This window comes from Lygodium microphyllum, chromosome 12 (genome assembly GCF_053477565.2).
Source record: "Lygodium microphyllum isolate KBCC chromosome 12, Lygodium_microphyllum_v1.1.10, whole genome shotgun sequence".
Classification (NCBI taxonomy): Eukaryota; Viridiplantae; Streptophyta; class Polypodiopsida; order Schizaeales; family Lygodiaceae; genus Lygodium; species Lygodium microphyllum.
Genome location: NC_141146.1, coordinates 63,575,863 through 63,720,041, shown reverse-complemented (window position 1 = coordinate 63,720,041; position 144,179 = coordinate 63,575,863). Strand labels below are relative to the sequence as shown.

Here is a 144,179-nt window from a genome sequence, read left to right as displayed (position 1 = left end):
ATTAGTGCAAGGACTTGCATGTGCCCATGTGCAATAGATCTAGTTTGATGTATTTATTAGAGAAGGCACAATGTTATTTTTGTAAAGCTATTAGAGTAGAGTGCCTTTTGATTTACTTGTAGAAAAGCAAGTCATGCAAGATAAGAAAAAGTAAAAAAACGTCATATTGGGAAATATGAAAATTTACCATAAGTTTGGGACACGTGGTCAAATCTTTGGATTTGTCATAACTTGAACACTATAACTCCAAATTGAGCACTCTATAGCTCGAACGATTCAATTTTTCAAGTGCTTTCGAATGATAGGTTCTTATGGACATGTTATTTGGGTGCTATCTTTTTAGTATTCAAAAAATAGGAATTGGGAGATTCTCAAACTCACTAATATTGTGTTAAAACATAAAAAGGATGCTTTCGATGTATTTTGGGCATGCAATATTTATTCATTATTATAAATACATGTGTGGGAGAGGTTCTCACCCATGCATGGGGAAAGATTGTACGGAATCTTATGTCATGCATGTTTTCTCTATTTCTCTTCTTTGATTAAATTTGTGATTAATAATTGATTATTGTATGGTGAGGGGGTTTAACATTCAAGGCGTCCCAATATTGTCTACTAAGTATTGCCATATACCTAGCCACAACTCCCATTACAAATGCTATGTCAAGTTGAGTGGCTATCATGGCATTCCTCAAACTATCCACCACGGATGCATATGAGATCTTGGCCATCTTGGCCCTCTCACCAATAAACTAGGGATAATCTACCTAATTGACCTTCACATAAGAAGGCAATGGGTACCTAATTGGCTTACTAGCTTGCATATAGAACCACTCAAGGACTTTCTGAATGCATTCCTTTTATGACAAGTAGAGAAATCCTTTAAAGTGTGCATCATGTGTATACGAAGTAGGTGAGAGGCATACCCCATGTCCTTTATCTCAAAGCTCTTCTTGAGTCCAATCTTCAAAGAATCTAGCTTATAATGAGCCCTCCCAATAATTAGCATGTTATGAACATATAGCACCAAAATGATAAGTCTACTTTCATGGGCCTTCTTTATGTAAAGTCACAAATCCATATCACTATGGGAGCAACCCTGTGAATGCATAAATATATCAAACTTATGATACTATCCCCTAGGCACTTGCTTAAGTCCATAATGACTCTTTTTCAACTTGTACATTAGGTATTTCTTGCCTTTTTCTTCAAAGCCCTTAGGGCACTACATATAAATGTTCCCACGTAGGTTTCCATGAAGGAAAGTTATTTTAGCATACATCTAGTATAGGTCAAGATCCATATGTGCAACCAAGGCTAATATCAAGATAGTGTAGTCAGCTTGACTACATGAGAGAACATCTTATCAAAATTAATTCCCTTTTCTTCCTTAAAACCCTTAGCAATCAATCTCACCTTATATGTTAGCTAAGGGCAATGAGAGAGATACTCTTCAACATGTGTATCTACTTATATAGCAATGCATGCTTCCCATTGGATAAAGTAACCAAAACCCATGTACAATTTTTCTATAGTGAATCATACTCGGACGGCATGGCCCTCTTCTAAGAGTGACTAGTATCCCAGTACATAGCCTCCTCATAAGTAAGAGGCTCACTAGCATTAATCACCATAACGTAATGCATAGAGGGTTCAAAACAATCAATAGAATGGGAGGCTCTAGTAGCTCAAGAGGAGGTGCGGGGTCTATACAGCATGTACTCTCTAAGCTAACATCATGATCTTGCATAATAGATGGATCCTGGGCCATTGCATCATCAAAAATTATAGTAAGCTATTTAATTGGATTGGCTATACTCTAATAAGAGGCTCCTCCTAAAAGATCACCATGCATATCTCAATGATCTACTCTTGTCTTATATGCATATTTTCCTCATGGAATATGACATAATAGTTGCAAATAGTCTTTCGAGTCTACGAATCTCAAAGGTGATATCCTATCTCACTTACATCACCATATCCAAGAAAGATACATTTGACAAATATCAGATCCATCTTATTGTATTTTTCTTTAAAAATATGGTATAAAGCCTCATATCCAAAGACACACAAGTATGCATATGAGGGAGATTTACCAGACCATATTTCCTCTATAACTCTACTACAAAGAGTAGTATATGGGAATCTATTAATCAAGTAAATTGCAGTAGTTACTACCTCAACTGAAAAGTATTTTGGGAGCCTATTTAACTAAGCATAATGCTAACTCTTCTTAAATAGTCCTATTCATGCATTTTGCAACACCATTTTAGGGTGGGTATAAAGGGTGGTCAATTGATGATTAATATCCCTCTCATTATCATAAAACTACTTAAATTCCTTATAGACATTCATCCCCATTATCAAATTGTAGGTATTTTAGCCTATGTTTAGATTGGTTCTCAACTAAGTAAGAAAGTGCTAAAATATAACAAAGATATCTAACTTTTGCTTTATGATATAGACCCAAACCTTATGCAAATAATCACTAATGAATATCATAAAGTACAAAGGTATTTAGTTTCATTTGGTCACCCCCCCTTACACCCCACACTAGAATGGTATTACAAAGTGCATGAACAAGACTATTCAAGAGAGGATCCACAATATGCTTATTCATGCAAGCTTACCTAATACATTTTGGACTAATGCAATTACTACTACATTTCACTTGATTAATAGATCTCCCTACACTACTCTTAGTGGTCAGGTTGTTGAGGAGGTATGGTCCGGTAAACCTCCCTCATATGCATACTTGTGACTCTTTAGATATGTGAGGCATTCTACCATATTCCCAAAGATAGGTGCAATAAGTTGGATCCAAAGTCTATCAAATGCATCTTTCTTGGATATTATGATGTAGGTGAGTTAGGATATTGTCTTCAAGATCCACATGCTAGGAAAGCTATCCATAGCCATGATGTTATGTTTCATGAGGAAAATATGAAAAAGCAACCTAAGCAAGTGATTAAGGTAAGTAGGCTAATGTTTTAGGATGAGCCTCATGTTATTGTACAACTAGCCCCAATTAGATAGCCCAATTGTTGTTAATTCTCCAATAGCCCAAGACCATCCTATAGTGCTTACAAGATCATGATTATAATGGACAGAGAAGACAAGATATACCGGCTCCACAGCTAGTCTTATGAGGCTCTACTAGAGCCTTGTGTACTAATTGCTATGAGCCTACTATGCATTGTGTCATGGTGATAGATTCTAATGAGCCACTTACTTATGAGAAGGCTATCCAAAGATGTGATAGTTTCTTTGGGAAAAGGAATGTGCAGTCTGAGTTTGATTCACTACAAAAAAATCATACTTTAGATTTGGTTTTCTTACCTAATGGTAAATATGTATTGCCATGCAAGTAGATGTTATGCTACTGAAGAGTACTCTTGGTTGCCTTAGGCTAGCATATAAGGCCTAATTGGATGCAAAGGGCTCTAAATAGGAGAAGTAGTTGGCTTTGATGATTTCTTCCTTATGGTCAAGATGACTACCATTTGCTTAGTTTTGGCATTCATTGCACAGTTGGATCTAGACTTGTAGTAGATGGATATTAAGATAACTTTCTTACATGAAAATCTATATGAGATTATCCATATGTAGTAGTCTAATGGCTTTGTGAAAAAGGGAAAGGAATACTTAGTGTGAAAGTTGAGGAAAAGTGTTTATGGACTTCAACAAACACCTAGGGAATGGTACCATAAGTTTGATACCTTCATGCATTCAAAGTTCTATACTCGTAGTGCTATGGATCTATGTTTTTACACAAAGAAGCTCCATGATGGAAGCCTTATCATTTTGGTATTATATGTTGATCATATATGCTAATTTCTAGGATCTCTCATGATGAGATAGATGCTTTCAAGACTCAAATCAAGAGTAAATTTGAGATGAAGGACATGGGGCATGCTTTGCATATACTTGGTATGCACATCATGCACAATCACTCTAAGGGACTCAACTTTTAGTAGGAGTACATTCATAGGATGATTGAGAAATTTCATATGCATGATGGTAACCCTATTGGCACCCCTTTACCTTCCCATATGAAGGTTAGTGAGACAAACTATCCCTAGTTAAATTAAGAGAGGGCCAAGATAGCCAAGATTCCCTATGCATCCCCAATAGGAAACTTGATGTATACCATGATATCCATTAGACACAACATAGCATTTTTAGTGGAAGTTGTGGCTCATTATATGGTGAAACTTGGTGGCAAGTGATATTGGGATGCTATGAAGGGTCTCATGAGATACCTTGAGGCTATTGTAGACTTGTGCCTTTCCTATGGGAGCCAAGATGATAGAGTCATGGGCTACACTGACTTAGATTATGTAAGACATGCAAATAGTAGAAAGTCCACCTCTGGCTATGTCTTTAACTTTGTTCTAGGTGTTTTTTATTGGATGTTTAGGATAGAAAAACTCATTATTTTGTTTAGTATTGAGGTTGAGTACATTGCAACCACTAAGGCTTGCAAAGAGGCCCTCTAGTTAGATCATTTGGTTGCAAAGCTTTGTATTACTTCTATGACTCCTACACTATATTTAGACTCTATAATTGCCATCAAGTTGGCATGCAATTTGGTCTTTCATATGAAGATTATCCACATTGAGATCCATTATCACTTCATTAGAGAGGTGATTGAGAACAAACACATGAAGCTTATCAAGGTCTCAACAAATGAGAATCATGTTGTTCTACTTACTAAAATTCTTCTCATGGAACTTCATGCCTTCATTAGGAAGATGATGGGCACAGGATAAGATGATGTCTTTCCTAATTCAATTATATTCATATGCACATTTTGTATTATTCTAATCACTCCAATAATATTCACCTTTAAGTGGGAGGTTGGTTAGGATTAAAGGCCACTTGTGCCTAGCCATCTATATTTATATTGTACTTGGTATCCACACACTTGTACATTGCAAGTGGTGGCCGCCCCCATTACTATCATGTTTATTCTTTATTCTTTACTATGTAATAATAAAGGGAAGGTAGGTTACACATTGTGATTGATGGAGTTCTCACCCACTAGTCTTTCTTTCTTGAGTTCAAACCTCCATACCAGTTCTCTTTTTCTTTCGCTTGTGCTTCTCTCTCACTCTCACTTCTACTCACCCTTTCAAAGGGTTTAGTAGATATAATAAATGGTCTCTTTATTTTTATTATCTTCACTTTTATATGATTAAAAATACTTTACACTTATACAAGGGATGTCCTCCCAACTATTGGCCATTGGTCTTTACTCCAAAAAAACCAACTTGTTAAATGAAAAGGCATTGTGATTGTCTTTCATAAAGGAATGAAGAGTAGATGCAAACCTTTGATTACAATTATTTGTTTGAAATATTGGGATCTTGTTCTCTCTCTCTCTCTCTCTCTCTCTATATATATATATATATATATCTATATATATATATAATGCTTTTGGTTTGCCACTGTAGAAGATTTTGTTTTTCTACCAATTCTCTTGGTAGCTACCTAGCTCTCTCTCACATTTATTATGATTTATTTAATCACCCTTGTTGATATCGTGTAATTGTAGATATTAGAAATCATATAAGTCTTTAAGTGGGGACAATTTTAGGGTTTGTAAGTGGTTCTCAATAAATAGACGATGAGTTTAGTATTGCCTTGATAAACATTCGCATGAGGAGTTGTGTTTGCAAGTCATTTAATATGAAGCGCCGCAAAGAATTTGGGCATATTGGGCATCCAAGAAGCATGAAAAATGGGTAAGGAATTGAATAATTAACCTCCCAAATGATGTAATCTACTCTACTAAATGCATGACAAATGTGTGTCCACAATATTAGTGAGTTTGGGAATCTCCCAATTCCCATTTTGTCAATACTAAAAAGGTGGCACCCGGATAACATGCCCATAAGTTTCTCAAAACCATATGATATGACCTATCATTGGAAAGCACTTGAAAAATGGAATCCATTGAGCTATAGAGCTTCCTAGAAGTTTGGGACACGTGGTCAAATCTATGGATTTGTCATAACTAGGTTCTATGCTAGTTGATTTGATGTGTGTTTGAACAAAGTCAAGAGTTCTGTTGAAGGCTAATTTCCAACAATATTTCATATGAGTTTTGAGTTACTTGTTCATAGGATCTAACAAGGATTACAATCTAATGGATCTTTATCTTTCCTTCTTGAATTATAGAGGTATCGGATCCTACCTTAGCATACCTTCTTCTCGATACCCCACATCTTTCTAGCCATCACATGCTCTTCCTTCCAACATTTTTGGTGAACCCAACATGAAGCAGCTAGGGTGAAGGTTTAGACATGGCAAGTACTATGGATGCAAATATGCTTTCTTTACAAGATATATAGCACACATTGGATTACAATTTGTAGATACTTGAGTGTGGGTATGGAGATATAGAATTTTCCAATAACCTTTTGGCCACATGTGTGAGGCTCGTTGAATTGTACAAGCAACAACAAGTATAGCAAGAAGAGGATGTTGAAAGGATAGAGGAGGCACATGATTTTTCTTAGACTACACTACTTACTACTACTAAGGCTTTGACTAGCCATAAAGAGGATACGTTGAAAGAGCCTAAAGTTTAAGATATGGAAATTGCAAAGGGAGGTTTTATGAGTGCTTATGAGGAAGCCTATGTGGCTCATGTCCGACTTGATATAGTAGATCTCAGAGAGAGATTGAAGAATTGATACATGCACATGACATGTAGGATGACACACTTGCAATCTATTAGAAGGTTCAAGAGCTAGAGGATATGCATATAGAGGATGATGGATGTGATGCTACACAATTGGGGAATGCTTTGTATGCTTTGACAAATAAAATTATGCTCCCCTCTTATGCCTTGATAGGAAATCCACATATGCTTTAGGATATTGAATGCATCGATGTTTTTAGTGCTACTTTGATTGAGTCAGATGTGGAAAGTAAGAGTCAATAGTTAGCTTTCAATGTGATGGATTAAAAGAGAGTAGGGATGTTTCTATGTGTTTGTTCATGTCCACATTGCAAAAATTTATATGGAGGTTCCAAAGCCTCACATATATGAAACCCATCTAAGGCCTATGGTACAAGAGGAGAGGGTGCTTGGTGTGGTACCATAGTTGTGAGGACTATGATCCACGCAGATGGCTACTTATGTGTATGCTTGCAAACGAGCTAATTATTTGGGTGTTTGATAGAGATGGTTGCATAGATGGCACATTTGGAGGATGTGTAGATTCGAAGGGGTTGGATGTTGTGTAGATTATCCTCTTCCATGTGAAACCTCCAAATGTTTCATGTGTTGGGGAAATTTCCAATTATCGAGATAACGTAACAATTTCATTAGGACTACAATAAAACATTTAGGTCTATTGAGTAGTATATGCACCTAAAACTTTGCTTTGGTAAGCTTGCTATTGCTTACCTTCATATATAATTGGAATTTTGTTAGAATAAAAGTAGTGGTGCTCAAAGGGTGCGAATTCTCTTGTTAAATCTTAGGGCTGAGTATGGGTTGAGAGGAATAGAAATAGATAGGGAAAGATAACAAACGGCTTAGATTTAAGGTAAGATAGCTTTAGAGCATGCTTTTAATGTATATAGCCAAAGGGCGACTACTATGGAAAGAGGAGAGAACTTTATGGACCTTGTGCTCATGCTTTTGTGAGAGGGAAGAGAAGGGTTCATTAAGATGTGAATTGTAAGGTGTAAGGATAACAACACCATATGTTTTGAGAGGACAAACAAGGGTGGATGTATAAAGAGCCATATTGAACAAGCTTCAACTTTGTTCCACCCGACATCTTGCAACAATGGTGTGCTGAGAAAGTAAGAAACACGATGGTGGAAGGCATGATTGTAGACTTGAAAGATATGATTGAGTAGCTTCATTGAAATTTGTACACCTTACATAGTGATGTCTACAACTAGGACGTGGATTGTGAGCACCATTGATGTCATCCAATCAAAATAGCATTCTTTCACCTAAGTAAAATACCAAGGTAATAGCTTATGGCAAGAGAATGAATAGCCACATTCCCAAAATTGCATTGTATCTTGGAAGTAGAGTCTTGCATCAATGCACAACATATGAAGGGGCCACCATGAAGCTAACTAGGTAAGCTCTACCAAGTTTAAGTACTTTGAAGTTGCCAAAAAGCTGAAGATGGCAACAACTGTGAGATGGCTTCCTTTCTCTTGGGTTTTGCTACTTTTTGTTGATTGCATAGGCCAATTCACAATTTCCCTTGCTCCTAGCCAGCAATCAGTGTATTTGGAGAATATGAAAGGATGGAAATCCTTCTATTAGTGTAGCTACTCAAAAGCCTGAATAAAGAAATGCATTTGATATGCTAGCTGATTTGATATGCATTTTGAAAGAATTCAAAGTTGTCTTGAAGGTTATATGCTAGCTGAATTTGATAAGTCAAGTTAATGGCTAATTGCCAAAAGTAATTCATATGAGTTTTCAATTACTTGTTCATAGGATTTGATATGCATTATAATCCAATGGACCTTTATTTTTCCTTCTTGAATTACATAGGTACCAACCTGGTGCCTCACCATACCTTCTTCTTAGGACCCCACATCTTTCTAGCCATCATGCAATCTTCCTTATAACCATGAACTTTTGTGAAAACCATGGTATCAAAAGAGAATTTGTAGCTCTTAAAAATCCTCCTCAAAATAGCGTGGTTGAAAAGAGAATAACATCATTCAAGAAAGGGTCTATAGTGTGCTTTCTAATGTTGGATTCACTAATGGATTTTGGGCTAAAGCTTTCAAGTTCCAAAGAAGGTATGGTTTACAAAGAGACCTAGTTATGATCACTTCATGTCATTGGTTTTGAAGCATTCATGCATGTACCTAAGGATAAGAAAAGTAAGATTGATCCTAAATCCAAAAAGTGTATCTTTCTTGGATATGGGGGGTTAGGGAGAAATGGGCTATCACTTATAGGATTATGAGTCTAAGAAGGTATGAATGAAACCATGATGCCATTTTTAATAAGGATAAGGTATGTAGGGTACTTGTTAAAATACTTGAGATCCAGTGTGGTGTTCAGGGAAAATGGGCAATCATTACATAAACAATGTGTAAAACCTATTCTACATGATGTAGGGCTTCAAAATTCAACCAATGTTGAGGTGCCACAAGTGCACATGTAGATGGATAGTCTTGTATTTTATAGAATAGACAAGTGGGACAAGTAAAGGCTCCTATTGAGATACTTTTACAGTGATTTACGAGGTTTCCTAGATCATCAAATAGATATACCATCTCTAAACTATTATAGATTGTGGTGAGTCTTCTCATTATGTTGATACTATGACTAGAGATGACAATGTCATGTTGTTGCACCTCTATGATGTGAAACATTCATGAAAGTAAAAATTTTTCCTTATTTCTTACAAACATAGAGTTCTAAAAAGCAATGCATCTATAGCATGATCAATGGAAATGCATTCTTATGCTTACACTAAACATAAGTAGAGAGGAGTTATTTTACATTTGTGCCAATTTTACACCTTTTGAAGTCCAAGACGGAATGGAAAAACCCTAAAAAAGATGGAAATGGAAGATAGCCCAAGGCGAGAAAAAAATATGGGAGAGAAAGGCAAGCTCAAAAAAATGCAAGAAAAGTCTCAATGTAATAAGAAGCACATAGTAACAAGTGCACTAAATATTCTAGAAAGGAAAGCATTGGGTGCATTGTATATCACTTTGTAAAAGAGAACCAGGCTCCCTCATGTGCAATTTATGCATGGGTGAAGGAACCGTGAAAATAGGAATGAATAATGAAAGAGGGCTTAGGCCAAAATGGTCGGTCATGTAAAGAGGGATGGGCGCCCAAAGAGAAGGAGGGCATATATAAAAGGAAAAAAAGTGAATGAAGAATATCATTCTTGTGTGTGGCCAAAACTAGCTATCTTCTTCTCTTCTTCTTCTTGTTCTTGCTTGCTTGAGCTTGTGCTTGAGAGAGGAAGTGTGAGGGAGTGAGTATGTGAGGGTGAGGGACTGTGCTGGAGAACCTCTCCATCTTCTCCTCTATTCTTCTCTCTTCTCTTCTCTTCTCTTGTCTCACACATGCGGCAATGGAGCATGGAGCTTGAAGCTTGAGAATCAAGCTTCCTTGAGCTTGCGCCTTAGATCGTGGAGCTACCAGAGAGCTTGCAACTCAATTGAGCATGAAGGTAAGCTCACGATACTCATAGGTATGAGAGCACATAGGCTATGTGAGAGGTAGCCATCACACTTGGCTTGAAACACTTGAAGCAATAAGCAGTCCATGGGTCTTGGCAGTTAAGCAAGAGCTCCAACATTTTGGTTCCATTGTCAGGACAAACAAATTCAAGCCTCTAGTGCTTGTGTGCTTTAAATCGAGCGAAGAAGTAGGAGCTTTAACTCCGAACCGGCACTTGATTTTAGGTAGGAAGAAAGGGAGTGAGAGGCTATTTGATCTCTTTTACAGATCAGTTTAGGCGTAGGAAGCTTTCTATGCATTGGTTAGAGTAGGAGTTGTGTGTTTTGTTTTAGATTTGAGGCAATAAGGTTTGAGAAATAAGGAAAAATAAGGAAAAGATAACTCTTTGGATAACCAAGAAATAGGGAAACAAGGGAAGAAAGAAATTAGATTTTTCATGTCCAGGTTGAAAAAATAGAAGGTAAAGGGAGAAAAAGAGGACACAAAAATTGAAACAAGGGGAAGAAAGAGCTCATTTGCATTCAGTGAGACTAAGAGAGAGGTAGTGAGTGAGAGATAGGGAGTGACAAGTCCACAGAGACTACTACACCAATGATCCTTCTCTTGATGCTTCTAGCTCTTCCAAGTATGTTTTAAATCTTGGTTGTTGATTGTTGTATTGATCTAAACATCTGAATGAATTGAATAATAGCATTAAATCATTGAATAGAATGTTTTTTCCATTTGGCAAGTTTTCGGGCACCGCTCAAATGGGGACCATGGTCCTCGGATGGCTGGTCGTAATAGTGGCTTGGATGTCCCAGCCACTTGAGTGACCCTCTCGAACGTCCAACTTAGATGGAAACCACTTGACCTCGAACAACCAAGTACTCTGGGCCTCAGATTGCCAACCTCGGACACTTAGATAGGCACCCCTTGTCAAAATTTGAGCCTAACCGCTCAGATGTTTGATTTTGGGACTCGGACCAGTTATCCAAAACCTTGTTTGACTGGGTTTTTAACCCTTCAGAGGCTTGCTAGGACCTACTCCCAACTGACTAGTGAGACTAGAGGCTAGAGTTCAAACTCGTAAATGAAACCGTAGGACTATTTGCACCTAGAGGAAGAAGGAACCTCAACCTAGCAATCCATGGGAGACTAAAAGATCTTACCTTTGGCCACTAACTAATTAGAGACCCAAGTTGGCTCACTAGGCTTAGACACTCGACAAACCACCTATCATGACCCGTAGACAACCTAGTTACAACTAGTCGAGAGTCATCAAAACCCCTTCCAAAAGCATCAAGATCAAGAAACTGATTGAATGAATCAACTCCATCAAAGGTCACACTTGACATTGTAGACATTTAAGCACATGTGGAAATTGGAAAGCCCGATTTTGCATAGCACACATCAAGATGCACTACTAGTATATAAGCATTGTGCATTCATAAACTATTGGATTAATAAGAAACACACTAAGAGGAGTTAACCTAAAAACAAACCCACCAATAGGAGTACAACCCTAAAGAATTAGAGAAGGGACCTAAAAAACCAAGAATAAAGACATATAGGGGACGAACCATCACATTGCCAAGCAAAGAAAAGGCTCGCCAATATTAGGGATACGTTAGTGGCCAACTTAGTTGACCACATAGATGCACTAGTGGGTTAGGAGTCAACTACTATAGCAAGAACCAGCTTGAATGAGAATAGTCTAGGCCTCAACCTTGACCTTAGCATAGCTAAGTACCTCGACGACATTCAATGTCTTGTCACACAACACGACCAATAGACGATGATAGCGTACCATGGAAGATCACTGGCATATGTCATAGTCAACCTTGAGAAAGAGAGAAGACATGCAAGAATGGCATTGCAATGCATGGCAAGTTATAATCAGGAGCAAAGGGCTTATAAGGCTGCATCATGAGAGAGAGCTAAATGAGATTTACAAAATCCTATCCATATCAGGTAGGAATAGAATGGGAGGCAATGCCAATAGGGAGAGAATTCTGATAACCAATCTCATGCTAAGTGAGCTACTCACCAAAAGATTACTAGATAATGCTAGCACTAAGTAGAGTGGGCAACCTTGGCTGCATCATTGCTAGCTAGTAGGTTGGGAGTTATCCCAAATGCTAGGGGCCAAATGAAAATACCCATAGTTGCAAAGCAACTAGATAAATACTAGGTAGGCAATGACCCCTATAGCTTTATCGAGTAGTTTGAGCAGGTATGTAAGGCTAATAACCTCATGGACCCCGCTCAACAAGCACAAATATTCAATCTGTTCTTGGAAGACAAGGGATGGACATGGTTCCCTAGTCTAGAATGCAATGACTTCACCCAGCTGAAGGACCTCTTTTAAGAGATTCTCAGAGGCGGGATACTCCAATAACCTCATTGTTAAGTTGATGAATCATCAAGAAAGACAAACAGAACATATGAGACTATGTTACACATGTGAGGAGTCTCTATAAGAGGATACATACAATCAAGCGGCCCAATAAGAGAGCAGGATCTAACGTATTTATTAATGGGATCCATGAGGAACTGTATAAGGCCCTTGCAACCAAATCGAATATACAAAGGGATGTTCTTGCAAGAGTCTTTAAGGAAGCCATACTATGAGTAGATGACTTGCTTAAGGAGAGGCACACTTGGATGACATAGGAGAATAGCAATGAAATAAGGAACAGCGAGAGAGCTATAGCCATTGGTGAACAAGAAGTCTCCAATGAATAGTAAAATGGGAAGAGCATTGACCTAACCCAAGCTATAGCCATCCTAAAATCAGAGCTAGCTAGATTCAATATGAAGGTAGTGCAACCGCATGTGCAATGTGTGCAATGTGGAGGGAATCACCTGCCCTCTGAATACCCTAATCCCAGATGAAGGCCTTACACTAATTGTGGAAGGTTCAGGCATAAAACCATGCACTTCCAATTGCCAAGACGACTGCCTTACAAGCAACCATACACTCAACCATACTATCCAAGAGTTAGACAACCATACTCTCCCTGCACCCAATGATTAAAAGCTAGCCTCCTCAAGGATAGATATCAACCCTATAGGAATTCCTAGACCTCCAACACTATTGTGACCCATATGTTGAGCGAGGCTCTAGTACACTTTGTGGAGGAACCACTAGAGGAGGATTTTTACATGAACACTTATGTCTCTTATGATGAAGAAGGCAACCCCATATTGATGGACTATAGACATACCCATAGCATATTGAATATGTGGCCACCCTTGGCATATCCCTTCTTGTTGCCTTGAAAAGGAGCAAGCAAATAGAGAGAAGATCAACTTGAGGTGCTTTAAGTGTGGAGTAACACATCTGCTCACCGATTGCCCAAGGCAGCGGAAGTTCTCCACAAGCTCAGCAATCGTATCATCTATGCCGCATGGACTCTTTTGTGTTGAGTCACATGACAACAATGCTACACCAATTCCCCTAAATGTCATGACATGAGCTCAAACAAAGCAAGTTGGTATCTCATTACTTGGGCTTAGCATCCTAGATGCATCATCCATAGGAAAGAAGAGTCGCCAATGGAGAAAAAAGAGAACCAAGGCAAAAATAACACTTAAGACCGAGAGTGAGACCACATTAATAAAGTAAAAGAAAGTCATGGATACCAAAGCAAAAACATCTGCTCCTACGACGAGAGAGAGGGGGGAGCACTAAGGTTGGAGAGTACCCTAACCCCGATTAGCAAAGTTGAAGGTTGCAAATAAGGTCAAGGATGGATAAAAGAAGTGCAAGCTTACCTTGAAGATGCTGAGGAGGAAAATAGGGATGGCAACTTTGCTAAACACACTCACATCAACTCCTATGACATTTTCATTGGGAGAACTTCTTAGACAAAAATCCACACTTTGACAAGAATGAAAGCAATGGATAGAACATAGTAATGACCATAAGCTGCAAAAATTTCCAGACCATAATGTCATGACACATATACCAAGCCTAACATTGCATCCAATGTCTAAGTCCCCACACATAAATGCCTTTTTGGAGGGCGCCGAGATGCACACAGCCTTACCTATCATTGCCTTAGGAGACACTACACGATAGAGGATAGTGGACACAGGAGCAAGGGTTAGTGTACTTCATCACTCAGTCTTGCAAGCTTGGGGAAACACACCAATGGAAACCACAAGGTTCAATGCCACCTTAGCAAATGGGATGAAGGTTAGACCCTTTGAAGTCCTGAAGAATTGGCCTCTAAAGATAGTGAAAATCCAATTCTCCATGAACTTCATAGTTATAAAGGGAGTGGATTATGATATCCTGCTAGGTAGGCCTTAGATGAGAAACGCTAGAGTAATAGAGGATTGGGGTAATGGCCTGATATTCTTGGGCAATAGATTAGAAGCAATCTAAATAGAGATGGACACTTGGAGAACCTCACCAATGGACTTAGATACCATCTCTACCCTACTGAAGGGTGACTCAAAATCTAGAAGTGATTATGGGCCTCTAACAAGGTGCATTCCTTGCCCTGAGGATGAGAGGGATTGGATGCACATATTGGCAACCACTGATCTCCCATTGTCAGAGGATGAGGATGAACTCGGGAAATTTGTAGACTCCACTAGAAAACCTAAGAGGGACATCACTTGTAAACTATCCATAGTACCCTTGTGCATGATGGCCAAAAGATCCATGGGCCAACCAACACCAATCATCTATCATGTCCCAACAAACAAACTTAAAATTCACAAAATCCTTGAGTACTTGTCAAGTCAACTTGTGAGTAACCTAGTTGCCAACTTAAAGCCTCTCAAGGATCTTATGGAAAGTAGAGAGTAGCAATGGACCAAGGTGCATGACTTGAATTTTTCATATAACTAGGCTCTCATGACAAGTGAGGCAACACTCAAAAGTGGGAATCCTACAAGTGACCTACAGTCCCAATTTGAGACTTCTGACAACGAGTATGAAGATTGCTATTCAACCAAGGAGGAGAGCAAAGAGGAAGTAGAGATTACGAAATATGATATTGAGGAAAGACTAATTGAGAAAATTAGAGCAAACACTAAACCCTGAGAGGTAAACATGTTCCGATTAAGCAAAGGAGTTGACAAGGTAGATTGTGATTGAGCTTGGCTAGAATGCCTCAAGGTGGTAGATTATGAGCAAGCATGACTATTTTATCCTTGCACCCCACCACTTATTTGGAGTTGAGTTATCTTCAAAGTTGCGAGCACTAGGGGAGACAGATTCTTCCAGTGAGGATGGTGAGTACAATTCCGAGTCAGAGACCAAGCTCTAATAGTGACCTTGAGATACCTCGACCACTTGGGACCTGACACACCATGGGGGACCTTCTAGTCCACCTTCTTAGGCATAGGAGGTTAAGAGAGGAGAAAAGGAAATGGTCAAAGTCTTCAGAAGCTGGATGGTAGAAGAAACCCTAGGACCTATCCAAGCATTTCATAAAAGGGCGATAGAATTGTGGTGTTAGTGGGGGGACAAACGAAAAGGCAAGCAAGTGGACCCACTGAATGACCAACCAAAGTTAAGGAGGTCAAATTGGTAGGGGAGAAGGACAAGCCTCGACCGTGTACGTAGTAGATGACCTAACTGAGGAGGAGGAGCATGATCTCATAAATCTCTTAAGGGAGTTTGATGATGTATATGCATGGTCCTTAGATGAGCTGAAGGAAATAGATCCAAGTATTGTGACTCACAATATCCCCATGATACCCAATGTATAACCAGTCAAGCAATGACCATATGCAATGAATCCTAAGCATGCACATGCTATAAAGGAGGAGATTGATAAGCTATTGAAGGCCTATGAGATAGATCATACGGAATGGGTGTCACCCATAGTCATAGTCATGAAAAATAATGGGAAGATACGAGTATGTGTAAACTATAAGAAAGTTAACATGGCCACCAAGAGAGACAACTATCCATTACCATACATGGAGCATATGCTAAAGAGAGTGGTAGGAAAGGAAGCCTATAACTTTCTAAATGGCTTCTCAAGCTATAACCAAGTGCAAGTCCATCTAGAGGACATTCCCAAAATGGCATTCACTATCAAATGGGGGGTGTTTGCCTACATAGTCATGCCATTTGGACTAACTAATGCCCCTACTACCTTCCAACACCTCATGTGTACCATTTTCAATGACATGCTTAGGCACTAGTTTAAAGTCTTTGTCGATGACCTATGTGTCCACTCCAATTGGGAAAAGCACTTGGAAAAGCTATGAATAGTCTTTGATCAATGTCAATAATAGTCTCTTGTTGAACCCCTCAAAGTGCAATTTTGGGTAAAGTATGGGTGCATCTTAGGGTATATTGTGTCAAGTAATGGGATAGCCACAAGCTTTTCCAAAGTCAAGGTGACTATAGACCTACCCCCTCCGATCAACTTTCGAGGAGTTCAATGTTTCTTAGGTCACATAGGATACTACTAGTGGTCTGTACTAAACTATGCATTAATTCCTAGATCCTTGTACAAGCTACTAATAGTGTTCGAGTGGATTGAAGAATGTCAATAGGCCTATGAAAGACTTAAGCACACTCTAACTTCAGCTCCTATCTCTTGAGAGGCCAAGATTAGTCCATTACCTTCCACATGCACATTGATGCATCAAAATTTATTATAGGGGCAATGTTGTGCTACCTGGCAAACATACTCTAGACTATCCAATGAGTTTTGCTAGCATATAGCTCACTAAAACAAAAATTAAGTGCTCTATGATGGAGAGAGAAGGGCTAGCCATGGTGTTTGCCATAAAGAAGTTCGCACACTATCTTCTAGCAAGACCCTTCACCTTCTTCGTGGACCATCAAGCATTGCTTTGTCTTGTGAATAAACCTTGTGCAATGGGACACGTTGCTTGATGGTTACTTTTGCTTTTGGAATTTGACTATTGTATGGTCGTACACAATGATAAACAACATTATATGGCAGATCATATATTTCACATATCCACAAGAGAGGCCGCCGCACCACTGTATAAGGAATTAGTGAGATGATCTACCATTTTTAAAATATCCAGTGAATAAGAATTATTTAGAGCTGACCTTACACCATATTGGGTGGATGACATAGTCCACATACTCAAGAATGGACTACTAGAATGACTGATAGAGAAAGCCATATTAAGAAGACTAATCTTGAAGATCCAACCTTATCAGTTGATTGTAGGTCAACTATATTGGTAGAACAAGATGGCCTTTTAAGGAGGTGTGCTTGTGAACACGAAATGTATGATGTGCGCAAAGAAGCACGCGTGGCGGGATAGCTAGATGGCACTTCAATGGGGACACTACTACACGCAAGGTTCTCCAGTCCCAATTGTGGTGGCTAATGCTATTCCGTGATGTAGCCAAGTTTGTAAAACAATGTGATGAGTATCAATAGACTAAAGTCCATACTTATAAGGAAAAAATGGAGTTAAGCCTAGTGATCACACACCAACCATTCGAGAAGTAGGGAATTGATTTCATTGGCCCAATTAGCCCTGTAGGTCACTAGTCCCAAGTCAAATACATCATTGTTGCCACTAACCATCTTACCAAGTAGGCAGAAGCCTGAGAAACTCACAAAAAAGACACAAGGACTATGCCCAAGTTTCTCTAGGAGCAAGTAATCTCATGGTTCTTTTGCCCCATAGAGTTGGTTAGTGACCACGCTAGACACTTCATCAATGAAGTGATCAATCATTTGTTATATACCTTCTTAATAATCCATAGAAAGTCCTCTTCATATTATCCATAAGATAATGATCATGCTGAATCCACAAATAAGACCTTAATGGATATTCTAACAAAAGTTTTCTCTATCTCACACACTAACTATGACAACAAGCTTATGGCAACCTTATGGATATATATAACAGCCTACAAAACATCCACAGGATAAACCCCATTCATATTGACCTATGGAATTGAAGATATTTTGCTAGTGGAATTCTTTGTTCCAAGCTTGAGAACAATAGCCCAAGAGAGGTGGGAGGGCCAAGAAGCATGGATAAATTGTTTAGTGGAGCTAGAACACCTATCTGAGACCCATCTCATTATAATCCATACTCTAATCTTTGACAAGGCACACCGTAAGATTCGGTTTGACAAATATGTCAAGAATAAGACTTTGGGCAAGGAGATTTAGTCTTGCTTTACTCTATCAAAGGACACAAGTAGAAAATGAAGTTTAGGAGATTGGGACCCTTCAAGGTTTGCAATATCAATAGAACAAGGAATGTGGAACTTGAAACCCTAGAAGGACAGGGTATAGGTTTCTTCAATGAAAGTCACATAAAAAAGTACTACCCTTCCATCATATCCACTTCATGAACCTCCGATGATAGAGCCACCATCGAGCATGAGGGTTGAAACCACACAGAACTTAAGGAGGCAGATGAGGAAGCAATGGCACCAGCCTACATGGATCACCATAATTTTGTAACAAAGAAGGAACTCCACATTGCAAGTCAGCTCAACTTAGGTGACCTCTTGATGACTGATGCATTGACTTACATCATGCAAGTAGCCATTCATCCACGGGATTTAGATTGTTATGTGACTCTTGAATATAACCACAAGTTTTACGACTGGTTCTTGAGAAAGTAAGGCATACCATGGATGTAGTGAATGCCCATACACCTTGATTTCCACAATCCTAGGAAGGTTTTTCATCAAGGGGAGTAATGGATGAAAACTCAAAATAGAAATCGAATTCCAAAGGAAAATAATGAATCTGTGGATTGATTTTTATGAGAGTTCTTATTTTGTGGGTTATATTCCTCATTGTAAGAGAATTCTTATTTTCAAACACTAATATTTCTAGTCATCTCACTTCCCTGCAAGAGACAGCCTTCAAAGAAAACTAACTATGGAATATTGTGTGGTGATAGGAACCTAAATGATAATAGAATAAAGCCAATAAGCTCCCCTTCTTAGAGGAGGAACATAGAAGATATGGATTAACCATGGAGATCCAGCATTCAACCAATTAAAATATTTCAACATCCACAATCTAGAAGGAGTGGTGACATTCGAAGAGGAAGTGGTACAGATGATAGAGTGATGTAATCTTAGCAAGTGCCTTGAAAAGGTGGGTCAAGACATAGATCACTATTAACCTCAACCTCAGCACAAGATGAAAGCAAAAAAGTGGAAAAGCGCAAGCTAAGTCAAAGGCAAAAGTGCATTCTTAAATGCAAGGTGCCCCTAAAATTTTTTGTAAAAGAGTGCTAGGCTCCCTCCTTTGCAAATTGTAAAGGAAGATGGGCGGTAGAAAGGAAGCTAGGAAGATAGGAGGACAATGGGAAAGAAGGCCTAGGCCACCACCAGCCATGTAAAAAGGGAATAAGGGAATGACCATCCAAAAGGGATTTAGGGTTTTGTATATAAAGTTGAAAAGTGAATGAAGAGCTCATTGTTTGGTGTGTGGCAAAAGTGGACTCATCTTCTTCTCTCCATCTCCTCTCCTTGCTTGCTTACGAGTGCTTGAGAGAGGGAGTGTGAGTGGGTGAGGGTGTGAGTATGTGAGGGTGAGGGATTTTAGAGGTGAAGCTCTCCATCATCTCCTCTTTTCTTCTTCTCTTCTTCTCTTCTCTCAACACGGTCATGGCTATGAAGGATGGAGCTTGGAGGAGGAGACTTGAGGATGCTTGAGCTTACATCACGAATCATGGAGCTATAATACTACTTGAGGGAGGAGGCAACTTGTTTGGACATCAAGGTGCACTACACCCCGATAGGATTGAAAGCACATCGACTAGGTGAGAGATAGCCATGGGTACTCACTTGAAATGCTTGAATAATAAGTGATCCGTGGGTCTTAGCGGTTGAGCATGAGCTCCCTACATTTTGGTTCCATTGTCAAAACCAACCAATTCAAGCTTGAGCACTTGCGCGCCTCAAATCAAGCATTGAAGTAAGAGTTTTGTCCCCAAACCGGAGCTTGAGTTAGATAGGAGATTTTGGGTTTTAAATCCATGCTACAAGTATGTATTTTTTATTTTTGATGATTGATTGCCTGTGAGAAATCATTTCAATACTTTGCTTTTGATTTTTTTTGCATTTAGAGTAGGATAGAATCTAGAAATCAGAGTGGAAAGCTTAGGGTTTGCTGTTGTAAAACAAGCCCAAACAAGGCATAAACATGAAAAAATGGGAAAAATGAGTGGTTAGATGTGTTGGAATCGCAAGGGGAGTGATCAAAAAGATTAAGGTTATGCTCCAATAAGGGTTTAAGACCCACCAAGAGGCAAGGGAAAGCCTCATTTTCATTCTTAGCTTTGTGAGAGAAAGAAAGAGAGAGAGAGAGAGAGAGAGAGCTTGTAGGCCGCAAGCTTATAGTAGATCGATTGGAGTGTGTCGGAGTTTCTTATGACCCGTAGTTGAATTATCGAAGGTCTTGCAAGCGATTGTAGCTTTGAGCCTGGAGATTCTTAGTGAATCTTAGTCGAACACATGTTTCAACATGGCGAAATCGGACATGCTTACCGGTGTCTGATTCCTAGAATGAGATGTTCGATTCTGCGAAATCGAATACTCGGCCCAAAGGCCTTATCCGATTTCAAAAATCAGACTACTAAAATTGGACCAATCCATGTCATCAATACTCGAACCACCCTATCATGTCTGATTCGGAGAATCGGACAGTGGAGAATCGGACCCACTGCCCGGCTTGCCCGATTTTAACAATCGAACATACTTGAATTGAACCAGTCCAAATCAAACCAGTGGTAAATCAAACATCTGATTTACTAGAATTGGACCCTGCACAATCGGACACACATAGATTGAAAAACTTGGGGAATTTGACACATCCCAGATGACGTGGACTGTGACCCACACCAGGATAATTCACTGAATGCCTTGCAGGTAGTTCTAGACCAAGAAATCGTAGCTGATCGACCATGAACAGTGCTAACACACTGAGCGACGATTTAATACACTTAAATTGATCATGAACAAATTGAACGACATGCAAACCTAGCAAGCCACAAGAGAGGCCAAGAACCACACTTAGAGCCCCATCAGGCCACGAACATAAGCGCGAGTATGGAAGCTAAGTGGTCCTCTTGTCTTCACACTTGTGATGTTTTCCAACACTTGAAGTACGATTAGTAAAAGATGAAAGATTGATTGCGCACAATGCACAGAAAAGAGTACCCACACACATACACACTGAGTGACTGTTAAAAATTACTTGTAATTAATAAGGAACTCACTCAAACGTAATAACCTGAAGGAAATCCACTAGTAATAGGAGAAGACCCAGAGACATAGTTGGGTGATTGAAACCCCAAGATTAGGACCCAGGTAAAAACATGACAAAGAAACTAGACATAGCAAGGGAAGACTCCATTAGAGAAGTGGATCTACCCAACCTAATCAATCTCATTGACAACCTAGTGCAATGAGAGACTACAAACGTAGAGACCATCTTAGATAGCGGAACAAGGAGCTTAATCTGGCAGGTTTTCTAGAGAAGATCTTGCAGATGGTGAATGAATATGATGCTGACCATCATGACAAAACCCGTGGAGGCTGTCATAGCAGATTTCGAAGGGGAACAAAAGCTAGTACTCAAGGCTTTGCAAGGCATAGTGGCTTATAACTAGGATTAGCAGATTAGGAGCTTACGCTAGAACATGGAAATGTGAGAGATCCAGCAAGTGCTAGCCCTAGTAAGCAGAAATCAAACAGTACCATACGCAGAGAGAGAAAGAGTGCTAGAAGGAGACCTCACGCTAAGTGAGGTTCTAATGAAGCGATTGCTAGATAATACGGCAGCAAAGAGCAGAGTGCCACAACACTAGCAACGTCGCTACTCGCAGGACTAGGAGTTAACCACGGCTCCAAAAGCCAATAAAAAATCCATGTCATCGCAAAAAATTTGGATAAATACCAGTCAAATGATGACCCATATAGCTTTGTGAAGCAGTTCGAGCAAGTTTGCGAGACCAATGACCTCATTGATCCTACTCAACACTCGCAAATGTTTGGTCTATGCTTAGGCAATAAGGAAAGAACTTAGTACACAATTCTAGATGCTACTGAGTGACCCAACTTCAATAGCCTTAAAAATCTCTTTATTAAGAGATTCTCCAAGCTAGATTATTCTGATAACTTGCTAGTGAGGCTCATGAATGTCAAGCAGAGAGATAAGGAAGTTATATTGGATTACATGATCCACGTGAGGAGTCTCTTCAAGAGAATCCCAACGAAAAAGTGACCAACTGAGAGAGTGGTGTCCATAGTATTCATTAACGAAATACGAAGTGAAGAGCGCTACAAGGCCTTGGCAAGCAATTTGAGCTTACAGTGGGATGCGCTGGTGGCTAGGGTCTTTGAAGAGGCCATTAGAGTGGATGATCAACTCAAGGAGAGAAGTTCCAGGAGCTCAAATCGAGAGGAGACTACCTCTAGGAATTTTGAGAGAGCTTCAATGACAAGAGAAAGATCAAGCCCAAGTACTCAGGATAAAGGAAAGGGTAGTGACTCAAGGTAGGAGCTAGTGGAGATGAAGATGGAGCTAGCTAGATTACAAGAGATGATGAGGCGACCAGCATGCCCTCACATCCAATGCATGTATTGTGGTGGAAAGCACTTGCCAACTAAGTGTCAGGACCCTTGGTCCCAACCTTGTGCCAATTGTGGTAGGTTCGGCCATGATGCCATGCATTTTAGACTGCCAAGGAGACTCCCGTACTCGCAACCATATAACCAACCATACCTAGCGAATAGACCACTAAAATTCTTTGGAAGGGTAGTCCCATTGGCTCTCTCAGCACCCAATGATGCCAAGCCAGCTATTCCTAGGATGGAGATAAACCCTACGGGCATCGCTAGACCACCTGGACCCTATGTGATCCATCCTCCAAGTGACGCTCTAGTCCACTACGTGGAGGAGCCAAACGATGAAGAGCCTTATATGCACCCGTATGTCCAATATGATGAAGAAGGCAATGTAGTCCTTATGGACTATGAAACAGTACCAGTGATGGCATTAGGTAGAGGAAGAGGTAGAGACTTAGGAGGAGGGCAGCCCCAAGAGCCAATCACATGTTGGACTTGCGATCACCCAGGACCTATCTCTTCACACTGCTCAAAAAGAGAGTAAGCAAATCAAGACATGGCTGATCAGAGATGCGCTGAACACGGAATCACACACCTCTTTGTTGATTGCCCTAGATGAAAGCCACCCTCTAACTTGGCAAGCAAGCCATCAGCCCCATTTGGATTTTTCAATATCGAAGCACTTGATGGGGAGGCCATGCCCATCCCATTGCATGTCATGACCCGTGCACAGACAAAGCAAGTTGGCATATCATTGCCAGGGCCTAGCAACTTAGACGCAACCTCTATCAGAAAGAAGAGCCGTAGGAGAAGAATGAAGAAACCAAATGCAAAGGTCATGCTGAATGCGAAGAGTGCCATAATGCTGCCTACGAGAAAGAAAGTGACAATCCCAAGGATGACTGAGAAGGGAAGTGCGAAGGTCAAGGAGTACTCCAACCCAAAGGTCAACTTGAAGCCATCAAAAAGGTGAAGGAGTGGGTGAAAGAAGCCCAAGAATACCTCAAAGATGTTGGGTCCATATTGGAGGATCGATGATATTTCAAACATGAGCACACTAGTGTCACCTCCACAACCAAAATTGAGAGATGCGACTGCACCACAAGCAGTGCCAAACAGACAAAGCCTAAATGCTATGGGCTAGCGAATCAATTAAGGCCATTGGCCAAGAAATATAGGGATAGAAGAGCAGCAAGCAGCTAGCAATCTCCTCACCTCACTAGCGTGATGCTAAACCTAGGAGATCTGCTTAGGCAACATCTACCACCACTATTGAGAGCTGATTTTTAACTCCGAGAAATGCTTAAAAATAGCCAAAAATTTTGAATCTTAAGGGAAAAATAGACTTCGTCGAAGGTGGCATAGGCACTCGAGTCGATTTTAAGTAGCAAGTAGCTGACAGGCTCCAAAAGTGCTTTAAAGACCCACCGAGTGACGATTGGGGAATTTTCATAATTTTCCATGATGTCCAATTGGATCCTCAGAGATATCAGGTAGTGGGGGACTTTGAGACGGACGCGCAAGATTTTTCGGAGTGGGAATTGAGGCAAATGGCCAAATTTGGTGTGAAGGGAATCCAAAATGATAAGCAAGAGGGTGTGACCCTTGGAGCCCAAAATTTGACGTTTGAGTGGGGGGTGCTATTTTTTTTCACATGAAGGGAAAAAACGCCATGAAGACCTACAGGCGATGCATTTTCGGAGAGAGGGGGGCAATGTTGGCTTAAAACAACCCCCCAAAGAGATTACATCCCTGATCTACATTCTTTCTACACTCTCCATCACCGTTCTCCGCCCGTCCAATGGCTGCCTAGATGAAGAGATCCTTTTCTAGTCTTTCTCTCTCCTCCCTCTCTCTCCCCTCTATGGGTTGTTCTTGCGCACTACTTTAAAGGAGGAATCGGGAAGGAGATTGAAGCAAATGATGATGGAGATTAATGGAGATACTGAAGATTGATGTGCAGCATGGAATTGAGAGAAATGGAGGCTCCATCCGCTGGTCACGCAGTCATTTAACGTGTCTCGCATTTCCTAGAAACACGATATGACTATTTATTATGAAAGAAATGAAGCTTTTTTCACATTTTATGATGGAAATGATATTCTTACGTGATGAAAATTTGTTTGAGTATTGGTTCGTCATGTTTAATTGTTGTTTATCATAAAATTATGATTTCATAATGATTTACATGCCCTATTTAAATCTCGCAAAGCCCGAAATGTGATTTTTAAGGGTAAAATGATGATTTTGCCATTTCGGGTAGGTAAAATGTGTTTCTATGGGAAAAAATAAAAAATAAAATTGAACTGTAGTATGCTAAAATGATTGGTATAACTAAAATAAAAAAATAATGGTAATTATTGTCAAATAAATACATAAAAATAAGAAAAAATAGGAAAAATAAAAATACGCTTCATAAAAATAAGAAAAAATATAGCGAGTATTTATGAATGTATGGTAGTGGTAGAGCATGATGTTTAGCCTCAATTTTTTCTATATTTTTGTCAAAGTTTATGATTTAGTGCTTTTTAAACATCAAAACATGACAAAATGAACCCCTACACCTACGCAACGGAAGCACTATCTAAACGTAGGGGGTGGGGTATTTGAATGATGCGATTTGAGTGTTGTTTATTGCTGATTTTTCTGATGCACAGCATGATATAGGGTTCATTGTATTTTAATTAAGAGGATAGTAGCATGAGCGTTGTCTCGGTGCTATCCTTACATCACCACAACGAGTTAGTGATTGAGCATTGGAAAGCCTGATTGTGTATGGCACTTTTTTGATTGAAATTTATGTTTGAGCACATTAGGATCATCCACTTTTGCATGTGCATATCGACCATAGTATCGAAATATGAAGAACTGGATACATAGCACATGTTTTCCATGACGATAACCTATGCTTGAGAGTGTGAGACAACCTAATCTATAGGCTAGTCAATCGGAGTTTGGGAATTTTTTGGTAAGGACACATGGTATCTCCTCAAATATATTTAAGATGAAAGAGTGGAGCTTGTATCATGTGTATTTTATGTTGGAGCGACGCATCTTGGAGCCAATCCCCGAGGTGTAGGAGAGTTGCTGTAGTGGAGTCGTGGCAATTAGTCTCGAGAGGTGGCTCCCTATGTTTGTGCTACGAGGCACTATGCCTATATGTTATGGGATCTCTCTCTGAGGCGAAGGGATAGTAAACATTGGACTATGACTTAATACAAACGCAGAATCAACATTAATATTTAGTGTAGAGTAAACCTCAAGCGCTCTTGACCGTGAGGCCGTGTGGTGGGGTTGTATGTTGTGTGCATGAGGTACGGCTAGTGCCGTATAGCCAGTGCCAGTCCATTTTAGGTCCCATCAGTGGTGCATCTACTGGGAGCCGCCAATAAGTGGTGGTTCCAAATCTAGGGTTTTCTAAGGACCAAATAGTTGGTTTATGTCCTCTGATAAGAACCATCAAGCCAAAATACAAAAAGAGAAACATGCTGAGAGGGATAGATGGCGGTTGGAGATTCTAAGGCATTATTTTCCTCAAAGGAGCAGCCCACTACGCATAAGAGGCAGTGGTTCTAATAACCTAAGTATCACAAGCGGCCCTTTGAGTGCAAGCGAAAGTCCTAATACTTCCCTTCTTCCAGTCAATCAACTCACTTCAAGTGGAGGTGTAGTTTTACCTACACAAACTCCTGTTTTCAATCCAGTTGTAGCCATGGCACAACTCATCGCAATTCTGATAGGGACACCAGATTTACCGGCATTAGGAGCACCTTTGCCCATCTTCCATGGGTTAGCAGAAGAAGATGGAGAACTCCATTTCAAGGAGTTTCAAACACTCATGTTCAACTATCGAATCCAAGACGAAGGACACCTAATGAAGTTCTTCAATATGACATTAAAAGGAAGGGCAGCAGTATGGTATCACGGTCTAGAGGCCGGAACCATAACTAGCATTGACTAATTCTTCACGATCTTCCGTAGAGAGTTTGCTCTTGAGAGGGGTGGACAGTATTGGTTGTGTGTCTTGAATGTAACACGCCAAGAGCCAAATGAGAATGTCGAGGCCTATGACAATAAAATAAAGCAAGTACTTCGCAAACTTAATACTTATATCCCCATTCCACCGGCTCCACAATTGCAATATTTTCTACATGGATTAGATTTCAATATCCAAGTATAGCTGAGTAGTGTTGCTTTGGCCGACATTGACACTACTATTACCCAAGCAGAAGGATTAGAGTCGTGCTTGCAAGTGGCTTATGCAGCAAGGATAAATTCGAATGGTAATAATTTGGCATTGATCAATGGGAGTCAAGGGGACCCCATGATGAATGCGAATGGAAGAGGGAGTATCATGCTGAATTTGCCTATATTACCAGCTCCTCCAAGTATGCCTATGGCTAGTCAAAGACGGCCTCACTAAATAGTGGAGGCCAAAAAAAAAGCCTGAATGTTGTCCCATTAGGTCAACAACTAATTCCTAATCAAGTGGTTACGTGGATGGGATGGGACGACAGACTGACGGATCATGGCTATGAGTCGAGTGCCGCTAATGTCCTTGGTGAAGTTAAGGACATGATGAAGCACTACATTGATATGATTTCTAAGCAATATAGACAAATAGCTGTGGATGTCAATTTCCTTAAGAAGCAGTTTAATTTGATAGGGAGCCAACACCCTAAAGAGGGTGTCCTCTCAAGATTCAGGTGTAAGTGGTGTGGTGGCCAACATTTCCCTAGGAATTGTCCAAATGTCAAATGCGATATTTGCGGAAAGTTTGGCCACTTAGATGCTATATGTTGGAGTAAGATTAGTTCTCTTCAACAAGGGAGTAAATTACCAGGTCTAGTTAACCATCGCGCACAAGGGAATAATCTCCAGCAAGATGAGGGACCAAGACAAATACTGCAGCGAGAAAAGGTTAATTTAGGGCACAGTTACCTCATGGTAGTGGAGTCTGTCCTATTGAGGCTGTACATGTCGATGACACTAAAACTTCTAATCTACGAGCCATAACAAGAGGTCAAAAGACTAAAGAGGGTGACAAAGAAACTGTAAAACCTGTCGAGGAAAACCCTAAGCAAGATGCTAGGGGAAAGCAAGTTCTGTATCCTGATGTGAAAGGTGGACCTATAAGGCCTATTGATAGTAAAGTGGATCCCGAAAAGGATAAAGGATTGCCAAGAAAGAATGCAAAAGTTAAAAAAGAGGCACCAAAGCTGATCCAAAGACCAAAGGAGAGAGTGTTTTGGTGAGAGAAGAGAACTTTGTCTAACTATCATGACTTTGATCTAGCAAGTTCAAAGTTAAACCAGACATGAATCTCTTGCAATTGATTAAACTATCTCCAAGAGTACACAAGGAATTCAAGAAAATCATGTGTATTGGGTATATTGTAAAACCTTTGGGCATAGCACGAGTGGGAGCAGATTGGTTTGATCATGCTGAAAAGCATTGTCCTAGGGTTCCAACATATGTGGATGGAATATTAGTGGATCATGCTATCATAGACACTGGATCCTTCATCAATATCATGAGTTCAGACTTGATGGAGAGGCTAGGTCTAGAAATCCAAAAAGACGGCTCCACCCTTCTTAGGATGGCTGATGACAGTTTAAGACAACCAGAAGGTTGCATCACTAAAGTCCACATTACCGTTGCAAGCGTGGAATGCTATTTGGACTTTAGGGTGATAAGGTTTGGAAGACGTCCTAGCTATCAAGTTTCTCTAGGCAGGCCATGGATTTTACGAACAAACTGTCAAGTCGATATACCCACCAGTCAAGTGCTTCTAGGTAGAGGTGCCAATCGTATAATAGTGGATATGTACCCTGAGTCTTCTCAAAGTGAGAGAGCTCCTTTATCCTCTACTGAACTAGAAACAGTAGATGATCCATCTGGTAGTGAAACGTCATCGAGAGTGATGGATCTAAAGAAGGATCCACTACAGAGGACATTTATCAAATAACATTGAATGAGTCGACAGAGCCTCAAGTTCGAATAAGAGATGCAGACGTTATTGAGTTGGACCTTGGTATGCCTAATGATTTTCAGCCAATCAAATTAGGTTCCATTCTCAGTTCGAAAGAGAGAGGACTATGTGTTCTTAATTCAAGAGTTCAGGGACATCTTTGCTTGGACAAACTTAGGGGCATTCCCCCTAGTCTAGCTGTGCATACTGTTCCTCTAAATGAAGGTACCCGTCCTGTACGTCAAAAAGTGCGGCTAATGCCTTTTGAACTAAGGGACAAGCTGTTTGAGGAGCTACAAAAGTTGCGAAAAGATGGTTTAACCTTTCCCATTCAGCATACTCAATGGTGTTCACTAGTTGTGATAAGAAAGAAGAAAAATAATAAAATCTGGCTTTGTGTGGACTTTAGAGATTTGAATAAGCAGACTATTAAAGACTACTACCCATTTCCCTTTATTGACCAAATTTTGGATCAATTAGCAGGTAGGGACATATATTCATTCATGGATTGCTTTGTGGGGTATAACCGAATGGCGATTGCTGAGCAAGACAAGCTAAAAATGACATTTATTATTGTCTTTGGCGCCTTTGTGTACCATGTGATGGCATTTGGTTTATGTAATGCACCTGGTTTGTGGCAAAGAATAGTCGACAAGACATTTGGTGACATCTCCCTAGAGGAGTTAAAAGTATTCATTGATGACCTGGGGGCAGCCACCACAAGAGAAAGGCAGTTGATTATTTTGCAGAAGTGTTTTGAGCGTTGCAAACAATTTTGCATAGCTCTTAACCCACGGAAGTGAGTCTTTTGGAGTGCATTATGGGCTATTGTAAGGTCATGTGGTCAATTTAGTAGGGATTGACTGACCTTGAAAAGATCAAGATCATAGTCGCCATGAGTCCACTGCGTACTCCAAAGAAGGTGCATAGCTTTCTATCATTGGTAGGATATTATTGGAGGTTTATCAATGCCTTGGCAGAAAGAACGTTGCCACTAACAAACCTATTGTTCTTTAATTGTCAGTTTGCATGGAGTGATGCTTGCAAAGTATCTTTTGATGATGTGAAGTAAGAGCTCACCAAAGCACATGTTTTAAAAGCACCTAAAAGAGGCAAAATGTTTTATATATTTTCAGCAACAACCATGTATACCATCAGCTACTGTTGGGCCCAAATTTGGGAGAAAAAGTGGTACCATCCGATAGCTTTTACTAGTCAGAAGTTGGGCATATCGAAAATTAACTATACCTATATGGAGAAGTTGTGCCTTGCAATGGTATTTGCGACCAAAAAGTTCAAGCATTACATTCTCTATGAGAAGGTGGTTTTTAATACGAAGATAGAAGGGCTTCGATTGTTGTTGAATAAGTTAAAGCTGCCTAATCGTTTAGCAAAGTGGTTAATCACTTTGAAGGAGTTTGATTACAAGATTAAGAGCAAGCCACCTAAGTTACAAGGCATTGTAGAGTGTCTCGTGGATTTCGGAGAGCCAAAAGAGGTCTTGGCTGAAGGAAGTAATATGGAAATATTGTTTAAGATTGATGCGATGTCTATTCCCTCTTGGTATGATGCTGCTATAATGCACTATCTATCCACGGGAGGAGACTGGAGCTACTCTATCAAAATCTAAGAAGAGAAAATTTAAAAAATAGGCATTGAAATTTTCCTTGATCACAGGAACACTATATTGGTAGGGTGTTGATGATATCTATCGCCGATGTGTGATGCTTGATGAGGTTCCATTTATCCTCGAGGAGTGCCATGACTCTGCTTGTGGGGGGCACTTTGTTGAGTGGTTGAGGGTACAGAAGGCTTTAAGAGCTAGATATTGGTGGCCTTCCATCTTCCAGGATTCATTTGAATATGTTAAGAGATGCAATACATGTCAAAGGCATGATAGTAGAGAGAATAGGAAGTGGCCACTTACGCCGATTATGGCTACCCTTCCATTTGAGAAGTGGGGCATCAACTTTTTGGGTCCTATGCATGAGATAATTATATCTTTGGCTGGAGAAGAGGGTGTGGATTACCTTTTCTTGCAATTTGACTGCTACGTCGGGGATGTCCTAGATGCTTATGCCATCATTTGTTAAGACACTTTCCTTCTTTATCCCCAGCATGGCATAGACATCTCTTTTGTGCCTCTTCTCCACCTTTGGTTCCAATCCCAGTGCCTTTTCCACTAAGGTCTTGCTGAGCAGGACCTGCACCTACTTGGTTCCTTCCCTGCTTTGCCAAGGACACTGTCTCACTTTCCTTGTCAGGGTCATATGTCCTCACGAATTCCACACATCTAGTGTGGTCCAAACTTTTTGATATACATGGTGAGGTTGCACTAACCCACAATCCTCCTAATAGATTATTCTCTAGTCACCACCCCTTCAATGTTGTGGATGCTCCTAAACCTGAGTTGGGTTTACGCCCGATTTTCAAGGGATAGGCCGTACTTTGCTCTTTCCTCTTCCGTGAAAGGTAGGCAGTGGGCTCGGTCTTGCTGCAACATCCTCAACTCCAATCATAAGCCATGGTTTGCCATTTATGCTTTTCCAGCTAGCTTTACTGAAAGAAAAGACTTCATGCTTGGCAGTTAAAACCTATTTTTAGTACATGATTAGACTTTTTCCTTCAACAGTCTAAGTCCATTGCTTTCAAGTTTTATTGTCAATTCTTCAATCACAAGTTGCTTCTCCTACCATTGAGGTCCCACATGTGTTATTTTCCTTTATGGTTCTTGTTATGTGTTTTGGTTTGTTTCACCATGCCTCCCCCTCTTGGAATTGAGAAGAATCCTTCCTAGGATTAAGGGGTTAGAGGATGAGGGCCGTTTAACACACAATGTGAGTGCTTTACCTTCGCATGAGCCAAGAATAGAAATTTAGATTATACTTGAGGTTAGCATAGCTATCCATGTCGAAAGACCAGATGCCTATGTGTGTAATATAAGTGAGAACGTCAAGCAAGAAGTCAACGGAGTCCATTCGACTAGCGACATGCAACTCCTCCTCAGTGATGATGTGATCTAAATACAGATGTCCCTCAATGTGTTCTTCTAGGGGTTGGCTACGAATAGAAGTCACAAGTTGGAGCGACATAAATTGGGTCATATTTAGATGCCTTGATTGCGTGTCGCTATTCAACATTGGTCATTATTTGGTATACCACTTGCTTCTATTGCAATCCTAGAGCGTATCATTTTTGTAAGAAGGATGAGTCATGGTCGATAAGCTATTCCAACTCCGTGATTTCTTGATTTGTGGCCAAGGTTGTAGTCTTGTTATATGACATAATGAGACACTTCTTGATGGCTCATTTGTGGGATATCTCAATTGCAATTAATTCCTGAGATGCTTTGGAAGCCTTAACAAATACAAATTCTGACTCTTTTTAAGAGCAAGGGAGTGTTCATACTTCTGTTGCTATAGGTTTGTCCAAGAGGCCTAAGTCTAGTCGTTCGTAGCTTTTAGCCAAGGTCATGAAAGTAGCGTCCAAGCGCCGGAGGCAAGCAACCACGTCGTCCCTCGTATTTTTAGCTGAGTCAGCGGTCAAGATTAAGATTGATCGATACTCATAAGAGGGTCGAAGGCTAGTGGGAGGTAGAGGCTTAACAGAACTAGAGAGTTCAGTAGTCAGTAGTCACAGTTTGGGTCATTCTTTAGGTTGAGGCTTGGCCTTACATTTAATGGGTTTAGTGGGAGTTGCGGTTGTCATGCCACTAGATGCATTTGAGATGTGAGAGGTATCATTAGTGCTAGAGCTGGGTATTTTGCTAATAGCGGGCTACGATTTTGGGTGATAGATTGGTTCAGGCCCTATTGAGCTAGACTTGGGAGGTTCTACAGACTTAGCGGCTTGATTCTCTTGTGCTATGAGTGTCTCAGGCATGATGTTTCATGTGGACAAGTTTGAGGGTGGCATTCGAGTAGGGCCTTTGGTTGTTTTGGCTTTAGGTAGAAAAATCCAGGTGTTACCCGCATAGTAGCCTTGCGCTTGCAAATAAGGTCTTGGGGACCCATTACAGTGTGACCATGCATTGATGTTTATGGCAAAGCCTTGGCTTCCCAGGTTTTGGGTGAGGATGATTAGCCTTGCGAGGCCTTGAGTTTCTATTCCTAGGTGGCCCTCCCTGTTTAGGTACCTTTTTGAACTAGGGTTCATGGGCTTCATTGTGGGTTCCAGTGGGTCGCTGGCCTCAAGGCTGGGTGGGTTGTGACAAGTCACGACCCCTCTCCTTAGTCTTGACGGTGGGTTTCTCTATCGGTGGCTTTGTGGACTTGGAAAAAGCCACACTGCCCTTGCTGAAAGTTGTAACTATGCGGACGTTACCCATGGTGAGGTGAATGTGCTGCGACTCGTAGTCGACATTGCAACAAGATTGCTTCTTGAAATTTCGTCCTACTAGCGATTCTGTGCCTGCATTCTTAGTTTTGGAAAACACATTGAAAATTATCGGCATGCTCTCAGAATTGATAGAAACTGCAATCTTGCACTTTCCCAGAAGTTTGTAGGGTTGGCCTCCATAAGGGTTGAGACTAGCATTAATGGGCTACAACTGCGGTTTGCCAATTTGGATCCAATGGTCATGAGTCAAGATATTAAAATCAGTACTGATGATGCATGTGTGTTTGGCAGTGACCGTCATGCATAGGTAAGTTGGTGGTACTGCTTCCTCCTCATTGTTCATCTCACTAATAGTGGCTACTGGTACGTTGACACGTAGGATTGGCATTGGGGGCTCATGCAATGGGTGCATGGGGGGAAAGTACTTCTTTATGCAGCTGCCATTGAAGAAGGCTATGCCCTCGCCCTTTAGGGTTTCAAGTTCTACGTTGCCAATTTAGTTGATGGTTTGAATCTTGAAAGGTCCTAGGCCTTGGAATTTCAATTTTTGCTTATGTTGTTTGACTGAGTAGTACAACAGTACTAAGTCACCCTGTTCGAAGTTGCGTTGCCTGACATGCTTGTCGAACTAGCTATTACATCTTTCCTTCTCGCATATGAGCGCATGGGTGGCTAGAAACTGGGTTTAAGTATTTGAGTTCAATCAAGTGTTCTTTCCATGCCCCCTTCCCATCCCGTCTTTCTTGAAGGGCGATCTTGAGGCTTGGTACAAAGAATTCCAAGGGAAGGATTGCCTCTGTACCATAAGTCAATCTAAAGGGGGTATGTCTCCTACCGCCGTCTTGTAAGCCGTACGGTAGGCCCACAAGGCCACCATCAATTTGTTATCCCAATCACTGCATGACGCGGAGATGACCTTGGTCACGACATTCACCAAGATTTTATTTGTTGATTTGGCTTGACCATTTTCCTGTGGATAATATGGTGAAGATTTTTTATGGATGATTAGGAAGGAGGAGAGGAGGTAAGCTATCACTTCGTTGATGAAGTGGGTGCCTTGGTCGCTAACTAGTTTGATGGGGCAGCCGAATTGTGAGATCACTTACTCCCGTAGAAACTTAGCAGTGGTCCGAGTGTCATTCTTTCTTATAGCTTGCACTTCTGCCCATTTGGTTAGTCAATGGCCACAATGATGTATTTATCCTGTGAATATTGTGCCGTGGGACTAATGGGACCAATAAAGTCAATCCCCTATTTATCAAAAGGTTGTTGTGTGATAATTGGGGTTAGCTCCATGCAATCTTTATGGATAGGTACTTTAGTTTGTTGGCACTCATCACAATGCTTCACCGGTCATGTCGCATCTCAGAAGAGGGTAGGCCACCAGAGCTAGGACTACAACACTTTGCGAGCTGTCATGTCTCCATTGAAATGTCCTCCTACGACTCCGTCGTGTGCCTCTATGAGTACATCATGCATCTCATGCTCACACACGCATTTGTGCAATAACCCATCATGTCCTAACCTGCAAAGTTAGCAAGCTATCAATTGATAGGGTTGGATGTTAAAACTTGGATCTAGGACATGGCTATGACAGAAGCTATGGAGGTTGAAAGAGGAAGATTGAACTCTCATGGAGACATTGACACTGACAATACAAATTGTCACATAAGTGAATTAGGTTCCAAGATTGAGACTTGGACTCATAAACACAATCTTGGGTGTTGATAGTGACAATGAAACTTTACTGGAAAGAAAAGAGTACTAGCATTGCTTAGAAAAAGAGTACAAGTACAATGCTTTATAGGAAACTGAATGGTTGCACTTCTCTATTGTGCATATGGGATTCTAGTCCTAAGCCATCATTGCTCCTTACAAAGAGACTGAAGTAGGTGTGATTGCAAACATCTCAACATTCCTTCTCAATCACAACCAGAAGTACAAAGTGTGTAGAGGCTTTAGTGAGAGTAACTCCTACAAAGTGCGGGCACACCATAAACATGGCAAAACACCAGAGGCTGACATAGAAAAGGCTAAGTGTGGGTACCACAAACATGATGGACATCCAGAGGCTGTAGTAGGGGCCTCACAAAGTGTACAGAGGCTGTAGTACAAGGCTATATGAGGAGTTTACAAGTTTATGTCTGAAGCATTAGGGCTAGGCAATACAAAGCTAAAAGAGTCTATCTGAATAGAAGGGCTGATGAGGTTTTTCATTCTCCTACTGGTCTTCTTCTTCTTCTTCTTCTTTTGCTCCATGTTCTTCTTCCTCTTTAACAGCAACTAGATAGGCCTTTTGGGACCTCTTTTTGGAGTGGCAGAACTTCTCAGTGTGTCTGATCCTTGTGCAAAAGTCACAAAAAAGCTAATCCTTCTTGCCTTTGTACCTGTTGCCAACATATAATGCTTGTTCATCTCTAGATGTGCTTGGTTCTTCCTTAGTTTTTAGCTTCTATTCCTCCTCTAATAGTGATGCTTGGATATCAACAAGCTCAGGGTTTGGTATATTAATTAGAGTTGTTGATACATTATTATATTCAGGAGGAAAACTTTTAAGTAGAACACCAATGTAAACATATTCTTCCATTTCAATGTTGATTCCTGCAAACTGGGTTAGAAGTCCTTCCATGTAATTTAGATGTGTGGCAAGTGATGTTCTGGCCTTCATTTCAAGCCTGAAAAATTCAATCAAAAGGCCATACTTTGATGACTTAGACTGTGCACCAAACAAAGTGTCAAGTCTCTTCCATATATCTTGTGAAGTATCACAGTTATCCACATGGTGGATATAGTTGTCATCTAGCTCTAGCTTGATAATGGCCTGAGCCTTATCATCATTCTTTTGCCAAGTGACTGCAAGGTTTGCATCACGAGGCTTCTTTTCTTTTCCAGTGGTAATGGCCCAGAGACCCTTCTTCATTAGGATGAGTTTGATGCGAGTCCACCATGTGTGAACCCGACTCCTTTGAAGCGAGTAGTTGGAGAGTCTCTGCCCATGTTAGACGGCTAGAGCAGAGCAAATTAGCACCAAAATTCTCAGATTTTGAGTAGCACAAGAGATAATATTGAGTGTGCTAACCAGCACAAGTGCCAAAAACATTAAGTGATTAGTATTAAGAGATACTTGTGGAGCCAAATGCTTGGTAAATGCTCAATAGGTCTTCTATTTAAATGCTCAATAGGTCTTCTATTCCCCTCCCTTATTTGCTTGTTGAACTGCTTGCTAGGAACTCAAAGTGACAGAACCTTGAGTAGGGTAAGAAGAATGAGAAGGATGAGATGTAAGGGGTTTGATTTCTTTAAGACTTCAAAGGATCTTCAAGCACTTCCCCTCCTCAATGATTCAATGGCCCAAAGTTTTACTTAGACCTTTGTTTTGAAGCAAATTAGAGTGACAAAATGTTAGTTTTGCCCAATGGGAGTGAAAGAATAAGTGGAAAATGAGCTTATGATAGATCCATGGGCTACAATTGCCCCATGGTCAGTCGAGAGATTGCGCCCTATAGCTCTACCGCCAACTATACAACCAAATAGGGCACTAATCTGGACTGTGATGGAGAATGTTGCCAATACCGGGACCAAAACGGCACCAATGTCGTGATGTGACGTAACAAGATGATGTGCCCTAAGTAGAAGAACACATTCAAAGAAGAAATTGTGATGTATTACAGCCTCTAGAGTGAGAACAAGAGGCTCCAAGAAAGGTAGGTTCTACAAGCTATGGCTGCCATGGAAGGTCACATAGAGATAGGGATAGATATGAAGTTAGATACTCACCCTGAGCTTGGACTGAGTTGGAGAGGGACTGAGAGAATAGAGAAGAAGCTATGCCATACCCAACTAGGATCTGATACCATGCTAAAACTTGGATCTAGGACATGGCTATGACAGAAGCTATGGAGGTTGAAAGAGGAAGACTGAACTCATGGAGACATTGACACTGACAATACAAATTGTCACACAAGTGAATTACGTTCCAAGAATGAAACTTGGACTCATAAACACAATCTTGTGTGCTGATAGTGACAAAGACACTTTACTGGAAAGAAAAGAGTACTATCATTGCTTAGAAAAAGAGTGCAAGTACAATGCTTTATAGGAAATTGAATGGTAGCACTTCTCCTACTATGCATATGGGATTCTAGTCCTAAGCCATCACTACTCCTTACAAAGAGACTAAAGTAGGTGTGATTGCAAACATCGCAACATTGGATTTTTAGGATAAGACTCCTAAGTTGGGCCTTTTCTATCGATCGTTCCGGTAGTCCATGTTCAAGCACTTGAACTATGTCATTTGCCCAATAAGGCCTCATGTCAACTCTAAACAAATCTTTTTCACTGTATAAGCAGAATAGATGCACGACTGGCAATTCGTCCACAATGTCTTGTCCAGCCGATTCGCCCGTGGGGATGCGAGGTAGATGGTCAGCCATGTAATGTTGTTTTCCCTTACGCATTGTCATGAAGAAGTCAAACTCCAAAAGCAAGAGAAGCCATCAAGTAATGCATCCTATAGCGGACAGTTTGTTAACCAAGTACAACAAGGCTTAATGGTCAACAAAGAAAGTAAAAGGTGTAGCTAGAAGGTAAATTGGCCAAAATTTCTTTACGGAAAACACCATGGCCAAGCGCTCTCTCTTTGTTGTCAAGTAATTCATTTCGGTCTCAGTGAGTTTCTTGCTAGCAAAGCTCATCAGGTAATTCGGGTTGTGTTCACTAGGTTGGCACAACATTGCTCCTATGGCAAATTTCAAAGCATCGATGTGCACATGAAATGTGAGTGTCCAATCTGTGGCTCGTTTTTTTTTTAAACTGAAAGCCCCTAGTCAAACTATAGTTAGGTTTGGGATTTGTTTATATCATTTTGTTTGATTTGTAGAGTGTGAAACTTGATAGCCTTGGTCGAGTTTGGTATGTTTTTGGACAGGTTTGAGCTGGAGATTGCTAGTCGCAATCGAACATTGCGGAACAAGGTTTGTTTTCTTGCTGAGATTCTTGCATATCACAAGGATTATAGGTTCATGAGCACTTCACGTTGCACTTTTTTGATACACTACACTCAAGGGTCGTCTCCTAAATTGTTCAAATTCTTCCATACCATGGGTTGGGATTATGCACATTTCGCACCATTGTTGAGCACTAGCACGGTATGAGGCTCGCTGCAGCTATATGCAGCAAATCCTAGTTGCACGTGCATATGAGAGAGCTCCTTCATTGAGCATGCATGATATTTGGGATATTCATCACCAAATTAGGAACTTCTGGTTGAGTGTGTAAGGTGGTTGGGTGAGTTAGAGGGTCGTGAAGAACGCCGTCAATTGTGAGATGGATTGTTCATATCTGGTCAACATCTTGAGGACCATTATGTTCTTCAGTGATCGTGAGAATTTGGGTGGAGCGGAATATGATATATTTTCTTGCTAAGAATTGAGAGGTGAGGATAAGAAAACTTAAAGTTAACAAAGAACTCTGTTTGTATTATGCATGGCACACGAGCACATCTAGATAGGCTAGACAAATCTTCAAGTGCATACATAATTTTCATGTGAACATTGATTGATTGGTTGCATAGCACGGATCCTACATTGCACATTTATCAAAATCATGAATGATGAGCATGAAGTTCTATTCCAAGGCATATACTTCTTAGGGCACATTGCATGAACAAAAGCTAGTAACATATAAAGGAAATTATCAGTTTTATTGAAGACTTGAGGAGCACATCAAACAACTTATTGCTGCAAGAAGAGTGGGCAGAGGAGAAAGGGAAGCTTGAGATTGAGCATAGCAGCTTACAAACCAAATCAAAGGATGTAGAAAAATCATTTATAATGCAGCAATCGAAACATGCCAAAGTGCAAGTGACGTTCGATGTTCTTCCAAGGTTGCTCGAATCAAGGTGAAAGAACTGAAATCTAAATTTTTGTCTTTGCTTTCGACAAAAGGACCATTTCACCATTATGTGTAAAAGTTGAGCAGGAGCATCCAAGATTGTTACAAAGTGCATTTTACTTACAAACCATGCTTTTGATGAGGCTCATGAAGTGGAGTGTTTACTTTGGCAACTTCACTACAGACAAATTGATGGCTTTAGGCATTAGATGAATTGGGTGAGTGGTGGTGGACAAGGATGTCATGCAAATAGCGCTTTCCATAGAGACAAGCAAAAACTCTACTACACGATGGTTCTAAAAGCTTCCTAGAAGAGGCATGTCGTTTCTACCATGATTTGATGTCAAAGCTCGCAGAAGACGATTTCTGGGTGGGTTTTCGATCTCTCATCGCTCTGCGTTCGAAGCTCCGAGACCACTCAATTCATTCGGCCTTGCGTCGATCTGTTCTTGAAGAGACCAGCCCTTCTTTACGAATTCAGATCCTCGGATCTCGACACACGTGATTCGCAAGAGTTTTCGGTGCGGATGACATGACGTTCTAAAATGCAAGGTTGGCGACCATATTCATGAGGACAGGGAGCCTCTAGGAAAGCAATTTAACATGGCAATTTTGCTGATTAAGGAATAGTAATGGCGGAGTAATTAGCAGAGAATCAGCAATAACGATGGCAAGCGATGACGCATGCAATAATAATGGCGCCGAAATGTTCAATAACGACATGTCGATGAAGGAGGAGACGGCATTTTTGATAGGGCGGGTATTGGGTGGACAGCGTGAAGTGTTGATTGCAGTTTGATTGATTGATGACGGAGGTGATTTGAACAAAGCCAGAGCTGCCATGCCGATGGCACGAGTCTGCGTAAGCAGATCAAGATGGAGGTCAGTTAATAGCATGCCAAATATTTCTGCGAGTTCTATTCAGCACGCTTGGCACAAGCAATGACGAAGCGAACCAGAGAAAGGCTAACAGCGACTAGTATTTTCCACTAAAGATGCAAGAAATTCGAAGGCCACGCAAAACGGCGCTCTGACATGCGAACAATGAGGGCGAATATTCTCAGTAGTGATGGCGGCTGCAGGGTGGCCATGAAAGGATACAGAAAGCAAAAAGCTTTCACGTCATAAAGTTGGAAGAGCGTAAAAGCTTGAAAGCTTCGCAATTAAGAAAAACGTTAAAAAGTCACTTATGCTTTTAGAACAGCACACCCAACATATGTATTGGAAAGATCTATATAAGGAGAGGAGAAGGATTTCCAATATCTATATAAGGAGAGGAGGAGGAAGCGCCAAGGGCCTTCCCCGTGGACTCTTCTTGTATCTTGTGAGAGATGTGAGAGGAGAGTAACATGCACCATAGCAAACTCTTGTTGTGCTAACTTGTGAAGGCAAAGAATTTAGATGTTTTGGTGCCATGTGTTGGATCAAGGCTTTCAAGGTATGAAAATCCAGTTCACTTGGTTTCGAATTGTTGGTGTTTCTGAAATTTGAGTTAAAGTGATATTATGCCTACATTCAAGTTTTAAGTTGTTTTGAGCTACAAAAGGAATTGTTTGTTTGGCGTGTGGTACTGTGTGTGATTCGTGTAGTATTTGTCGAAACATTAAAATTTATTGTGTTGTGTTGTGCATCGGATAATGTCAATTTCCCTAAACAGCACTCCTTAACGTCTCATTATCGGGTTGTGAACGAGACTTGCTCTGTTGTCTATATGCTTATAATCTATTTTAAAACTATTGGCCAATCTGAAATCACTTTGAGGACTTAAAGCATTGAATGGTGGATAAACTAGCACACTGACATGAGTATAAAAGAATATAAAAAGCTATTATATTACTGCAATTACTCTCTCTTCATCTTTCCTTCTTGCTCACTGCTTTCATGGTTTCTCTCTCCCCTCTTCTATCTTTCTAGTCTTTCTCTTTTCTTTTCACTCATTCTCTCTCCTCTTTTCTCTCTTCTGTACTCTACTCTCTCACCTCTCATTCGTCTTCTTGACAATTTGAGAAATTGAGCACCGTTAAGTACCCAAGTCACCTTACTAAGGATGATCTAGCTCTCTTGCAATGTTGTAATCTCTTCAATTATCTTGTTTGGCATCTTATAGTTGTGAGACTCTTATACTTCACATATGTCAAAATCAATGCATTTATCCATTTGTGAGAGAGAGAGAGAGAGTTGATTGCCACCGCTAATCTCCCAAAATGAAAATATACAACACATTAATAACCAACGCGAGTGCCAAATATCACGACTTATAGTCATGGCACCACCATACCTTCCTCTTTTAAGGCTACATGGATGAAAAATAAGAAGTAAAACATAAGCAAAATATATATTTTTAAGATTTGTCAAAGCCAATATATTATGACACATTTCATATCGTGAACTCATGCACTCTACAAGAAAATGATAGCTCATATAGTGCCAAAAATTACTTTCTTTCAATAAATCAAACGTAATTTTATAAACTCAAGCCACCTTTCAAAAATAACGAGAAATAACTTGATTACTAAACATTTCTAAGGCAGGCCAAAAATCTTGATTTAACTTAAAGTACTGATATTTGTAAGAAAATGATGTGGTTTCACAAATAACTTGATTATTAAGCTCTTCTTAAGACACATTAAAAATCTTGATTTAGCTTTAGTATTGAGATTTATAAGATAACTTTATTGTGCTTTCACATAGCAAGTTCAAATTTTGTACATGGTCTCTCACGTTTAATACATCTAGCTTGTAAGGATGTGTAAGAAAGAGCACCCAAAATGGCACCTATAATTGGTGCAATAAGATATATCCAAATACAATGATAGTTACTTTGAGTTATTGCTGGGGCTAGTGATCTAATTGGGTTCATTGATGCTCCCGAAATACTCCTGCCACACGATAAAAGCTCAATGATATAAATTATAAAAAGGACTCTATATTATGTAAGTGCAATTTGGAGATGAGAGATAAAGCATGTCGCCATGTTCCATTAGTAATCTTTAATTGAGAATGCATATTTGTTATCAACTTTAAATCTACATACCCTCCAAGTAGGATATTCGCAGCAACAGTTAACCCAATAGCAACAGCACCTTGTATGCCATCCTACATCCATAGTTGAATATACAATAGGTAACATGATCTAAGAATTTCTTCTAAACTATCATAAATGATCTTACACTTGTTTTTCCACAACTTGATTGAGTCCACATCTTGCAACCATGGAACGAACTAATAGAGAACTTGTTAAATAAGGGTCATAGCTTCTAAGGTAAAATATCATACATTCAAACCTAGTAGTTGGATAGAAATATCACAAGTCACACAATCGATGGAATTGCACAACTTGGTATAGATTCGATGACATCATGCAAGTCTCTCAAAAAAGAATAAGAGGTCCAATAACCTTATTCATGGGCTTATGTAAATTGAATTTATTTAACTATATGACTTTAGGACTTCCAAATTTTCATAATTCATGTACAAAAGCTAATGGCTTAAGTCCCCCAAAAGTAGGTTAGAAATACTTGCAAAAGAGGACCTACTAGAAAGGGACGAAAAGAAGGCTAAGGAGAGAGAAAAGGAGCCACCATGCCGAAGAAGAAAGGAGGTGCATACAAAAAGAGAAATCAAGGATGGCAACCCCTACTAGATAAATCGCACATACAACATCAATGCCTTAGTCCTAAAGATATTTTAATGTTCCAAGGCAAAAAAAACAAAATATAAGCAAATGATAATACATAGAAAATTAGAGAAAACTCATAATTATTTATTTTCAAAAAAAGTGATGCAATGATGACCTTTGTCCATTCTTGCACATCCACAATGAAGCTTAGATGGTGATAAAAATAGATTCTAGGTGAAGAACTCAGAGCTTGCTAGATGATCTCTAACTAGGCAAATAGATTATCGTGGTTCATGAAGGGTCACATTTTTATAGCCCATGAAGGTGGTAGATTAACATGACTAACACATTATATTATTAACCTTTTCTAGTTGACTAGGGAATAAGTCATTTACCATTAAATTAAGAGTGTTGCCCTTGAACACTAGAAGTTGGGAGTCCCTAGCTAGGGGCCATATCCACAACCTCTAACACCCAAAAAAGGGTGCCTTGATGACTTCTACACCTTGCTAGTCAACTTAGCGTGCCTTTAGTTGTTACCAATCTAATTGCTCCATCTAACTCATAGGCTTGACTTTTTTTCCCATTTGATCATATAGACCTCTTCTAGCATAAAGGTTAAGACCCAACTAATCCCCATACTCATACCTAGCTTCTTCTCATAATGGGGGCCCAACAACTTTAAGCACCACAAATCATTGGTCACACCTTACAAGGGTGGGCTTGTCCACCCCGAGGTATACCACTTCCTCAAAGAGTTTATCAAGATGAACTCAAAATAGATCCTTTGCCTTGGTGAAGTTATTTTTCTCATTCTTTTGTCAAGAAGTGAACTGAAGAGAGAGAAAGAGAGAGAAGACTGCAAAAGAGAGGAGTGCAAAAGAGAGAGAAAGAGAGTGACGAGGAGAGCAAGACTAGAATAGGAGAGAGAAAGACAAAAAGAAGCAAGAAGCCATTGAAGCTGAGAGCAAGGTAGTGAGAAGAATGACAATAATGTATTAATGTGTCAAAAGATGAGAAAATTTACATATTCCCTCTTTTTATACCTATTTCAGTGTGACATGGCATCTCTATTATTTACACCTTAAATCCTTATTCTTTCTAACTTCTTACAATCCATTCCATCCCAAGGGTTTTATGCCCTCAAAACAAACTTACAAAGATTTGGAAAAATGATGGATAGAACAAAGTACTACTTTGTTTTCCACTTTACAAATGGGAAAATGAATAAAAGATAAGAAACATATGGACTGAAATAAAGGAATGGAAGTAGACCTCAACTATATACATGATCAAGAATACTTCAAAAGTACTTGGAGCCCTAAAGTCTTCAATTGATGAGCTCAAAATGAAGTAGACAGCTTGTTGTATAAATAGACCCTGCTGAACCAAATCTGCCATAACTTCTAGTAGAAGTATCCAAATGAAGTGTGCCACATGTCAAATCATAGCTCTTGAAGATTACTTTGATACTATGTAGATGGCATAATTCTAAAAATTAGACAAAATAAAAACTATTCTAAAATAGTCTACTGTCAGGTCCCTATCTGCACCATAATTGGCTCCATAATCAGTAAGCTTCAACCACCAATGTGTCCCTTAAGAAAGGAAACTCATCTAATATGGGATCAAGCCTCCAAGAAGCTTCCTCAGGTGGTAAATCTCTCCATTTGATCTATGAGCAAGCTTGTTGTTAGATCCATCTCTCAAAGTAAAATACCAAGACATGGGCACCTTCAACAAAACCCTTCAACAAAACCAATTCTCCTTCTTGGAACTCTAAAGGTCATCTCTTCTCATCTGCATATATTTTCATTTGGTCTTGGACTTTCCTAAGATTCATCTTACAGTCCTAAAGAAGAGTTTGTATTCTTTCCAATTCTTCTTTCTCGTGAGGATTGATTATTTCATTAAAGATGATTGTAGGTAAGGATACCTTAGAGCCATACATAGCCTCAAAGGGCAAAACTATTATGCTAGCATGAGTGAAATTATTGTAGGTAAACTCAGCCAAGTCTAACCCACAATTCCATGAATTCTCGACATCATAACAGAAATAGCGAAGATAAGTCTCCAACCACTAATTTACCATTTATATCTGTCCATCAATCTGTGGATGATAAGCCGTAGAGTGAGTAAATTTAGTACCCATGGATGTGAATACCGCCTGTCAAAAGTTACTCATGAACTTTGAATCCCTATCATGAACAATCACTTGTGCTTGATGAATCGGTGATAAAATGAACATAGACCAAGGAATCCTCTAAGTAAAGTAGTGGTCGAAGGTGTTGGCCAATCTTTAATACACTGCACCTTCTTGGGCTAAACCTGGATCTCTTTTTCACTGACAATATGTCCCGAGTATTCCACTTCAGTCTGCATGCAAGACCATTTATTCTCCTTAACAAAGAGTATGTGATGTCTCAATACATCAAAAATCTTCATTATATGTGATAGATGGTCCTGAAGGGTCTTACTGTAAATCAAAATGCCATCAAAGCAGACTAAGACAAACTAAATGAGGAAAGGCTGCAAAATCTTGTTCATCAGACTCTGAAAGGTAGCTAGAGCATTTGTAAGCCCAAATGGCGTCGCTAGGAAATGATAGAGCCCTCGATCAGTTCTAAAATCGGTCTTGATTTCATCACCCTCTCGCATACGGATCTGATGATACCCTGACCTCAAGTCACTCTTCGTAAAGAATCTAGCCCCCTTGAGCTCATCAAGCAAATCATCAATCCTGGGTATTGGGCATTTGTTCTTCATTGTGATATTGTTAAGATCATTGTACTCAATACATATCCTAAAAAATCCATCTTTCTTTTTAACTAACAAGACCCGAGATGCATAGGGTGAAGAACTAGGTTCAATGAATCCCATTTTAAGAAGCTTCTTGATTTGCTTGGCTACTTCACGTTCACACTTGGACAATATATAGGGTGGCTTATTGATTGGCTTTGAGTTGGACTCCCAATCAATGGGATGATCTACTGCTCTCTTGGGAGGTAATGAAGTAGACACCTCAAACCAATCCTTGTACTCCTCAAGAAGAACTTTTAAGGTTCGGTGACTTGCTGAATTTGTGGATTGATCTTCAATCTCATTATTCAAGTGCAAAATAAATATCTATGAGTAACTCTTATACTCCTTTTTGAGTTGTTGAATGGTGATAAGTTGAAAATATGATCTACTAGGAATTCCTTATAAATGGATGAGCTCTCCATCATAGATAAACTCCATATACAGTTGTGAGAAATCCATAGTGATTTTCCCTAATGTCATCAACCAATCACAACCAATGACAATATCTATAGGCCCCATTTTCAAGATAATCAAGTTTACTTGTGCTTCATAATTTTCAGCCAACTGTAAAAAAACCTGTGGGCATATTTAGGTAATGACTTCTTCTTCACCATTGGCTACCTGAACTCTTATGGGTTGTTGTAAGTCAGTGGAAAGATAATTCAGCTTGTCCATAATGGACTTATTCACAAAATTGTGTATACTACCACTATTTATCAAAATGAACATGGCCTTTCCATGAATGCTACCCTTCATACGAAGTGTTTCAAGGCTCTTAGAACCTGTCCAAGCATCCATGGAAATGGAACAACTAGTGGCAGTAAGTGGCTCATCATAAGTCCCACCTAGGTCGAAAGGAACACTCCCACCTAGATCAAAAGAAAAAGAGTCAACCGGATCATAAAAGTACTCTTGCTCAACTTCTTCCTTAAAATCATCAATTTCAATAGTAGGTACAGTTGCATTAGCCTCATCAATATCATCGTCAGAATCCTCAAAAACTAACATACTATGAACCTTAGCTTTTGCATTTTTGTATACACACTTTGTGACATGATCAAGTATATACTTTTCCCCACATTTGAAGCATAAGCATTTTTTCTTTCTTTCTTTATAGAGGTCCATAGAAATAGACTTGGGATTCATATTGACTAAAATAGATTTAGGCTTGTTGTCCCCTTGTTTGAAATTAACTTTAGAACTATTTGTTGTCCTGAAATTGCTTTGAGATCTTGAAGCATTGAATGGTGGATAAGTCAGCACTCTTAAGCTCCCACTTGGCGCATAATTGCTACCATAAACATTGACAACTTGTCCATGTTTGAAAAAGTCCTTGGCTGTCCATAACTAGGCTGAAATGATGTCCATGTTTGAAAAAGCCACCTTCTTGACCGCTATGCGGCCCGAGATCGTATTCCAAGCATTAATCTCGACTTTGAGCTTCAACAGTTCTCTATTAAGGAAGGGGATGATTTGAAAATCAAGCTGGTTGAATATAGAATACAGGAGACAAAAAGAAAAAAGAGAATAAGACAAATGTATCTAAGGAAGTCAAAGGTAAGGAAAAGGCCAATGTGGCCTCTAGTGTAGTTAGAGGAGCTCTCAGATACAAAGGCTGATGTATTATGTGCAGTTGATTACGATGCCCTTGTATGTCAAATGCAGGATATGCAGATTACCAAGGCTGATGTGATTGATACACTTTTGTCAGTTGATGATGATGTCACTCAAACTTGGATTGTAGACTCTGATGCCTCTTTCCATGTAACTCCTTGCTTGAAGTGTTTTGCTATGTCCAATGTAGGCAGTTATGGAAAAGTATATCTTGGAAATAACCATGCTTGCAGCATTGATGGGATAGGCACTATACACTTGCCTTTGGATAATGGGCAAGAGCTTGTGTTGAAAGATGTCAGATATATCCCTGGCATCGAGAAGAGTTTACTATCTGTTGGACAGCTTGACTTGCATGGTTACACTACACTGTCTGGTGGTGGTTGGTGAAAATTTGAAAAAGGGTTCCATGTTGATTGCAAAAGGAACCAAGAAGGGCACTTTGTATTCTCTGCACTGTAAAGCTTTGAATGGCAAGTTTCTTACAGTTGCTGAAATTGACTGTCATGTGAATTGTGGCACAAGAGATTAGGCCATATGAGCCAGAAAGGACTTAATGTCCTTACCTCTTTGAAGAGGGTTGATGGAAAAGGCTCTAAACTTGATTTTTGTAATGACTGTTAGTTTGGAAAGCAAATATAAAATTCCTTTTACTCTAGTGTCTCTCGTAAGTCCAATGTCTTGGACTTAGTGCATTGTGATGTAGGTAGTATGCCCCTGAAATCATTGGGTGGTACTGCATATTGTCTCTTTTATTGATGATTGTTCCAGGAAGATTTGGGTTTATTTGTTGAAAAAGAAAAGTGAAGTGTTTGTTGTTTTTAAAACTTTTCATGCATTTCTAACCACTCAGACAGGTAGAAAGCTTAAATGCTTGAGAACTGATAAAGGGAGTGAGTTCATATCTACCGAGTTTAAGTCCTTTTGTGACTTGCATGGAATCAAGAGGGAGCTTACAACTCCTTACAACCCTTCTTCAAATGGGGTGGTTGAAAGATATAATAGGACTTTATGTGAGAGAGTGCGGTGCATGCTATCCACTACTAATCTGTCCCATGAATTTTGGGGGGAGGCACTTAAAACCACAGTTCACATTTGCAACCGCACTCCAAACAGATCCTTAAATAATGGCATTCTTGAGGAGGTTTGGTTTGGCAAATTAGCCTCATATGACCATTTACGGATATTCGGTTGTGATGCTTTTGTGCATGTTAGAGATGAGCTAAGGAATAAAGTTGACCCGAAATCCACTAAAGGCATTTTCATGGGCTATGGTAATGAGGGTGAATTTGGCTATAGAGTGTGGTTATCACAGTCTAAGAAGATTGTTTGCAGCCGTAATGTTGTGTTTAATGAGGCAAAGTTGCTAAAAAGTACTTTAGCCTCTAATAAAGACATGAAAAATGTCAAATTTAAGAATTTGCAACCATCTATTACTTCAAATGATGAGCCTCATGATGCTGTGCCACAGGCTGAAACTAATGATCAACCGGTTATTTTTAAGGCAGATGATGATGAACAACAAATAGAAGCACAAGGAGGTCATGGACAACAAGATAGACTTGTTGATTATGAAAATGCAAGTGTTGGTAATGAAAATCAAGGTGTTGTATAGCATGAACACCATACTGAAAATGGCATACAGTAGCCAATAAATGCTGAAAATAACATGCCTCCAGATGTAGATCGGATTCCTCAGAATGTAGATCATTGGGTACGCAGGTCTACACGCTTAAGAAGACAGCCACATTGGTATGACCCCTCTTTGCACTATGTGATGCTTACAGATGAGGGTGAGCCTCTTACATACAAAGAGGCCAAGTCATGCAAATTCAGCAGTAAGTGGGAGCTAGCTATGAAAGAAGAGATTAAATCTCTGTATGCTAATAATACTTGGGATCTTCTGTTGTTGCCCAAAGGAAAATAGCCTCTTCCAGACAAATGGATTTACAAGGCAAGACTGGTTGCCAAAGGGTATGCACAAAAGGAAGGGATTAACTTCCAAGAGGTCTTCTCACTTGTTGTGAAGATGACCATTCTACGTGTGTTTTTTGCTCTCACTGTTGTATTGGACTTAGAGTTGTACCAAATAGATGTGAAAACAGCTTTTCCACATGGTGACATGGATTAGAAAATCTACATGAAACAGTCGAGGGCTTTGTAGTTCTTGGAAAAGAGCAGTTGGTGTGTAAACCAAAACGCAGCTTGTATGGGCTGAAGCAAGCACCATGGCAGTGGTACAAAAAGTTTGATACTTTTATGCTCTCTCATGTGTTTACATGCAGCCATGCAAATCATTGTGTGTACATGAAAAATGATACAGATAGCAACCCCGTCATACTTGTTTTGTATGCGGATGATATGTTGCTAGCTGGGAAACGAAAGACTGGCTTGGATGCTCTCAGATATCAGCTGAAATCAGCTTTCTTCAAGAAAGATTTGGGGAATGCAGGACATATATTGGACATGAGGATTCGCAGGGATAGAACGCAGCACTTGTTGTTCTTATCTCAAGAGAAGTACATTGAAAAGGTACTGAACAGATTTAACATGATTGAAGCTAAGCCTCTTGGGGTGCCCTTACCTCCATATCTTAAGCTTAAGAAAGCCAACAGCCCAAAAGATGACATCGAAGCCAATGCTATGGAGTCCCTTATGCATCAGCTTGTGGCTTTCTTATGTATGCTATGGTTGATACTCGTCCAGACATTGCTCATGCAATGGAGATACAGTTTTATGTCAAATCCTAGCAAAACACATTGGGAGGATATCAAGTGTATTCTTAGATATCTAAAGGATACACAAAGAAAGTGTATTTGCTATGGGCAGGGTGCACTTAGTCTACAGGGTTATTGTGATGCAAATATGGCAGGTGACTTGGACACTCAAAGGTCCACTAGCAGATATGTCTTTATAGTTGCTGACGGGGCCGTCTCTTGGTGCTCCAAGTTGCAAAAAATCGTAGCATTGAGTACTACTAAAGCTCAATACATATCAGCCCTACTGAAGCTTCTAAGGAAGCTATATGGTTTAGCAAACTTGCAAAGGATCTCAGCATGTCTATGAGTACTCCAATGTTGGAATGTGATAGCCAAAGTGCCATGCATCTGGCTAAGAATGCCATGTATCATTCACGCACAAAGCATATAAATGTGCGATATCACTTTATCAGAAAAATTCTGAAAGATGGTCTAATCACATTGACCAAGATCAAAACATAGGACAACCCTGCATATATTCTCACTAAAAGTTTAAGCAAGGCTCAGCATGAGCATTGCATACGATTAGTTGGAGTTGGTTAAAGGTTCACTTCGGACCTTTAAGTGGAAGGTTGTTGGGATGTAAAGGTCCTTCATTCACCTCCATGTATTGTACATGTGTATTATTATGTTGTACGTGTGAATGCATCCTTACAAGCCCTAAGTATAAATACATTTTATTCTTTGTGTATCAATACATTGTTGGTACACCGAAATCAGCTCGTACACTCTCTGTCACTCTTACTCTCACTCACCTGCACACTTCCCCTGTTGCAAATCTTCATGCTTCCGCTAGTTGCGCCCTCAACAAGAGCAAAGATGGAAGATCCAACCCCTAGTATGTGTGAAGCGGATATGGAGTATAATCCAAGATTTTGAAAGGATGAAGAGAGATGATCAAGGGTAGAGGTACCTGAATTCCGTCTGCTTCATGAGCCCCCTCTATTAGAGTTCATATACGCAAAGCCATTCGGATCCTGCACCTCAAAAGAAGAAACAGGCGAGGGTTTTGTGTCATTCAACTCAAAAGGATTGTACAAACCTGACACTGGACCTGAATGAAATGATGAAGTTGGATCGCCAAACGCTCCAAATGCCGTATATCCTCCATGATCGGAGAGGTGGCCAGTCTCACCAACCGGCCCAAATGTGGTAGCAAAGCTTATAGGAGGATAAACATTATCGTACTTGTTGCAATAGTAAATTTCTCCTCTGTCATGTTAGTGAAATCTAGAATAGGAGTAGAAAAATAAGGTGAAGGTGAAAGTGGAGTGTCGTTCTCCTCACCGAGTCCATAATGCCGTCTGAGGGCCTCCAGTGATGGAGAAGCCTGATAGGACATCATAGGAACTGGAGAGGAAGGCGTCTAGGACATTGTGATTCGGTTACAAGTTGTATTGTGTGCCTCGCACAAAGACTAGCTCTCCACAATATCTGCAAGATACTCTTTACAAGAGCATCGACTCTGATACCATGTGAAGAAAACTGCTAGGCTTTGCACTGAGGAAACACAAAGTGTACGACCACGACAAAAACACAAAGAGACAAACACAAAAAGCAAAACTCAAACCCTAAACGCAAAACTCAAAACTCAAACACAAAAACTTAAACACAAACAAAAGAAGGGAAAGAAGAACACAACTCTAAAGTAAATGAATACTACAAATGAACGTAAGAGTGTACAGCTACTCAAGGGCAGAGCAGTGTGTCGAAAAGTGACATCCACCAGAGACAAATCCCAAGTCTGTGACCACCAATTGGAGTGTAGGATGGAGAGAATGCAACAAACACAGGTCTCAAGAGGACCGAGAGCACCAAGCACAAGCTGGAGAGATGACGAAGAGGGTGGGCAGTTGTCGCCTGGGAAGATGACATCAAACGCAAGATGTGGATGCAGTCGCCAACTGCCGCCAAGTGTAGGATAGGTCCAAATGCAGCAACAGAAGGTCATATAATGATGGAGATGGGCTCCTAGCTCTCGCCTACACACTCGAGGAGTAAATGCAGAAGCAAAAGGTGTGGCAACAGTGTCTAGGGCTAGACAACCACATATGTGTGGACTGATGGCTGAAATCTGCACTCAAGGGTGTGAAGCTTGCACAAACAGGAATAAGGCTGAATGGGGGCAACCTGCCTATTTATAGATGTTGAAGGGTGCCCCAAAGAATTAGGGTTTTGGGGGACCACTGAAATTCTCTCAGACCGCTCCCCTTTTTAGGGTTTTTCATTAATTAAGTGTGTTTTGGGGTTGTTTTAAGAATGCTAATCAGCTTAAAAACGTGTTTTAGCTCAACACTCACCACCTATATAGTCCCCCACTTCTTCCATGTGTTGTATAGCCTACTCACCCATATGGCCTACCTCACCATTTACTCAACACCCCCTTGAGCAATTGCTATCCCCCTCTCTATCCCTAGGCACCCTATTCCACCCCCACCATGGAAGACCATCCCTTCCCTCAAACCTCAATGTATAGTGCTCTACCCCATGGTCCCACTTCTTCCTTCCCTTTCCTCGCCGACCCCCCCCCCCCCCCAAAACCTCCACCAACCTAAGTCCCCTATGCATCCCTTAGCCAATCATCCTCCCTTCCCCTACCAACCTACCACTCTCTCACTAGATTTAAATATATGTTTGACTACTTACCCATCTCTTGCCAACTCCACTCCTTACTATAGGATACAGATGAGAAGATTCCCCCAAGTGGACAAGATCAATCGCTCGAGACTCCAGCACAAAGGCTAAAGGCATGTATCCACCATCCATGTGTGAAAGAGATTAACACATACAAAAAGCAATAACCCATGCAAAGCCATAGTGCTTGATATGTGATGCCTTGATCTCACACAAGGATGCGAAAAGATTGCAAGAATGGTATTTAGCACAGATTACCACTTTTATGCGAGTTACTAACTACATTAGCATGTGCACGAAACTTACAAGCTATTAATCCCATCACTTGGAGATTTATCTCACCCGTGTCCTATAGTGACACGGGCCAATTCCCATCATTGCATCTCATCTTCATGAGATCCCCCTTATCATCCCCAATCTCCAACTCTCCCTCCCAATACTCCCACTATTCACCACCCTCCCTTCCCTTGTCGACCCACTGCTCCCTCTCCCTAGGTTTAAACATCAATTTCATTGCCTACCATCTATTGCCAACTCCCACCATCTCATCTCTCTCATACATGGGCTTCCAATCAGCAAACCCAAGCTCCATCCATCCCTATTGGCACTTCCACTTTTCACTAGCCTCTGAATCTTCCTACTCATAAAAATGTAGCTCAAGACACATATTTTGAGTTGGAAATGAAGCCCAAGTGATCAACACAAGTCCTCTAAGTTTTTTTAAGTCATTCAACTCTTGCCAACATGTCAATCATCTCTCCCCTCCATAGGCTTCCCCTCAGTAGCCCTAAGCTCCATCCCTTACTCCCAACACTCTCGATGTTCACCAACCTTTGAATCTTCCTACTTACCAAAATGTAGTTCTAGAAATGCATGGTAAGGCTAGGCACAAAGACCCACCAAACTAGCCACTAAGTCTTGCAAGTTTTCTCAAGCTCTAGCAACCCTAAATCCTCCAACCAACACCATCTCTAGCAAGCACCAAGAAGACCATGGCGCAAGTGATAGAAGTTCTAAGAATTAGTACTATCAAACATATTAGACTATGCATCTTGGTCTCCCTTCCCACCCCTTGTGCTCCAATTGCTTCCTACCTCAATCGTCACCCACACCTTAGGTACATTGAGCCTTGACACATTGTGCAGCTCCAACAATACCTAGCCTCAATCGCAAAAGAGTTATATCTACCCTGCACTGCCCAATACCTTACAACGCCTCTTCTCTACTCTTATCTTATAGCTACCCCCTTATTCACAACTTTCCAATCACAATAAGGGAAACATGACAAAATCCAAGCTAAAACCGTGGCAACAAACCACACACACAATGTAGCGCTTGAGTGCTGACATTGTATTGTTAAGTTGAAGTGAGTCTTACTTCCCATCAATACTAGTGATCAAGGAAATCATGAGTACTTGAAAGTTTGAAGCACAAAACCACCCCTCAAAAAAACACTTACAATCTTAGAAAGATGATTCGTGGCAGTAGCTACAAAACTAAGACTGAAGGTCAGTACTATCTCCATCAAGAAAGATTGCTCCCATCCACCACTAGGTAAAGTTAAGGCCACCCCATTCCTTTTGATTCCATACAACAACATTGCCACCCACACTGCTAAAGTGCCACCCAAGAGCTGACTTCCCGCATACAAAGGCACCTGAATCATGCACATGTATGAACATACACAATTTAGATGTGACCAAAAGATACTATTGATGATTGATTGCTTTATTGATTATATATCAAAATACCTGTGACCATGTGCATTGCCCAATTGCAGAAAAGGCAATAGTAATGGCAGGATTGAAGTGTGCACCTGAGACTGGACCAAGTGAAGATATAAGACCTACAAGGGAGAGGCCTACCACCATAGCCTGCCCCATCATCCCCCAGCCCACCATGATCGAGCCACATATAGCAAACATCAAGAAAAAGGTGCCCAACATCTCAGCGATTGCCTGTAACCAACATGCCACACACGCATACACATGCGCATACACAAAATTAATCGATGGATTAAACAAACTAAATTTTTTTCTTGATAATCACAACTACATATTGTTGTCAAAGATTTGACATACCTTGTGCACGCTTGACACCATCCAATGTTCAGAGTTTAAGGACCCCTCAGAATCAACTTCTTCAACCAAGGAATTTTCCTACAATATATTCTTTGCCTTGATCCTTTGCACATGGAAGCTTTATATAAATTTGATAGTAAATGAGTAATCAAATTGAAGAACATCAAAACAAGGTTAGATAGAGAAACTAATCACAATTCACATACACAAGGAATGACTGGTGTACTGCAAAGTAGTCAAATTGAAGAACATTAGAACAAGGTTAGAGAGAGAAACTAATCACAATTCACATACACAAGGAATGACTAATGTACTAAGAAGGGGCTTTTTTGTTTGTCTCTAGCAAACCTAGCCTTCTTTGTCACTAGTGGACAGAAGATCCCTTCAGTGGTTATTACAAAAGCATACAAACATCCAACTAAGAGTGCCCTACTTCCATCCAATTTTCATGCTTGTTTGCTTGTCTTTCACATACTCTATCTCCTCCATAATCTCTTGGACAATGACATGGCTTCAAGGCAGGGTTTCTTCTTTTTGCATACAAGCTTCCATGCTCGTAAAAGCTAGATTTTGAGTGAGAAAGTGTCCACATGTATGTGTATTGACAAGATATTGATGACTCAAGAAGACCTAGAGAACTTGCATCAGCGAGGGTACTTCTACAACAGCCACTAAAGGGGTCTGCTATCCACCAATGGCAAAGGAGACTAGGTTGGCTAGAGACAAACTAAAAACCCCTCTAATACACTATGCATTCCTTTTGTATCTGAATCTTGATTTATTTCTTTCTCACTATGTTTCCATGTTCTTCCATCTGATTGCTCATCTACTATCAAATGTATATAAATCTTTCATGCATGAAAGATCAAGGCAAAGAAAGTATCGCATGGAAATTCCTTGACCGAAGAAGCTGATTTTGAGGACTCCTTATACTCTAAATGGTCTCAAGTGTACACAAGGTACTTCAAATCTTTAACAACAATATGAAGCTATGATTATCAAAGAAATCTTTTAATATGCTTATTCCATCACTTCATTGTGTGTGTGTGTGTGTGTGTTTGGCATATTGGTTGTAGGCAACCATTGAGATCTTGGGCACCTTCTACATTATCAAAATATGTGTAGTCTATTGCCATGGTTTCAACTTTGACTTATTCATGTTTCACTTGCTATGGACGAAGGTCACAAATAAGGGGATAGCTATACCATAAGAGTAGAGAAAAGGCATTAGAGGATACTGGATAGTGCAAGGATAGGTATAGCTTTTCTATGACTCAGCCTAGGTGTTGTTGGGGCTACACAAATGCCTAGATTCAATGTGCCTAAGGTGCAGGTGACTATTGAGATAGGAAGCAACTAGAGCACAAGGGAAGGAAAGAAAGATCAAGATGCATAGAGTGATATGCTTGATAAACCTCATCCTCAAAACTTGGATAATGAGATTTCTAAGGATAAGGACTATCAAACATATAACTATATGCATGAGTGAGCCACATGCAACAAACAGCAAGAAAAAGGTACCCAACACCTCAACAGTTGCTCGTAACCAGAATGCCACACACACAAAAACTTAATTAATGGATTAAGCAAACTAAAAATTTTCCCTAATATTTACAGCTCCATATTGTTGTCAAAGATCTGGAGTATTTTACACATACTCAACACCATCCAATGCTCAAAGTATGAGTCCTCAAAATCAACTTCCTCAGCCAAGGGTTTTCGTACAACACTTTCTTTACCTTAAAACTTTGTGCATAAAAGAACATATATATATTTGATAGTGGATGAGCAATCAAACGAACATCAAAACAAGGTGAGAAATAAACTAATCAGATTCAAATACAAAAGGAATGACTAGTATACTATGGAGGGATTTATTTGTTTGCTTGCCTCCAGCCAATCAATCTCCGCGCTACTAGTGGACAACAAACCCCTTCAGTGGTGGTGATAGAAACACATGCAATCAGCATTTCCCAAACAACTACAATCTGACAAGAGCTAGCCATCAGCAACACTAGTAAGCATTTCATCCTTGCTGAAGAGCTTAGACAAAATCCTAAACCTCCATCTGCTTTACTAATGCTCCAATCAATGAAATGCATCCACTCCTCTTTTGCTCTATTTCACAAAAAGAAATGTTGAGTCATCTTATCATTTTTTCTACTTGTATGATTGTGCTCTTCATTCATGTTCATGACGATGCATATGCTTAACAAAATGCACTTCACTTGCACCACACTTCTGCATGTAGCAACACTGAGCATTGATGGAATGTTGGACTATACTGGCATATGGTTTGTGGTCCAATGTATGATTCCAAGAGAGATCTAAATTTGCTAATGTTTATGCCACATACCTAACTTATCCATATGACTCATAGCTCTAGAGCCCCTTTTGTCAGATATAAGAAGACAGAGGCAGTGTGTGGCTCATTTTTGTTCAGTGATTACAGGCAATTATACGAGACTATGGTGATTGTATATATGGATAACATAAGATCTTTTGGAAACACTAAGTTGCAATACAAAATTTTACCATAATCAGACAACTTGGAGTGATGAATAATCTTGAACAAGATTTGTTAACCAAAGCAAAAAAATTGCCTCTTCCATAATAATGGCTTATAATGTGCAAAGCCCTACTAATTTGTTCCAAGTATGGGTACAAAGAGGAGACACAAAGACATTGTATTTAGTAATAGCTTGGTATGAGAAAATCCCTGCTAACTTGTTCCAAGTGTGGTACACATAAGAGACACAAAGCCATTGCGTTTGGGATTGCCCTCAGGATCAAGAGTGTGGATAAGAACTCTGACATTGCTACTATCTGGCACATAGCTGCACATTAGTGTGGCCACAAAAGCCATTGCCTCAATGACAAACTTGGGACTAGCTTCTAACTAGAAGAACATTCTGTGTGGATGGAGAAGCTCTATCCCTGAGACACATAATAACCACTCTCAAGACACTAGGGGGTTATTATGTTTGTGATCATGGTCACCTCTTGGTTGTAAGCCCTACACTGAGTCAATTAGGGACAGCCATTGCATTTGGAATTGCCCTCAGGCTCAAGAGTGTGGATGAGAACTCTGAGATTGCTACTTTATGGCACAGAGCTGCACATTAGTGTGACCACAATAGCCATTGCCTCAATGACAAACTTAGGACTAACTTTTAACTAGAAGGAAACTTGTATAGAATAGATGGAGAAGCATCTATCCCTGAGACAGATAATAAATATTCTCAAGACACTAGGGGGACCCTACTCACTGTTAGGGATTAGAGAGATGTTTGTGGTCATGGTCACCTCTCGGTTGTGAGCCCTACACTGAGTCAGTGAGAAACATCAAGAGCTCCATCTGGGTCCACTCATTTCGGTCACTTTCGGTCTTATTATCCTTTAGGCTTTGTCCCTATTTTTGGGCCCTGTCCATCTTTTTGGCTCAGGGTGCCGCTCGAGTATTTTTAGGGTCTCTTTAGCATTAGACCACCTGAGAGTATTTCAGGGTTTCTTGCCTATTTATAGGCACGCCTATTAGTTAGTAATTATAACTTCTTACCTTCTCACTTCTAGCACCTACAGTGTAGCACATGGAGGGGCTGATCATTATATTCAGCTTTCATCTAGTATTCAGCTGAGTTCTCTCTTCATTGCCTTCATCATTTTTTATTGCTCAAGTGTTCATCTTCTATTACCATTTCTCACATGGTATCACAGCAAGGTGGCGTCAATACATCTCGGTTACTTATGGACTACCTATTGACCAAAGGCTATAGACCAGCAGGTGGACTTCTACTTCTGAGACACTTTCCTCCATACAAAATGAGATTAAACATACTCTCAAAGGCAAGTGGAGTCAAGACAAGCTGTAGGGCAATCCAAATAGGAGGAGGGGGAGGACAAGAGAGGATTTTCTCAGCATTTGCATTCATATCTCTTCTTTACCCTCAAAGGCTGTCATATTTCAACATTATGAAACCCAGGAGTGGCTTTATACCAGGGTTTGTTAATTATGATTCACCAGTAACAACCCTTAAGATTGGCCATTGATCTGTTTTTAACTTTTTGGCTAGTCCAGATAGTTATTGGGGATTTGCTTTGTATTGTTTGATGAGACATGTTTTAACTAATGATTGTTCCTTTTCTCTAAGAAACAAAAAAGAGAGAGAAAAAAGAATGTAAATTTTGCAAACAACAAAGTAAGGTTAGACAAACATTACTTGAAAAAAGGTTTCTCATCAAAATCCATTTTCAAAGGGCTACATATTTCTAGACAAAAAAGAAAGCATTGTAGTATTGAAATGTAGAGATTGTGATTGAACATGCACCAAAGCCCAGCTTGCAAATTGCTTGCAATTTATACTTTTCAAACATGGTGTTGAGCCACTAATATTAGGGTTTGCACTAGTCATAAATTACAATGCATTAATCCCCAATTAGTTTTTCTGAAAATAGCCCCAAAAAGCATTTAATGTTGCATTACCTACACTAAATGGCTTTATTTTTAACAGTACAACAAATGCACTGATATCTCTATAAACAGAGTCACTTGTTTAGTGCATCCTTCATCCCTTATTCATCACACTCATCCCTAAGCCATCAGCCCTCAACCCTCATACTACTGTTCACTGCTCCATCTCAGCTTGCTACCTGTTTGGAGGGCATTGCCATCAATGGAGGATCTATCTCAGCCTGCTACCCATGACCTGTCCCAGCTGCTACAAGCTCATCCAGAAACTACACACTGCTTGGCGATATCATTCACAACAAGTAACCTTTGTTGGAGTGCTCTTTCACCTATACTCTTGTTGATCAGAGGCCCTCTTGCTGGCGCCAACTTCATCCAAACTATCAGCATTTGATTGACCCATGCATTTTGCTATTTGGGGACCATTTCCAACAAGCTACAGCCCACTGCCCATGACCTATCCCAGATGCAAACAGCCTGGTGACATCATTCACAGCAGGCAACTTGTTTTGGAGCAATTTCTCACATCCATTCTCACTAATCAAAAGGCTGCCTTGCTGTCCACAACTTCATCGAGCTTGTTGAACATGAGACCTGTATTTTTATGTTTACAGGCTGTTTCCAGCAGGCAACGTCTTCAAAGGCTGCATTTTCTCCAAGTATGGGTTGCCCTGCTGTCAGAGCCTCCTGACATTGCCTGGAGTGTTGACATGACGCAGCCTGACCTGTGTTTTCTGCTGCTGTGTCTGCGTTTTACTGGTGCCATTTTCACCTCACCGACATTGTCAAAGCCACTAGTGGACAATTGCTGCATTTAGGATCCATCTCACATATAACACACTCCAAGAACACTCTCAAACAACTTTAACCCAGCCCTAGACATGTGGATTCTCAAGGCCCCCTGATTCAATCATTCATATTTTCTGATTCATTCATTCTCATTCAGCATTCTACAAATTGTGTTCTATGTGTTATTGTACACTTCACATCTTGCGTTTGCTATACCATTTCTTACATGGTATCAAAGCAAAGATGCTCTGAAAGATCCTCACATTTTGCAAAGAGAAAATCTTGGCATTCCAAACTGCGCAAGGGACACATTCTGAGATGTCCTCCACATCCTCACTGAAGCAATCTCCTTGAGAGCCTATGCCATTGGCTTCAAGGGATTGGCATTCTCTTCCACTCCCACAATGGAAAAGGTGGAGCTTCCTCAAGACAAAAGTCTTCTACCTAGTAGGATGTATCTTCTCACGGAAGAGGAATACATGTCTATCTTGAGGCAAAGATTAAAGAGAGCTTGACATGAAATGAGCCCCTGCGCATGTGATTCACCTCACACATCATTTTGGCATATTAGTCCACTAACTAAGTCTACAACTCAAAGGAGTATACAAAGTCATTCAGATATCTACGTTGGTGCAGTTGGTGCGGAACCAGAACCCTCAACTGAAACAGGAAACACTGATTAGGAAAATACAAGCATGCACTTACTGACAAGACCCATTTCAATGGATTGAACTTTAGAACTTGGTCAAACTAGTGGGACATTTCTTGGACACTCAAGGTTCGTGGGACTTCATTGAAGGGTTGGAACTACAACCTATCCTTATAAGAGTCAATAATGCCAAGGTATTGTCGAGCTACTGCAAGATATCATGCCCAAGTTTCACTCACAACTTCAACATTTAGACCTTATCTCTAAGCATTGGACACATTTAGTCAACCACTATGTGACTGGAAATTGTATCCGATATATATTGATCAACCGTCAGCTCCAAGAGTTCAAGTTTGTTGAGAGGAATGCCTTGATACTCAAGTTGGCAAATTTTCAGTATTTACTAGCTAAATTTGCCAAAGTTGGCCCACCAAAGTCAAATGACAATCAAGTCACTTTTGCTTTCGAATAAGCTGCCTCCCAAAAAATACCTCAATTTCATGCAACAAATCATCTCATAGCCCTAGCTACCTATCATCTATGGACTTGAATGTCTTTGAGTTTCTCAACATAGCTTGATAAGGTTCACAAGAAATCCCCTTTGCCACATTCAAAGGGGGCTCTTGTTTCAACCCCCCCAAAAGGGGAAGCAAAGGGGTGGGAAGAACAAGAAGCTGCCTTCGGGTAGCGTGGAGAAAAGTACCTCTCAAGTCCTCCCTCTTATTGAAACTAGATTGGCAAAATGTCCCTAAGAAAAATAGGTACTGCTAGCATTGCCAAAAGTCCAACCAACAGCTATGGCAATCAACAGAGATACATACTTGAGTATGCATATGTATTGGGGAGTAGTAGGCCCAATTGGTACAAGGTTGAGGTATCCTGATTCCAAGGAGAGTCATGTGGATCTCTGTAAGAGTGGAGGAGGCATTTAGTGGTCTATTGGCCATTTATGCCTTCAAATGGCCATGGAGACAAGAGACACTACCACATGTCAATAATTGGATAGTGGGGGCAAGAGAGCAAAGCAGAGGGTGACTTTAATATGGTGGAGGATCTAGAGGATACGAGAGGCCAATGCATAGAAACAAAAAGCCCCAAACTGCAAAAACAAGATTTCCTTCTCCCTTCTGCCCCAATTCAGCTTTCCCAAACTCGCATGGCAAGTTTTGCCAAGTGGCAACCTTCTAAACTGAATTTCCAACATTATCCAATCCATTAAATTAGTTTTCATAATTTAAGTTCTGAAAATTAAGTTAATACTTACATTTGAGCCAATAAAAATAATCTAACCAGTCAACAATTAAATTGGCTAAGCCAATTTATCACCCAAGTAATCTGTAGTACTCATTAGTTTGGAACTAGAATTAACTAATTGATTAAAGCCAATTCCCTAGTGTCACCACTAACACTAATGGCTAATTAATTGTTCTAACAATGGGTACTACCTAGTATCTGTCAAGACATAACTTATTACAACGTTTTCCTTTGGCATTAATTAATATCCCAAGGTCCTGGGTCCCACATTGTAAAATAATTAACTTGCATCTCGCATGTGCAAGTTGATAAACTTTTAATCAAATCCTAAGCAAAGCAATAAAATTTCATGTCCTCAAGCCAAACCACCCCCTTGAAATCCTTGCAATCATCCTCGATTGCACTGTAATGTGCCAACGTAAAACATACTCCACTAGTATTTCCCAAAAGGCATCATAGTAAAAACAACATTGGCCATTGCTACTTAACCATGCCGATACCAAACATTTGCTAAAAATTTTCAGCCAACATATAAAAAACATAAGACTCATGAAGAATCCAAGACTACTGCCAAGAACCCACAAAATACATTTCTCAATAGTATATCTCATCTATTCTGGCAAAATAACCACAACAAAGCATCGATTGAGCATTAACCAATGGTTTTACCACAAATACTGGTTTTTTTTTTAGAGAGAGAGAGACTCATGGGCCACTCCAGGTTGAGAACTCACTAAGAGAGGAAAATTTTGTGTGAGACACAATGATGGGCCACTTGAGGTTGAACTCCTAAGAGGGATTTTTTTTTTAATTAAGATACCCTAAATATTCCAATCATGATGTACTCTCATGCTCATATTTCTTTAATTTTCAAATATTTGAAAGGATATTGGGATCTTGTATTATGACTATTTTGCACATAAGATGAAAGAAATAACGTTGGGATTTGTGCTAAAATTTTAAAATAAGGCTTAGCCTTATTAAAATTTAGATTGGATACATTAAAAAGAGTAGCTAGATACAAGGATTTGACTACCATGGATTATACTAGTAGGATTTGATGATCCGTTGATGATTCCTCGCTATCTACTAGTCATGAATAAAGTTTAGCACTTGTAGATGCACTTCAAAAGCTATTACAAAGATGGAGATTTTATGAATAGTAAAATTTTGGTTTTTACTTGTGCAAATATTAGTAGAATAATCATATTTACATCTCCAATTTTTTAAGTACACATATAAAGTATCTGATGTGGGCAAAGAGGCCAGCCTTGTGGCACGTTGTCATACAAGTAAAAATAGTGAGCAAAGACTTGGCAATTCAATGCCATTTCTAGAAAATACACATTGCCTTGCAAAGATGGCATGATTTAATTTCTATTGTCATGAGTCAATTCTCTTTTTTAATTCTCTACATCTCCAATGCCCATTAAAGAGGCGCATGCGGGCCTATTTGAAGGCACATATGTGGCATATTTCACATGTTGAAACATTAGTATCCTCCCTATCAAAACTTTAGAGAGGAGCCTTAAACCCTAGCTCCCTTATGCCTTGCCCTACCAAGACCTATCACTTCCATTAAACCTAATATGAACTAAAAATCCTAACTTGATGAGAAGGAGAGCATTAGAAGAGCCTAACCCCCTTAAAACCCAAATATTTATGCCCAAAACCCTAACTAACTCAGCATCCCAAAATTCATCATCTCCAACATTTCCTCAAAACCACAAGACCCCCAAAACGCTCCCTTGCTTAGCTAAAAAGTCTCCCTTTCCAAGTAAGGCCCCAACATCCCTAAAATGATCCTTACCCATGCATCCCTAAAGTCTTTATGGATGTGGCATACCATCTCATATTATTATGTGTTTATACTCGATGATAAAGATTGAAGTGTTAGGATTTTGTAGGGAGGATTTGGGCAGCTTTGTGTGTATATGCTTCACAGAGAGAGAGAGAGAGAGAGAGAGAGAGAGTGTGTGTGTGTGTGTGTGTGTGTGTGTGTGTGTTTTTTACGAAAAAGAGAGAGAGAGAGAGAGAGAGAGAGAGAGAGAGAGGTGTGTGTGTGTGTGTGTGTGTGTTACAGCTCCACATTTGTTGAAAATCACCTTGGCAAGGATCCTTAGCTATTGTGGCACTATATCAATAAGCCATGGGGTTTGCAATGCCTTTATACATGTTTTGACTTTGAAATGAGAAGGCATGAATCATGCATGTTCATAGGAACCATTCATATGAGTGTAGGCTCATGGACAACATCAATGAAATGAACCATTTAGAACGTAAGATTGAGAACATTAATTTAAATAGATATTTAATATGGTAATTAACTCTTTGTATGAAAAACATAAGAGACATAAATGTAGACTTGCATTGAATTTAATAATAGTTTGAAGTCCATTATGAAAGAAATGCAAGGGTTTACGAATGTTGAAACCTTAGAACACTCTACCAAAACACTAAGCCCCATGGCCCCAAAAATAATAACCCCCTTAAAAATATCTCTCTCTGTGCAAAACCCTAAACACCCTTCTCTCACCAAAATATGGAGCTTGGCGAGCCTTATAGAGGTGGTGGATTGGATGTGGAGGTCTACGCCCCGAGATGCCATAGGCCACAAGTTGGCAGGAGAAGAAGAAGAAAAAAGAAAAAAAGCATGCAATTGGAGGAGATGGTGATTGATATCATAAGGATATGTATTTTTGAAACCGCACTTAACATGTGGATTAATTTTTAACCACACGATTAAGTAATTTTTTCACATGTGAGGTGCAACTGGGATTAGAGTGAATTTACAAGCCTGGGACCCGAGAAAATCACGAGATGTCAAAGGCAAAAGTTACTATAAGCTATATTGCACAAGTACTTGGTGGTATTTGGTGTCAATTGTTGGCCTAGTTCATTCATTTGGCCATAAGAGCCAATTGGTGACACTAGAGATGTGGTGCTTAATGGTACCTAGCGCCGATCTAATGATCAAAAATGGCACAGAGAGACACGGGAGTGGAAGATGCCTAGCCAATTTAATTATTGGCTAGTCAAATTATTTTTCTAGACACCAAAATAATTATTAGATTAATTTTCAATAATTAAAGAGTAAAATTTTATTTTTAATGATACATAATGTTGGAAAAACCATTTGGGAAGGTTGCCACTTGGAAAACTTGCCCATACAAGCTAGTAAAAGATTAAAGAAGAGGAAAAACGAGATCACTCTTGCTATGGAAAATGTAGGAGAGCTGTGAGTAGCCATGGCCAACCTATTTTCAGCCATTACAACCAGCCATGAGTGAGTTTTGAGAAGGCAATTGCAAATTCGGACCCTCCACAACTCGGCGATTGTATCTAGGCACAAGGTGACATCTGATTTGGATGTTTCAGCTGTAGGTGACAGCATTTAATGTTGTTGTGGCAAGGCAACACCTACATTTGACTGATTTTTAGTCATATTTTGCGACAAAACTCTAAATTTTCTCTCTACAACTTTCTCTCTCATCTCCCAACTATTTCATAGCCTTGCTCCAAAGATCTCAGCATTTTAGACCCTTGAAGGCTAAGAAATTGCAAATTTCTCTACTGTAAACCCTAATTTACAGCAAAAATTGGGGTTTAGTAGCAACCACGGGAAGCGTGCCAAAAATTGAAAGCTCTAAGACTTGGATTTTTCAAGGCTGAAGGTGAATTTCAGCTGAATTCAGGTGGACTAGCCAGCCATTGAATTTAGGGCATTTCCATCGTCTATGAAGTGGGTGAAAACCAATTGATTGCCCGAATCAAGGGGCAAATCAGATTGAAGACTTACTGGTCACTTTGGACAACAAGGGGAGTTTGGATTGCGAAGGGGATCGGGAGAATCCCATTGTAAATCAACTTCTTCTTCAATAAAGCTAAAGAAATACCGAAAGGGGCGCCAATTTTGGGGCCAATCGGGTGTGCATTATCCTAGATTAATAGGTAAATTTGTATTTTCTGATTTGTATTTATTGTTTGCTGCTATAATTAAGTTGTAATCACGGATTTACCACCTATCCACGGAAGGAAGGCTGGTTACAGTTGATGAGAGGCAAGGGCAAGAGGTAGGCAAAGGACACAAGTAGTAGGTGGTAGGAGAGAGTAGCAATGGTAGTTGAGTGATAAGCAATAGTAGGTGGTATGCTATTAAAACATGTTATCTACACAACCAACTAAATACAATTGAAAACTAATGATCATCACTGAAAACCAACGACCTATAATCAATCTCTAATGATCATAGACTAATGCATACTGATGCATACTAGTGCAAATATATAGTCTCAGAGTTGGAATGTCAACCATGCCCCAACTACAATGACTAGTACACTAAATAGTGACCTTATGGCAAACATATTGTTAGCACAATACCCTTGATGTATGCTAAATGCACACGAGATCCACTATACACAAGAGCTTCCACTAAAGGAGTAGAAGTGCTATCTCCCCCTTGAGCATCACGAAATGCTTTGAACCAATACTCTACTGAACCTGACTGAGCCCGATCCAAAGTCAGCTCTGACTAAAAAGCCTCAAGGTAAAGCTGCAACAACCAAGGATAGTCTGCCAAGTCATCCTCTTCCATCCACTTAGCATCCATTGATGAATACTTCTATAACTTCACCAGATACCTTCTAGAAACTTTACCTTTGATCTATCTCTAGTTATATACCAAAATCTGCTCAAGCACCAAAATCTCATCCAACTCCTCAACCTCCCTGAATTTGAGTAGATACATCCTCACGCACATCACCATGAAAAGGCCTCAACAAGCTTACATGAAAGACATTGTGTATCCACCAACGTGGAGGTAATTTCAGCCTATAAGCAACATCGTTGATCCTCTCCAACACCTAAAAGAGCCCATAGTATCTCACACTAGCTTTGGATACAACCTCTCTCTACCTTTTACCTTTTTCAGCCTTGTCTTTTCAAAACACAACAATATATAATCTCCCTCTACAAACTGCAAAGCACGTCTATGGCGACCAATTGCCTTCTTTTGCTTCTCTTGAGATCTCTCAGAGGATACTTAGCCTTTGCCTAGGTTGCATCAATGTTTTCTACATACCGATCAGCCTCAAAGATCTTGTCCTTTGTGTGCAAAATAGGGGACACTTTCTTGCCACCTTTCACAATCTCAAGTGGAGCTTTGTCAGTCGAACTATGCACTATATTCTTATATGCAAACTCTACCGAATGCAAATATTGCTCCCACTATAACTTATGCTTAAATACATGGCATCTCAAGAGATTAAGCACTGTAGATTTTCCCTCTTCTGACTAACCATCTGTTTGTGGATGGAAGGACAAAGAAAATTTCAGCATAATACCCATATTTTCAAACAGTTCCTTCTAAAATAAATTGGTCATCCAAGGGTCTCAATCATTATTGATCGACTCCGGCATGCCATGATACTTAAAAAACATGTTGCAAAAATAAGTGTATCATATGATCAACCTTTATCTTCTTCCTCACCGGAATGAAATGGACTTGCTAATTGAACCTACAAACAATTATCCATATCCCATCATTCCCCATAGCAATGCTCTTCCAAGGCCTATCTGAAATAGGCAAGGGCTGCAATAAACCCAACATCGTTTCCTATCATACTTCACTTTCTAACATATGATGCATGTCCTAACAAACTACTCAACATGATGTCTCAAAGAAAGTGACTCTCACTAATCAATTTAGGCCTCAATTGATTTGTGACACAAAATCATCCATGCATCATCAAAATCCCATCTCTGAGCACAAAGTGCTCATGTCTCTAGCCATTGCAAAGCTGATCATATACATTCCCAAAGTTTGAATCAATAGCATGCTGATCTTTCATGGCATCCAACTCAAAGTGATAAGCTATCTTCGGCAAATCCTCTAGTCTAATGCGAATTTGATGATACTCATTTTTCAAAATTATATGGCTAAATATGACTGCCCCTTGCAATATATCCATAATATCACGGATCAAAGGTATTGCAAACCAATTCTTTATGCTGATTTTATTCAAAGCACGATAGTCAATGCACGTACGCCATCAACCTATTAAGAGTCTTCCTAGGTGCGGCCATGTCAATAGTGCCATGTGGCAAGCTACCACGTGGCAATAGTCGGACTGTAACAACAATCCAACCAGCACGATAGTCAATGCACGTATGCCATCAACCTATTAAGAGTCTTTCTAGGCACGGCCACGTCAACAGTGCCGTGTGGCAAGCTGCCACGTGGCAGTAGTCAGGCGGACTGCAACAGCAGTCCGACTGCATCTAATGCAACAGACCTGATCATTTATGGGCTTTACTTTCATCCTATACATAGGCCGACTTTCCAGCAATCTTTGTGCATTGTCTCTGACAGATTTCAGCCTGTTGACTGCGGAGATTGCTCTCCAGGCTGACGGAGATCGAGATCCTCGAGGTGTAGACATACCCATATATTTTCTCAGCACCCGTGTATAATTCTACATCCTTATACAGCATTCTTCACTACAGATTTTTTGTGTTTCACTATCTCTTTCTCTCTCTCTCTTCTCTCTCTGTTCACTCTGTCATGATCATTCACTTCTGCATTGCTTCAGTGTGACATGGTATCAAAGCACTGAAGGTGGACCTATCTGAAGAGGAGTTTTCAGCGCAACACAAGGTTGTGTTTTCAGCATTCAAGTGTGAGCAGGTGGGTTGCGCATCAAAACAAGGCTGAGGCGAGCATGGGCGTGTGAGAAAAGAGAAGATTTATTGAAGCTACTGCTGTTTTTGCTGTTAGAGAAGGAAGAAGGCTGCGTTTTTGGCCTTCAGGTGCAGATTTTATCTTTTCATCGCCTCCCGCCGGTGAAGAAGGAACCGGATGAGCGAACCTCAGTCCTAGCAAGCTGTATTTTCAAAGTCAGAGGGGGCTGCTTTTTGTGTTTTGTACACGCATTTTAGATGAAGATGTCTTCCGAGGCTAAGATAGAATTTTAGGTTATCATGGACCGGAAGGTGCCCATCCTACCGGCTCTTCCTTTATATCAAAAGCTCGATGGTGAGAACTATCGCATCTAGCCGGTCATGATGCTTGCCATATTGGAGTCTTATGATTTGACGCAGCTGGTTACAAAGGCTATCAATCGTCCTTCTTTGCGAGATGGGTCCAAACTCTCTTCCAGTGATGAGAAGGCAGAGTTGGCAAAGGCTCGGGCACATTGGGATAAACTCAACGCTCACATTCACTCGTTTTTATCTCTCTTGTGTACTACAGCTGTTATCTCTCATATAGAGCATTTGACGGTGGCTAGGAAGATATGGCTGGAGTTGCATCAGATGTATAATCAGATGACCGTCATGAAGCGAGTTTCTTTGGAAGTGCAAATGAGGACTATGAGCATCAACAAGTCATCATCCAAGCGAAAGCATATCAACAAGCTAAGGTAGCTTTAGATGCAGGTTCAAAACGTAGGGAAGGTGATCACTTCTGAAGATATAGCAATAACTCTTCTTTCACAGTTACCGCCTCGTTTCAATGGTTTTTATTCCGCCTTGATTGCTTCAGAGAGGTCTGAGACTCTTCGATGGGAAGAATTGGTTCCTATGGTCTTGGACCAAGAGGAGCAACTCAAAGGAACCAATGCTTCAAAATTTGAAGCTTTGGTTGGTCAATCCTCTCAGAAGAAGGGGAAGAACCAAAAGAAGAAGAAGGAAGACAAATCTAAGAAGGACAAAGACAAGGCGTCTACTTGTCACGTTTGTGGCAAAACATGTCACTTGAAGAAGGATTGCCCTGAAAAGGAGAAGAAGGAGAAGGAAAAGAAGGAGAAATCTTCAAAGGATTCCGAAGCAATGGCTACTCCCTCATCAGTTGCTTTCCTCCATTTGGAGGTGGTTGAGGATTTGACCCTACCAGCTTCTGATGCTGCATTGACCGCCCCATTTACTCGGGAGTGGATTGTTGACAATAGCGCCTCTAGGCACATGACTCGTTCTTCAACAAGTGTTACTCATTTGCGGCCTTCTCATGATCAGATTCTTATTGGAGATAGTTCATCTATTCCTATTCAAGGACGGGGCAACATGCATCTTATTCCAGATGGGTGTGGTGATGCCCCATGCATTTGAGGTACTTTATGTGCCATCTTTGGGGTATCATCTTCTCTCGACGCACAAGATTTGTGCCCTCGGCCTCTTGGTCGAATTTGATCTGGATTCTTTTTGGATTCTTGATCGAGGATCGAGAGTGGTTCTTTCTTCAGGTTATGAGCAGAATGAAGTATACAAGTTGCAGTGTTTTTCTACCTTGACTTCTCTTCCTCTTACCTCCCAACCTGAGTACGAGCTTTGGCATGCTCGGTTTGGTCACCTCAATTATAGATACCTTTGGAAGGCATCTAAGGACCAGTTTGTTCAAGGTTTGCCAGATATTATGGTGAGTCAGCAACCTTGTGTATCCTGCATCTGTGGGAAGCAGAATCATGATGTTGTTCCTAGCAAGGCTTCGAGGCGGTCTTCAAGACCCTTGGAGCTTGTTTCCACTGAGGTTTGCCAAATATTGTGGTGAGTCAACAACCTTGTGTATCCTACATCCGTGGGAAGTAGACTCGTGATGTTGTTCCCAGCAAGGCTTCGAGGCGGTCTTTGGCACCCTTGGAGCTTGTTTCCACTGATCTTTGTGGACCGATGAGGACGGAATCCCTTCGAGGGAGTTTGTATTTCATGCTCATTGTAGATGATTATAGCAGGATAATATGGGTCTATTTCTTGAAATTGAAGTCAGAGGCTTTCTCCAACTTCAAGGATTGATTGCTCTCTGAGGAGAACCGATCGGGGCGAAAGCTGAAGACCTTACAATCGGATAAGGGCGGAGAATTTGTTTATAATGAGTTTGCTCGGTTTTGTGCAAATCGTGGCATATATCACAAGAGTTTGCCAATACAAACATCCCTCAAGAGAATGGCGTTTTGGAGCGGAATAATCGCAGTGTGATCGAGATGGCCCGTACTATGATGGAGCATCGTCAGATACCTCAGTGTCTATGGGTTGAGGCTGTGGCTACTTCAGTTCATATCCTTAATCATTCCCCTACTTCCGTTATTGTTGGTATGACTCTTTTTGAGACGTGCTTTGAATCAAAGCCCGATGTTTCTTGTTTCATGGTTTTTGGGTGTGATGCTTATGTTCACATCCCAAAGACACAGCATGACAAATTTGAAGCAACTTCCAGAAGACAAGTGTTTGTGGGCTATCGCTCAAAATCTCAAGGCTACCGATTGTATCATCCTATTAAGCAGGATATCTACACGAGCCGTGATGTTCGGTTCATGGAGGTTCCAGCCCTAGAGGGGGGTGAGGATCACCCTGTACTTGACAATCCCGATGATAGTTGGGCCCCAATGACTGTTCCTCATGAGCCTCTGTCTCTTGAGGACTCTTCTTCGGATGAGAAGCCTACTACCCAACCACCAGATTCACCGATTGGTCCTCCATTGGCTGTGGACTTTCCAGAAACTTCAGTAGGGGGAAAGCGCCAAGGCGAGATTCAGTCTCCTCCTCGTTGGGCCCATGACACACTCCGAGATTCAAGGATCAAGGAAGTCCCTGAGGAGTAGCAACCGCAAGATGGACCACGGAGGTCACTGTGGCACCAGGCACATACTATGAAGCTTGTTTGCTCTAACTACTGTTTAATGTCCCGTGTTATGCAGGATAGAGAGCCTACATCAGTGAAGGAGGCTTTAGAGTCTAATCATTGGCGAAAAAGTGATGGAAGATGAGTTGGAGGCTATTGAGCGGAATGGCACTTGGTACCTTGTGCCTCGTCCCTCTCATAAAAAGGTGATTGATGTCAAATGGGTCTTCAAGACCAAGTACCATAGTGATGGCTCTTTGGACAAGCACAAGGCTCGCCTTGTTGCTAAAGGTCTTGCACAGCGCCCAGGTGTTGATTTCCATGATACTTTTGCCCCTACTGCTCGCATGGCGACTATTCATGCTGTTCTTGCCTTGGCTGGTTATAGGAGATGGCCTATCTTTCAGTTGGATGTGAAGTCGGCCTTCTTGAATGGTGATTTGGAGGAGGAGATCTATGTAGAGCAACCTCCAGGCTTTGGTTCCTCAAATGGAAAGGTTTACAAGTTGAAAAAGGCCTTGTATGGCTTGAAGCAAGCTCCGAGTGCTTGGAACAAGAAGATTGATTTGTTTCTCCAGGCCAAGTTGGGCTATCGGCACTCTAGGGCCAATCCATAGCTTTATGTGCACGCTTCCGAGGGCGGTCGTGTGTTGTTTGTTTTGTATGTTGATGACTTGATTGTTACAAGTGATCATGCCCAAAAGGTCAAAGAAACGAAGGCAGCCCTACATCAAAAGTTCGAGATGACGGATTTAGGACTTTTCCATTTCTTTTTGGGTCTCTCAGCAGAGATATGTACAGGAGCTCTTGGTGACTTTTGAGATGGAGGATTGTCGGTCCATTTCTACTCCTATGGATCCAAACTAAAAGGCCACTTCACACGGAGAATCTGCTTAGGCAGATGCTACCTGCTATCATCAACTGATTGAATCATTGATTTGGCACCTCAACACAATGGTTGATCTATGTTTTGCTGTAGGTCTCTTGGCTAGGTTCATGAGTGCACCTCAACAGGTGCATTGGCAGGCTGCGCAGAGGATACTTCGACTTCTGAGGGGGACCTCTGACCTCAGGATTTCCTATCCAGTAGGTACAGGTGCTTCTGATCTTGTTCTTGCAAGTTGGAGTGATTCGGATTGGGCTGGCGATGTGGATCAAAGGTCTACTACAAGTTATTATTTTACCTTGGGTGCTAGTGCTATCTCTTGGAGTAGCAAGAAGCAACCCACAGTAGCCCTATCTTCGACTAAGGTAGAGTGTCGGGTTGCTCTTCTACCACATGTGAGACTATGTGGCTTCCACGGTTGTTGGAGGAGCTTAGTTGCCCTCGGACTCATCCTACTATTTTGCAGTGCGACAATGAGAGTTGCATTGCCTTGGCACGGAATCCCGTATTCCATGCCCGACCAAAGCACATAGAGATCCAATATCACTTCATCAAGGAGAAGCTTCTGGATGAGACTGTTGGAATAAAGGCTTAGTTTAACCTTTGTGTATAGTACACGCACATTATTTAGCTGTACACGTGAAAAATACATTTTATTCTTTGTGTACCAACACATTGTTGGTACACTCATATCACATCATACTTACACTTTGTTCTCTCTCTCTCTCTCTCTCTCTCTCTCTCTCTCTCTCTCTCTCTCTCTCTCTCTCTCTCTCTCTCTCTCTCTCACACTAGCTGTCACACTCACGCTCACTCCTCTCGAACTTCTATCACTCTCAGCCGAGCTCCAACAACTAGTATCAGAGCTGAAGGTACAAGCCGACAGTCACTCGTCGTTGAAACTAATAGGCGTGACCTGCAACCACGCACTCGACAGAGATCCACAACGTGAAAAGGGCTCAATGCTAGCGATAAGAAACACGGGCAAAGTGTCCAACAAGGCAACTGGGCACAACACACAATGTCAGCAAGTGTAGGCGACCAAGCCAGGGCAACAACCATCGGGCGTGCGCTGTGGCTAACGAGACAGTAAGCGCAAGAGGGGAGACCAGGTAGCAGGCACACGCGTCAATGGGCACTGATGGCCGGGTCGCCGACAGACAAGTCACGCGACCCGCTTGACGGGTCAACGGACCCCCTATGTCAAGTTTTTTTTAATCAAAATTTTTTCTTTTAATATTTTCAATTACCACTTACACTTGGCGGGAGTTCACGCGTTGGAGGCACAAATCTCAAATTTGTGCAAAATTGAGCCTGAAATTTGGGGCTTTTTCCAAATTTGACCCTATCTATGTCTAACAGTGATATTCAAGTCAGAAATTGCAAACATTGCGTGTGGTGACCTCAATTGAATTGGGGATTTTGGCAAATTTGTCATAATTTTTCTCTTTTGAGTAAAATTTCTTGGCATAGGATTCCAAAATTTTGGGGCTTTTCATATATTGGTAAAATTTTACTCAGCTAGTTCGGTTTGGTTGACAATTATGCAATTTTGGACTTGAAATTTTGGGGGTTTGTGCAGAATTTAGTAAATTTCTGCATTTTTGCCCGTGTGGTGGTTGATTCATGTACAAACAGCACAGACTTATTTTTGGTTGGGGAAGAACAACAGGGTGTTCGCTGGTTCAGCTTGTGCTTTTCCATTTTAGGGGCATTTACTCTTGTGTTCATGATAAAATGGCTGCAACTTCTTCCAGTTCAGACATCAAGAATTTGATGGAAATCAAACAATTTGATGGTCATGGCTTTCACCTTTGAAAAGACCTTAGGCAAGGCATTTTGTTCCTAAAGAATTGTGAACCAGAGTAAATAAAAAGGCTCTAGCTTACATAAAGATGGGTGTCACTAATGACATCTTGACAGACATTAAGGGTTTAGATACAGGTTATGCAATATGGGAGAAGCTGAAAACTACCTAAGAGATCACCACACCTGTTAATCAAGTGCATTTGATGCGCAAGTTAGTAAATATGCAACTAGATGAGTCAAAGCCTGCAGCTGAGCACTTGAGTGCATTTACACGGATTTTAAATCAGCTCAAAGATGCAAATTTGGACTTTGATGATAAGTTGAGAGCGATCTTTTTGATCATGACACTATCTGACTCTTGGGACACCTTGCTGGTTTCACTCAGCAATAACCCCAATCTCTCATATGATAAGGTGAGGCGTTCTATCTTGAATGAAGAAATTAGATGTATATCTATTGGGGAAGGCAGCAACTCAGCTTATAATGTAAGAGGCAGGGCTGAAAAGAGAAATACAAATGCAAGACAAAGAAACAATAGCAAGAGCAAACGAAAGGAAAAGAGTGACATTACTTGCTATCACTGTGGTCGAAAGGGCCACAAGAAACCTGATTGCAAGTATTACAAGAAGGAACAAGAGAGAAAGAAGAATGTAGGAGATAAAAGGAAGAAGCAAGATAAGACAGATGCATCTAAGGCAACCAAAGGCAAAGAAAAGGCCAATGTGGCCTCTAATGTGATCATAGAGGAGGTTTCAGATACAGAGGCTGATGTATTATGTGCAGTTGATTATAATGCCCTTGTATGTCACATGCAGGCTATGCAGATTACCAAGGCTGATGTGATTGATGCACTTTGGTCAGTTGATGATGGTGTCACTCAGACTTGGATTGTAGACTCTGGTGCCTCTTTCCATGTACTTCCTTGCTTGGAGTGTTTTGCTATGTTCAATGGAAGCAATTATGGAAAGGTGTATCTTGGAAATAACCATGCTTGCAGCATTGATGGGATTGGCACTGTACACTTGTCCTTAGACGATGGGCAAGAGCTTGTGTTGAACGATGTCAAATATGTTCCTGGCATTAAAAAGAGTTTACTATCTGTTGGGGTCAGCCAGACTTGCATGGTTATACTACACTGTTTGGTGGTGGTTTGTGGAAAGTAAAAAAGGATTTCATGCTAATTGCAAAAGGAACCAAGAAGAGCACTTTGTTTTGTTGGAACTGTAAAGCCTTGAATGGACAGTTTCTTGCAGTTGCTGAAATTTGCAGCCACTTGGAGTTATAGCATAAGAGATTAGGCCACATGAGCAAAAAGGACTTGATGTCCTTACCTCTCTGAAGAGGGTCGATGGAAAAGGCTCTAAACTTGACTTTTGTAATGCGTGTCTGTTTGGAAAGCAAATAAAAATTTCATTTTACTCTGGTGTCTCTCGTAAGTCCAATGTCTTGGACTTAGTGCATTCTGATGTATGTAGTATGCCTGTGAAATCGTTGGGTGGTGCTGCATATTTTATCTCCTTTATTGATGATTCTTCCAAGAAGATTTGGGTATACCTGTTGAAAAAGAAAAGTGAAGTGTTTGCTGTTTTTAAAACTTTTCATGCATTTATGATCACTCAGACAAGTAGAAAGCTTAAATGCTTGACAACTAATAATGGGGGTGAGTTCACATCAACTGAATTCAAGTCCTTGCGTTTGAGTTTAAAAACCCATTTTGTGCAAATGGTCTTCTTGCCAGGTGGTAAATCCACAAGATCCCCATGTAGAGTTAGTGGCAATAGAGTCTAACTCATCCTACATGGCATGCATCCAATCTACATCTTGCTGAGCTTCATCCAAGGAAGTAGGCTCATCATCATCCAATAGTGAGTTTATAAACACGTGCTCATCACAATCATCTACTTCCGCAAAATCAATCAAATGTGCCCCCCCTGCATCATTCGTTGCATTTCTAGCAACCCTTCTAGTGCATTGAGGTATAGAAGCATCCATTTTACTCTCCTGGAGAGTTTGTAACAGTCATCTTGGGACTGTTTTGGCTCCATTTATAGTAGCCCTTTCATGCTGTACTGCTTCTTCCACTGTATGTGCCAAACCATCATCGATACCCTACTGTTCGGGAGCATATGGTGCAGCAACAACTTGCTCTATTCAGTCTATCCTGCCATTTACAGCAGGCACAGACTCCAAAGTAAGTGTCAAAAGACCCTCAAAGATATCACCAATGTCATGGGTGGCTGGCATTTGAAACTGATCATGTGAAAATGCAGCACTTTCAGCAAATAGAACATCCCTACTAACAAAGACTTTCTTCGTGCGTGGATCATACAAGCGATAGCCCTTGCTCTCCAAACTGTAGCCAATAAATATGCATTTTACAGCCTTGTCATCAAGCTTCCCACGAAGCTCTTTCGCAACATGTGCATAGGCTATGCAACCAAACACCCGAAAGTAGTCTACTTTGGGTTTCTTGCCATGCCAAGCTTCGAAAAGTGTGATCGTCTTCAGTGCCTTAGTGGTGTTGACAAACAAGGATCTTGAACACAGTTTAGCTATGGAGGCTTGAACTCGTAAGCAAAAGACATGAAGACTGATGACTAGCTCATGACTAGACACAGACTTTCACTCAAGTGAATCAGGTACCAAGATAGATTAGCTTGGACTCGTAAACACAATCTTGAGTGGATAGAGTTACAGACTCTAAGTACAAAGTACAATAGCATTGCATTAAAAAGTGAACGAGATACATGCTTTTATAGCTTTCCAGCTTCTCTACTATCCTCATTGTGCATATGGGATTCAGGACATCTCTGCCTGGAGCATACATCATTTGTCTATTTCTCAACACCCCCCCCCCCCCCCCCTTAAATGATGAGTCCCTACACTTGCTGGCTTTTGCTCCCCCTACATGATAACATGGCCTGGGAGACTAGCTCATAGGCAGCCTAGTCAAGTTAAAGCTTGAAACTTTACATCTTTGGCAAGGGTTTTTACAAAGCAAATCCACTAAGGGAAACATAGAGATCCACTATGGGAACAAATTCCTTAGAACAATCTGTCAAAGTTGTTGATGGTAGAGGAAGCATCTTCTTATTCTTCTTCTTCTTCTTTTTCATTCATGAATTGGCTTTGGTTTCTGCATCTACTGTGCTCTTTTCTTGTGAAAACATTCACTGGCTATATGGCTAGTCTTACCACAATAATGACATGTCATCCGACTTTTGTTATCGGTGTTGAATCCTTGACCTCTTCCTTTAGGTCCAATAGCTCCTTTGGTATATAAGAGATTTTCCCTAGATGATGAAATATCATCTTTTGCATTCTTGTTCTTTTGTTTGTTCTCTTCATCAAGGAGAGAGTGCTCAATATCTTTGAGTGAGAGACTGAGAACATTACTTAGTGTTGAAACAAGATTCTCATATGGTTCATGATTAACACTGGCAAGTAGCACTGCTATTGCCTCATCTTCATCAATGTTCCTTTTAAGAGTTGCAAGCTGAGTTTTAAGACTCTTGAACTTATTAATGTGCACAGTCATAGAGAAATTGTCTTTTACATCCAATTTATAAAATTTCATGAGTAATTTTACCTTTGAGTTCTTTGCTTGGGTGCCAAAGATCCTATCAAGTTTTTCCCATTACATCCCTAATGCTAGAAATATGATGTAATACATCATCGGATAGACCCCAAGCAATAATACCTAGACCTTTGTTGTTCATCTTCTTCTATGCCTTTGTTTTAGGCTGGTCTTCTGCAACATCTTCCTCTTTAGCATCTTCTTTCTTATCATCTGCATCATCTTCCTCAAAGAGATCCTGGAGGTCTTTCCTCATGAGATGGTACATGGTTTTCTCCTTCCAGGCGTAAAAGCCTTCACCATTAAACTTTGCTATATGCTCCAATTCAGTCATCTTGGAAGGAGGTCTTACCACGAGGACACTCGGGCAGTGTCTGTCCTTTTACAATGAGATTGAGACTTACAAGGAATTGGAAAAATTTTCAAATCATTAACGAACTAAGAGTAGGCTTTGAAGCAGCTGAAATGAGATCATAAGATAATTTAGTCTTGATTAAGTTTAAAAACCCTAAGTGCCAAGAAGCACTTGTTGAGTATCAATAGATACTAGATCTTGATATTGGGCTTGATGTTGTTACGTAATTTTTTTAGCTTCCTAGGGCACCTCTGTGAGAATAAGACAGGATTGAAGCTCAGCACAGAAACTCAATAGACAGTATGTGAGTGAAGCACGACACCCAATGCAATAGATTGAAAGAGGGTAAACTAAAAGTACAAGGTACAACCCTTAAACCTTAGGGTTGTAGGGGGTGTTCACACCCAAACACGGTAAGTTCTCGTAAGTGTGTGTCATAAGCACATACGAAATAATACCATAAGTCTGGGGAAAATAACCTCTCCTACCAAGGGTAAAAAGTGCCCCAGTGTTCTACTGATCACTGAAACTCCTATGTCAGCGTAGGCGTAAGTGAGGCGTAAGTGAAATATCCAACAAACCCCCCTAGAGTGAAGAGTGAAGCATTGTGAAATGCTTTAAATTTTTCACGAGAGAGCTTTGGTGAACATGTCTGCCACATTACTGGTGGTAGAACAATAGACAAGGCTGATATCACCTACATGTAGCCTGTCTCTAACAAAGTGATAATGTATCTCAATGTGTTTCGTGCGCGCATGAAACACTGGGTTCCATGCCACTGCAACGGCACTCTGGCTGTCAGTGAACAAAGGAGTAGGCTCCATAACAAATACATCCAGATCAACTAGCAAGAGTCTAATCCATACAACTGTGGTAGTGAAAGCTGCCTTGTATTCAGCTCCACATGACAATGTGGCAACAATGGACTGTTTCTTGCTAAGCCAAGGTATGCAAGACGAGCCAAGAAAGAAACAATTGCCACTAGTGGAGTGACGTGAATCATAATCACCAACCCAATCAGAATCACTGTAAGCATGTAATTGCAGTGGTTCCCCCTTGGCATAAAGCAATCCAAGAGATCTAGTACCCTGCAGATAACGGAAAATACGCTTAACAGCTTGCAAATGTGACATGCATCGCTAATGCATATATCTACTCATGGCTGAAACTGCAAACTGTATATCCAGCCTAGTGTTGCATAAGTAAATAAGACATCCAACTGCTAGAGCATATGTGTGTATATCAACAAATCATTGTCATCATGTAATGACAGCTTAAGTCCAGGTTCCATTGGTGTACAAACTGGCTTGCAATCCTGTAAGCCAAACTTCTCAAGAAGTTTACCAATGTATCTTGACTATGATAACCCAATACCTTTAGCATCATGTATGAACTGAATGCCCAAGTAATAATGCAAAGATCCCAAGTCTGACATGTCAAAAGTTTGCTGCAAATTTTGTTTAAATGCTGAAGGACATACGTAAAGGGTAGACTCAGATGAGCTGTTTATGAACCCTTGTCTAAGCAAGAAAGCATCTATCTTTGCATACCAAGCTCTAGGAGCTTGTTTCAAACTATATAAAGCTTTTTTCAGCTTGCAAACCAAGTGCTCCAAGCCCTCAACTGCAAAACCAATGGGCTCTTGTACATATACTTTCTCATGAAGTTCCCCATGTAAAAATGCAGTTTTAATATCCAACTGATGCACAGTCCATCCATAATGAGCAGTCAAAGCAGCCATAGACCTGATGGTCATCATGCGGGAAGTAGAAGCAAATGTCTCCTCATAGTCAATGCCTTTAGATACTCAAGAATCTCCTGGAGCTCAAGCCTGTTAGATGGGATGAGGAAAGGGGTGGGCATTTGCTACCTGTTAGGGTTTTTAGCCATCATATAGAGTGGTACTGATGGCAGGGTCTTACCCTTTGGAGTTTGAGGTGCAGTGGCTTATATGGGACTCCTTGGCTTTTCTTGCATCCTACTTATAATCTTCTTTCTCATCTAAAAACGGCAGGTTGATGGTGACTAGCACGTGCATCTAGTCCCACTCTTCTCTTCAAGGAAGGGAATTTACTTCGTCAACAGTCCACACAATTTCCTAGCTTGGGTGTTTGCCTTCAAGATAGAGAAGATGGCATCTAAGTTTACCAGCGTGGTTGTCCAAGTGTCCATCTCAACTCTCATTGTCTCAGATTTATTGCCTAGGAATATGAGGCCATTTTCCTAGTCCTCTATTACTCGTGTATTCCTCATCCCCACGGCCGATCTAGCAAGATGTCATAGTCTACTCCCTTCATAACAACTCGATAAAGTTCACTGAGAACTAGAAACCTGCTATCTTCAAGGGCCAGTCCTTCTCTCTCCTGTGCATAGCCTTTAGCTACAAGCCTTGCCTTGTATTTGTCAATGGATCCATTTGCATTATGTTTCAGCCTGTAGACCCATTTTGTTCCAATGGCTTTCTTCCCAAATGGCAAAGACACCAAATCCCATGTTTGATTCTTAGTGATAGAATCCAATTCAGCTTGCATTGTGGCCATCCAATGCACACTCTGTTGTGCATCCTCAAAACATTCAAGCTCCTCATCATCAAGGGTGCTTGCTGCCATAACAAACTCCATGGTATGTGCAGTATCATGCATACGAGCTTGCCTTCTAGTACGACCAGCCATGGATGCATCCAAATGACTATCTTTCATAGTCTGTAAATACCATCTAGGCATTTGTCTTGCCTCCTGACTGTGCATAACCTCTTGCTGAGTTTCAGTTTCAGCACTTTGCTGAATATTCAGATCAGCCAATGGCTGATTTTCTGCATTTTCCAAAGGAGCAGCTGGCTGAACATTGAGTTCACTTGCTGAAACTCCAGCTGAATCACCAAATGTAATGGGCAGCAGCCCTTCAAATACATCACGAGCAGCCTGATATGTGTCTAAACCAGCCAAGGACAATTCTGATTTTTCATCAAATAGTACATCCCTATTGACAAACATCTTTTTAGAAACAGGATCATAGAGTCTATAGCCTTTGCTTTCACTGCTATATCCCACAAAAATGCATTTGACAGCCTTGTCATCCAACTTTTTTCTGAGTACCTTTGAAATATGTACATATGCAAGGCACCCAAAGGTATGAAAGTGTCCAACAGAAGGTTTCTGATTGTTCCAAGCCTCAAAAGGTGTAATTTTCTTCAAAGCTTTGGTGGGGCATCTATTCAGAACATGGCAAGCACACATGACAGCTTCCGTCCAAAAACTATGTGGCAAGCTCTTTGCTTTCAGCATGCATCTGGCCATCTCCATGAGTGACCGATTCTTCATCTCTGCAACCTCATTCTGCTGTGGAGTATAAGCAATAGTGTACTAATGGGCAATGCCCTTCTGCTTCAAAAAAGAATTCAGCATAGAGGACATGTATTCCCCCCCTCCGTCTAAATGGAGAGTCTTAATTTTACAACCAGACTGGTTTTCAACAAGTGCAATAAAAGCCAAGAATGCATCATACACTTCTGACTTTTTGACCAAAGAGTAGACCCAACAAAAGCGAGTAAAGTCATCAATAAAAGTCACAAAATAGTAACATCCTCCCAATGACTTTGTCTGTATAGGCCCACATACATCTGAATGCACTAACTGCAACTTGGTTATTGCTCTAAACGAAACATCACGGGGAGACGAAAAACGATGCATTTTTCCCAAAATACATCCTTCGCACAAGTGCTCAGGAGGTCTCTCTAGTAGAGGTAATCCATCTAGCATCTGCGTACGCTTCAAAAGCATCAAGCTGCCAAAGTTCACATGCCCCATCCTAGCATGCCATAACTCTATCTATATCATAGTAGGAGTAAGAGTGGATGCCAAGTACGTTGATTGATCAACTGAAAGAGCATCCAACTCATATAACCCATGACATAAAGTGCCTGTCAAGACCAAAGTCATGTGTTCTTTGTCTCTCACCATGCATTTGTCATCATCAAATGTGACTTGCAATCCACAACCTGCCAAAGAAGAAATAGAGAGCAAATTCTTCTTTATGCCTGGCACAAATAAAGCATCCTATAGGCGGAGAATAGAGCCATCAATGGCTGTGAGCACAATCTCCCCAATACCGCGAACAGGATATGATGCATTGTTGGCACACTGTACAGACTTGCCAACTGTAGCTGCACCAACAGAAGAAAATAAATCTCTGTGACATATACTATGCCTCAAAGCACCACTGTCAAAAAACCAAGTGCCTGCATTCTCAGTAGAGCTAAATGCTCGATCAGCCCAAGAAGTGTCATAATTGCATGTGTAAAAGCAATAGTCCCTGTCTGCAACAAAGAACGTAGACTCTATAGCAGTGGAAGGAGCATCTGAAACAGACATTCCTCACTCCTCCTTGGCAATGCGCTTTCTACACTCAGTAGTGTAGTGGCTTGGCTTCTTGCAATAATGGCATCTGCCCTTTTTGGCTTGCATGCCCCCTTGTTTTTTATTTGTTTGTGATGACTCAGTAGCAGTGGAAGAAGCATCAGAAACAGACATTCCTGATTCCTTCTTCTTCTCCTTGGCAATGCACTTTCTGCACTCAGTAGTGTAGTGGTCTGGCTTCTTGCAATAATGGCATTTGCCCTTTTTGGCTTGCATACCCCCTTGTTTTTTATTTGCCTATGATATGCAAGAAGTCCCAAAACTCTACGGAGCATTCTTCACTTGGTTGCCTTTGCCCTTCTGTCTAGCCATAAAAGCCTGCCCAAAGGCTATAGCATCCACACCACTATTTCTTCTTGTTTGCTCCTCCTCTAGAAGCAAACTGACTAACTAAAGAAAAGTGATTGGCTGCGCGGCAATCCTCATGGTGAGGTTTAAGGCCGTATGAAAAGCCAAGTACGAAGGAGGTAATGAGTTCAAAGTGATAGATATCATCTATGCATCTGAATAATACTCATCAACATTCATGAGTTGCTCTTGCAAGTCTTGAATTTTGTTCAAGTGATCCTGAATAGAATCACCTTTATCCATTTTCAATGTCTCTAGCTCTTTCTTTAAGAAAGAGATGCGAGTTTCATTTTTGCCTACAAACATCTGCTCCAAAGTTAGCCAAGCTTCTCGTGAAGAAGCTGCTCAACGAATGTGGGGAATAATTGACCGCTAAACTACCAATGCAATCAACAACAAAGCTTGTGCGTCCCATGTATCCCATGCTTTTTGAGCTATTGTTCTTTGGGAAAGTGGCTGAAGTGGAGTAGGCTGAGGTACCCGTTGTGCACATCCTCCTAGAGGAGGAGTAGCTAGAGCCACAACTCCAGGTCTAGCTTCTTCGCCACTGACATAATCCCAAAGATTTTTTACCACAAATACATTCTTCATCATGAAGGACCAAAGTGAATAGTTATTTCCATCCAATCTCTTCTCCTTAGATACATAGGTAAAGACATCTCCTCCCTAATTGGCCATGATTATCAATTACCAAAAAAAAAAGCAAAAGAGCAATGTCGAAGCGGGACCGAACTTGAAATCTGAAAATTCCCAAAATTTGCAGGAAATAACTTTCTGCAATCAGTATACAGAGGTGCACTCTGTCAAAACTGTCTCTAATGCCCGCAATCCAAGGTGCAATCAGTGTTCAACAACACTGTACCAGCAAAATCCCCAAAATTTCTTGCCTCAAATTTATTCAAAACAGTCTTTCAATGACTGTAACTGCAGTACATATGCCAATGTCCTCAAAAAACATAAAATCCCCAAAAAAAATTATGATTGTGTCAAAAAATTTGCATCCAATGTGTCTCAGACAAGCTTTTGAATGCTGTGTCTGTTGTGTAGGAACCTCTGCTTCCAGAAATTTATGCTGGACCTAAAAAATTAAAAAAATAATGTTTACCACAGAAATCACGGGTTGATTGGCGCAGATTCATCAGCCAGGTGTTAGGCGGGTACAATTGTTAGGCAGGCGGACCAGTTGTGAACCGTTGACGAGCGGCACAGGAGACATCTGGCAAGCACTGGCGGGGTGTGCGACTAATGACATGAGGACTACCGAGCAGGACATTGCAGGCGAGCTAGCGGGCGTCTGAGTTGTGGATGCAGGGTCGAAACGGTGCAGGGCAGGGGCACAGCCGACGGGCGAATGTGAGGCGTCAAACAGACAGACATGACATAGGGCACGGACAGGAGGCTTGACACACCGCGCTTCTGGACGTGACGACTGCAGGCAGGCGGCGCTAGTGACTGTTAACGGGCAGCACTGGCGAGCTGCACACTGGCGGGTTTGACATCTTGTGGGTGGCGTGGCAGACTGGACTGGCGGGGCAGCAACTGACGTCTGACGCTTCAGACTGTGAGACTGACGCATATGTTGTCAGGGCGTGGCCAGTACAGCAGACTAGCATGTGGCACAAGAAGCAATCGAGCTGCTGTAGGTCGTGGAGAATCTGACTGGGCAGAGTTGAACAGAGACAAAAGCTCCCAAAGCTGAGTGGAGCTGAGGAGAATCTGAGCTTCAACTGAACAAAGCCAATGTTGCTCTGATACCAAATGTGAGAATAAGACAGCATTGAAGCTCAGTACAGAAACTCAGTAGACAGTGTGCGAGTAAAGCACGACACCCAATGCAATAGACTGAAAGAGTGTAAACTGAAAGTACAAGGTACAACCCTTAAACCTTAGGGTTGTAGGGGGTGTTCACACCCGAACACGATAAGTGCCCGTAAGTGTGTGCCATAAGCACATACGAAATAATACCATAAGTTTGGGGGAAAAAAACTCTCCTACTGAGAGTAAAAAGTGCCCCAGTGTCCTACTGATCACCGACACTCCTATGTGAGCGTAGGCATAAGTGAGGTGTGAGTGAAATACCCAACAACTTCTAGACTTCAGAGGTAATGCCAAAGTGATCAAAATCACTATTGATGATGGCAGTGAAAAGGAACAAGGTTGCCAAGATTTTCAAGTTTCTGGCTATGGCTTTCTCTAGGGTTTCAAACAGCCAACTGTTCTTTCAACTTGTGCATGTGCATGGAGAGTAGGCATGCATAGTGAGCTTCAAAAGCCATATGCTCACAGGGTAGATCGCGCAACATAGGAGACGGATCTCTGTACGACCTGAAGGTCAAATTTTCGTAATACTAGGCTCCACAGTGAACAATGTCACACTTTGATGTGATAGGGAGCTGCGCTGGGAGTAGATGAAGAGTTCCCCTGAAGACACCTTGAGCTGAAATCACTTGTACCATGAAATCAATGTGATCAACTGAAGGTAGGTGCAATCTAGCTATGGTGGCCAAGAAGAGGTGTGTGAGAATAAAGCAGGAGATGAACTCAAACACTTGTCCTGAGCTGGAGCCGAGCTATGAGAAGTTGGAGAAGTAGGGAGAGGAGAAGAGCTAAACTGAGCTCACCATGGCTCTGATACCATATTGACAAACATGGATCTTGAATACAATTTAGCTATGGAGGCTTGAACTCGTAAGCAAGAGACATAAAGACTAATGACTAGACACAGACTTTCACTCAAGTGAATTAGGTTCTAAGATAGATTAGCTTGGACTCATAAACACATTCTTGAGTGGATAGAGTTACAGACTCTAAGTACAAAGTACAATAGCATTGCATTAAAAAGTGAACCAAGTACATGCTTTTATAGCTTTCCAGCTTCTCCACTATCCTCACTGTGCATATGGGATTCAGGACATCTCTTCCTGGAGCATACATCATTTGTCTATTTCTCAACAAGTGGGTGCATGATTCAACACATGATTTGCACACTAAAGGCCTTCTAGCCAAAATTTATGAGGTAGCCTCTTGCTTTTTAGCATACAACGAGTCATCTCCATAAGAGTCCGATTCTTCCTTTCAGCAGCACCATTTTGCTGAGGAGTCATTCTAACAGTGGCTTGATACGTAATGCCATGATAAAGCAAATATGTCTCTAAAGCACGAGACATGTACTCCCCCCCTCTATCTGTGCGAAGTGTCTGCACTTTTAAGTCAGATTCAACTTCAAGCTTTCCAACAAGATGTTTGAAATGCATGAACACATCGGATTTTTCCTTCAGCCCATACACCCATGTATACCAAAAGTAGTCATCAATAAATGTAACAAAGTACTGATGACCTCCAAGTACACGTGTCCTCATGGAACCCCAAATATCAAAGTGAATAAGGTGCATTTTTCGGACAGCACGCACTGCACCATCGTTTTTGAAGGCAAACCTATGCATCTTGCCCAAAATACAACCCTCACATGCATGAGGTGGTGGAGTCTCCACTAGAGGTAATGCATCTACCATATGACACCTCTAAAGGGTATCAAACTTCCAAAGCTCATGTGTCCATAGCAAGCATGCCATAGCTCCGTATTTTGCATAGCGGGCGAAAGAGTAGTGCCTGCTAAAGCAATGCAAGGCTGTCTGTCATATGTATCCAACAAAAATAGACCCTTATGCAGGGTGCCGGACAGCCTAAGTGCATAATCCATCTCTCTGTCTCTAACAATGCATTTGTCATCCTCAAAGATAGCCTGAAAGCCATGCTTATTAAAAGTAGAGATAGAAAATAAGTTCTTTGTAATGCCAAGTACAAACTAGACATCTAGAAGCATGAAATCACAACCATCTGTTTCTGTAATAGTGACTGTCCCAATGCCACATTCATCATAACTGTTCTTGTTCGCATATGTAACATGCTTCCCAGCAGGGGTTGAATGCAAAGAGATAAACAAACACTTTCTAGAAGTGATGTGGTTTGACGCCCCATTGTCAAAATACCATGTTTACTGCATTTCAGCAACATTAAATGCTGAATTAGTCATTGAAGAACCATAACTGCATGTGAGAAATACATAGTCCTCCTCTACAAAGTTGGCTGAAGTATCATCATCAATAGATTTGCTGGCTGATTTTCTTGGACAGCCAAACCGGAGTTCTTTTTCTTCTCTTTGGCCAATCTCTTTCTACATTCATCGATATAGTAACTGGGCTTCTTGAAATAATGGCATTTTCTATCACAACTCTATAGAAATAAAATTTGTATCCTTTTTCATTAATTTGTCTATATAATGATTTATTAAATTTGTTTCCTTTGCAGTAATTAGATATAAAGAAAAGTGCATTGGAGCTGGCCACTGATGAGTGGTCACAGGTTATGGTAGACCCACATGGTGGGTTAGAGAAAAGATAGTTCACACTTCCACCTATATGGGCCGATTGGGCGCCTGTGACCAGAACTCACGCATATCAGGGTTAAACTCGCACACAGAAAGGATTGATGCCTTGAAGTGTGGGCTAGATCCGTCAGAACAGATAGTTACAATCAACAAGATGGCATGATCATGAAATGCTTGTACAATGTGTATGTGTGGTCTAAAAGCTTGAAATGCACATTTCTTTGCATAGGAAAGTCACATGAAGATTCCGATACCATTTTTGTGATGTACACGGAAAAAGCTTTCATATGACACCCATATTGGGGGGTCCCTAAATTTTAGGAGGTCCTTAAATTTTAGGAGCCTCGAATTAGCCTAAAAATGCTAGTCCTAAAAAATAAGGATGTCATTCTAAAAATAGTAAATTCTGTACTCTGACTGTGCTTACTAAATTTGGTTGTTTCTATTCTTGACAGTATTCAGCCCAAAAAGGAAGGCCATAGAGAAAAGACAAGTGTCAAGACACTTGTCACACAAGTTTCCAAGTGTCCCACCACTTGTCACATCTCATGACATGTGGCTCGACACTTGTCTTGTGCTACTCCACTTTCCCCTTTTGTACTAGCTCTTCCCTCTTCTATAAATAAGAGCTCGTTTTTCTTCATTCAACATCATTTTTCTTTGCTGTAAACTCATGTACAGCACCCACAGATAGCCAGAAACTGGCCCCATCCATCCCCATCATCATCCCCCACTTCTCCATCATCAAATTCATACATATTCCCTGTTCTATCACTGCTGTTTTATAGGACAGCAAGCCTGTAAATTCATTACAGCACCTCCTTCTCGAGCTCTTACTTCCATTTTAGCAACAAGAAGCAAGCCCTATCCATGTACTGCTGATCAACGATGGAGAAAGACTGATTTCTCCTCTTTCTTCTCTCATACTGTAAAGAAATCAGTCCTTATCATTGCATACTAGATAATGCATGTGTGTTTGTACATCTTTGCATGATCTTGTGAGAGTGAGAATTACTTCTCCTCACTCTCAAGTTGATTGTAACTGAGCTCTTCCCTAAGGGACTTGGGTTGAGCAGAAATACATTCCTTCGGGGGGGGTTGCCCATCTTCAACCCTCAATCTTGTCTCCATTACTTTTACATTTTCATGGCTGTAATTTTGTGAGTAATTTTCATTTTCAGCTTTAAGTGTTCATTCTCTTTTATATTAAATCTCGAAAACAAGCGAATATCATAATTGTTAAGCATACTACGTTGTTCGGGGAGTTTACAGTGGTATCAGAGCTTTGGCTCGGTCCTCACCCCAACACTAGTAGTGCTTACAATTATATGTTTGTTTGTTTTCAGCCCTTGCATTGAGTGCTTGAGCTTTTTTTTTTTTTAGAGTCTCAATGGATCAGTCAAGTGCTATCCTTCAAGCCATTCAAAGTCTTAGAGAGGAGAATCAGCAAATCCGTGAGCAACTTCTCAAACTAGAAAAAGTTGAGAATCCCAAAGAATTCAAGGAAAGAAGCCCATCTGCTTCAAGGAGACAAAGCCATACCAATGAAAGGAGCGGATCAAGAAGTCCAACTACTTCTAAGAGGCAGTCCCATTCTACTTCAAGACAAAGAAAGAGATCGCGTCGAAGCTCATCCTCTTCTTTAAAGTCATCTAGTGCCTACTCTGATGGACCCTCTTCTAGTGACGAAGAGTCACACCCTTCTCGTGGAAGACCTCATCATCGTCAAAGGCGTCGACATTTTTCACCCTCGTTTCCATCTTCATCCCCATCAAGCACTTCATCATCTTCAACCTCTAGATCCGGGCATGGACGAAGGCATAAGAAGAAGAAGAAGACTAAGTCACTATCTCAACTTGAAAAGAAGATCAAGTTCAATATGTATGATGGTTCCCGAAATCCTGATCTTCTTCTGAAGTTTATTCGTCAATTTCAAATTTTGTATGGTCGTGACAAGTATAAAGAAAAAGAAAAGATTAAGTTTACAGCTTTACATTTGACCGACTTAGCCCATACTTGGTAGACGAGGTTGGAATATGATCATGCTGCCCCAAAATCATGGCGGTACTTTATTCGCATGATACAAAGCCAATTTCTTCATGTTCATTTCAAAAGAGATGTAAAAATGGAATGGGATCGGCTTTGGCAAAGGAAAAATGAGTCACCTGGTGACTATACCAAGAGATTTTGGGAGCTACTTTTGAAGGTCCAACATTTCAAGAAGATCAGCAATTCGGAAAAGCTTAGGAAGTTTCAAGGAGGTTTGCATTTTAAACTTCGTACTGCTCTTAATCATTATCATTGTTCTAGTCTCAAGGAACTCATTGACCATGTTGAGACATGGGAAATGGAGCACAATGGCAACAAATCATTCCAAAAGAATGATAAGAAAAGAGTAGTTGATGATGAGAAATATTCAGTCCCAAATGAAGGACAAAAACAACGGCAAAAGCAGCCATCAAATCAAAAGAAGATAAAGCCCTATGCACCTCCTAATGCTCCTCAATTTCGCTCCAATCTATACCCACAAGCAAAGCAACTTTCCGAAGAAGAAAAGCAGCGCTTCATGAAAGAAGGGAAGTGCTTTAAATGTGGACAAACACGCCACATAGCGAAGCAATGTCCAAACAAAGGACAACGCAAGGTTTCTGACAACAAGCCTAAGTCGCCAGTGAAAATCAATGCTATCAATGATGTAGTTGCAAATATAACTCATACTCCAGAGATGCGCAAATTATTAAAAGCTTGGGGATAGTTGCAAGGTAAGCAAGCACTATTCTTGATAGATCTTGGGGCGAATGAAAATGTCATTTCCTTGCAATTAGCTAAAAAGCTTGGATTAAAGAATGAAGAGATGGACACTCCGGCAGAAGTTCGCCAAGCTTTAAATGCCGATGAAGGTGACACAGTGAAGACTGTGACACCCTACATTGGCAAGCTCAAGTTTCAAATTCAAGGCTACAGTGACGAAGATACCTTCTGTATCGGAGACCTTGATGGTTGCAATGTGATTCTTGGCATGCCTTGGAATCATAGAGTAGATTCAATCATCTTCTCTCAGAAAAAGAAGGTAGAACTCACCAACAAAGGCAAAAAGTACAAGATCCAAGTTGGAGTTTCTGGAGACACCATACCTATGAGCGACTTCAGCTCTTGGAAAAGTATAAAGATTGTTTTTCGGAAAATCTTCCTTATCAGCTTCCCCCAGAAAGGCCAGAAGACCATCATATTGATATTATTCCGGGCAGTTCTTCTCCTAATATAGCACCATACCGTGTGAGCCGTCTCAACAAGAAGAAATCAGAAAGCAAGTCAAAGAACTACTCAACCATGGGCTAATTAGGCCAAGTAGCTCACCATTTTGTTCACAGATTCTTCTTGTTCAAAAGAAAGATGGCACATTCAGAATGTGCATTGATTATCGAGCCCTCAACAAAATCACTGTGAAGAATTGGTTTCCTATTCCCCAAATTGACGACATTTTGGATCGTCTAGGAGGCTCAAAGGTTTTCAGCCGCATTGATCTAAAGAGTGGTTATCATCAAATTAGGGTAATACCGCAAGATGTACACAAAACTGCTTTCCGCACTTCATACGATCTTTATGAATTCTTGGTGGTTCCTTTCGGATTAACCAATGCACCAACCACCTTTAATCGAATAATGGAGCGCATCTTTAGAGAGCATCGACAATATGTCGGTACTTTCTTTAATGATATTCTTGTCTTTAGCAAGAATGAAGAGGAGCATCATCAGCACTTGGAGATTGTTCTACAATTACTTCAACAAAATCAACTCTTGGTAAATGGTAAAAAGAGTGAATTTTTCATGTATAAAATAAATTACCTTGGGCATGTCATCTCTTCTAAAGGGATTCAGATGAATCCTGAAAAGATCAAGATAATCCAAGAATGGCCTCATCTTTATGATGTACATGAGGTGCGATCTTTTCTTGGCTTATGCTTGTTACCGCCACTTCATCAAGCATTTTACACATATGGCTTCTCCACTTCATGACCTTACAAAGAAGAAAACCTCTTTCCAATGGAAGAAAAAAGAAAATGCAGCCTTCACAAGGCTGAAAACAGCTCTTACTTCTGGACCTGTTCTTATCATTCCAAATTTGGTAAAACCATTTGTGGTGGAAGCAGATGCTTGCGGTGACTGTATTGGTGAAGTGCTAAATCAAGAAGGCCATGCCGTAGCCTTTGAAAGCCGCCGTCTAAATGATGTGGAGAAAATGTATGACATTTATGAAAAGGAGCTCTTAGCACTGGTTCATGCTTTGAAGATATAGAAACATTATCTTTTAGGCAATGAATTCCTTATTAAAACCGATCATCAAAGCTTGAAGTATTTCAAGACTCAAAAGCATTTGCAGGAGAAACATGCAAGATGGAAAAATTTATTGTCTATGTTTCATTTTCAAATTATGTACACTCCAGGGAAACAAAATATAGTTGTTGATGCACTTTCTAGAGTGCCTCACATTGCAACTATTACAGTGACTCATCATGAAGATTTTTAAACGATGAAGAATACTTATGATGAAGATACTGATTTTGTAGCAATTTGGTCAAATTTACAGCAAGGAGGTTCTCATCAAGATTATTCCATCAAAGACGGTTACCTTCTCATGAACAATCGCCTTTGTGTCACTCTTCCTATTCGACAAAAGGTGCTTAAAGAAAATCATGAACCCCCTTATGCAGGGCATAGAGGGAGGGCAGCTACTCTAAATGCAATTGAGCGCTACTTTTATTGGCCAACATTACGAAGAGATACACATAAGTTCATTGAGGCTTGTCTAGTATGCCAAAAATCGAAGTATGATAGGCGGAAGACTCCAAGATTGTTGCAACCTCTTCCAGTGCCCAAAGATCCATGGGAATCTATCACAATGGATTTCATCTCAGGTATTCCAAGAACACCTCAAGGTCATGATATGATTTGGGTCATAATTGATCGATTCAGCAAGCAATCACATTTTATTCCATATCATAAAACATTGATATCCGCACAAGCTACAAGACTTTTCATTCAACATATCTTCAGATTACATGGTATGCCTTCTGAGATCATTTCAGATAGAGACTCCAAATTCACAAGTAACTTTTGGCGTGTTTTATTTGAGAATTTGGGAACCACTTTAAAGTTCTCCTCAGCTTTTCATCCTCAAATTGACGGCCAAACAGAGGTGATGAACCTCACTCTTTTGGATATGTTGAAAGCTTATCTTAGTGAGCATAAGTCACAATGGGAGAAATATCTTCCATTATTGGAGTTTGCTTACAACAATACAGTGCACTCATCCACAAGGAAAGCTCCAAATGAAATAGTACAGGGTAAAGTAATTCCTCCTCCAATTATTCGCACTAAAGATAAGATTTTTGCTGCTGATGAGTTTGCTTCAGATTTAAAAACAACAATGGATCAAGTTCGAACAACTATCAAAGTTGCCCAAGAGCGACAAAAGAAGCAAGCAGATAAACGAAGAAGACCTTTGGCTTTTGAAAAATGTCAATATGTCTTGCTAAAGTTTGATAAAAGCAGGCTCAAACAAGGTTCCGGTCAAAATTCATCTTTTCCAAAGCTCTCCAGTAGATACTTTGGACCCTTCAAAGTGATTGAGAAAATAAATGAAGTTTCTTATCGACTTGAGCTTCCTGCTCATTGGAAAATACACAATGCTTTTCATGTAAGTTTGCTAAAACCTTACATAGGACCAGAACCAAAGGAACCCATTACTGAAGATCCCCCAGAAGTTGAAGAAACAGAGCAACTCTTGGAACCTGAACAGATTTTGTTTCACAAGGATCGCACTACGAGAAGTGGCCTTATGACACGAAAATTCTTACTAAAATTCAAGAATCTACCCACAACAGATGCACAGTGGGTAGATGAAAAATTCATGAAGGATTACCCAGATATTCTTCAGCCATATCAAGAAGCTTTTCAGCTGAGGACAGCTGAATAAAAGCCAGAGGGCTGTCAGAACTCTATAGAAACAGAATTTGTATCCTTTTTCATTAATTTGTCTATATAATGATTTATTAAATTTGTTTCCTTTGCACTAATTAGATATAAAGAAAAGTGCATTGAAGTTAGCCACTGATGAGTGGTCACAGGTTATGGTGGACCCACACGGTGGGTTAGAGAAAAGATAGTTCACACTTCCACCTATATGGGCCGATTGGGCGCCTGTGACCAGAACTCACGCATATCAGGGTTAGACTCGCACACAAAAAGGATTGATGCCTTAAAGTGTGGGCTAGATCCGCCAGAACAGATAGTTACAATCAACAAGATGGCATGATCATGAAATGCTTGTACAATGTGTATGTGTGGTCTAAAAGCTTGAAATGCACATTTCTTTGCATAGGAAAGTCAAATGAAGATTCCGATACCATTTTTGTGATGTACACGGAAAAAGCTTTCATATGACACCCATATTGGGGGGTCCCTAAATTTTAGGAGGTCCTTAAATTTTAGGAGCCTCGAATTAGCCTAAAAATGCTAGTCCTAAAAAATAGGGATGTCATTCTAAAAATAGTAAATTCTGTACTCTGACTGTGCTTACTAAATTTGGTTGTTTCTATTCTTGACAGTATTCAGCCCAAAAAGAAGGCCATAGAGAAAAGACAAGTGTCAAGACACTTGTCATACAAGTTTCCAAGTGTCCCACCACTTGTCACATCTCATGACATGTGGCTCGACACTTGTCTTGTGCTACTCCACTTTCCCCTTTTGTACTAGCTCTTCCCTCTTCTATAAATAAGAGCTCGTTTTTCTTCATTCAGCATCATTTTTCTTTGCTGTAAACTCATGTACAGCACCCACAGATAGCCAGAAACTGGCCCCATCCATCCCCATCATCATCCCCCACTTCTCCATCATCAAATTCATATATATTCCCTCTTCTATCACTGCTGTTTTACAGGACAGCAAGCCTGTAAATTCATTACAGCACCTCCTTCTCGAGCTCTTCCTTCCATTTTAGCAACAAGAAGCAAGCCCTATCCATGTACTGCTGATCAACAATGGAGAAAGACTGATTTCTCCTCTTTCTTCTCTCATATTGTAAAGAAATCAGTCCTTATCATTGCATACTAGATAACGCATGGGTGTTTGTACATCTTTGCATGATCTTGTGAGAGTGAGAATTACTTCTCCTTACTCTCAAGTTGATTGTAACTGAGCTCTTCCCTAAGGGACTTGGGTTGAGCAGAAATACATTCCTTCGAGGGGGGGTTGCCCATCTTCAACCCTCAATCTTGTCTCCATTTACTTTTACATTTTCATGGCTGTAATTTTGTGAGTAATTTTCATTTTCAGCTTTAAGTGTTCATTCTCTTTTATATTAAATCTCGAAAACAAGTGAGTATCATAATTGTTAAGCATACTACGTTGTTTGGGGCGTTTACATTTTCCCTTCTTTTTAGTATTTTCTATGTCTTGGAAAACCTTATTTGATGGCTGTCCAGCATCACCCTTTTGCTGATTTTTTACATTTTTCTTGACTTTTCCTTTGCCTTTGAACTTGGAAAGCATAGCCACATCACCCGAACACAATGTCACATTCTTCCGAGTATGTTTCTCTTGCAACAAGAGGCCTTCCAACTCCACAAATATAAGGGGCTGCTGCCACCCCTCAAAGACAATATCAAAGAGGTGTGGAAACCAAGATATGACTCTAGAAGAGAGTTTAGTGTGATGTTTACCAATTCAGCATCCTGAATGACCTCATCAACATTGAGTAGCTGCTCACACAAATCATGTATGTGAGTAAGGTGTTCTGTCATGCTATTACCTTCATCCATGGTCACATTGGCCAACTCTCTACCGAAATACGATATCCTGGCCTCTTTGCTTGCTGCAAACATACACTCAAGTACATCCCATGCTGATTTTTGTGAGAATACGCGAGATCTAGAGCATGGCAGTGGCTATGGTGGATCAAAGAGGAAGATTAAGCTCACGATGACATAGACAAGACTTGACCGATTACACAAGTGAATGAGGTTTCAAGATTGAGACTTAAACTCATAAACACAATCTTGTGTATAAGACTAACAATGACCAAGACACTAACTGAAATGATGAAGCATCATGATATTGCATTCATCATATATTAAAGTGGTAGTCAAGTACAATGCTTTATAGTTGTTGGATGTGTAGCAGTTCTCATTTCTGTGCATATGGGATTCAGTCTGCCTGCATGTTCTAAGCCTAAAATGCCTCATACAAAGAGGCCACAGTGGGTGTGATTGTAAATCTCAACACCCCTCCTCAATCACAACCAGAAAGTACAAAGTGTGTAGAGGCTTTAGTGAAAGCAACACCTACAAAGTGTGGGCACACCATAAGCATGGCAAAACACCAGAGGGTGTCGCACAAAAGGCTAAGTGTCAGTACAACAAACATGGAGATCATCCGGAGGCTATAACAGGGGCCTCACAAAGTGTACAGAGGCTGTAGTACAAGGCTACATGAGGAGGTTACAAGCTTATGATAAAGACATTTGGGCTAGGCATTACAAGGCAGGAAAAAGTCTAGTAAAAAATTGGGTCAAGGACCATCAGGCCCTTGTATTTTTCAGCATTTCTTTTAACATAGATATTCAATTCATTGCAGGTCTTCTTGTTGATGTAGTCCAGCTTGATCTTGTACTTGTTATTCACTTTGCTTGCAGCTTCAATGTCCACCACTTTGATCTTTTGGTCCTCTTCTTCTAGGTTCTCCTAGTCTTCTTCTTTATTGACTTTGCTTGCATTAGTTGCATTAGTCTTCATGTCCATGTCCCCCTCAAGCAAAGGTATCATCTTTGAGGCAATGGAAATGACTTCAAACTCTTGCACTTTCTCCAAGGTAGAAGGCATTTTTTCAAATAGTGATAGCACTTGAATGCTCACAACTCCATCATTCCCTGCAAGTAAGACAAGCACATCTTCTATGTGCTTGAAATGAGCAACAAGAGTAATGTTACTCTTCAAACAAGATATCCATTTAAAATTATTCATGCTTGGTACTCTCATTAGTGAGGATCAGCTTAAAAAGGCTAAGAGTAACCAGCAATGAGCTAATCTTGAGTGTGTCAAAGGACACAAGATAGTAGTGTGAAGGCACACTTTGTATGTAGTATCAAGAGATACTATGATGATTGTTGCTTGCACTCTTGTTGAACTTGAGTGCTTCTATCCTTGCAAATCCAAATCTACTCTAGCAATTGAGCTTGCTAAACCTTCAGATTTGAATGGTTAGAGGCTTGAGTGTTGCAGCAGATCTTTGAGTGGCAAAGATTGAGCTAAGAGAATGTAGTGGAAAATGAGCTTGAGACAGTAGCAATGGAGAACTTGGTGTTGATGCCGTCTCCAAATCTTTCAAAGTCTTCACAAATTTCCCTCCTTGATGAGCAATCCTTGTTGGAATCTTCAAATCAAAGTGGCAGTAAATTCAGTGTACCAAGAGGAGTAAGAAAACGAAGAAAGTTTAAGCTTGAGTTCCACTAGCTATGGAGTCTGCAATTAGGGTTTCTGGGCAGCCCTGGTTTTTTGTTCTGTATGAGCTAGATACTTGATCATTTTTAAAACTTTTTATATGGGAATGAAGCTTGGTAGATAGGCTACCAAAGCCCCATGGTAGCACACTGAATCGCGGCCTACACGCAGCGCACCAACAGTACGACAATGACGGGCGCAATTCTGAACAGCACAACGAATTTCACGCAATGCCAAGCAGACGAAGCAGCAATCTCGTGGTTTTATGTAACACAATGAAGCGCCCTGAGTCAATGATCACATCAGGCTAGCTATAGCAAACTCAAGGTCAAGATGAAGATGAAGTTAAAAATAAAGTCCTAAGTTGGATGTGAGCTGGGCAGAGATGATCAGAGGTGAGAAGAGACCAGAGAGGCACTACCATGCTCAACTGAGCTCTAATACCATGTGAAAAGATGCGGGATCTAGAGCATGGCAGTGGCTATGGTGGATCGAAGAGGAAGATTAAGCTCATGATGACATAAACAAGACTTGACCTGTTACACAAGTGAATTAGGTTCCAAGATTGAGACTTGGACTAATCAACACAATCTTGTGTATAAGACTGACAATGACCAAGACACTAACTGAAATGGTAAAGCGTCATGATATTACATTCATCATCTTTGCGGCCTTTCAAAGAGAGTCTGCCCCTGAGAGAGGTGGTCAGTATTGGCTGCGTGTTTTAAAGGTGACACGTCTAGAGCCTCATGAGAATGCTTGGGCTTATGCCAAGAAACTAAAAGAGGTGTTTCACAAATTGCAAACCTCTATTCCTATTTCACCTGTTGCCCAACTGCAATACTTTTTACATAGATTAGACTTCAATATCCAAGTGCAGTTGAGTAGTATTGCTCTTACTGATATAAACAATGCTATTACACGAGCAGAGGAGGTAGAGTTGCGCTTACAAGCGGCCTACGTATCTAGGGAAAACCTAGATTTGAGTCTAGGTCTTGAAAATAATTTGGCATTGATTGGTGGAAGTCAAGGTGCAACTAGTACACCTACGATCAATTTGAATTGCCCAAGGGTGGTAGCATATGTCAGTGGCATATTAGTGGATCATGTCATTGTGGACCAATATCCTCCATCAACATTATGAATTCAGAAAAGATGGAAAGGTACGACTGATAAAACTTTTGGTGATATTTCCCCAAAGGAGCTGAAAGTCTTTATTGATGATCTGAGAGCAGCCACTACAAAGAAGAGACAGCTGATTATTCTAAGAAAATGTTTCGAGCAGTGTAGACAGTTATGCAATGCTTTCAATCCAAGAAAGTGCATCTTTGGAGTGTCCTATGGATTACTATTGGGCCATGTATATAGTTTGGCTAGTATTGCAACTGATCCTAAAAAGATAAAGGTTATCCTCGCTATAAGTCCACCACGTACTCCTAAAAAAGTACATAGCTTTCTATCGTCACTCGAATATTATCCACGATTTATTAATGCACTAGCTGAGAGGACATTACCATTGATGAATCTATTGTCCTTTAACTGTCTGTTTGTTTGGAGTGATCCCTGTGAAGTATCTTTCGAGGATGTGAAGCAAGAATTGACAAAAGCATCAAACTTGAAAGCATCTGTAAAGAATGGGATTAGAGGGTCTTACATGGGGTTAACACGCGGTTAGCACATGCGAATACCCGGTTACAATGATGGGGTATTTAAGGTGTACAAGAACCTGATTAGGGTACCATTTTTTGATAAATACAAATCTGTCTCCTCACCTTCACCTTCAGCTCCCATGGCTTCCCCTCTCTCTCTCCCCTCTTTCTCTCTCTTTCTATCTCTTTTCCTGTCTTTCTCTCTCTTCTCCTAGTCTTTCTCTCTCCTCTAGCCTCTTCTTCTCTCTTTTGCAGTCTTCTTCCTTCTCTCTCTCTCTTTTAGGTCCCCTTTATTACAGTTGGTATCAGAGCTTAGTTCTTGATCCTTCCTTTCTCTCTCCTTTCCCTCAAATCTAGTCTCATTTTCCAACAATAAACCCTACTTTTCAAGTACACAGGGAGAGATGGCAGCTTTCTTGGAAGACACACGGGAGCTATGGTAGGAAGCTTGGCCAAATCTGGAGGCAAGGAGACAAAAATGGCAGCTCGTTTTCAACCGGTGATGAAGAAGGATGCTGTGAAGTGGACCTGCAGGGAGATGAGCTTTCATCTGATGGTGTATTAACTTTAGATGCCGTATGCATAGAACTTCCTCCAGAGTCACGAACAGAACTACTGTGTATGGGCCCTGCCTCATTACCGTCGGTACAAAGCCCTTGTACATTGCCATGGGACCCTCTGCCTTCACTGTTTTGATGGCACAATCCAATGCATCTGAGTATGTATAGATCTGGCCAGGCTCCATTTTCATCTGACGACAGAAAGGATTTGATGATTTCAACGTACACTGTAATCCCTTTCAGATACTCTTTTTTGTTCAGAAACTCATTGTGGTTATGCAGTAGAATAGGTGTATTAGCCATGGGAGAGAACCCAAAACATGGAATGCCTTTCTCCCTCACAAAGCGGCTATTAGTGGTAGCAGGAAAAATCTCGGGCTCCCTCACTTCACCTCCAGCCCTCAAGACAACCTCTTTCAATAGGTGCCACCATGGATTTGACTCATTTGCAGCAGTGATGAGAGAGATACCCTGACTGGATAGTAACGACTTCTTCTGAGTGAACCTCTAAGACAAGTTCCTCCAGGCAGGTGCCCATTCATACTCCATCCTCGCATGCAAGGCTGCTAGATCAGCAAAAGGAGAGACTCCCATATCAAAGCCTGCCTCTGCTTCAGATGGTTGCATGTTCATGACAAATCCAGTGGGAGAAGCTGTGCCAGCCTTCACGTACACAGGATTGATGGATGTAACCTCTCCTTCTGCAGCATGGCCAGCCTTTACAAGGTCAAATTGCACCTGCCTGAAGCGGGTGACGGATTCGAAACTCTTCATCAGGTTTTCAAGGGCAATGTTATCATAAAGCTTGGATCCATGGCCTGGAGCTCCTGTTGCTTTGATGACGAACCACCAGGGCATTCGCTCACCATTGAAGACGTGGTAATGAGATCCAACCCAAGTTCATCAGCCTTCCTTTAGCCAAAACAATGATGCCAATCTTGGTCTCTGGGAACACCCAACAATCAGTTTGAGGCTTGATAGTGATTTTCTTTACACCAGGTGGTTGTTACAAAAATGTCAGTAGTTTCCACAACATCTTCCAAGGTTAAGACAGGAATACCTTCCATCAAGGCTTGCAATGCACACATTGGATCAACCTCTGTGACAATTACTCGAGCCCCTGCAGCCTTCATGGCAGCAGTACAGCCTTTGCCAACATCACCGTAACCACAGACAACTACAACTTTTCCAACAATCATTACATCAGTGGCCCTCATGAGTCCATCAGGCAGTGAGTGGCGGCACCCATACAGGTTGCCAAACTTACTCTTAGTCACTGAATCATTGTCATTAATGGCTGGAAAAAGCAAGGAACCATTGGCTTGCATCTGATACAAATGATGGACCCCAGTGGTGGTCTCTTCAGAGATACCAACCAACCTCTCCTTCATTCTGTGATACTTCTTAGGATCTTGTTGATACCATCCCGCAAAATAGAAAAGATGATTTGAAACTCTTGGCTGTCAGTAGAAGCTGGGTCTGGTAATGTGCCATCTTTGGCATAAGCTTCCTCGACCTTCACACCTTCGTGGATCAGCAAAATAGCATCCCCACCATCATCGACAATCAAGTCTAGGCCACCACCAAGACCCCAGTCAAGACCTCTCTCAGTACACCACCAGTACTCCTGAAGGGTTTCACCTTTCCAAGTAAATACAGATGCACTATCTCGGGCAATAGCACGTGCTTGTACAGGTACACTATGTCCTGCAGCAGGTGGTTGTTGCTGGGCTGTTTGTATCTGTTGGGGGTACTGCTTGCTGCAACTGACTACCACCCTGCTACTGTTGCTGCTAGTAAAATTTAGCCTTCATCACTAGTTCTTCATTATTGCATCACGGAACATTGAAGGCCCCATACAACCACGGGCTACAAGAAGAAGGGCAACCACAAATTTCTTGGAGAGGGCAACCATTAACTCTTCCCCGAGCTTGAATAAGGTATGTCAATCGGTTCTTGGTCTCTCTTTTACATCCAATTGTTGAGCTCAACCACTTGATGAGAGTGATGGAAGAATTGTGTGCCTTCTTGAAGCTTGAGAGTGCCAATTGAATTCCCATCCCCATTCCACACTCTTGAAATGCATGCATGGCTGAATGCTCTTTAAATTTATTTCCCCATTGATCAAGGTTTTACTCTAATCCTTAATCGTACTCTTGTCTTGATTCTTGACCGATAAGAAAGAAATTTGTAAGAAGGGTAAGTCATGCAATTAGTGAGTCATTGATTTGCAGAGGTAACCCCTTCCCCTATCCCATTTCCTTATTGGTTATGCGTCTCATGAAAAGCCCAACTCTTCAATTGAAATTGCATAGCATGCTAATTTCTTAAATTAAAAATCCCTACCATGTATACATAGACCAGGCGAGTCGAGAGCAAAAGAGGGAACCTTGAAGCACCCCCCCCCCCCCCCCCCGATTAAGACCCTGAAAGGGTGCACAACCCGGCCCAAGGGGAACTTTGCCTACCTCCCGGTGATCCAAAGTCCAAAAATTTCTTCCAGGCGCAGGTACACTTGAATGAATAGCCCAAGCCCCGATCATTTACATTCCACAACCTTGTAGATGTATTGGTAATGAGATGTATCACCTGGGAATGTATGGTGGATGTATACAGTGATGGGCAGGGTATGCAGTCAAGAAATGGTCTCAGCAAGAGAACTATTGATGCAAATGATGTATGGCTCTATGTGGCATTGAGAACCACCATTGAGACCCCGGATGTCTTGGAATAAGCACCTCAACATCGGGATAATGTATGCTCATTGAAGGAGTTCTTGCAGGGTGTTGCAGACAGCCAGTCCCACACAGTCGGCCCGCAAAAGTCAATTGCAGAAAAGCCTTCTTGTGTGAATGAGTGTGGACCCCATAGCTAGATTCGAAGGGGGCATCGTCCCCTTCGATCCGAACCAAGAATCTCCCCATTCCGCCCTACGATTTGGGAGATACACCCAATTTTGTGCTCAGAGATACTGTGGGACAGGCAGCAGTCCTATACAATCGGCCCACAAAAGTCAATTACAGCAAAGCCTTGATCATTTACTGTCAGAGATATTCTTACATAGCCTCTCTATGGAGGGGATCGAGAGCTTTAATTTGAATCAGAAATTTTGGCGATCGGAGCTTCCTAGCTCAAGATATTGCCATTTCTGTAACAGGGGGTCTAGTGGACTGCACTTAGGATGGCGGGCCACAAGGAAAAAGCAAAGGCCCACGAGGACTTCCAGCGTGAAATAAGGGACTCCCATGCCTCAATGAATGATCCTAGCTCAGCCCAAGAGGATCGTGAAGACATGTTTGAAGATGGTGCCCTCGAGATGGACCGCTTGGCTATGTTTAACCATACTCTATGCTAACATGAGACCCGTCATGCCGACCAGCATCGAGAGTTGGAACAACGCCATACGAAGATGGAAACCCACCAAGATCAGCGTCATTCCGAGATGATGGCCAAGATGGACTTCTCATCGAGCGCATGGGCGCCCTCATCCCCGCTATCGCACCCTCCTCGGCTCAGCCTAAGGAGCATGTTTCTCCCCGTGAGGCCAACCGCCCTCCTCCCTTGGAGACCGGGCGTAGCCCACAAGGTTTTGGTGGCACCCATGGCTTTCCCCATAGCACTTATGAGACAGGCAAGCCCTCCACTCGACATGATGAACCCATCCTTCCCTCCCCCCTTACGAACCCTTCAAGCCCATCCTTGGGACAGCAGCTCCCCCGTAATGGAAGCTATATGCATACTCATGGGAATGGCCAGCAAGGACCTAATGTAAATTTTGGGCAGCATTGAATACAAGGTGTACATGGGCAGCATGCACATGGCAGTTTTGGGCAGCAAGGCCCCAATGTTCAGTTTGGTTTGCATGTATTGCATGGGCAGCATGGAAATTTTGGGCAACAAGGCCCTAATGCAGGTGCACATGAGTAGCATGGGAATTTTGGGCAACAAGGCCCTAATAATCAGTTTGGCCCACATGTAATGCATGGGCAATATGGCACCAATGTACATTTTGGTCAACAAGACATGTATGGGCATTCTCACGGACATTATGAGTACCAAGACCATTGGCATGGATTCAATGTGCAAAGGCAAGTGCATGCGTCTACTTATGGTCAACATGCATATGATGATCGAGAATATTTTGAGCAGCATGCATCTGATGACTATGTATGTTCTTATGAGCTACATTCTGGTCACATACATGGACAACCATCTAGACAGCACTATGTACATGGACAACATCATGCAAATGTATACGAGTATGTACATGGGGAGCAACATCATTATCAGCAACGGAGTACTCAACATCATCAGCCACTTGATCATTACTATAAGCAACATGCGCATCCTTATGAGCCACATGATACTTCTCAAGAACGATGCCATGATGGGAGCATCTCACTGCTGCAGGCTCATGAGCAGGTGCCCCATCAACCCAAGGCCCTTAACTTTGAATGCCCAGTAGTAGCCACGCATGTGGAACTCGTGGACATGAAATATCTAGGGATTGATGCAATGAATGCTATAGTGATTGCAGCCTCATTTGCTCCAGTTCGACTTAGCCTAGTGGTTCCCAATGAGTTTATGGACAAGTCAATGCATGCTACCGTATGGATCGGTAAGGATCTTGTGCCACCATCAACCACCATCAGTGCTTAAAGATGACACCATGAATTACTTCTATGATACAGCAGATGCATTGGATCACAATTATCCTTTTGACCCCAGTGGTAGTACGATGACCCATACTTGTATGGATGACCCTTGTGCTCTTGATGCTTATTATGCAGGTTATCCATTTGATCCCGGGGGTTGAAAAAAGCTCTATCTACATCAGCACTCCCCCGGTGCAGTCCCCTCACCTGGAGGCGTAACCTTGGCTGAAGGACAACTCGATTTGGGCATGTTTTGCAGTAGACAGCCATCTGTTTTCGAACAGTTTTGGGCCTGCATTAATTGCACCCATGCATGACCTACCTGGGCTGAAAGTACACTCAACGAGCTCCGTTTTGACATGTGGAACGTCTCGTTTGGAGTTGCCCATGGCAAGTTATGATCAGTTTTCCACTGCAGGCCTGTTCGGGACAGCATGCTGTCCAATGTTGTCCAGCCCTTCTTGTTTGGAATTGATGCCTATCCTTGTACTGAGTTACCTTCTTCCCTCATGCTCACACTGCATACATGCTTATAGGCCACCGTTCCACAAGATTTCACCCCCCACCCAGCCATACCAATACGTCCTCTTTTTGTTTTTGAGGGCAAAAACCTTCCGGGTCAGGATGGAATGTAAAGAATGGGATTAGAGGATCTTACATAGGGTTAACATGGGGTTAGCACATGCGAATACCCGGTTACAATGATGAGGTATTTAAGGTGTATAAGGACCTGATTAGGATACCATTTTTTGATAAATACAAATCTGTCTCCTCACCTTTACCTTCAGCTCCCATGGCTTCCCCTCTCTCTCTCTCCCCTCTTTCTCTTCTTCCTTCTCTCTCTCTCCAAGGTGATGGAATTCAAAGACCAGAGATGCCTGGGGCTCTTTCTACTGGAAATACGACGCCACAGAGACAACCTCCTACGAACCACGGAGCAAAGACAAGGAGCCACCAACCAACGCACACTCAACGAATTCTACCAAATACTAGCTACCCTCCCCACCACCGAGCCCCCACCAGCCCAACCGGCCTCCAGACCCCGGGGGACCACCTTAGAAATAGCCACACCAAGAGGCAAAGCTCGGCACCCACGCTGGCCCCCGTCCCCGCAGAAGACACGTGCCGAAGATACAAGGAATACTACACTGCCATCTAAGGGCCCTGCCCCGCCGCTTTAGTCTCTCCATGTTAGACTGACCCATGCGGGACATCCTAGGATGAACACTCCAGGAGCAGTTCCACACCGCACTGGGAGTACCTCTAGATTGTATCTAGTCTAGATATCATTTTGTACCTACTCAATTTAGTTCAACATAGCATAAACGTTAGCCTCACTGGGACTTTTGAAATCTCCCAGACATTTTGTATGCAACATTTTGGTCTCGTAGGCCAACTTGGCCTGTTGTAGACATTAATATAACTTTCTTTCTTTCTTTCTTTCTTTTAGGTCCCCTTCATTACAGCATCTAAAAGAGGTGAGCTATTTTATATATTTTCAACGGCTACGATGTATAGTATCACCTGCTCCTGTTTAGCTCAGATTTGGGAGGAGAAGTGGTACCATCCGATTGTGTTTGCTAGTCGTAAATTAGGAATGTCCAAGATTAATTATACCTGCAAGGAGAAACTGTGTTTTGGAATGGTCTTTGCAACGAAAAAATTCAACCACTACATCCTGTATAAAAAGATAGTATTTTATACGAAGACAGAGGGGTTGAGGCTGTTGTTTAATAAGTTGCAATTGCCTGACCACCTAGCGAAGTGACTGATCACTTTCAGGAGTTTGATTATGAAATTAGGAGTAAGCCACCGAAGTTATAGGACATTGTTGAATGTCTTGTGGATTTCGGGGAGCCGAAGTAAGTCTTGGCTGAAGGTAGTGACCTTGAGGGTCTATTCAAAATTGATATGGCCTCCATTCCATCCTAGTATGCTGCCATAACACACTATCTATTCATAGAAGAAACTGGATTCACTTTGTCAAAAACTGAAAAGAGGAAATTTCCTAGAGGCGTCGCAATTGTATGTCTAGGTGACAACCAATATCGAGTATAAGATTCCTTTTTGCTATAGAATAGTGCGATATCTTGGGAAACTGATTAAGTGAGGAATATATACAGTCTCCTGGACCATTACGATTATATTATGAGAGGACTCTATTACGATTATATTATGAGAGGACTTTGTTACACTTATGCTCTATGTTGGAGAGGCACATCCTGGGTCCAATCCCCGAGGTGGAGGAGAGCCGTAGGAGCCAACACTCTACTAGGGGAAGCTCTTTGTATATGTGAATCAAGGTGTTGATCACCTGTATGTGTGGGATACTCCCTCTGTTAGAGTTGGAATAGGTAAAATCGTTGAACTGCAAATCGATACAAATGCGTGATTTATTTAGAGCAGTAAATAGCCTTCAAAAGCTCTTGGCTGCAAGGCCATGAGGGTGGTTTGGTGAGCATAGGAGGCTCGTGAGCTAGAGCCTTAGAGCCGGTGTCGGACCTGTTTTAGGTCTCGACACTTGCTCATGGAGAACATCAAAAAGTTGAAATGGATAAAGAGGATGGTGCATAAGGCTACATCAGTTGCCACCTTCTTCATGGTGAAGGTGAAGATACTTACGATGTATCACAAGCACAGCATGCTTGAGTTAAAGAAGCTTTCTTCAACTCGCTTTGCTTATATATGGTTGCTATTGAAGCACCTTTGTGAGGTGTGGTCCAAACAGTGGTATCCACTCTATAGAATGAGTGGGATGAGCATGAGAGAGAAGGTGAAAGCCATGCAGCGCTTGTGCTTGGATAAGCAGTTCTAGTAGAGAGTCCGTGGGATCGTGATTGCCATGACTTCCTTTTATAGAATGTTACGTATGAGTTATTGCGAGGGGTCCACCATAGGCATTCTCGTTCACTTATTTAGAGCAACATTGGTGGAGACACGAGCTTGCACGATAATCACAAAGTCACAATGTGCACACATCATTGACATAGCAGAGATGAGATGGGCATGGATGCGTAAGCCCATCCATAGATTTGCAACACTATTACATCTGGCCTATAAGTCTCCAGCGGTCATGAATGATAAAGAGCTGTGTGCTGACCAACTTGCATATCTCACTCATGTGGTCCCCATGGGTGACCATAATATAGTTCTAGAGGAGTTTGGATGCTATGCGGATCAGAGAGGCCATGTGGCTTTGCTTCTTGGAGAAAAAAGTCACTTGTGAAGCCTCAATTTTAGTGGCAAAATTTTGAATATGCGTTGCAGACTCTTCAGCCCTTGGCTATGAGTCCCCACTCAAGATTGCTCTTCGGGTGCATGAGAGAAAAATTAGAGTGTCTATTCCCTCATTCACATGAAGATTTGTAATTGGCATAGCGTACGACAATTAGAGTGGCTAGTCTATTGCCACACTAACTTGCGCATGATAAAGGCTACGATGACCATGGATAGTCCAAAGCAAGTCGACACTTACCATTTTGATTGAGTCAAGTTTAAATTTGTTGTTTTCAATTTTATGCAAGCTAACAATTAAGTATTTATAATCTTATGTGCATTGTGTAGGTGAATGTTGATACATTCAAGTTGACAGATGACACTCTTCTGAGTATACACCAAGAGGTTGATGTGAAGGAGGAGCAGACCTTTGTGAAGCTCATAGAAGCAAACACTTGTGACACTTGCAGTTAGCATACTCATGGGCAAGGAGTTCAACCAGTTCCAGGAGTTCAAGTTGCAGCAATTGCTAGCAAGAGCATGGTCATATAGAGCCCCTCGAGATCAACGAGAGGTGGTTCGAGTGGTTTGCAAGCATATGTAAGGCGGGGCTCTAGTAGCTCTCATCTTGTGCCTGATAACGACATCCTCCCCTTGCCTACCATTACACAGCCATTGCCTAGGGAACCATCATTTGATAATGATAGTAACCTCATCAATGCGGATGAGTATGAGAGTGTCTCATCATCGATGCCAAGGGGTCATCTTCAAACTCTCTTGATGAGTGCTTTGATGATGATGATGATGTATCATTGATGATTATATCCAAATCGGCCGATTCCACTCCTGACTCTTGAGTCCATCGTGACTCATTTGACTCCTGACTCCTATGACAGTTGTATGATGTATCATGTATGATCATTGATCTCATTTTGTAATGACATTGCTATAGCCTATTTTCACTTTAAACATGTGTCTTATCATTTATAGTTTTAAAAAAAATTAAGTTATTTTTTTTCGTACTAATATCATATTGTACCTTATAAAATCGTAAGGTACCATTTAAAATTGCATATTATCATATCGTACCTTTCATACTTGACAACCATGCCCGTGGATAGATCTCTTCATCCATTTCCACCTCTTTTCAACAAGATAGAGAATGTCATCCCTTCGCGGAGTATCATCCAAAATATCAATTGTGTCACTATTTATGGAAAAAACCAATAGGTACTAAAATTAGTGACATTCATTTTACATTTAAAAAATATTGAATGTGCATTTTAAAAATATATCTAATTTCAAATTATTATTGTGGAATCCCAGCATCAAGAACAGTGAAAGCTCTAATCTCCTCCACAGCCTCTCTTATGAAATGAGTGAGAAGGCTTATAGTAGCATCCCCCATATCTGTCATACCAAAAACCCTATACATCCATGTTTGCTACGAGCTCCTCGTCTATCCATGCTTTAAATTCCTCAGAGAGCATACACTTTGCCACCTTACTTTGCATGTCATAAAGTCTCTTTCTTTTATGAAATTAATGATTGCATTTGCATCCATCGCAATTTTTTCCACCCACTCCAAATTGCTTATGTCCTCCATAAGGAGGTCAAGGAAATGTGTGACACAAGGTGTTCGTACTATAGAGAGAAATTCCTCCTCAAGCAATCGTCCCATCTTTGACAATTTGAATCATTATCGATGACAACTTGGATGATGGAGCACCCATACTTCACCCAGCCAACTCGAGCAGGCTCGAGGAACTTATTGATTCTCTCCCTCTCCTCATCTAGCTTTTTTGTGCACATGTCGTTGTAGATAACTCCATACCACCCTTGGCATGGATCCACGGCAACAATAGCCTTCACTATTCTTTTCCACCTATCCACTCTTAGAATGTGAAAAGAAAGACTACACTTGATAGTGGTTCATGCAATCTCGATTTCGACATTTCTTTGTTGCTCTCAAAGGAATGGAAGTGGGCCTAAAACATATCCCATCATCTCAACAAGTATATCTTGTCTCTTGAGCCCCTTGGATCCATGAGTGGCAGTGGTGACGAAGGCAACTAAAGTGGAAGGGGAATCTAAGGGATCATTGAATCCCTCCATAGTTTCCATAGGTGTAACCGAAGGAGTGGTCATGGGTGTGCATATGTTGAAGGAAACTATTTCCTCTTGACCTTGTGCCATACTAGAGGATACCTTTCTCGATGTCTTTAAAATGGGGGAATATTTCTTGATGATCTCATCGGTCATCACTTGAGGGATCTTCAAGTATGAACCACATTCTCCACCTATCTTGGACAACTGGATGAGATGTCATGTCACACTACAAGTATGGATCTAGCCACAATGCTTACAAGTCAAACGATAGGCATTGGTGCAATTCGTGGCTTTCTCAAGGGGTGAGATGCAAAGAGAAGGCTTCATAAAGGACTTTAGCCATGGTGAAGAGATGGAGTTAGTAAGAAAGGTCAAGGTATAGATAGAGAAAGTGGTAAGAGAGGTGGAAGAGAATGTGGTAACACAAGGTGGTATGGAGTAACTTGGAAGTAGTGATGGAGAAAGAGGAGGAAGAGGGAGATGAAACTTGAAAGTGGAAAGGAAGAGGAAGAGGTGGGAAGACAGGAAGAGAAAGAGAAGGTGGTAACTTGGAAGTTGGAAGGAAGAGAAAGAGGCTGGAAGATAGAAAGAGGAAGAGAGGGAGATGACTCTTGAGCTTGAAGAAGAGGCTGAAGCAATGAGGCTTGAGTGGAAAAGGCAACGGGCTTGAAAGTTGAGGGTAAAGATTGAAGTGGGAGAGGGCTGTTTATAAAGACCCAACACAATTTGAAAATGAAAAAAATTTCAAAAAACAAAACATGCAAAAAAACGAGCAAGAAAAACAATTTAAAAAAAGGGCAAAAATAATTAGATTTGACCTTGGATAACGGTCACCTGCGCAAGTACAGATCAGATGAACCAAATAGATCAAACGGGATATTTCCATCCGCGTACGGAATACAACTAGGAACCATACATAGCCTCAAAGGATGAAAATCCAATACTAGCATGAGTGGAGTTATTATAAGCAAACTCACCCAAATGCAACCATGAATCCCATACATGCTGCACATCATGACAAAAATGGGAAAGGTAAGTCTCCAACCACTTATTAATCCTTTCTATCTAACCATTCGTCTACAGATGATAGGCTATAGAAAAAGCCAACTTAGTTCCCATGGAGTTGAATACCACTTACTAAAAGTTACTCATAAACTTGGTATCCCTATCATACACAATCACTTATGGTAATTCATGTAATCTAAAAACTCGCTCCATGAACTGACTAGCTACTTGTAAGACAGTAAACTATGTCTTTGTGGGAATAAAATGGACTGCCTTGGTAAGTCTATCCATCACCACACATATGCTATTTCATCACTTTTTGGTAGTAGGTAAGCCAGTAAAGCAAACCATAGTAATATGCATCCATTTGCCTTCAAGGATAGATAATGGCTATAGTAAACCACCTAGCTTACGAGTTCTATCTTTATTTCATTGGCGAGGCATACACTTTATGGCATAATCCTTTACATCTCTCCACAATCCTTCCCATTGAAAACTTTTGCTGATTTTATCATAGGTCTCAAACACTCCAAAATGTCCAACTATAGGCAAAGAATGCAACTCCTCTAGGATTTTCAGCCTAAAAGAAGAAATAGAGAGAATAACAATCCTTCCATTAAGCCAAATTAAGGCATTTTTAAGTTGAAAATGTGAGTTTTTCTCCATAAAGCCTTGTAATTTCTGAAATATATGATTGAGCTCATCATCCAAAAGATAGGTCTCCTATAACTCCTCAATCCAATCACTATGTAGCTTAGTCATATTTGAAACCTTGCATTCCCACATCCTAGAAAGAGAATCAACTACTAAATTGTCCTTTCCCTGTGTATGAGTGATATCAAAATCATAATTTTGTAAGGTGGCTACCCACCGGCATTGCATAGGAGTGAGATTTATCTGAGCAAGGAAGTACTTTAGAACCATGAGATCACTCTAAACTCTAAATCGGTTGCCATTCAAATAATAATGCCACTTCTTTATCCCATGAAAAATAGCCAACATTTCTTGGTCATAAACATTCATAGTCATCTCCTTATTTGTGAGCTTGCAACCCTCAGAGGCAAGAATTCCATACTCCTGTAACAATACACCCCTATGCCACGGTCCCTAGCATCACACTGTATTGTAAAATCTCTAGAGAAATCTAAGCATACCAAAATAGGAGAAAAAGTGAGAAGTTCCTTTGTCAATCAAAGGAGCTGCTACCACCATATAATGCTTAATAAACCTACGATAGAATGACGATAGACCAAGAAATCCTCTAAGTGAAGTAGTAGTGGTAGGTATTGACCAATCTTTGATAAATTGCACCTTCTTAGGATCGGCCTATATCTTTTTCTCACTAGTAATGTGGCCTAAGTAATCCACCTCTATCTCCATGAAAAAACACTTTTTTCTCCTTAACAAAGAGTCTGTGGTGTCCCAATACACCTTCACCGTACGCTTCATTGGTCTTGTTAGTGAAGAAGAAAGATGGATCCTTCAGGATATATATTGATTACATGATCTAAATAAGATTACGATTCACAGTGAAGAATAGGTATCCAATTCCTAGAGTAGATGATTTACTTGATGAGCTCAAGGGGACTAAATTCTTTACCAAGATCGACTTGAGATCAAAATATCATCAGATCCATATGCGAGAGAGTGATAAAGCTAAAATAGCCTTTAGGACTCATCTAGATTATATCATTTCTTGGTGATGCCATTTGGGCTTATCAATGCTTCAGCTACTCTTTAGAGTTTGATGAATAAGATTTTACAGTCTTTCCTCTTTTAGTTTGCCCTTGTTAGGCTCAATGAACCCCATCTCTAAAAGCTCCTTGCTTTGCTTGGCCACTTCTTCGCACTCACATTTAGACAATTTGAAGGTTGGCTTATTGATTGGTTTTGAATGTGGCTCCAAATCTGTAGGGTGATCTATGACTCTCTTGGGAGGTACTAAAGTAGACACCTCAAACAAATCCCCATACTCGAGTAGAGCTTCTAAAGCAAGATGATCAACTCAATCCTTCGACTCATCCCCAAGCTCTTTATTCAGGTGTAAAATAAAAATTTGAGAGTGCTTCTTATACTTATTGAGCTACTTTATAGCAATAAGCTGAACATCAGATTTACTAGGGACTCACTGTAGATGGATAGGCTGCCCATCAATAGCAAACTCCATGTCCAACTATGAGAAATCCACAACAATCCTCCCTATGGTCATCAACCAATCACACCCAAATATGACATCTATAGGTCCCATTTCCAAAGTAATCAAGTTCGCCCTTGCTTTATAATTTTCAACCAACTATATAGGAACTTGTGAACACATTTGGATACTAATTTTCTCTTTACCATCGGCTACGTGAACTCTTATGGACAGCTATAAATCAATGGGAAAACAATACAACCTGTCCACAACTGACTTATTCACAAAACTATGCGTATTGCTACTATCTATTAAGATAAATATATTCTTCCCATAAATGGTACCCCTCATAGGGAGTGTATTAGAGCTCCTAGAATCTGTCCAAGCATCCATGGAAATAGAACAAAGGGTAGCAGCAACAATAGACAAATCTGTCCCACTAGGGTTAAAGGAAACATGCCTACCTGGATTAAATGAAAATCCATCAGCAAGCTCATAAGATTGATCTGGCTCAAGATCCTCATTATGCTCCTCAAATTCAGCTTGTACACTCATAATTGGTTCTTCAACGATTTTTTCATCCGCATCCTCAAGTACTATCATATTGTAATTATTGGCTTTGGCATTCTTGTAAGTGCACTTAGATGCATAATCAACCATATACTTTTTACCACAATTGAAGCATAGACCCTTCTCTTTGCGCTCTCTAAAAAAATCCATAGGTATAAACTTACCATTGTTTGCTGAATTATTGGGGTCTGCTTTCACCTTGTTTAGGCTCAACTTTATAACTAATTGTTGTCGTTGAAGCACTTTGTTGTCTAAAAGCATTAAAAGTAGGGTATGTTGTCGTGCCGCTACGTGAACACTATGAAAAACTCTATAGTGCAACTTTCTTATTGATCTAGAGAGCGAATGCCATATTAGTCATTAATGTCAGTGTTCATAGTGTGGATGATTCAAAAATACTAGATTTTTAAACAAGTTTAGTTAATTTTTTATATTTTAGATATTATCTCTTGTAAAAATCCAAAAATTGTAGACAACTTCTAGAATAAGATGACATGTAAAAGAAAGCACGTAACTTTCAGCCATTTTGGGAGGATTTTATGTAAAAAGAAGAATTGGCAAAATCGCGCGACACGCAATCGCAGTTTTAAGGTCAAGTATGGCTTTTTCAACCTCTTTTTGCTGCTCCATTTTACTTCGTGTTATGCATTTAGATGGAACTAAAGAGGAAGGACCAGCAGTGTCCTCATCTCTTTTTCTCTTTTCTTCCACAAGACTTCTTGATTATGAACCTCAACGAAATAAGCATAGGTTGAAAATGAATCCACTAGTACAATTCATCTTGTTCTCCCTCGTATACACTGACTTGTATCAGCCAATTCAGACTTTGTTGTTTTGCATTTTTCCATGCAATCTAATGCTTGCATCCAAACGTGAGATTTTACTTTAGCCATGCCTCCTTTACAACCTTCATCAATTCTTCCAATTCTCAACCCATATGTGTGTAATGCCTTCCCTCCCCCCCCCCCCCGTGACCCCCCGTGCCTCCACCCCTTGGAACTCACCAATGGCCCCCTCCATCACTAGCTATCACTGGCAACTGCGATCCCTCTCCAGCCTCACGACCGGCAACCTCCCCCCCCCCCCCTCCCCGGCGACTTCAATGCCCTCCAGCTCGACAGCACCCCTCCAGCCTCGCCAGGCCTCGGTGCCCCTCCTCCAGACTCACTGCTGCCACCAAGGACTGAATCCTCCCCCCCCCCCCCCCCCCCCGATCGCTAGCACTGCGGGCCGAGAGCAGAAAAGAAGGAGAAGAGAAGGAAAGGAGAGAAAAAGGGAAGAAGAGGGAAGAGAGAGAAGAAGGAGAGAAGGAGGAGAAAAGGAGCGGGAGAAGGAGAAGAGGGAAGAGAGAGAAGAGAGAGAAGAGAGAGAAGAGGGAGAGAAGGAGAAGGAGAGAAGAAGGAGAAAAAGAGGGAGAAGAGAAGGAGAAGAAAAGGTGAAGAAGAGGGAGAGAAGAGAGGAGAAGGAGAGAAGAAGAGAAGGAGAGAGAGGAGAAGAAGGAGAAGAAGAAGGAGAAGAAGAAGGAAGAGGGAGAGAAGAGAAGGAGGGAGAGAGAGAAGAAGAAGAAGAAGAAGAGGTAGGAGGAAGTGAGAGAGAGGAAGAGAAGAAGAAGAGGAAGAAGGGAGAGAGAAGAGAAGAAGAGGGAGAGGAGAGGAGTGGGAGAGAGAAGAGAAGGGGGAGAGAAAAAGGGAAGGAGAGAGAAGGGAAAGAGGAGAAGGAGAGAAAAAGAGAGAGAAGAAGAAGAGAAGAAGGAGAAGAAGAGAGAAATAAGTACAAGAGGAAGAGGAGAGAGAGAGAGAAGAAGAGAAAAAGAAGAAGAAGAGAGAGAGAGAGAGAGAGAAAGAAGAGAGAGAGTGGGAGTTAGCGATCAGTAACTTCAAGGAGCCACACTCAAACCTCCCCCTCAACGAAGGACCCCCATCCAGCGATCTTTCCTACCCGAGCCTGTCGTCCTGAAATCCGTCGAGGTCCGGACTGTCCAATCTCCATGGGGCAAATGGCTCCCAAGAAGAAAGTCGCGGGAAGCGTAGGTACCAAAGCTACTGTTGGTACCAGTAATGCGGGAGAGGCAAGCGGAGCGACCAATGTAACGAATGACCCTACGTTCACAAATCAAACCCAGGTTCTTTAAGCTTTGTAATTAATTACGTTTTATTTCTCGTGAATGAAATGAAGGGATTAGCTACGTGCATGGAACACGGACGAGTCTTAGGCACTAGGTTGCATGCGCGAAATGATAGAGTATGGAGATCGCATAAGTTTATATGCATGAAATGATAGCTTTTACACACATAAAATGATAAGGTTTTTGCATTATTCCACATAAAATAATAGCTTTTAACCCAGTTCACTACATGAATAGTCATTTAGAATTCATGTTTTACAAACATGATTTAAAGAAACACATGAAATGATAGATTCCGATGGATAGAGACCTAGACCTTCATGGGATCCGGTGTATTAGAAATAAGTATAATTGCATGCGAATTGTTTTATCGATCATGCTGTGGACTATCGCAAATGAATCCGCTCCTAGCTTAATTGAAGCTGGTGACCTAACCCTAAAAGGATTGTTGACCCAAGTTATGCTTGGTTGTTTCATAAGGTTGTAAAAGTGTATTGATACATCCAAGTTAATTCTGATTGTGCATGCAATGGGATTGCGATGCCTTGAAGCAAGAGGTTGTGCATTCAACTGTTTGTTAATGTGGTTTTGGATGTTAACCCAAGTGGGGTGTGTTTGATGATTGCATGGCCGGGTCTGAGATGACCGATTGCCATGGAAACAACAGGGATGTTTTCCCTAGTGATTGTTTTTAAGCTGTGTGCTTCAGCTGTGGTTGATTTCCTAAAGGAATAATTAAGGAATGATGGCGCTAGCTACGCCCCACGAACCGCCAAACCCTAACCAAGGGGGTTGTGAATCCGCGCCGGGAATGTGGACCGAACCTGCCATGAGAGGTCTCTCCATGGAAATTACTTGGCATAGGAGGACGCTTGGGTGCCAGTGGGGGCTCTGGCCATAAATCCCAATGCCTCTAGGCTCTACATAAGTGTTCTACGTGACTCGAGATGGGATCTCAAGGCCTTGATAATAGTTACAAGGCGGAATCTTGGGAGGATAAACCTTCGAGTCTTTATTGCCGGAAGACGGAAGGATTTTTTTGCGGAGGTAGAAATGAACACTTAATTCTCATGTATGGGCAGGAGACAAACATTAATCTGAAGATAAGTTAAGGAAGTGTTTGATCTTGTTTTAACTTGCTTTCGTGTCAGTGCCCTAAATTACGTAAAGGAACCTGTGATTAACGGGTTAATTAAGGAAGTTGCTTTTATGTGTCAACATAATGTGGTAGGTAATTAGATAACTAAAACAACCCCCGAGGGAAGCGTGGTGGATGTGACCAATGGGTCTATCCTACGGAAGGGTGGTCTCGATTAGCCAAGAGCTTTCCTCAAAGGAAATGTTAACGAGAAATTTTAGGAAAAAGTCGGTCTATGACATTAGATAACGTTGGCTAGGAACCCGGACTTCAGGTCGATCCTAGTGGGAACGGCCGGAAAAGTTCCGTTGTGGGGCAGACTCGAGGGACCCTAGTTGGCAAAACCCCTGTCATTCCATGGGAGTGCCAGGCGGCGTCTTCTAGATATATCTCTCGATGGACTACTAAGATGTGTCCCGCGATTTGAGAAGCGGACGCGTTACAATGTGGTTGCATCCATGGCAACAAATGCTATCCTTGCATCCATATCTTCCAACATCTTGTGCATGCCACCATTTCCAAATTTGGCTCTATTGAAAGACCAATTTCTGTTGCATGTATTTTACTATCTTTCCAAAAGACTAACCTTTTTGCTTTAGCTTCATGGTAGGCTGTACAGTCTCGCTTTTCATGCTTTAAACTATCACATCAAATGCATCTCCTCTTGTATCCTTCTCTATACGGCCTTTGGACTATTGCCCAAGTCTTCTCTTCTACCTTGATATCCAATTTTTTGACCTTTGCATAGATTTCTGTTAAATTCAGTCTCAAATCACACGTCTTTGATTAATTCATCCACAGCATCACCTTTAAGAGCCGGACCAATAGGTATAGCCAGTTGCTCCACCATAGCTACAAGCACCTTGGCTGCAATTTCAATCCTCTTCTAAGCATTGGTAGGTGTGGTGCCTGTACCCCATCTTAATTTCATTCACTCTCTCTTTACAAACATTTGCACTGCCTCAATTACATTAGCTCAATTTAATTTAAGTCCCGTTTCAAAAGAGACATCTTCTAAACGATCAGTTAGCTTCTCCTACAAGACAGGATCTACAGCCTTCAGAAACAAATCAATTTTTTGACTCTCCAATGATTGTTACACATCGGCATCCAACTGCGCATGTCGACTTTCAAATTCACAGAGCAAAGCTATAGTAGCCAACCCTTTATTAGGCTTTTTAATCCAATCTGTAGATGTCTTTTTAGTTACCAATCCTGCATCTTCCAAGAAAAACTCTTTTCTCAAAGCTTTTTTAAAAGCTACCCAATCAGCATCTCTTCTATGTAACTCATCAATCCGATCATGTAATGCATGCATAGCCAAACGGGAAAAATACTGACTCCATGCATACTGTGGTACCCCATGAAACAACATCTTTTCTTCATACAACCGGATGAAGGCCGAAACATTTTGACCCTCAAACTGCTTTAATTATTGTCCCACTACCTGCAATGCATTCACAGCTAAGGAATCAATCATTTTTGCTTCCTGCCGAGTTTGCATCTATTGTTGTAACAACAGCTGCTGCTATTGTTATTGCTGCAACAAAGCAATCATTTGTTGTAAAGTATTACCAATACTTGAACTGGCAGAATCCCCCATCTTTACACTCCTACTGCCGACTTTCACGTCGGGTTCACCACTGTCGGAGCGTTTGGGGTCCAAATTCTACCACGGGGGTAAGAGACAACAGGGTGAAGGGAGATTCAAGGAGAGAAGTAGACGAAAGAGAAGGGGTTCAAAGAAATAGAAGATGTAGAAGAATACTCACATAGGTGAAGCCTATCAATTTATTTCTGCATTATGAGAAGATAAATCTATTGTAGATTAAAACGTGTATAAAATAATACCTTCATCTATGTTGCTCAGACCGCCAATATGATGCTTCCATTGGCTCCAAAAGGGGGGGGGGAAGGGAAGGGATAAAATACCAAGACACTTGGCCAGAATACTCCCAGATCACTCCTCCATCTCCCAGTTCAAAGCGTTGTTCACTAATCATTGATATGCTAAAACGAAAAAGACAGTTTGATGGTGAAGTTTTGCAAGCATTGATACAGGTTGACAAAGACATAGAGAAACACCTTTAAGGAAATATGATGATACATGTAATGCTGATTTGGAGCAGGTAATGGATTAAATGGGAGTATAGATAGCAAGCTTGTGGCTAAAAATGGTATTATGGGCAGCACTAAGTATATAGAGAAGGCTATATATAATGGGAATGTCCATCAACAAGCACATGAAGAAGAAGATACTCATTTTATTCCAAGTAGTCATTATTCACAAACGCATTGGACTCGTGAAACCAGCCTTTCTTCCGTGGATGGGTGGTAAATCCTTGATTTACAACTTAATTACAGCAACAAACAATCAATGCAAATTTGAAAATACAAATTTACCTACTGATCTTGGACAATGCACACCCAATTGGCCCCAAAATTGGCGCCTCTTTCAGTATTTCTTTAGCTTTATTGAGGAAGAAGTTGATGTACAATGGGATTCTCCCAATCCCTTTTGGTATTCCAACTCCCCTTGCTCTTCAAAATGACCAACAAGTCTTCAATCTGATTTGCCCCTTGATTCGAGCAATCAATCGGCCTTCACCCACTTCATAAAAGATGGAAATGCCCCAAATTCAATGGCTGGCAAGTCTTGGAGCTTCCAAGTTTCTAGCACGCTTCCCAAGGCTGCTGCTAAACCCTAATTTCTGTTGTAAATTAGGGTTTACAGCAAAGAAATTTGCAATTTCTCACCCTCCAAGGGTCCAAATGCTGAGATCTTTGGAACAAGGCTATGAAATGGCTAGGAGACAAGAGAGAAAGCTACAGAGAGAAAATTCAGAGTTTTGTCGCGAAGAATGATTGAAAATCAGTCAAATGCAGCTGCTGCCCTACCACAACAACATGTAGATGCAAAGAACTGAAGAAAATCAGTCATTTACTGCTACTGCCCAGTCTCAATAACCTATAGATGTTGTCATCCTGTTGATTGGTCTTCTCCTACCCCCCGACTGCCTCAGAAGGTCCTCCAATGGCTGCAAATCAAACCAACAGTATCTCCTCCCTCTCTCTTGCAGACTAAATACACTAAAAATGCCTCTCTCCAGCCTCTAAAGACGTTTTTTAGTCTTTCATGGGCATTTTTAATAAGTGGCAGCCTTCCCAAATGGTTTTTCCAGCATTAGCCATAATTAAATATTAATTTTTAGTCTTTAAATACTGAAAATTAATCTAATAATTAATTCAGTGCCCTAAAAAATAATCTAACTGGCTAATAATTAAATTGACTCAGCAACTTCCATTCCTAAGTATCTCTACGTCATCTTTGACCATCAAATGGGTGTTAGGTACCATTAAACGCCACTTCTCTAGTGTCACCAACTAATACTTATGGCTAAATGAATGACCTAGACTAACAACTAGCACCAGATACCACCAAGTACCTGTGAGGCATAACTTATAACAACTTTTGCCTTTGATATCCCGTGATTTTCCTCGGGTCCCAGGCTCATAAATTTACTCTAACCCTAGTTACACCTCACATATGCAACATTTACTTAACCATGTGATTAAAAACTAATCCACATGTTAAGTGAGGTTTCAAAAATACATGTCCTCATGACAGCTCGTGCTACAACAAAGACAATTGTTAAAGTAAAAGAAAGAGAGATGCCTTACATAGCACTCTTGGATCAGCGTTCTGAAATCAATGTTATGGCACGCAACTTGTATGAGAATGGAGGTTGGCCGATTGATATAGATCCAGGATGGCGCATGCCAACAGCAAACAATTCATCAGGGGATCTTTATGCGACTTGTCCGAATGTACCCGTGACTATTGGAGATGTTAGGGATGAATATCATTTTTTTGTGTAGGATTCATGTAGTTATTCGGTGATTTTAGGACAGCCCTATATTTCAAAATCAAGACTCAAAACAAAAGCCTTGGATGATGGTTCTTCATATGCTCGAGTTCGGAGTAAAGATAATACAATGGCAGTACAGTTTCTCACTGTTTGTGTCAATCATCCCCGCAATCGAGATAAGCTGCAGGATAACCCATGCCACCCAATGCACGAGAGTTTGGGTTCTTAGACAACACTGTTGTAAGTGGAGGCTATGGCAGTGTCTCTAGAAAGATAATTATGCCCCCAAGAAAGGGGGAAACTATATTTGTATCTGGATTGCAAGAATAGACAGCATATAGTCTTGGCAATTTTAAGAATATTTCAACCATGTGTAGGACTGAAAAGAAATATGTAGGATGGGCTGAAAAAGAGCTGAAGACATATGGTTTGATGGCTACAAATGAAGGTATTTCAGGGCTGTTTTCAAGGCTAGTTGATGTTGATACAATTGCTAAAATTTTTGCAGCAATTAATCTTGAAAACACGTCAGAAAAAGAGGTTATTTATGTTGACACTTTAGAGATGTATGAAGTCATTCAAGAGTTTGTTGAGCATGAATGTTATGGGCTGCAAAACAGGGCTGAAGCAAGGGTGGATACAAAGTACAAAACAGTTGAAAAGAAGGTTAAGCCTATGGCTTTGCCTTTACCATGTGAAAGTGATGGGTTGGCTGAAAAAGTGTCTCAATAACCTAATTTGCAGGATCCACATGGAGTAGCACATAAATTTACAGCTGAAAATTAGTGATACAAGCTTCCTTTTGCCTACACAAAGAGCTTGTTTCTTGCAGATGTTGGCAAGGCATGGGAAAGCCTTTGCATTTCAGCCAGATGAAATTGGATGTGTTGATCCGACCATAGTTGCACCTATGGTGACCTTTACAATACCTCATGTACCATAGAATTTAAAGCCTATTCCAGTACCTCGGGCATATTTGCCTAAACTATTGGAGCTTTTGAATGAGAAGATCAGGATACAGATTTTGGAGCCCTCTTTAACTCCATGTTCGAATCAGTGGTTTACTATTCCAAAGAAGAATGGTTCTTTGAGGTTTATACAGGATTTACAACTAGTTAATAAAGTCACCATAAGGAATGTTGGATCACGCCTGATAGTGAATGAATTTGCAGAAGCATTTGCAGGCAAGGAAATTTACTCTATGGGTGATTTATATTCAGGATATGATCAATTCCAGCTTGTATTGGAAAGCCGGGATATCACTACCATGAAGACATCGCTTGGATTGGTTAGGATATGTATGCTTCCATAGGGAGCAACCAATTCAATGGCGCATATGATGAATGCTAAGCATAAAGTTTTGAGCGAGTATATTCCTCACTTGACCTTACCCTTTCTTGATGATGTGCCGATCAAAGGATGTGATATCTATGAGAAGAATGAAGAGTTGAATGAGCATGGATGTAGAAGATTTGTAGCCAAATATATTGCTGATTGTAACAAGATTTTGAGCCGTCCTGAAGAAGTGCATTTGACTCTGTCAAGAGAAAAGTCAATTTTTGGAGTGGAGGAAGTATTAGTTGTTGGGCACATGTGTGGACCATATGGGAGAAAGCCCTCACCAATAAAGATTGATGCCATAAGCAGGATGCGGGAGACATATTCGAATGTGGTTGACATGCTTTCACGAGCAAGGTTTGAATATGAAGAGAATCTGATGGAAGATGAAGAGGACGATGTAATAGGTGCTGAAAACGACTTTATGACAGTAGGGAATGAGTATGCAGCTGCTGTTACTATAGGTACAACTATTGTAACAAGGATTTCAGCAGTAAGAAAAGAGCTTACAGCCATGGTGAAGAGATGGGCAGTAGAGCAAAAGCATCATCAGTGTTATGCTTCAGTGAGAACACAATTTTTGAAAGAGTTGTATAAGGATGATTGGCTGAAAATAGGTCAATATCTAGCCTCATGACAAAGAAGGCTGAGTGGTCTAAAGTTGAATTCAAAAGGATTAAAAGAAAAGATTATGGGTTTTTCTTGAAAGACCGATATTTATGGAAGCATGCAAAGAAAAAGAGAGGAGCTCCGGTATGTGTATTGGGAGATAGGGCTTCTCAACAACAAGTGATACAAGAGTTTCATAAAAGTTTCTGGGCTGGACATAGAGGAGTTTGGAGCATATTTGCCAAGATCAAAAAGAAGTATTGGTGGCAAAACATATATAAAGATGTGGAGCATTATGTGGAATCATGCAATGTCTGTCAAATGTATTCCATGGTAAAGCATAGAGATGGGTTGCAACTAACCTATCCATTGTCTATGCATTACAAATGGGTAGTTGATTTGGTTACCATACCTACACGTTTATGAAATATGAGATATCTTGTGCTTGCACGAGAAGACTTGACAAATCAAGTGGAAGGTCGAGCTCTTAGTACAAAGACTAGTCAAGCAATGTGCAGGTTCTTATTGAAAGAAGTCTTTTGAAGTTATGGTTGTGTTAGTAAAGTGGTTGCAAATAGAGGAGAATTGGATGCAAATGAGACTCGTGACTTCTTTTCACAATTGGGTATCAAGATGGCTTTAACTTTAGCCTACAATCCTGAAGCAAATGGCAAAAGTAAAAGAGGTCATCTGTTAGCATATATGTCAGCTCATGTGTGAGTGAGCCACAGAGGCTTGGCCACGTTATTTAGGTTATTTAGGCATTTTTTATTGTGTCATTTTATGGTCATTGGGCATTTATTGCTGGCCGACCTTACATATTCTATGGCATTATTTGTGCCTATTTATTCTAGGCTCCTCCTCCTCAGTTGGTCAGTTCACCACCTGGAGGTCTCATGGAGAGAGGAGCCGGTGCCGGTGCCCATGCAGCCAGTGACTCACTGTTGTATGCAACAGTCTAATGTTTGATATATGGATTCTATTTCCCGAGCATACATCTGAGTTCTCATCTGTATTGTGTTTTTTCTTTCCCTTTCTCTTTTGTCTTGTGTTTCAGTAGTTTATTACAACTTATGTTTTTGCTTCCATTGCTGCACCACTTCTTACATGGTATCAGATTTCAAGATTTGTGTTCCTGCTGTGTTTTCTTTGCTGATTTCAAGACTGTTTTCACCCTTGCTGATCAGGTGGCTGCTGCTCCATACAGGTGACCTGTTTGACTTGCGTTTTCTGCAGATTTGCCGTCGCCTACTGTCTACAGCCCCTCTATTGCCTGCATTTTCAGTTTTCAGGCTGCTACGACAGTTTTCCAGCCTGTTTGTGGTAATATTCAGCCTGTGTTTTGGTGTTCCTGGCTCCTCCCTAGCTGGGTGACTGTACCTTCAGGCCGTTTTTGCTGTTTTTAGCAGTTTTTGACTGATTTTTTTATTTTTTGCAGCATCCTTTGTCTTCTTTTGGTCAAATTTTGGGTTATACTGTATGTGAACTCTTGTTTTTTGCAATCTCTGCTCGTGTTTTGGTTGTGTTCCCTCTCCAAATACCTTCTTCTCTCTACTTCTCTTCTACATCCTCTATAGATGGCTCCTCCGTCCACATCAACTCCCTAAGAAAAATCGGTTTTGCACACACTACCAGAGAGCAGGCCATGTGGACGAGGAGTGTCGCTCCAAGGCCCAAGGTCTTCCACCTAAAAAGCCTCTGTAGACCGCTGCGACTACACAGTCCAGTGGGGCTACACCTTCCGCTCCTACTTCATCTGCTCCTTTAGCACCCACCGTTGCTGCTGGACATGTGGCTCGAGTACAGCCTCAGCAACCCATCTCTTTCACTACCCCTGAGGGACTCCCTGATTGGTTTGCAGGTTTTGATCCCATTGCACTTCATGCATCTATCTCACATTCCTCGCCACCTCGTTAGGCGTTCCCTTGGCAGAGCCCTGCTATTGGACGTACACGATGGTAGCTACCTTCTTAGACTAGCATGTCTCTAGGTCCTTTCGGATACCCTAGGTCAGTCTAGCATTCATTTTTTGCACTCTTAGAGTTGGGTCCATAGGATTCATTGTCCTTAGCTTTTCCATTCTTTTGACTTCCGCTACACTTACTCACACACATACACATTCATTGCATTTATTTTGAGTTAGATCTCCTTTCTGTTATGTTTTGCTTTGGAGCATCTCACCACTAACCTCCGTGTTTGCAAATTCTCATCTCTTTTGCAGGGTTTTGTCTTTCAGTGTAGGGCTAACTTGCAAATTACTTTGGTCCTACTTGGGCTAGAGACGTGGGGATGCGCACCATTCTTTTCATGGTTTCATCATCCTAGGAGTGCTTTCGCTTCTTCCAACAAGGAGGTTTCCACTCCCGAGGCAGATCGTGCAGCATCTCTCTCAATGCTATCATGGCAGTGGCTTCTACCTTACTCTTCTAGCGGGGTGATTCATCCACTTCCTCTTCTTTCATTCCTTATGGTTCTCGACACCATACGAAGACAAACATCAGGCTCCTCTTCCTTCTTCGGCATCTACATCCAGGTTAAGAGGGGGTTCCTACCCTTCTTGGTATTCTACAGGCTTCAGCACCTTGTCTTCGACATTAGCTTCTCCCCAATGTTGTACCTTACCCTTTGCATTGCATGATTTCATCATCTTTGTATTAGGGTGCTTGGGCAAGTGAACAATTTCCTCATGAGGGACACTGTCCAAGTGGCACCTGCTACATAAGCATTCTTCAGCATGTAGCATACTTTGCATCTCATTGTGTAGAGCACCACTTGAGCGGATCCTAAGCTGTTTCCACCAACGACTGTTATTATCACAATACCATCCTCCATCACATGGATACCTCATCACCTATATTTCCTCGTCATCAACACCCTAAGTGGATGGGTTAGCTTGTATTGTTTTGTGATGTGTTGGGTGTACCCTCCCTACTCCCATCTTCTGGGTCACTATTACTCAATCAACTGCATTCCATAAAATTTACCTTACTTATTCAAAAAAAAAAAAAAAAAGTTTCATGTGGTTCTATCCGCCTTTGCAGAGCTTGGTAGACCACTGGGCAACCACCGTGCACCCTTTGTCTAATGCCCTATCCTCTCTGGGGTGACTACTTGGATTCCCTTGGTAAGATAACCATCGCCTCCGTAGTCTTGGTAGGCCACTCGACAGCCAACGTGCACCCTTTGTCCAATGCCCTGGCTGCTTTGGGATGGGATGCCTTGGGGTAAGTAAACATTACAATGACTGGCCTAACCTTTCGGCTCAATTTTAGGCCTGAGAGGGGGATGTTGAGCTAAAACATGCATTACTTGCTGATTAGCCTCTTAAATAGCCCCAAAACACACTAAAAAATGCTCTTTTAGAGTAAATACCCTAAAATAGGGAGCGGTTCGAGAGAGTTCAGTGGAAACCCTAAAATGGGGAGCGGTTCGAGAGAGCTCAGTACAAACCCTGGCAGTTTTTGTTCACAGGGGGTAGTGAGGGGGATGTCTATCACAGCCGTCCCAATGTGAAAAGAAATGCTCACTTATGGGAATACGGAAGGTGCAATGTTAAAGGATGCCATTCCCCCTGACGATGTACCTTGGTACTTACAAAGAGGTAGTGAAGTGATAGTAGGTGTCACAAGGACATGAACTTTTATTGCTTTGCTTAGCATTTGACTAAAAGTTAATCAAATGTGCTAATGTGACATGCAAGTCAAATATTTCACAGTGTGGGACCTAGGATCCCAAGATACCATTTGGCGCCAAAGACAAAAGTTGTAATAAGTTATGCTTGGCAAGTACTAGGTGGTTCCCAGTGTCAAATTTTAGCTTAGGCCATTAATGTCCATGGTGACATTAGAGACTAGGAATTAATTAATTAATTAATGCCAATAACTACCTAGGGATACTTGGAAGATAAATTGGTTTAGCCAATTTAATTATTGGTTGGTAAAATTGATTTTTTGGGCATTAGAATAATTATTAAATTAATCTTCTAAAAATTAATTTAGTAAGCTAGATAATACTGGAAAATGGAATTACAAGCCTGCCTGCCACTTGGCAAAACTTGCCCGTGCAAGTGGAAAAAACGTAGAAGAGGCTACTAATGTGATTTGCAATCACCAGAGATCAATCTTATAGCATGTGACAACAATTTGGAGCTCTCCAAGAGCAAGTGACAACAACCCAAGGTCTATCTGGTGTGCAAATGACAACATACAAGAGAGGGCAGCAATCTTTCTCGTGGTTTTGAGTTGTAGGTGATAGCTTCCACAGTTGTTTGAGAAAGGCAACAACTGTTTTTCAGCATTTCCCGCGATGAAACTCTGAAATTTCTCTCTCTACAGCATTCTCTATCATCCCCCAATCATTCTCTAGTTATCTCAGCATTTTCCAACAAAGAAAGTAAATTTAGTCAATCTCTACTATAAACCCTAATCTACAGTAGAAATTCGGGTATTGATAGCCACCTTGAGATGTGTGCTCAAAATTGAGGGCCTCGAACTTGAATTCCAGCAACTGAAATTGAAGAATTTAAGGGAGATTCAAGAGGCCAACCAACCAATATCAAATTTGGGGCTTGTCTTTCAAGGAGTAGAGTGAATGCCAATCCCTAAGCAAACCAAGGGGCGAACTGGTTTGGAGGCTTGTTGGTCAATTTTAACAGCAAGAGGCACTTGGATTAGCAGAGGAGGTCAAAGGTTCTCTGTCGTACTCTATCCATTTGCAATAAAAGAAATACTGCGAGAGACATCAATTTTGGAGCCAACAATCCAGTGTCCAAGATTGCATGATAAAGTGTGCATTTTAGTTTTGTGAATTTATTAATTGTTGTAATTAGCGTTAAATCAAGTTATTTACTACCCTATCTAAGAAGAAAGGCTAGTTTCAATAGGTAGAACATGGTGTGGAGAAAGAGAAAGTACGAGTGCAATCCAAGGTTTTGAAATGAATAAGAGAATAAATCAAGAGAAAGTGCTAGAAGCGGAGATGGAGGATCCAACTCCTAATGTACCGGATCCAGAAGTGGAGTGCAATCCAAGGTTTTGAAATGAATAAGAGAAGAAATCAAGGTGTAGAGCAGAAGTGGGTGGAATAAAAGGGATTTGAGAAGTTTGATTTACATATTCAAATGAAACAGAAGATATAAATATGATAAAGGAAGTTTGCTAAAACATCCCCCTCTATTGCAATTTACATACTGAAAATCATCAAAATCTTGCACACCAAAAGGAAAAGTAGGAAAGGGTTTTGATTCATACAACTCGAAGGGGTTGTATGAACATGACATTGGTAGTTGAGATGAAAAAGATGGGTCACGAGTCATCCCAAATGTTGTATGTCCTCCATGATCGAAGAGGTGATTAGTCTCACCAACCAATCCATAGGGCGGATATAAGTGTAAGAGTGCGCAACGGAAGAAGAACACGAACACAGAGGAGGAGAGAGAGACAGCAGAAAATGAAGGAAGAAAATCTGCACTGACTGTAATGAATGCTGAATACAAAATTGTGGACTGATCAGTCCCTGCACGCAGCCCGAAGCGTCAGTGAGAGCACCAGATCAGGCTGATGATGACGGTAGCACCGAAGACGGAGGAAGATGACGGAGTCGGAGTGTGCACCTGCCAAAGAAGGAGGGAAGATGATAATACAACTGACTGCCAAGTGGGAAATGGCTATAAATAGCCAAAAAACCCAAAAACTGGCCGACCTGAAATCTGACCAGCACTTAATGCTGGTAAAAATGCCAAGAATGCTCAGAAAAATCCCGGAAAGGGTGGACAATGTCCGGCAGGTGAGGCAGGCTGAAGAATGCAAAAACTGCCTCGGGAAATGCACATAAAATCCCGACTGGAGGAGAAAATGCACTGAAATGCAATAAACTGAGTGCTCTAGAATGAGCTACCTCCTCCGTCAAAACAAGTGATAGACAAGTCAGAGCTCCTAAAGTCCTCGTCTAACTCAGACCTCATGAGGCTCACAAGCAAGAGATGACAAGGCATGACAAACATGACTGCTAACACCCCCTCTCAGATCCTGGATGTGGCTGAAGGCCGAGGGAGAAACGGATCTTGGGGCGGCAAGAGAAATGCCAAGGTCGATGAAGTCCGTCAATGTAGACTGCTGCTGAAGGAACTCCTCACGATCCTGGGAATCCCCCTCTAAAACACTAGGGGCCAGGGAATCCACAGCCGCATCACCGAGATCGTCCCCCTCTAAAAGGGATGGGGGGTACGAGGGAACCACCGGAGGAGAAGGGGGGGGGATGGGAAGAAACCTGTGGAATAGAAGGTGCACATGCGGGAACAGGTGTAGCAATAGACTGCCTCGGAGGTCCCTGCATAAGAGAAGGGGAATGGAGCCTATAAAGCCCGCTCTCCTGCCAACCTGTAGATAAAACAGCTCCTATAAGAGAATCCTCAATAACAACGACATGCTCGGTGAAGATCACTCGTATGCCAAGCCTCGTAAGGCCATAAACTGAGAGGAGGGGAAGGCCCAAATCCGGAACATGTAGGGCCTGGGAAAAGGAGCTCGAAGGTCGGTCGGTAAACAAAGGCAATGTGCCGACACCACTAATAGGCACCGATAAAATGTCACCAACAGTGACTGAACCCTCTGATGGACGGAGATCCTGTAACAAATCACCTCGGGGAGTCATATGACTCGAAGCACCACTGTCCACTAACCAAGGCTGCGCAGAAGACACTGCAGCCACGAAAGAAGGATCCTCCTCCAAAGCATGGATATGAAGGAACACTGACTCATGGGTAACAGCTGGTGTAGAGGTAGAAGAAGGCTCCGATGTAGATCCACCCTTCGCTCCCAGACGAAGGTGAGGGTACTTCTTCCAGCATTTCTCCTCAAGATGTGTCCCTTTCCCACAGTGTGGGCACTTTGGTCTCTCTGAATTTGAGTCAGAGCCTGAAGAACTGTCCTTCTTCTTAGCCTTTGACTTCTTCTTCTTCTTCTTCTGTCCTCCCGAACCTGCAACAAAGGCTCTAGTGGAGTCGGAACCACTAGCACTGACCTCTCTGAGTCGCTCGTCATGCTCCAAGACAAGCGGGGATAGCTCCTCCCATAGAAGCTTCTCACGGGTCCTCAATGTAAGAAGGCTGGTGTAGAAGACATCAAACCGAGGCGATGACAGCTAAGTCAAAAGAATCATAGCCATGTCTTCAGAAGATATCGTCCCACCGAGAAATGCAAGCTCATCCCTCATATCCTGTAATCTGTTGATGTGGTCCTTCATGGAAGGACTATCATCAATAGCGAGCATCCGCAACTTCTTTTCAAGAGATATCCGGTGGGCAAACGTCTTCTATTGATAGAGAGACGCGAGCTTTCTCCACACGTCTGTTGCAGTCTTCAACCTGTGAACATGAATAAGGACAGAATTCTGCAAACTCAGAAAGAGAAAAGATCTGGCTCTAGAATTAAGCCGATCCCATAAGGCTGCACGATCCATAGATGTCCCATTTGCGGGATCCACCTTAGGCCGGGGAATAGAAACAGAAACAAGCTCCCAAAGATTGAAGGAGTCCAAGATACACTCCACCTTGCAGGACCATAGAGAAAAGTTGGAGCCATCCAACCGGTCCTCTTTGGGCAGTTGAGGAAGTACGGGTACCTGTACAGGGGGTACCAAAGGCTGCATCTTCGGCCCACTGGAAGGGGATCGCCGAGATACATGAATAGAAGGGGGACGGGAGAGAGGAATAGACTCCGGACGACGGTCCTCGTGATAGAAATCACGCCTCCGTTCAGATGAGTGTTGAGACAAAAGCTCGTCATCTGAGTCATCAAAGCCTGTAAACTGATTAGAAGGCATCTTCCAATCTGCAAAACACCAAACACCAAAGAAAACTGTGCCGAAGCCGAAGTAGGACCAGCAGTCTGGTCACCAACCACCAAAACACAGGCTGTGATAGCCTACAAACACCTGGAGCTGCAAAACACAAGGGTATCTGATGAAGATCACCAGAACAGAAACCGCCAGCACCAAAACGCAGCCTGGGAGTGGATCACCAGCAGGAGATGAGCCGCCAGGAGTGGAAACGACCACCAGATCTGCAAAACGCAGCCTGATGATGTGTCACCCAGCTGAAGGAGGGGCCGCCTGATGGTAAACGCAAGCAGGAGGGGTCGTTTGATGACGTGGCAGCCTCTGGAGGAGTCGTCTGCAGCAAACGCAAGAAAAATGGCCACCTGGAGGGGCCGCCTGGGCAGTTTGAGATGAGGCGACAGCAGCAGAAGAGGGGTGAGGTATCTCTCCACAAGGTTAGGTCCTCCGTGCTCTCAGTCAGGCTCTGATACCATGTGAGAGTGCGCAACGGAAGAACACGAACACAGAGGAGGAGAGAGAGACAACAGAAAATGAAGAAAGAAAATCTGCATTGACTGTAATGAATGTTGAATACAAAACTGTGGACTGATCAGTCCCTGCACGCAGCCCGAAGCATCAGTGAGAGCACCAGATCAGGCTGATGATGACGGCAGCACCGAAGACGGAGGAAGATGACAGAGTCGGAGTGTGCACCTGCCAAAGAAGGAGGGAAGATGATAATACAATTGACTGCCAAGTGGGAAATGGCTATAAATAGCCAAAAAACCCAAAAACTGGCCGACCTGAAATTTGAGGCCATAAATATGTCCGCCGACCAGCATTTAATGCTGGTAAAAATGCCAAGAATGCTCAAAAAAATCCCGAAAAGGGTGGACAATGTCCGGCAGGTGAGGCAGGCTGAAGAATGCAGAAACTGCCCCGGGAAATGCACATAAAATCCCGACTGGAGGAGAAAATGCACTGAAATGCAATAAACTGAGTGCTCTAGAATGAGCTACCTCCTCCGTCAAAACAAGTGATAGACAAGTCAGAGCTCCTAAAGTCCTCGTCTGACTCAGACTGAGGCTCACAGGCAGGAGATGACAAGGCATGACAAACATGACTGCTAACAATAAGCTCTACTATACATGATGCATAAATACTCTTCAAACTTCTCTGTCAAGTGAATGAAATCTAGAACACAAGAAGAAAAAGAAGGTGAAGGTGAAGGTGGGGTATCGTCTTCCTCACCAAGTCCATAATGCCCCTTAGGGCCTCCAATGATAGAGAAGCCTGATAAGACATAGTGGAAACCCAAGACAAAGGTATCTAAGATATTATGAATCAATAACATATCATTCATATACCTCACACAAAACCAAGCCTCCACAATATCCAATATCATGTGAAGATATGCTAGGGTTTGCGTTGAGAAAACACAAAATGTGTAGTCACAACTAAAACACAAAGACTTAGTCAATGACATGCAAAACTCATACCTTAAACACAAAACGCAAAACGTAAAAACACAAACATAAACAGAGAAGAAAGAGAACTCTAAAGTGAATAAATCAATGCTGTAAATAAATGAGAGAATATATAGAATGCTCAAGGGCAGAGCTGTCCAACAGCCGGTGGCTCTCATGGGAGCGGGCTCAAGGAGGTGTAAATGCGTATCAACCACCATAGACAAACCCTGATTGCAATAACCACCTATCAGAGTAGAGACTAATGGAAAAATTTGTTGAAAACACAAAAACAATCTACTAAAGATGGTGACAGTTGATTATCAGCAACAATAAAAGGCTAGGCAACAACATAGACCACATAGCAACAGTTGCTAGACTAGTGATGACCGAAACCTAGAAGACAAGGATGGGCTTGAATGGTGGGCAACCTGTCTGTTTATAGACGTGGAAGGACCCTCCCAAATTAGGGTTTTGCATGTGGAACACAAAAACTCTTTAGAACCACTCCCCATTTAATGAAACTTTTGGTAATTTACAGTTTTGGGGTTGTTTTAAAGAGCTAATCAATGGGTAATAAATTTTTAGCTCAACACCCAACGCTCCAATACTAGGTCAAATTGCTAAAGCTGAGAATGAGACTCAAGCAATAAGCCCTATATCAACTCAATAATAGTGGAGGCATTCCTAGTCTTCCATGAGTAAATGACCTTGTATGGAACAAGCGTGGAATCAAGTTAGGATTCCAACCCCTGCACAATATCCCATAGATTTTGGGAGTCAAAAACATGTCTCATCAAATTGGACCAAGTAGTAAAGTTGGACCTGTTAAAACAAGTATTGTCAATAAAGACATGTTTAATTGATAAGGAAGAAGAACCATGAGGTGTTTGATAGGTAGGATAAGAAGAATAGCATGGATAACAGGGAGGTGGAAAAGGAGAATAAGTAGGAGGAAGAGGAGGTGGTGGGTAGACTGAAATAGCCTTAAATTGTCAAATGGGTGCTGTTTGATGTGGAGACACTAGAGTATGAATGTTTCCATAGGGTGCCAATAGAGGTGGAGGCACCCAAACATGTTAGCCTTGTCCAAATATCAACTAGGGCAGAGCAAAATGACCAGAAAGCCCACTTGGTAATGCCATAGGGGAAAATTATGACCAGAAGGCCCACTTGGTAATCCACACTCATTAATGGCTGAGTGGCATTCCCAGGCCGTAATAATCCGAAAAGTATCTGGATAAGCGGACAAGTCTCCATCATGGGTATACCACTTGGTTAAGAAAAAGACTAGGTCCGAAAGGTTGTGCCTAATGGTGAAGGACCCCCCAATGTGATGTGGGAAGACATGTGAGATGCACTTAATGGATATGAAAAGGAAGGTGCAACAGAAATAGAGGAAGGGATAGGTAGGAGATTAAATGGATTGGTAGACGCACTTGTTGGAAATGTTTTTGGTTCCTTTCATCCATTAAATGCATTAAATTGAAATGATGAAAGAGATGATTCACCTACTTGAGATGTAAAAACCAAAGAAAAGAAAGAACTTACAAGTGGTTGAATTAATCTTTTGTACTCATCACCTTCCTTTGAGTTCATGAACAAAAGTCTTATCTCCTTCAAGACTTATGAACCAATATCATGATTGTGTGGTCCCTTCTTCATGAGAATCACCTAAATCTTGCTGAAAAGAGGAAGTAGACTTGACAAAAGATTGAGAAGTATAAAGTTGCATATCTAATATAGGAGTGAATGAAGGGAGAGATGTAAATGGCATAAATGAAAGAGGTAAAGAAGTGAATGGTATGGATGAAGATGAGAGAGATAAAGAGATGAAAGGTTTGTACTCCATGCTAGTTTCCACGATGGGAGAAAACATGCTTTGCAGGATTGAGTAATGAAATGCATACATTGCCATTGAACGTACAAGTAGACATACAAAGATGTTTGGATAATGCAGATGGTCTGATGGTGCATGGTACTTCCTAGTGCAAATAATTGAGAAAATGAAGTATAAAGCTAGAATGAAAAATGTGTGGGTCTACTAAAAGGGATCCACAAAACAAGTATTTGTATATACTTTTGACCTCTTGATGTGTTACAAAAGTTCATTTTTTGCTGCATGTGATTGAAACCCACCCTTTTCTCCTCTCCGTTAATAAATGTTCATATACATTCCTTAAGCATTATGTTTCCTGAAAAGAAACTATGTGAAACGTTGGCTAATTGGCGATTATTTAATGCATGTGACCTACAAACACTAAATTGACAGTTGAAGGTTTGAAAGGTATACTTCATATGGGTGCTTGCATCAAGCACAATATGGTTTTATTCCACGAAGCCAAATTATGGATAATATTTTGCATATACATTTTTCCATTGAGTATGTCAAATACACAGATCAGGATGTCTTATTACTGCAAAGGACAAAGCTTTTGACTTTGTACTATGGGACTTCATTGCCCAAATAATGGCTGAATTAGATTTTGGACTAAAGTGCAGCACCTCATCTATATGCTTTATCAAGATAGTGATCTCCTTGCAATCTTGAATCTGACTTGATTGATTCATGGTCTTTAGGAAAATGAATGAAACAAAGATGTCCACTCACATCTCTGTTGTATGCTATAGCAACTCATCTGAGTCTCTGTTATCTTGATCATCCCATAGATTTTGATCGGCTTCATGAATTGAAGCTTTTTGATGGATCTGAGTTCATTGCTCGAGCATATGCAGATGATCCTTTCTTTTTGCCGAAAAATACTCAAGGGGTTCTCTCTTGCATCACAGATGCATTGAATTTATTTGCACATGCAGCATGCTTAAGAGTCAATCTTAGTAAATCAAAATTGCTTCATCTTAAAGAGAATAGCTTCCAATGTGTGCTGCTGTAATCTCACAATACACAAACTGCCAACCTTCTTACCTCTGCAGGGAAGTCTCACAATCTTGATGATCGAAAATCTGAAACATACTGGCATGTCATGAGAAAATCCAGATTCAACATTGAATCTTATAAGTTATAAAGGCTGGTCACTCAACACATGGACAAGAGTACCATTGTAGAACACAATTATTGACAAAAGCACATTCTCGTGCAAATTTGGTACCACAATTGCATACTATAGAAGCCCTTACCCGTGTATTGCTCACAGATTCAAACACACCTCTAGAAGTCTAAAACTTGGCAGAATCCAATGCAGATCTCATTTTGGGTCCAGGCTTGCAAAAAGAGAGAACTTAGATCTTTAGAGCCTTCCAAACAGTGAGTCTTCCTCATCATGGTCCATTACTCCCATCAAATGGACTCACTATGGCTTCTAAGACGTAAGAAAATTATTGTTTCTAGGCTTGTGGAAATAGAAAATCTAGGTCTTTGGAACTTTAAAATGGTAAGTTCCTTCAACATGGCTAATTACTCCTATCACAATGGACTCATCACAACTTCTCAGATGTAAGGAAATTTCTGCTTCTGGGCGTGCATAAAGAGAAAACCTAGGTTTTTGGAGCTTCCAAATGGTGAGTTTGCTTTATCATAGCTAATTACTTGCATCACAAGTTAACTTGTTACACCATCTAGGATAGAATGAGACAAATCCCTACCTGATGCTTTCTAGTAGGCTGTAAAGAAGTGCTTGAACCTAGAGAGAATTCAAGGTGTACGACAACCAGTTCACTAGTATGCTGAAAGAAATGCTTGAACAGAGATAAATAATTCAAAGTGTAAAACAAACAGAGTGAAAGCAGTAGAACTCGAGGAGAAGAGACCTTGGAGTGAAGAATGAGAGAATAAGTAATCAAACTAAGGGGGTACGATACAATGTGCCTCAGCCCTCAAACCTCCATGCCTCAGCTGGTGAGGTGCGTTGGAAGTCAAGTTGGAGACACAGATGACAACTCCGAGAGTGTGTCACACACCGAACGTATCCTAAAACACAACAAACAATCTTTGATGATGCCAGAGAAGTGGCGGCAGCTGAGAATCAACCCAGACTGCTGAAAACACAGATCCAGCAGAGATGATGATGATGTCAGCTGATTGGTTAGCAGAAAATGGATGGGCAATAGCAGGGTGGCCTGCCTGGCAGAAAATGGAGTGGGCAGTAATATCAAAGACGAGCTGGCGGCACAACACAGGCTGGAAACTGAAGGCGACAGCTGTAGGATTGTTGCCAAATGCTGGGCAGCCTGAATCGGCAGTAAAATGCAAGGTGTCTGATGTCACACAGCAACTGCATAACTCCAGACAACTGGCAGCAATGGAGAATGCTGAAAACACAGCTGCAGACAGATCCAGAACAGGTCCACTAGCTGGCAACAGGTATTGGACAGCTGGGCAAGGTGTTTCTGGTGATGAAAATGCATGGGAAGCACTCCAGATCAGGTCCTTTGACAGGTAGACTGCACAAATAGCTGGAACTACACCGTGAACTAAGGTATCCACTAGTGAAGGGGTGCATACAGCAAATGGGCGAGTTGATGGCTGATGGTAGCTGGGTGCAACAATGATTGTGGTATTGCAATGCGCTCATGTGGGCTCTTATTTATAGAGGATTGGGTTTGCATCTGAGCTACTACCAAATGTGCTCTTGGGACTGGTTCAAAGAGACTTAATAATGAGCTAATAAAAACCCGAAATTTAGTAGCTTAGCACCCCCCTCTCAAACTGCCCAAAAGATACACAGAGGCTGGGAATCCCCCTTCCTCTCATAAGGACTATGCCTGAGACAAAATGATAAGTGAGTCTCTACCCCCTTTTCAATGTGTGAAGGTCCCACCCCAAAGCAGCAAATGAACCTACCAAGAGTAGACTACAGAGAAGATGGACATCTTCTTTTATATAGCCCGCTTTAAAGGCTTTTAAGATTTTTCTTTTGTTTTCTCTCTTTTTAGGGCCCGATCCTTCAGCCAGCTTGCTTCCGGACTTGCGGAAAGAGAAAACCTAGGTCTTTGGAGCTTCCGAATGGTGAATTTTCTTCAGCAGGGCTGATTACTCGCATCCAGACCGACTCATAAACACCATCTAGGACTAGGATAGAAGGAAATATGTCCATACCTGATGCAGCGATGCGCTAGCCGTCGTGGCAGCGCCATTCCGGGATCCCTTGTTGAACGAAGAGTTGATTCCAATGAAGCAAAGCAGAGTCCTGACATTCTTGAGAGCCACAGATTGGCCAGACCGACTCCCCCCTGACGAACGCACAGAAGAATCCCAGCTGCGCAGCAGACAGGTCGTGACACCATTGCTCGGACGGCAGTATTGCTGCATCTGCATCTTCCTCCATGACGCAAATCCACATGAAGGATTTCCTTTCGCGATATTGAAGTGCATTGCAGCTTAGTATAGTCTCCTAAGGTCACAATGAGCGAGGAATAGACAGAGAGCCCCGGTAGATCTGAAGCAAAGGCAACAGAGGCTTATCCAACCATACTGCTCGTGCATGACAACGTGCGCGCACATCCATCGTCCCAGCGCACGCAGGGAACGTTTACACAGAGTTGACCACCTCTCGATATCAGGCGATTGTGTCTTGACTCCGATACGTGGGGGCCAATATATAACTATCGTAATCATATTATCCGCGAATTGATCACATTTGCCTCCCAGAGTCCCACGCTTACATAGCCGCCATAGACATGTCCCCAATCCTTATAAAAACGAAAATTTTATTTTAATTTTTACTAAGCAATGCAACCTAAAAAAGAATGCCACTTCGTCTATTTTTAACCAATTTTCCTTTTTCTTTACGAGATTTTACAATAGCAAGTGATCACCTGAACAAAGATGCAAGTTGTCGAAAACAGCCGAATCTATTTAGCATATAATTCACGAATCTACCAAACCTGACTCCCAAGCCTACATGGTTGCCATAGACATCTCCCCACAGCTAACAAGTGCAATATTTTATTTTAACTTTTACAAAACAAAGTACCTTGCAACCTAAAAAAGGATGCCACTTAGTCTTTTTTCAACCAAATTCTTTTTTCATTATGGGATTTTACAAAAGCGAGTGGGCACCTAAAAAGGGATGATGCAAGTTGAAAAACAACCGAATGAGCTTAATAAGGGTGGATGTCTAACTGCTAAAGAATATAAAGAAGGATAAGAAGTTAAAGCAAACTTCATGAGCTGGCATTTAAGCATGAACTTGGAGGACAGCTTCATCCTATCTATAAAATGGAGGAACCATGCATCTCACGGTTTCAAAGTCATTCCTCACCCACCCGCAAGTATTTTGATTTTGATTTTGACAAGTATTTTGATTGATTGATAAAATGACAATTGCAACGATTCAACAACTCAATTTGATTTAATTCAATGATTTTTCCTTTGATTGTTGCGATGATCAAGGATAATCCCCTCACATAACTCAAAGACACAAGAGAAAAGAAGCACCGCCATAACTTCGTAGCTTGATGTTAGCCTCTAATAACCCAAATTCTGACCTCAACAATCTTGCCAAATGCCTCAAAGCCTCAACAATATAGATTTTCACAGACAATCCTTACGCCACCACCCAGCCTCCCTTCAAGAATATGAAATCTTTTACACACAAGGAATCATTTTCAATAACCCATTTGAAGAATCCATGTGAAAAGTGAAGTTCAAAATCCTCAGTGTACATAAACATGGAGAATCAACTAAAATTACGGAAACACAACCCTTGAAGCATTCTTAGCCAAAAAAGAAGCTGTAAAGCATTAATGTCCACATTGAAAAACTTGTCTATAAGAACTAAGGTTGTTTCCTTGTCTAGTAGTATGTGCTTATACGGCAGTCGACCAGTCATACGCCTGGAACTACTTCACACTGATCTTCGCTCCACAGTACCAGCAGCCTTACGACGTGATACACTGTCAGACGACCTGACATGCCACCGTCGTGACGTTGACACCGACTCAACATGCCCTTTGAGGTAGAAGGCTCTATATGATGTCCACTATCACAAAGCCCAATCTTGAATAAAGGCCTTATTTCTATCTAAGGTTTTGTCTTCTGTCCTTTTCCCAAGGTATTTGTTGCCTTTGCTGCCACGAAGAGAATTCGACTACAATATTAAGCAAACACATCACACTTTTATGTAGAAGAGGAGCATCGACGAACGAAAAGATTCTTCAAAGCTACATATGTTGATTTAACATTTAGAGATGACAACCTTTGCATCTAAAGCTGCAATGTAAACAATGTTTACATTATTGATATCCTCACTATAGGTGTGCCCCTCACCCCACAAAAAAAAATTGAAAGTTATTTACTCTGCAAAAATTTATTGAGGCACACTATAACGAAGAGAGTTAGGGATAAAATGCCAATCACACGATTAGGGTATACAATGTGTAAAGTAACTTAATTAAGGCATCCAAAAAATTAATGAACCAAGTCTCCACCTTCCTCACAATTTACATGCTCTCTTTCTCTCTCTTTTGCTTCTCTTCTCTCTCTTCTATAGTCTTCTCTCTCCTCTTTCTCTCTTCCTAGTCCTCTCCTTGACAAGATGACATTTCTCCTCTTCGTTGTTGAAGCCCTTGCCACTCGCGTACTCTTCACTCCTCAAAGCCCCCTGGGCTCTGATACCATGTAGAAATTACACGGCATAGCGGACAGAATCTAAACAAGGAGTAGAGAACACACAACAAATATGGGAAGAATAGAGACTACTTTAATTTCAAATAAAGTAACACAAAGATGGCTTTGTCCACCTATGTGCTTCTACTGTAAAGATTAAATCGCAATCCAGACAAATGATAGGTGAAGAGCTTAGAGTAGCTGGAAGAACTCTGACTAGGTGAAAGATAGATTGACAACAACTTTAGAGGGGTCTTCCTTTTAGAGCGTGTGAAGGGAGTCTGGTTGGCAAGTCTAACCATATTATGAACCTTCTCTAGTTGGCCAGGGAATATTCCAATGAATATTTCCTTTATTGTTGAGCCGAGGACCCACAATAAGGGCCCTTGATAGCTCCCACACCTTGCAACTCGATGTATTGTGCCTCGAGTTGCTACTAGCATAACCACTTTACCTAACCCAAAGGCTAGATTTACAAAGGTTACATTTTTGTCATCCGGTCACAAAGACCTCATTTGACATACAAGTTAGGACACAACCAACGTGCTCACACATGGCTTCTCCTCATAATGGGGACCTTACCATTTAAAGCATCATGGATCATTGGTGGCACCTTATGAGGGTGGGGCATTGAGCATATCTAACATCTTATCCATGGGGAGTGAAGATCAAGAAGAGAATGCAAGATTTCTCCTTGGAAATCCATGGCAACTTAAAGCAAGCTAGAGAGAGAGAGAGAGAGAAGGTCTTTCTTGAAAAGTAGTAATGGTTTTACCCTCATCTAACTCTTGTAGTAGTGATCTCCTTTATCAAAAATCCATAAAATTTGCATAAAACTTAGTGACAATCTCTAAGATAGCCTTGTTATCTCTAGATATACCATAGCTCTTGTGTGTCTTCAAAGAAAGTTGCTGGCTACCTTGGGGGGGGGGGGGGGGGGGGGGTTGTTAACTCTTGAATTTCTCCATTATTGTTACCAATACTTGGTGTACCTAAGTAATAGGATTTCTTGCTTTGAAAAGGGAAGTAAAATAAAATAAAGGAAGAAAGGACCAAAGCATGTAGCTTTGATGCCAATTATAAAGAAGAGGACTCATGAGATAGAAGGAAAGAGAGAAAAGACTATAGAAAGGAGAGAGAAAGAGTGAAGGAAGAAGGGCTACGAGTGCCAGCCAAGATGGAGAAGGGCTACGAGTGCCAGCCAAGATGGAGAAGGTGCATCATCTGGGACGGCAACATGGATGCTTGGATGTCATTTTGCAACACCCTACCCTTTGAGAGGAATAACCTCACCTACATGCCATATCTTAGAAGGGTCGGAGTGGACTTCAATCCAGATGTCCATGGCCGATATGATTACCCAAAAATCTACAATGTCAATGCCACTAAGCCCGTGGCAGTGCTCACGTTCTCTAAGCAGGACTCGTACACCTCAATTGATCACTTCCTCACCAAATTTAGCTCTTGCCCGGACCCTGCCTTCCTGACAACTTGTGATTACCTTAGACTCCTTAGAATATTATTAAGGCAAGAACCTACTCCACAAGGATACCACCTCCCGCCACTCTTTTTGATCTCAATGCTAGTATACATAGCTGCGCAATGGCTAGGCTAATGATGCGCGCTACTCTCTTGCCATCTTTTTGCATAGCCCTCTCAAAGGACATGAGCGACATCCATTTTACTAGCTGTAACATCCCCTTTTGTCCACCACCCCTCTTAATATTCGAATGAGCCTAAAAGGGTACATGCAGGGGAAAAGCTTTCTTAGTAGGTCCCTTAAACCCCCCACTCCTCCCTCTCATGACCACCACGATGACGAAGACTAGCTTCTCATCACAGTTTTTTTCAAAAGAAAAAAGTTGTAAACGCCCCGAACAACGTAGTATGCTTAACAATTATGATATTTGCTTGTTTTCGAGATTTAATAGAAAAGAGAATGAACACTTAAAGCTGAAAATGAAAATTACTCACAAAATTACAGCCATGAAAATGTAAAAGTAATGGAGACAAGATTGAGGGTTGAAGATGGGCAACCCCCCCCCCCCCGAAGGAATGTATTTCTGCTCAACCCAAGTCCCTTAGGGAAGAGCTCAGTTACAATCAACCTGAGAGTGAGAAGAAGTAATTCTCACTCTCACAAGATCATGCAAATATGTACAAACACACATGCATTATCTATTATGCAATGATAAGAACTGATTTCTTTACAGTATGAGAGAAGAAAAAGGGGAATTCAGCCTTTCTCCATCGTTGATCAGCAGTACATGGATAGGGCTTGCTTCTTGTAGTTAAAATGGAAGAAATAGCTCGAGAAGGAGGTGCTGTAATGAATTTACCGGCTTGCTGTCTTGTAAAACAGCAGTGATAGAAGAGGGAATATGGAGGAATTTGATAATGGAGAAGTGGGGGATGATGATGGGGATGGATGGGGCCAGTTTCTGGCTATCTGTGGGTGCTGTACATGAGTTTACAGCAAAGAAAAATGATGTTGAATGAAGAAAAACGAGCTCTTATTTATAGGAGAGGGGAGAGCTAGTACAAAAGGGGAAAGTGGAGTAGCACAAGACAAGTGTCGAGCCACATGTCATGAGATGTGACAAGTGGTGGGACACTTGGAAACTTGTGTGACAAGTGTCTTGACACTTGTCTCTTCTTTATGGCCTTCCTTTTTGGGTTGAATACTGTCAAGAATAGAAACAACCAAATTTAGTAAGCACAGTCAAAGTACAGAACTTACTATTTTTAGAATGACATCCCTATTTTTTAGGACTAGCATTTTTAGGCTAATTCGAGGCTCCTAAAATTTAGGGATCTCCTAGAATTTAGGGACCCCCCCAATATGGGTATCATATGAAAGCTTTTTCCGTGTACATCGCAAAAATGGTATCCGAATCTTCATGTGACTTTCCTATGCAAAGAAATGTGCATTTCAAGCTTTCAGCCCACACATGCACATTATACAAGCATTTCATGATCATGCCATCTTGTTGATTGTAACTGTTTGTTTTGGTGGATCTAGCCCACACTTCAAGGCATCAATCCTTTCTGTGTGCAAGTCTAACCCTGATATGCGTGAGTTCTAGTTGACCACTCATCAGTGGCCAGCTCCAATGCACTTTTCTTTATATCTAATTAGTGCAAAGGAAATAAATTTAATAAATCATTATATAGATAAATTAATGAAAAAGGATACAAATTCTGTTTCTATAGAGTTGTGACAGCCCTCTGGCTTTTATTCAGCTGTCCTCAGCTGAAAATCTTCTTGATATTGTTGTAGAATATTTGGGTAATCCTTCATGAATTTTTCATCTACCCACTGTGCATCTGTGGTGGGTAGATTCTTGAATTTTAGCAAGAATTTTCGTGTCACAAGGCCACTTCTCGTGGTTCGATCCTTGAGAAACAAAATCTTTTCAGGTTCCAAGAGTTGCTCTGTTTCTTCAACTTCTGGGGGATCTTCAGTAATGGGTTCCTTTGGTTCTGGTCCTATGTAAGGTTTTAGCAAACTTACATGAAAAGCATTGTGTATTTTCCAATGAGTAGGAAGCTCAAGTCGATAAGAAACTTCATTTATTTTCTCAATCACTTTGAAGGGTCCAAAGTATCTACTGGAGAGCTTTGGAAAAGATGAATTTTGACCAGAACCTTGTTTGAGCCTGCTTTTATCAAACTTTAGCAAGACATATTGACCTTTTTCAAAAGCCAAAGGTCTTCTTCGTTTATCTGCTTGCTTCTTTTGTCGCTCTTGTGCAACTTTGATAGTGGCTCGAACTTGATCCATTGTTGTTTTTAAATCTGAAGCAAACTCATCAGCAGCAAAAATCTTATCTTTAGTGCGAATAATTGGAGGAGGAATCACTTTACCCGGTACTATTTCATTTGGAGCTTTCCCTGTGGATGAGTGCACTGTATTGTTGTAAGCAAACTCCAATAATGGAAGATATTTCTCCCATTGTGACTTATGTTCACTAACATAAGCTTTCAACATATCCAAAAGAGTGAGATTCATCACCTCTGTTTGGCCGTCAGTTTGAGGATGAAAAGCTGAGGAGAACTTTAAAGTGGTTCCCAAATTCTCAAATAAAGCACGCCAAAAGTTACTTGTGAATTTGGAGTCTCTATCTGAAATGATCTCAGAAGGCATACCATGTAATCTGAAGATATGTTGAATGAAAAGTCTTGCAGCTTGTGCGGATTTCAATGTTTTATGACATGGAATAAAATGTGATTGTTTGCTGAATCTATCAATTATGACCCAAATCATATCATGACCTTGAGGTGTTCTTGGAATACCTGAGATGAAATCCATTGTGATAGATTCCCATGGATCTTTGGGCACTGGAAGAGGTTGCAACAATCCTGGAATCTTCTGCCTATCATATTTGGATTTTTGGCATACCAGACAAGCCTCAATGAAGTTATGTGTATCTTTTCGTAATGTTGGCCAATAAAAGTAGCGCTCAATTGCACTTAGAGTGGCTGCCCTCCCTCTATGCCCTGCATAAGGGGGTTCATGACTTTCTTTAAGCACCTTTTGTCGAACAGGAAGAGTGACACAAAGGCGATTGTTCATGAGAAGGTAACCATCTTTGATGGAATAATCTGGATGAGAACCTCCTTGCTGTAAATTTGACCAAATTGCTGCAAAATCAGTATCTTCATCATAAGTATTCTTCATCGTTTGAAAATCTTCATGATGAGCCACTGTAATAGTTGCAATGCGAGGCACTCTAGAAAGTGCATCAGCAACTACATTTTGTTTCCCTGGAGTGTACATAATTTGAAAATGAAACATAGACAAGAAATTTTCCCATCTTGCATGTTTCTCCTGCAAATGCTTTTGAGTCTTGAAATACTTCAAGCTTTGATGATCGGTTTTAATAAGGAATTCATTGCCTAAAAGATAATGTTTCCATATCTTTAAAGCATGAACCACTGCTAAGAGCTCCTTTTCATAAATATCATACATTTTCTCCACATCATTTAGACGGCGGCTTTCAAAGGCTACGGCATGGCCTTCTTGATTTAGCACTGCACCAATACAATCACCGCAAGCATCTGCTTCCACCACAAATGGTTTTACCAGATCTGGAATGATAAGAACAGGTCCAGAAGTAAGAGCTGTTTTCAGCCTTGTGAAGGCTGCCTTCTCTTTTTCCTTCCATTGGAAAGAGATCTTCTTCTTTGTAAGGTCATGAAGTGGAGAAGCCATATGTGCAAAATGCTTGATGAAGCGGCGGTAATAAGAACATAAGCCAAGAAACGATCGCACCTCATGTACATCACGACGATGAGGCCATTCTTGGATTATCGTGATCTTTTCAGGATCCATCTGAATCCCTTCAAAAGAGATGACATGCCCAAGGTAATTTATTTTATGCATGAAAAATTCACTCTTTTTACCATTTACCAAGAGTTGATTTTGTTGTAGTAATTGTAGAATAATTTCCAAGTGTTGATGATGATCCTCTTCATTCTTGCTAAAGACAAGAATATCATCAAAGAAAGTACCGACATATTGTCGATGCTCTCTAAAGATGTGCTCCATCATTCGATTAAAGGTGGCTGGTGCATTGGTTAATCCGAAAGGAACCACCAAGAATTCATAAAGACCGTATGAAGTGCGGAAAGCAGTTTTGTGTACATCTTGTGGTATTACCCTAATTTGATGATAACCACTCTTTAGATCAATGCGGCTGAAAACCTTTGAGCCTCCTAGACGATCCAAAATGTCGTCAATTCTGGGAATAGGAAACCGATTCTTCACGGTGATTTTGTTGAGGGCTCGATAATCAATGCACATCCTGAATGTGCCATCTTTCTTTTGAACAAGAAGAACCGGTG

General features: G+C 41.1%; 1 protein-coding gene and 2 pseudogenes across 3 annotated transcripts; all 3 read right to left on the bottom strand.

Moving 5' to 3' along the window:
• Window positions 1-41,605: 41,605 nt before the first annotated feature.
• LOC148027840 (aquaporin NIP1-1-like) lies at window positions 41,606-136,313 on the bottom strand. Of its 3 annotated transcripts, none has more exons than XM_087689554.1 (6): window positions 135,822-136,313; window positions 54,465-54,542; window positions 54,135-54,341; window positions 53,843-54,040; window positions 41,990-42,051; window positions 41,606-41,834 (listed from the first exon to the last, which is right to left on the bottom strand). In XM_087689554.1, exons 1-6 carry the CDS (start codon window positions 136,095-136,097, stop codon window positions 41,639-41,641), a joined length of 1,017 nt encoding a protein of 338 aa, XP_087545680.1. In that variant the 5' UTR covers window positions 136,098-136,313; the 3' UTR covers window positions 41,606-41,638. The 3 variants fall into 3 exon arrangements, with proteins under 3 accessions (XP_087545680.1, XP_087545682.1, XP_087545681.1); XM_087689556.1 differs by having other exon boundaries at window positions 54,465-54,582; window positions 135,822-136,312; XM_087689555.1 differs by lacking the exon at window positions 54,465-54,542.
• Window positions 98,591-99,613, bottom strand: LOC148027842 (uncharacterized; annotated as a pseudogene).
• LOC148027841 (adenosylhomocysteinase 1 pseudogene) lies at window positions 99,615-112,555 on the bottom strand (annotated as a pseudogene).
• Window positions 136,314-144,179: the final 7,866 nt, after the last annotated feature.

Coding starts and splice junctions, on each gene's coding strand:
- LOC148027840 (XM_087689554.1), bottom strand. CDS start 136,097: ATGCACTTCAATATCGCGAAAGGAAATCCTTCATGTGGATTTGCGTCA. Junction 42,052..53,842: donor CGAATCATCTTTCTAAGATT/GTAAGTGTTTTT, acceptor CTATGGATGTAG/GATGGCATACAAGGTGCTGT. Junction 41,835..41,989: donor GCGAATATCCTACTTGGAGG/GTATGTAGATTT, acceptor ATCGTGTGGCAG/GAGTATTTCGGGAGCATCAA.